This window comes from Oncorhynchus tshawytscha, linkage group LG33 (assembly GCF_018296145.1).
Source record: "Oncorhynchus tshawytscha isolate Ot180627B linkage group LG33, Otsh_v2.0, whole genome shotgun sequence".
Classification (NCBI taxonomy): Eukaryota; Metazoa; Chordata; class Actinopteri; order Salmoniformes; family Salmonidae; genus Oncorhynchus; species Oncorhynchus tshawytscha.
The window spans coordinates 28,404,685-28,548,863 of NC_056461.1; the positions used below are offsets into that span (position 1 = coordinate 28,404,685).

A 144,179-nucleotide genomic window follows, 5' to 3' on the forward strand; every position below is an offset into this window, starting at 1 on the left:
AAAAATGTCTTGGCAGATTTCTTTTGAATTTCCCATGATGTCAAGCAAAGAGGCACAGAGTTTGATGGTAGGCCTTGAAATACATACACAGGTACATCTCCAATTGACTCAAATTATGTCAATTAGCCTATTGGAAGCTTCTAAAGCCATGACATAATTTTCTGGAATTTTCCAAGCTGTTTAAAGGCACAGTCAACTTAGTGTATGTAAACTTCTGACCCACTGGAATTGTGATGCAGTGAATTATAAGTGAAATAATCTGTCTGTAAACAATTGTTGGAAAAATGACTTGTGTCATGCAAAAAGTAGATGTCCTAACTGACTTGCCAAAACTATACGGCTGGCGGAACCCCTCGACAACATTCCTCTGAAAAGGCGGAGCGCAAAATTCAAAAATATTTTTATTGAAATATGTCACTTTCATACATTCACACTTGCAATGCACCAAACTAAAGATAAACTTCTTGTTTATCTACCCATCATGTCCGATTTCAAAAAGGCTTTACAGCAAAAGCACACCATATGATTATGTTAGGTCAGAGCCTAGTCACAAAAACACACACAGCCATTTTCCAGCCAAAGAAAGGAGTCACAAAAAGCAGAAATAGAAATAAAATGAATCACTAACCTTTGATGATCTTCATCAGATGGTAGTCATAGGACTTCATGTTACACAATACATGTATGTTTTGTTCGATACAGTTGATATTTATATCCCAAAATGTCAGTTTTCATTGACGCTTTATGGTCAGTAATGTTGTGCCTCAAAAACATCCAGCGAATTTTCAGAGAGCCACATCAATTTAGAGAAATACTGTCATGACGTTGGCCTGGGGGGTAGGTTTATGACAGTCATAAATACCTCTTCCCCCCTTTTTCCTCTCTCTACACTACTGAGGTTACATTTGCAAAACCCTTGGTTAACATAGAGATTCTGGGGAAACATCAGAAGGTGGGGGGAAATGAACTATATTCTGGTAATCCGACCAATGGAACATATGCGGTGGTACTTAATGAATATTATGTCAGTTCGGTTGTCATCTGAGACATTCTCATCAATGATAAGATGACATTAACTCTACAGTGAAAGTCTACACATCAGAGTTATCGGATTCACATGGAATTGCTGTTCAATTTAAATGTTTGAATATGAAATTATTTGTGATGGGATGAAATGTGATTTTAGCTTCTAAAATGTGAGATTTGGGTTTTCATAAGATAAGGCTCTGCTCAATCAGTGGCCCGCCACTGTGAAGGGACATAGGCTATAAAACCTTTCAAACACGCCCTCCTCTCCCTTCCTATATAAGCCCTTGACGACAATGTAACCTCCTGTTCCGAGGACGTGAGGACGACAGTCCGATGTCAGAATGGTTCAGATAATAACTGCAGAACGAAGCCAACATCAGCGTGAGCTTTGGTTGCGAATGCTCTGAACTTTGAACTCTTATTCACTACAGAAGTGATACCTCCTAGCCGTTGAGTTAGCAACAGCAGATGCAAACAAGGGTTAGGAAGGAATAGACAGTTACTACAACGTATTCAATTTACCAGCAGAGACATTCTTCAAAGGACACAGGACTCGGTTGGGCAACACGGCCTCCCATCTACCACCAACCTACCAAAGCGCAGCTCAGAGTAAATATTTTCCAAATGGGCGGTAATTTAGAATGCATAAGATACTGTATTTACGATAGCACAGCTTCTTCCCTTTGTTCCTCAGTCTTCCCGCTCTTTCACTCAAACCCAGCCCCTTTTCTTTTGTGTAACAAGCTGTCATTTCTGTTCCGTCCGCTAGGGACGTTTTCCTTTATGACGTCATTTGTAATCAAGTTATGATTTAATTATGTGTATGTGTAATTCTGTGTGATTAGTTAGGTATTTAGTAAATAAATAATTAAACCCAATTTTGTATTGCTGATTCAACTTGTTAGCCAGGGTTCGTGCAGATAACTAAGAATTTACAACTTTCAGATGAGACTGAATTAAGATGACGATTAATATTGACTGCTATTGATGTAAAATATTACTAGGCCTTTAAGAGTTTATTCGGAAGATAACAGCTCTATAAATATTATTTTGTGGTGCCCGACTCTCTAGTTAATTACATTTACACGATTAGCTCAATCAGGTAATATTAATTACGGAGAAATTATTTTATAGAATAGCATATCATATCACTTAATCCGGCATAGCCAAAGACACAACAATACTCATAATAAACTTTGATAAAACATACAACTATTGTGAACAGAATCATAGATATACTTCTCCTTAATGCAACCGCTGTGTCAGATTTCAAAAAAGCTTTACAGAAAAAGCAAACTATGCAATAATCTGAGTACGGCGCTCAGACACAAAAACAAGTCATGCAGATACCCGCCATGTTGTGGAGTCAGTAAAAGTCAGAAATAGCGTTATAAATATTCACTTACCTTTGCTGATCTTCATCAGAATACACTTCCAGGAATCCCAGTTCCACAATAAATGTTTGTTTTGTTCGATAAAGTCCATCATTTATGTCCAAATACTTCCTTTTGTTAGCGCTTTTGGTAAACAAATCCAAACTCACGAGGCGCGGGCAAGTCCAGGTGAAAGTTCAGACGAAAAGTTCAAAAAGTTATATTACAGTTCGTAGAAACATGTCAAACAATGTATAGAATCAATATTTAGGATGTTTTTAACATAAATCTTCAATAATGTTCCAACCGGAGAATTCCTTTGTCTTTAGAATTGCAATGGAACGCAGGTCGCTCTCACGTGTGCGCGCGTGATCAGCTCATGGCACTCTAGCAGACCTCTGGTTGAATCAGCTCTCCTTCGCCCCCACTTCACAGTAGAAGCCTCAAACAACGTTCTAAAGACTGTTGACATCTAGTGGAAGCATTAGGACGTACAATATGACCCCGTAGACACTGTACATTCGATTGGAAATGAGTTGAAAAACTACAAACATCAGATTTCACACTTCCTGGTTGGATTTTTCTCAGGTTTTCGCCTACCATATGAGTTCTGTTATACTTACATACATAATTCAAACAGTTTTAGAAGCTTCAGCGTGTTTTCTATCCAATACTACTAATAATATGCATATATTAGCTTCTGGGCTTGAGTAGCAGGAAGTTTACTCTGGGCACGCTTGTCATCCGAACATGAAAATGCTGCCCCCTATCTTAACAAGAAATTTGTGGAGTGGTTGAAAAGTGATTTTTTTTATGACTCCAACCTAAGTGTATGTAAACTTCCGACCTCCATTGTATTAGCTTAGTAGAACCACCAAAACTCGTTAGAGGTTATGGGGCTATTTTGGATTCGCAAGGAGCCTCTTGTAGATTTGACAGCTCTATTGCAGTGCACCTCCGGTTAGTGCGGATCTGATTGAATATAGCCCTCATTTCTCTGAACGTGGGAAAATAACCACTATGAATACATTACAGAGTATGAAGAAACAATACTCCAGGCTACAGCATCATACTACTTGTCAGACAGATAATACTGTATACTGGCCGTTGTGGTTGGCTTGATGTGGGGTTTGGGGTGTCTCTGGTTGGCTTTTGACCATTTATTTGGATTATTCGCGTCTGTATCTTTGTTAGGAAGAGGTTTGGTCCAAATCAGATGTTGGGTACTGTATTTATTTAATATTATATGAATATATATTCTATAAATTGAAATGGCCAATTTTGTGCAATCAAGACTTAATTTTAGAGTTCAAATAGTTTTCAACAACATAAAGTTGCAGGAATACTTTTATCTGTTTCTAACTAAATTATCAATTTCTTTAGTTAGAAACAGAGATGGTGGGTGTCATGGTTTGCTGAAATTACATGGAACAACTCTAATACCAGTCTAGGGTTAGGGTATACTTCTTGCAACAGGTATACTTACACTAACAGAGTGTAAACTAACCTTGGCATTTTACATTGTTGGTCCTTCAGGTGCACTTAGTGTTGTGACAAGCAGGGGGTCATGGCTCGTGTGTGTGTGTGTGTGTGTGTGTGTGTGTGTGTGTGTGTGTGTGTGTGTGTGTGTGTGTGTGTGTGTGTGTGTGTGTGTGTGTGTGTGTGTGTGTGTGTGTGTGTGTGTGTGTGTGTGTGTGTGTGTGTGTGTGTGTTGAGTGGATTATTACTCCAGTAATAATTAGAAGATTCCCTGCTCCTTCCATCCTTGAGATATCATTCATTAGCACGTAGCAAAACAAAATGACAGCTAGAGAAAAGATTAAATATGGCAAAAAAATGTTGTCTTTGATAGAACGTCACAAAAACCAGGCTTGATTCAAGGTAGGAGATCGAATGTGTGAGTTTGTGCGTCCCTTCCTCTCTGAAAAATATGTTAGTGTTCAACTTTTTTCTAACTAAGATGGAATACATTATTAATTAGATTACAAAGTTAGTACATGTCATGCATGCTTATGCATATGGTATTTGTCCTCTCATTACATTATATGTCTCATTGCCATTAAATCCACTGGCCGTACAGTGTTACCTTGGTAATGATACTGTTCAATCTTAAGTTTATTCATACTGCAGCTCCACCTAGTGGTTGCAATATACCAAACTATAGTAACTTCATGAAGGGCATAAAGAAACATTGGATACCATTGGACACTAAGTCCTTTTCAGATCCTCCATCAACATCATCATCCTCATTACTATCTTCATTACACATTCAACGTACATACACAAAATGTAAAAGTCCACAAAGCAAAGAACACCTAACAAAGGAGTTTTGTGACTCCCAGATAGTGTCAAGGACAGTCATACAGGTATGGAGCAGGGTTTCTTGAAGCCAAGGCAGTCGTAGCATTGACCATGTTACAGGGGTGTGGATAAACCAGTTCAGGACCCCAGATGATGGATAGAGGGAGGGCGTGTAAGAGAGGTTGCTATGTACAGTGCATCGTGGGCCTGTGAGTCTGGTGGGGATTTCAGGGTTGAAAGACGAGACTACTCAAGTTTATGGTTAGACAGTCCAGACTCTAGGGCAGTGGAGGTCCAGGATGAGGAGATGTTTAACCGTAGAAACCGTGGAAGAAGACACAGACACACAGGAGGATAATGCCATTGGCATTGACCACATTCCTCCACAGGGGTTTCTCTGATGTGTCTGTGAGTTTCCTCTGCAGCTCAGCCTGCTCCTCAGCACTCAGCGCGGGAGCATTCGACTTTTCCAAACCACAGAAGTTCAACACTGCCTTCTTACAACAGCCTGGCTCCTCTGTGGGATCTGCACAGACACACAAACACAGGGATGAGTAGGGATGTGTGCGTGTGTGTAGATGTGATAAAAACATTTATATGTACAGTGCCTTTGGAAAGTCTTCAGACTCTTTGACTTATTCCACATTTTGTTATGTTACAGACTTATTCTGAAATTGATTAGATTGTCTACACACAATACCCCATAATGACAATGTAAAACAGGTTATTAGACATTTTTGCAAATGTATTACAAATATAAAACTTAAATCACATTTACATAAGTATTCAGACCATTTACTCAGTACTTTCTTGAAGAACCTTTGGCAGCAATTACAGCAAGTCTTCTTGGGTATGGAGCGACAAGCTTGGCACACCTGTATTTGGGAAGTTTCTCCCATTCTCCTTGCAGATCCTCTTAAGCAGTCAGGTTGGATGGAGAGCACCACTGCACAGCTATTTTCAGGTCTCTCTAGAGATGTTTGATCAGGTTCAAATCCGGGCTCTGGCTGGGCCACTCAGACTTGTCCTGAAGCCACCCCTGCATTGTCTTGGTTGTGTGCTTAGGGTCGTTGTCCTGTTGGAAGGTGAACCTTCACCCCAGTCTGAGGTCCTGAGTGCTCTGGAGCAGGTTTTCATTAAGGATCGCTATGTACTTTGCTCTGTTCATCTTTGCCTCAATCTTGACTAGTCTCCCTGTCCCTGCCACTGAAAAACATCCCCACAACATGATGCTGCCACGACAATGCTTCACCGCAGGGATGGTGCCAGGTTTCCCCCAGACATGACGCTTTGCATTCAGGCCAAAGAGTTCAATCTTTGTTTCATCAGACCAGAGAATCTTGTTTCTCATGGTCTGAGAGTCTTTAGATGCCTTTTGGCCAACTCAAAGTGGGCTGTCATGTGTCTTTAACTGAGGAGTGGCTTCGGTCTGACCATTATACCATAAAGGCCTGATTGGTGGAGTGCTGCAGAGATGGTTGACCTTCTGGAAGGTTCTCCCATCTCCACATGGGAACTCTAGACCTCTGTCAGAGTGACCATTGGGTTCTTGGTCACCTCCCTGACCAAGGCCCTTTTCCCCCAATTGCTCAGATTGGCTGGGCAGCCAGCTCTAGGAAGAGTCTTGGTGGTTCTAAACTTCTTCCATTTAAGAATGATGGGGACATTCAATGCTGCAGAAATTTCTTCGTACCCTTCCCCAGATCTGTGCCTCACCACAATCCCGTCTCAGAGCTCTACAGACAATTCCTTTGACCTCATGTCTTGGTTTTTGCTCTGACATACACTGTCAACTGTGGGATCTTATACAGGTGTGTGCCTTTCAAAATCATGTCCTATCAATTGAATCTACCACAGGTGGACTTCAATCAAGTTGTAGAAACATCTCAAGAATGATCAATGGAAACAGGATGCACCTGAGCTCAATTTTTTGAGTCTCATAGCAAAGGGTCTGAATACTTATGCCAATAAGGTATTTCTGTTTTATTTTATTTTTAATAGATTTGAAAACAATCTAAAAAAAACGTTTTTTGCTTTGTCATTATGGGGTGTTGTGTGTAGATTGCTGAGGATTTTTTAAAATTCCTTTTAGAATAAGGATGTAACGTAACAAAATGTGGAAAAAGTCTAGGGGTCTGAATTCTTTCCGAAGGCACTGCATGTCACGGAATAACAGATGGAGATGGGAGAGAGACCTCTCTTACCTTCAATATCCATATAGTCTGATTCTTCGTTTTCTGTCCAATCATCTATCTCCAGATCCAACCTCTCCTCTGTGTGGTTCCTCAGCTTCCAGCACAACCGGTACAACTGGAGTTGGAGGGAGGTAGAGGCATGGGATAAACAAATGGGGAGAAGTTAATTTAGAAATAGCAGAATGACTGAGTTTTTATACAATTAGCATTCACGGATGGAAGAATAACAAAATCAGTTTGGTATTTGTAACTTACATGTTTGTCTTCAATGGGTTTGGTCATGAGGGAGATGGTGAGTATCACCAAGCACGAAATGCAGAACAGAATGATGGAGAAGTAGAGGTAGTGGACTCCACAGATGATCTCAGGACAGTTAGTAGGGGCCACACAGCTGCCCGTCCCATAGGCAAACTCAGCGATCATCCTGGATAGGCCAATGGCCAGGCCTATCATAAGCCCATAGAACACACCCTGAAGGGGGGGAAAGGAGAGTGAAGAGAAGTCTGTTACTCAACACTTTCTCATGGTTCACTTCCTATTACACAGTAAACAGTAAATGGTGAACGTGGTAACCAGGGATCTTTGAGCCAAACTGTCAGAGTACAGATAAACTACACTACATTAGACCACAGGTTAAATTAACCAGTTCAAACAACAAGTAGCTAAAGTAAACTAGTTTATATCACAGGGAGTTTGGTTTAGATGGAGACTCACCGGCTCGTTAACACGCTTACAGAAGATGGCGAGCATGAAGGTGGCTGCGATGGGCGGGGTCAGGTAGCTGGTGATGGACTGGATGTAGTCAAAGAGCTGGCCGCTCTGAGCAGACTGGACCACAGGGATCCACGCTATACTCACCCCGATCAGAACCAGGATAAATACCCTTTACAGACAACGATAATACAATCAATCTTACCCATTTATCTAAAATACGAACATACACTAGCATAGTGACGTATGCATTAAAGCAATTTCACTCCAAAGAACTTGAGCACGCAGAGATGTGTGTCACTGTACCTCCCAGCGATCATGAGTTCCTTCTCGGAGGCAGAGCTGCGTATCTTGGTGTAGATGTCCATGGTGAACAGGGTGCTGGCACTGTTGAAGATGGAGGTCAGGGAGCTCATCAGAGATGCCATCATCACCGACAGCATCAGGCCTCGCAGACCTGCAGGTGAGAGGGGGAGGACAAGAAGAGAGAGCAGGGAGGAGGTAATGAGAAGGAGAACAGGATGGGAGGGAAGGTGGATAGGTGTGGAAAAGAGAAAATATAAAGAATAAGAGACAAACAAATGTGATGGTAGGTTGTAGAAGACAACTATTGTCCTGGTATAAGGACTAGTACTGTATTTAGTACAGTAGTACACTATTTGTAGCAGTAGTATTGGTGTTGGTAGTGGTGCCAGGACTGTCATCATTACTACAGATATAGGATATTATACATTTGTAGTGTATTTGCGGTTTAAAAAGGCTTCAAAAGTTTGTAATTTCAACTTTTGAAAAATGTATCAACCCATACAAAAATGTCCAATTATAACCTACATAATAATACACATTTTCCTGTTGCTGCAGCATTTTTTTCCTGCTGTAGCAAACTGATTCAAATCAAGATTCTACATCTGTACATGCGTCTTCTGTTATCCACCATTTGGCATGAGGTCTACCACTAGTTTGGGATAGGCGATGTTGGTGCAGCCCACACTGGCACCACAGTACATCTGGCACTCATCTGGGTCCACACACGCCACCTCGTCTGGGTAGAGGATTCGGCTGATCATGCCAGGGAAGACCATGACGAACATGGGCAACAGCTTCAGGTAGCCACACAGGATGCAGCCAGCCTTGACATGAGACAGACTTTTGGCAGATAGACAGCGCTGGACAATCACCTAGAGGACAGGGGAGAAAAAAGGCCTCCAGTGACTAGAGGTGATGGATTGAATCTTCAAGGCTCAGTTTTCATGGTCAAAGCATACAGAACTCTGTAAGTATGGTGCCGCTGTATTGCTTGAATATGCCAAGAATCCATATCAAGAGAGGGAAAAAACGGGTTTACTTCTATACAAACACAGATCTACTGACAGGCACAAATGTGTATGCACTATGCAGTTTTTTTTGTACTTTTTACCCCTTTTTCTCCACAATTGGTAGTTAGTCTTGTCCCGTATGGACTCAGGAGACACAAAGGTCAAGAGCCATGCGTCCTCCAAAACACGGCCATGCCAAGCCGCACTGCTCACTTAACCCAGAAGCCAGCTGCACCAATGTGTCAGAGGAAACATCATACAACTGCTGACCAAAGTCAGAGTGCATGCGCCCAGCCTGCCACTAAAGTTGCTAGAGCCTAATGGACAAGGACATCCCGGCCGGCCAAACCCTCCCTAGACCAGACAACACTGGGCCAATTGTGCGCTGCCTCATGGGTCTCCCAGTCACGGCCGGCTGCGACACAGCCTGGGATTGAACTCTGGTCTGTAATAATGCTTCTACTACTGCAGTGAGGTGCCTTAGACCACTGCGCCACTCGAGAGGCCCACTATGCAGCTTTTCTAGTTGAAATATTCATCAAATTAAATGTTTTCCTTTCCAAACATGACCCAAATTGCTGAGCACAGTAGAATGCATGTGAGCCTCAGCCAAGTGGGGGAATCAGATAGGAATTAGACAAACAGAAACTAAGATAAGATTTGAAAGATAGGTGGGATGGGCTGAGGAAAGCTGAGGGTTGGGATATGGAACTTGCGACAAGTGGGAGTGGAGTTGCTGGGCAGGGGATAGAATGAAGGTCAAAGATAAAAGTAAAAATAAACAAAATTAAAAAATATGTTTGATTGACACGGACGGTCTCTCGGATGGTTGATGGGCACCTCTCTGGAAACTGGAGGGATGTTGGTGGCCTGGCGGTTGGGAGCTTGGGCCGGTGGCCTTTAGGTCGCTGGTTTGGGTCCCCGTTTTGACTTGGGCAGGACGATGACCCTGGTTGCCTCTGTGGGTCGCTATGGATGGGAGTCTGTTAGATCAGTGGTTCCCCAACTTTTTATAGTCCCGTACCCCTTCAATAATTCAACCTCCAGCTGTGTACCCCCTATAGCACCAAGATCAGCGCACTCTCAAATGTTGTTTTTTGCCATAATTGTAAGCCTGCCACACACACACTATACAATACATTTATTAAACATAAGAATGAGTGTGAGTTTTTGTCACAACCCGGCTCGTGGGAAGTGACAAAGAGCTCTTATAGGACTAGAGCACAAATAATATAATAATAATCAATCATTTTAACCATCTTACATATTAAAACCTTATTTGTAAATCAAAAACTGTGAATAACTCACCACGGGTAAATGAGAAGGGTGTGCTTAAAAGGATGCACATAACTGCAAAGTTGGGTTGTATTGGAGAGAGTCTGTCTTAAATCATTTTCCCCACACAGTCTGTGCCTGTATTTAGTTTCCATGCTAGTGAGGGCCGAGAATCCACCCTTACATAGGTACGTGGTTGCAAAGGGCATCAGTGTCTTAACAGAGTGATTTGCCAAGGCAAGAAACTCCTATCCAGAAATCTGGCAGTGGCTTCTGATTTAAATTCAATTTTCACAGAACCAATTCTTGCAATTTTGATGAGGCTCTCTTGTTCAGATATCAGAAAGTGGACTGGAGGCAGGACATTGAAAGGGATGACGAATCTAGTTGTTTGTGTTGTCCGTTTCGGGAAAGTAACTGAGTAATTGCGCACCCAGCTCTCAGGTTCTTCGCTATTTCACATTTGACATTGTCCGTAAGCTTGAGTTCATTTGCACACAAAGAATCATACAATGATGGAAAGATCTGTGTTGTCCTTGTTAATGCAGACAGAAAAGAGCTCAAACTTCTTAATCATAGCCTCAATTTTGTCCCGCACATTGAATATAGTTGTGGAGAGTCCCTGTAATCCTAGACTCAGATCATTCAGGTGAGAAAAAACATCACTCAGATAGGCCAGTCGTGTGAGAAACTCATCATCATGCAAGCGGTCAGACAAGTGAAAATTATGGTCAGTAATGAAAACTTTAAGCTCGTCTCTCAATTTAAAAAAAACATGTCAGTACTTTGCCCCTTGATAACCAACGCACTTCTGTATGTTGCAAAAGAGTTACATGGTTGCTGCCCATATCATTGCAAAATGCAGAAAATACCCGAGAGTTCAGGGGTCTTGCTTTTCACTGTAGTGTCCAAAACGTCTTTCAAGCTGTCAGGCATCTCCTTGGCAGCAAGAGCCTCTCGGTGGATGCTGCAGTGTACCCAAGTGGCATCGGGAGCAACTGCTTGCACGCGTGTTACCACTCCACTATGTCTCCCTGTCATGGCTTTTGCGCCATCAGTACAGATACCAACACATATTGAACACCAAAGTCCATTTGATGTCACAAAGCTGTCCAGTACTTTAAAAATATCCTCTCATGTTGTCCTGGTTTCCACTGGTTTGCAGAAGAAGATGTCTTCCTTAATTGACCCCACATAAACGTAATGAACATATACCAGGATCTGTGCCAGGCCCGCCACGTCTGTTGACTTATCCAGCTGTAATGCATAGAATTCACTGGCTTGTATGCGAAGCAGTAATTGTTAAATCTCTTGCCATGTCACTGATACATTGTGAAACAGTGTTGTTTGATGAAGACATTGTCTGCATATTTTTCGGGGCCTTTTCCCCCAGCATTGTCCCAGCCATATCCGCGACAGCAGGAAGAACTAAGTCCTCCACAATAGTATGCCTGTCCTAGCCACTCGGTAGCTCACCATATAAAATGCTTCTAGCCCCTTCTTATTAATGGTATCTGTTGCTTTTATACACGTCTTACTACTCGAAACACATCTTTATTCTTGCTCAAAAAACTCCTGTGGCTTATTTTTCAAATGGTCATGTTTCATTTCTAAATGTCTGCACAAGAGTGAAGGTTTACCGCGAGAGAGTAACGGTTAATGTGATTGGATGTTCATTATTTGACTCGGCTGCCTGTATTTGACATTTTGTTGTTATTTCGCTGAACTCTAGATTGTTTAATTTGATTTTTTGCAGTGAAACGAGTCTACTTAGGCGAGAGAAAAAACCTCACCCAAATGTATAGCCCCATTGGAAAATATAAATGGACTGTTTGAAAAAGTGAAAAGACGTGTGTGTGTATGTATATATATATATATATATATATATATATATATATATATATATATATATATATATATATATATATATATATATATATATATATGTACATATGTGTGTGTGTGTGTATGTATGTACATATGTGTGTGTGTGTATGTATGTACATATGTATGTGTGTGTATGTATATATATATATGTGTGTGTATATATATATATATATATATATATATATATATATATATATATATATATATATATATATATATATATATATATATAAATGTGTGTGTATGTTAATCACGTTTTTATTTGGCGTACCCCCGACAGCATTGCGCGTACCCCAGTTTGGGAATACCTGTGTTAGATGCCTGAATGTTATGTAAATGTTGAGCAGCTTTACTGCAGGTAGATTGTATGTTTTAATAAAATAACAAATAAGAAAGAGAAGCTTTGAGTTCTGCTGATGTAATAGGCTGTTTCAACTTGTGTATTTACTGTGTGTGAGTGAGTGCTCATTTCTGAGTGGTTGAGTGAATCAACATCCTGTTCTTTGTTCATAGTCACCTGTGTGCCTGGCTTTTAATCTTATCTTAGTCTGTGGGAGCGCATTTGTGTCTAACTAAAAGTGTTCCTCTCTTCATAAGGTAGTCACTTAAGCTAAGACAAGCTTAGAGCTGTTTGGAAAGAGTGGCCATGATAATGATGCACAAATTAGTGTGTGGGGGTAGATAGTGTGTGTATACATGACGTGAGTGTGTGCTTGTCCTGTGAATGAAGGAGGGAGAGAGGGTGTTAGACTTATTAATTCCCTACAGAGCAGTAGGCTACCTGATCAGTGCACCAATACCAGGTGGCCTGGACAGTGAGACCAAACACCAGGCCTGGCCAAGGCAGGTCCCCTGTCACCGCGTCCCTGAAGATGTGGAAGGAGTCAGGCCTAGGGGTGTAGCATCTCTTACTGATGTTGACCCCAGTCTGAGTAGGCATGGCCATCATGTAGCGCTCCTGGAAGTTCTCATAACCTCCCACCTGATTGAAGGCTGAGGAGACAGACAGGAGAGGGTTAGAAACTGGGATCACAGATGAACTAGTAGTAGCAATGAACTAAAAGTAGAAAGAGGAATGAGAGAGGCCAGATAATTAGCAGGGGGACGACAATAAGGAAGAGAGATGGCGTTATTGGAACTGGAAAAGAGGGACCGGGCAGCATGAGGTACATAGATGCATAAAGAGACATTACCATAACCCATGAGGATGAAAGATCCCACGACCATGATGATGGTCTGCAAAGTGTCTGTGTAGATCACTGCAGCCAGTCCACCTGCGGTACAGTACACTTAGTGAGATACAGCACAATACAATTCCAATCATTATTTATATAGGGTTGTACATGACTAAGCTGTGGAAAGCTCCTGTAGTACTCGTTTACACTATAAATGTGATATTTTATTTTTAACTGTAATGATTGCCCATGGTCAAAAGGGATAGTATTTTAATGGTCCAGTTGCTCGTTTGATGTTCATCTATCATAAAGAATCAATGGGTGGCAGGTAGCCTAGCAGTTAAGAGCGTTGGGTCAGTAACCAAAAGGTTGCTGGTTCAAATCCCTGAACTGACTAGGTGAAAAATCGGTCGATGGGCCCTTGGGTAAGGCACTTAACACTAACGCTCTTATCCAGAGCAATCTTCTAGATGACTAAAATGTAATAACTCCCCCTCAGTAGTGCTGTACATTTGCGAGGGCTGCTTTGCAGACTGAAAATGAGGCCCTTAAAAAATTAATAATAGTACACACATCATTTGCTGTTGACTCTAGTGCGAAACGATTGCTTTGTCACGTGTGCATCACAGTACTTGATGTTGTGAGTCAATCTATTTATAGGATTGGGTTTACTAAACCCGAACCTATAGAGCAGGGTTTCCCAAACTTCCCAGACCCCCTCTCAGTTCTCGTTTTGGTTTTTGCCCGAGCACTATACAGCTGATTCAAATAATCAAAGCTTGATGATGAGTTGGTTATTTATTTTCTGATTTTACCCCCAATTTTTCTCCCCAATTTCCTGACATCTAATTGCAATCTTTTCTCAACGCTGCAACTCCCCAAAGGGCTCGGGAGATGCAAAGGTCGAGTCATGCATCCTCTGAAACATGCCCCGCCAAGCCGCACTTCTTAGCACCCACTCCAATGTGTTGGAGGAAACACCGTTCAACTGACGACCAAGTCAGCTTGCAGGCACCGGCCCACCACAAGGAGTCGCTAGAAGGCCTCCCGGGTGGCGCAGTGGTCTAAGGCACTGCATCACAGAGCCCAGGCTCTGTCGCAGCCGGCCGCGACCGGGAGGCCCATGGGGCGGCGCACAATTGGCCCAGATTCGTCCTGGTTGGGGAGGGTTTGGCCGGCAGGGATATCCTTGTCTCATCGCGCACTAGCGACTCCTGTGGTGGGCCAGGCACCGTGCACGCTGACCAGGTGTTTCCTCCGACACATTGGTGCGTCTGGCTTCCGGGTTGGATGTGCATTGTGTCAAGAAGCAGTGCGGCTTGGTTGGGTTGTGTTTCAGAGGACGCATGGCTTTCGACCTTCACCTCTTCCGAGTCCGTACTGGAGTTGCAGCGATGAGACAAGACTGTAACTACAACCAATTGGATACCACGAAATTGGGGGAAAAAAGGGGTAAAATATTTTTTTTAAAGAGTCACTAGAGTGCGATGAGCCAAGAAAAGCCCCCCCCCCGGCCAAACCCTCCCCTAACCCGGACGACACTGGGCCAATTGTGCCCCGCCCTATAGGACTCCCGGTCACGGCTGATGGGATCAAACCCCAGGCTTTAGTGATGCCGCAAGATCGCGATGAAGTGCCTTAGACCGCTGCTCCACTCAGGAGGCGGTGAGTTGGTTATTTGAATCAGCTGTGTCGTGCTAGGCAAAAAAAACAAATCATACACCCATGGGAGGCCCCAGGACCGAGTTTGGGAAACCCTGCTATACAGAGACAGTCTGGGATGGCCTGCCAGTTAACTCCAGGCATTAATGCATCATTACAGTGTAGAACAAAAAGTTATGTCAGGGAGTATGGCTAATTACCCATGATGCACAGGAGATAAACAGCCTTGGAGGAGGGCATATGTGTCATCAGACATGGCTTGTTATAAAGACTCAAATACAGCCATATAGGATGCCATGGTCAGTTAGCGTTACAGGTAAGAGCTCCATATTGGTTTACAGGGACACAGTTGATCTAGGGCTCCTCTCAGTGAATGAGTTATGTATTGCTGTTATATATGCAGTTATATAGTATATACAGTAAGTGACAAAGGAGGCTGGTGAGGGAGTACCACTCCAGCTACTATGAGCCCATCCTCCCCATTTAAAGTGCCACTAGCCACCACTAAGTGGAGCATATACATAAGTACTGTATACCTGTGACTGTGTATAGAGCAGTGATACTTAGTAGGAGAACCACAGCTAGGTAGATATTCAGCCCCAGAGCCTGGTTAATAAAGATGGCTCCAGAGAACATATCCGCCTGACAGAGAGAGAGAGAATGAAAAGAAAGAGGAGAGAGTTTTTATCAATGGGACAACGGAAGGGTTTATATGGACTAAATGGGGCTATTGTACATGCCTAGTCATTTTTTATGGACTGAACATCAGTGATATACAATGAACAGAGATATGAGGAACTTACTGAGATCTTAGTGAAGACATAGAGGAAGAGTGAGAGCACTGAGAGATAGATGCGGATGCGCTGCCCTCCGAACCTCTTCTTCAAGTACTCTGGCATGGTCACGACCTAAACACCTCCAGTATACGTGATTACACGTTAGAATAGCACTTGAAATGGCTTGGTAAAATGGTAATTCCCCTCTAATAACACAAAAGGTTGTCCTCACCCCAGCTTTGATGTAAATGGGCACAAAGAGCCATCCAAGAAGGATCACCACCACAAGGGCCTGAAAAACACATATTCTAAGGGCTCAGATGGGGAATTCATGAAATGACAGATTAACCTTTTTACTAGACGTGCTACTGCTTTTATCCACTGCTGTGCTCAAGTATCGATCGACACAATAACCTACAGGCGTATCGGCCCCAGAATGTATAGATCATTTATTTATCACCTTTTATACAATTAAAGTGCAATAAAGATGGAGATGAGTGATAATATCAGATGTCAGACTTTATGATGATGTTTGCCTAAGAGGTTATCATGGTATTTACTTTAGACGTTGCCACTCACATTCCATTCAAATCCACCAATGGCAATTCCAGCTGCAGCCGCCGTCCCTGCAATGCCGACAAAATGCCCACTGCCAATGTTGCTGGCAAAGAGAGAGGCCCCAATCTGGGAAAGTGGATAGAAGAAGGACAGAGGAATGTTCATTATCAATTTATACAGAAAGTAGTTATATTATTTCACAGTATTTGGATATGGAAGGTCATTGAGGAGCACTTCATTCATAAAGGAACATTTACAACAGCAAAGGGCATGCCATGTAGGATAACAGGGATAAGGATTGCCAAGTCCATAGTCCATAGTTCCATAGAAGGAAATTAAGTTAGGCACTATGTGTCATGGTAAAATTATTGGGTGGTTGGGAACCGATCAGTCTAAAATGAAAGGTATGGTATTTGTGGACCTCCAATGCAACAAGATAAAACATAATGCCCTTATAACATAATTTTTCTGATTTAAATATGAGCTGGACATTTCCAATACAGGCAAGTATTGGGATAGTTCAGGAGAACAGGGTGTGTCTTTCCAAATATAAGCCAGTGTCACAAACAGTGGCCAGCAAAGTAGAGAGAGACGGATGCATTCGAATGTCATAATGTATTATTGAGATAATATGTAATAAACTGTCCTGAGAGAAGACTTTTACTCACAGGCCACCACACCATGCTTCTTCCTGCCAGGAAGAATCCCCCTACTGTGGCTCGGTTTGTGCTCACCATAGCCTGCAAAGGTTAGACGGGATCATTGAGTTGTTTTGAGATACTATATCCATGTGCCAGGGATCAATAACCTTGTGGTTACATGAATACAGTAGTTAGCACCTCTTTCAGTTATATATAACTGGAGAGGTACACCCCCCTCTATTTATTTGGACAATGAAGCTAAAACGCTTAATTTGGCTCTATACTACAGCATTTTGGATTTGAGATCAAATGTTTCATATGAGGGGACAGTACAGAATCTAACTTTTTATTTGAGGGTATTTTCATACATATCTGATCGAGTCCCTCCATTTGAAGGTGTCGTGTATTTGGACAGTGGAGGTTAGCATTCACACCCCTTGAAAGTATTCACACCCCTTGAAAGTATTCACACCCCTTGAAAGTATTCACACCCCTTGACTTTTCCCCAAAATAATTGTTACAGCCTGAATTTAAAATTGATTAAATTTAGATGTTTATGAATTATGTTTTTAGAAATGTTTACTAATTAATATAAATTAAATGCTGAAATATCTTCAGTCAATAAATATTCAACCGCTTCATTATGGCAAGCCTAAATAAGTTCAGGAGTACAACATTTCTTAACAACTCACATAATAAGTTGTGTGGACTCACTCTGTGTGCAATAATAGTGTTTAACATGATTTTGGAATGACTACTCTGTATCCCACACATACATTTATCTGTAATGTCCCTTAGTCGATGAGTGAATTACAAACACAGATTCAACCACAGAGACCAGGGAGGTTTGTGGGCATTTTAATTAATCACATTGTCTGGAAGTGTTCCAAATACACTGCAAACATCCAAAATACATAATACACTACTGTTAAAGTTTTGGGTCACTTAGAAATGTCCATCTTTTGAAAGAAAATCACATCAAATTGATCAGAAATACAGTGTAGACATTGTTAATGTTGTAAATGACTATTGTAGCTGGAACCTGAAGATTGTTTATGGAATATCTACATAGGCATACAGAGGCCCATTATCAGCACTCCTGTGTTCCAATGTCACATTGTGTTAGATAATCCAAGTTAATCATTTTAAAAGGCTAATTGATCATTATAAAACTATTTTGCAATTATGTTAGCATAGCTGAACCAGAATTATGTTAGCACAGCTGAACCAGAATAAAAAGAGGAGTGGGAGGCCCCGGTGCACAACTGAGCAAGAGGACATGTACATTAGAGTGTCTAGTTAAAGATGTCTCACAAGTCCTCAACTGGCAGTTTCATTAAATAGTACCCGCAAAACACCAGTCAACAGCGAAGAGGCGACTCCTGGATGCTGGCCTTCTAGAGTTGCAAAGAAAAAGCCATATCTCAGACTGGCCAATAAAAAGAAAAGATTAAGATTGTCAAAAGAACACAGACACTGGACAGAGGAACTCTTCCTAGAAGGCAGGCATCCCGGAGTTGCTTCTTCACCTTTGATGTTGAGACGGATGTTTTGCGGGTACTATTTAATGAAGTTGCCAGTTGAGAACTTGTGAGGCATCTGTTTCTCAAACTAGACACTCTAATGTACTTGTCCTCTTGCTCAGTTGTGCACCGGGGCCTCCCACTCCTCTTTCTATTCTGGTTGGAAACGGTTTGCGCTGTTCTGTGAAGGGAGTAGTACACAGCGTTGTACGAGATTTTCGGTTTCTTGGCAATTTCTTTCATAGAATAGCCTTCATTTCTCAGAACAAGAATAGACTGACAAGTTTCAAAAGACAGTTCTTTGTTTCTGGCCATTTTGAGACTGTAATCAAACACACAAATGCTGATGCTCCAGATACTCAACTAGTCTAAGGAAGGACTGTTTTACTGCTTCTTTAATTAGCACAACAGTTTTTGGCTGTGCTAAACATAATTGCAAAAGTTTTTTTAAATGATCAATTAGCCTTTTAAAATGATCAACTTGGATTAGCTAACACAACGTGCCATTGGAACACAGGAGTGATGGTTGCTGATAAAGGGCCTCTGTACGCCTATGTAGATATTCCATTAACAATCTTCAGTTTCCTACAATACAATTTTGCTACAATAGTCATTTACAACATTAACAATGTCTACACTGTATTTCTGATCAATTTGATGTTATTTTAATGACCCCAAACTTTTGAATGGTAGTGTATATAGTCCTACAGCTAAAAACAACAATGCCAATTCAAAACAAACTGCTATTGAAGTTAAAGAAAGTGTGTATTATCAATTTACCTGATTTTAATAACTGTTACTTTGGACAAGATCAAGACGTCAGTATTCTTGCAATGTTTTTTGTATAAAATAATCTTAAATTACAGCTCAAATTGAGCAAATTCTGAATTTGTGATCAATCGTGATTAATCCTAGCAAATGCTGCGTTTAACTCGATTAAATGTGTTAATCGTTTGACAGCCCTAGTAGTTAGTACTGTATGTATGTGTGCACATCTACTCTCCACACATAGCTGAAACAATATAACAAATGCAACTGTATTGCTCAGCCATTTAATTCTAACATTCTTGGTGACTTAAACATTTGTCAATATTATCCATTTGGCAGGGGGGCATAAATTGAAACAATCAAGGTTCTTCACTGAAAGGTCAGTACACTTGTTACTCTTAGAAAAAAAGGTTCCTAAAGGGTTCTTCGGCTGTCCCTATAGGAGAACCCTTTTTGGCTCCAGGTAAACCCTTTTTGGTTCCACGTAAAACCCTTTTGGGTTCCTTGTAGAACCCTCTGTGGAAAGGGTTCTCCTATGAGGATGGCTGAAGAAGCGTTTTAGGTTCTAGATAGCTCCTTTTTTGTAAGAGTGTAAGTGAGTGTAGGCTTCTTGACATTCATACTTAACAACAGACATGCCCTTCCTTGCTTACACTTGAGGAGAACGTTGGCATAATGTTCCTGGCACAATAGCCCAATTGGGTCAATATCTGCAGAAACAAGTATACTGCATCAGTCCAGCCAAGAACCTACTAGTGATAAAAAAAATGTGGACGCCATCTGACAACAGATGACTGTGAATGTTGTGTGTATATATTATTTGTTGTGTGTATATGTACTGACATGTACAGTATGTGTAACTGATAGATACACACACTACATGTGAAAACAAATAATTCAGTCGGTTATTCATACCGGTTATAGACTATAGCGATGTTGTCTATATGAATGCAGCTACTGTACCACTGTATTGAAGCCATTGGACAGAGTTTATCACAGTGCACTACACTTTATTATGGGCGATAGTGTCAATAATGTATGTAAATTGTCAAGCCTTTTGTCTGTGATGTCTTTTTCGTTATGTGTCGGACCCCGGTAAGACTAGCTGTTGCCATTGGTGTCTGCTAATGTGGATCATTATAAAATAACTTTGTAATGAAAGTGTAGAATATCATAATTCATATTTTACTTTTGTACATCTAAGGACTTTGTCATATTATCATCCAGAAGGAAACACTATCCACATGCTTCCACTGGTTTTTAATAAGGTTTCTTGGACTTTAACGTATTCAGAATAGAGAAAACAACCAATTTTTCTTCAGATTAGACGACAACCATGCCATGCATCTCTTTATCATTGCTGAGGGGTTAACTATTCATAGACACAAATTTGTTTAAAAGTTTGCAGACTGGTCAATGGAAAGACTAAGAAACTCACCCATACTCCGACTGCCAAGACAACCAAAAAGTAGATCACAATGACGGAGATATCCGCCGGGTTGTTGAGGGCCACCGTGCCATTGTTAAACACATTCCTAACTAAGGGGAACCCAGAATAATCCTTTGTCATTTTGTCTGCTCCGAGCTGCAGAGGTGACCAGAGGACAGGTGTGTTGATGAAGATTCTGTCCTTAACTGTTGCTTCTGTACCACTGACCCCAAAGGTAGGTATAAGTGTGTGTGTGTGTGTGTGTGTGTGTGTGTGTGTGTGTGTGTGTGTGTGTGTGTGTGTGTGTGTGTGTGTGTGTGTGTGTGTGTGTGTGTGTGTGTGTGTGTGTGCGCGTGCGTGCGTGCGTGCGTGTGTGTGTACTGCTGGTTAATATTGTGTTAGAGACCATGAAAAGGTGTGTCAGCTTGCCTGCCAATGCGTGTGTGCATTGCAGCAAATTAATAAATGTTTGAATTGTTCACAAACGTGTCAGAAATCAAAGAATGTGTTTAATGGCAAACAAAGGGTAACTAATGATCAACTGAACAGGAAATACTTGGAGGAAAGAAACATATTCCTGTAAAAAATTAAATAATTTAGGAAGCATATCACTCCACTATCAGAATTACACTAACCCTAGTCGGAATGGAAAGGGCTGTTTGATCTAACTCTTGGTAGATAAGTAAACTGTGACAGTGCTGTGGCAGCAGGTGAGTTGAGGACTCCTGGGAGAAAGAGCATATGGTGGGTTTCTGATAGAAAAACAATTATGAAGGATTTATTTGTTTTAGTAGGATATGTTTAATAGGAAACTATAGTAGTACTAATAATAATATAGTGAACCAAAATAAAAACCCCATATGTAAAGTGTTGATCCCAATGTTTCATGGGCTGAAATAAAAGATCCCAGAAATGTTCCATAAGCACAAAGAGACTATTTTGATTAAATTTTGTGCACAAATTTGTTGACATCCATTTTAGTGAGTATTTCTCCTTTGCCAAGACAATCCATCCACCTGACAGGTGTGGCATATCAAGAAATGGATTAAACAGCATCATTACACAAGTGCACCTTGTGCTGGGGACAATAAAAGGCCACTCTAAAATGTGCAGTTTTGTCACACAACACAATGCCACAGATTTCTCAAGTTTTGAGGGAGAGTACAATTGGCATGCTGACTGCAGGAATGTCCACCAGAACATTTGCCAGATATTTGAATGGCAGTACGTCCAAGTGGCCTCACAACCGCAGACCACGTGTAACCACGTCAGCCCAGGACATTCACATCGGCTTTTTTTTATCAGAGGGATGGTCTGAGACCAGCCTCTTGGACAGCTGATGAAAGTGAGAAGTATTTATGTGTGTAATAAAGCCCTTTCGTAGGGAAAAACTAATTCTGCTTGGCCTAGCTCCCCAGTTGGTGGGCCTATCATGTGAAATCCATAGATTAGGGCCTACTTTATTCATTTAAATTGACTGATTTTCCTTACAAACTCAGCAAAAAAATGTACCGCCCTTTTTCAGGACCCCGTCTTTCAAAGATAATTCGTAAAAATCCCAAAATCCACAGATCTCCATCCCATGCTTGTTCAATGAACCATAAACAATTAATGAACATGCACCAGTGGAACGGTTGTTAAGACACTAACAGCTTACAGACGGTAGGCAGTTAAGGTCAGAGTTATGAAAACTTAGGACACTAAAGAGGCCTTTCTACTGACTCTGAAAACCCCCAAAAGAAAGATGCCCAGGGTCCCTGCTCATCTGCGTGAATGTGCCTTAGGCATGCCGCAAGGAGGCATGAGGCCTGCAGATGTGGCCAGGGCAATAAATTGCAATGTCTGTGCTATGAGACGCCTAAGACAGTGCTACAGGGAGACAGGACAGACAGCTGATCGTCCTCGATGTGGCAGAGCACGTGTAACAACACCTGCACAGGATCGGTACAACCGAACATCACACCTATGGAACAGGTACAGGAGGGCAACAACAACTGCCCGAGTTAAATCAAATCAAATCAAATCAAAGTATATTTGTCACCTGCGCCGAATACGACCGGTGTAGACCTTACAGTGAAATGCTTACTTACAGGCTCTGACCAATAGTGCAAAAAAAGGTATTAGGTGAACAATGGGTAAGTAAAGAAATAAAACAACTGTAAAAAAGACAGTTATATACAGTAGCGAGGCTATAAAAGTAGCGAGGCTACATACAGACACTGGTTAGTCAGGCTGATTGAGGTAGTATGTACATGTAGATATGGTTAAAGTGACTATGCATATATGATGAACAGAGAGTAGCAGTAGCATAAAAGAGGGGTTGGCGGGTGGTGGGTGGGACAAAATGCAGATAGCCCGGTTAGCCAAAGTGCGGGAGCACTGGTTGGTCGGCACAATTGAGGTAGTATGTGCATGAATGTATAGTTAAAGTGACTATGCATATATGATAAACAGAGAGTAGCAGCAGTGTAAAAAGAGGGGTTGGGGGGGCACACAATGCAAATAGTCCGGGTAGCCATTTGATTACCTGTTCAGGAGTCTTATGGCTTGGGGGTAAAAACTGTTGAGAAGCCTTTTTGTCCTAGACTTGGCACTCAGGTACCACTTGCCATGCGGTAGAAGAGAGAACAGTCTATGACTGGGGTGGCTGGGGTCTTTGACAATTTTTAGGGCTTTCCTCTGACACCACCTGGTGGAGAGGTCCTGATGGCAGGCAGCTTAGCCCCAGTGATGTACTGGGCCGTATGCAATACACTCTGTTGTGCCTTGCGGTCAGAGGCCGAGGAATTGCCGTACCAGGCAGTGATGCAACTAGTCAGGATGCTCTCGATGTTGCAGCTGTAGAACCTTTTGAGGATCTTAGGACCCATGCCAAATCTTTTTAGTTTCCTGAGGGGGAATAGGCTTGGTCGTGCCCTCTTCACGACTGTCTTGGTGTGTTTGGACCATTCTAGTTTGTTGTTGATGTGGACACCAACGAACTTGAAGCTCTCAACCTGCTCCACCACAGCCCCGTCGATGAGAATGGGGGCGTGCTCGGTCCTCCTTTTCCTGTAGTCCACAATCATCTCCTTAGTCTTGGTTACGTTGAGGGATAGGTTGTTATTCTGGCACCACCCGGCCAGGTCTCTGACCTCCTCCCTGTAGGCTGTCTCGTCGTTGTCGGTGATCAGGCCTACCACTGTTGTTTTGTCTGCAAACTTAATGATGGTGTTGGAGTCGTGCATGGCCATGCAGTCGTGGGTGAACAGGGAGTACAGGAGGGGACTGAGCACGCACCCCTGTGGAGCACCAGTTTTGAGGATCAGCATGGCAGATGTGTTGCTACCTACCCTCACCACCTGGGGTCAGCCCATCAGGAAGTCCACGATCCAGTTGCAGAGGGAGGTGTTTAGTCCCAGGATCCTTAGCTTAGTGATGAGCTTTGAGGGTACTATGGTGTTGAACGCTGAGCTGTAGTCAATGAAAAGCATTCTCACATAAGTGTTCCTTTTGTCCAGGTGGGAAAGGGCAGTGTGGAGTGCAATAGAGATTTCAACATCTGTGGATCTGTTGGGGCGGTATGCAAATTGAAGTGGGTCTACGGTTTCTGGGATAATGGTATTGATGTGAGCCATTACCAACCTTTCAAAGCACTTCATGGCTATGGATGGGAGTGCTACGGGTCTGTAGTCATTTAGGCAGGTTGTCTTTGTGTTCTTAGTTACAGGGACTATGGTGGTCTGCTTGAAACATGTTGGTATTACAGACTCAATCATGGACATGTTGAAAATGTCAGTGAAGACACCTGCCAGTTGGTCAACACATGCACAGAGCACAAGTCCTGGTAATCCGTCTGGGCAACATACAGGGCAACCTTCTGTATGTTGCCCTGTTAAAAGGTCTGACGTCGGCTAAGGATAGCGTGATCACACAGTCGTCTGGAACAGCTGATGCTCTCATGCATGCCTCAGTGTTGCTTGCCTCGAAGCGAACATAGAAGTGATTTAGCTCGTCTGGGAGACTCGTGTCACTGGGCAGCTTGCAGCTGTGCTTCCCTTTGTAGACTGTAATAGTTTGCAAGCCCTGCCACATAAGACGAGCATCAGAGCCGGTGTAGTATGATTCAATCTTAGCCCTGTATTGTCGCTTTGCCTGTTTGATGGTTCGTCGCAGGGCATAGCTGGATTTCTTGTAAGCTTCCGGGTAATTGTCTCGCACCTTGAAAGCGGCAGCTCTACCCTTTAGCTCAGTCCGAATGTTGCCTGTAATCCATGGCTTCTGGTTGGGGTATGTACGTACAGTCACTGTGGGGACGACGTCCTCAATGCACTTATTGATAAAGCCAGTGACTGATGTGGTGTACTCCTCAATGCCATCGGAAGAATCCCGGAACATGTTCCAGTCTGTGATAGCAAAACAGTCCTGTAGTTTAGCATCTGCTTCATCTGACCACTTTTTTATAGACCGAGTCACTGGTGCTTCCTGCTTTAATTTTTTTGCTTGTAAGCAGGAATCAGGAGGATAGAGTTGTGGTCGGATTTACCAAATGGACGTCGAGGGAGAGCTTTGTACGCATCTCTGTGTGTAAAGTACAGGTGATCTAGAATTTTTTTTCCTTCTGCAAATTTAACATGTTGATGGAAATTTGGTAGAACTGATTTAAGTTTCCCTGTATTAAAGTCTCCGGCCACTAGGAGCGCCGCCTCTGGGTGAGTGGTTTCCTGTTTGCTTATTTCCTTATACAGCTGACTCAGTGCGGTCTTAGTGCCAGCATCTGTCTGTGGTGGTAAATAAACAGCCACGAAAAGTATAGCTGAAAACTCTCTAGGCAAGTAGTGTGGCCTGCAATTTATCACAATATACTTCAGGCGAGCAAAATCTAGAGACTTCCTTAGATTTCGTGCACCAGCTGTTGTTTACAAATATGCACAGGCCGCCTCCCCCTCGTCCTACCGGAGTGTGCTGTTCTATCCTCTTCGGTGTTCTATCTATCCTCGGTGCAGCGTATTTCCCGCTAGCTGAATATCCATGTCGTCATTCAGCAAAGATTCCGTAAAACATAGGATATTACAGTTTTTGATGTCCCATTGGTAGGATATTCGTGACCGTACCTCGTCTAGTTTATTGTCCAATGATTACACGTTGGCGCCTTTCCAGGTCCTGATCAGGCATCCGGCTCTTTGTCCTCTGTACCTGCGTCACTTCCTCTTGCAAATAAAGGGGATGTTGGCCCTGTCGGGTGTTTGGAGAATGTCCTGTGCGTCTTGCTTGTTGAAGAAAAAATCTTTCCTCCGGCACCATTTTGACCAGGAACACACAATCCCTCCATCAGTGCTCAGACTATCCGCAATAAGCTGAGAGAGGCTGGACTGAGGGCTTGTAGGCCTGTTGTAAGGCAGGTCCTCACCAGACATCACCGGCAACAACGTCGCCTATGGGTACGAACCCACCGTCGCTGGACATGACAGGATTGGCAAAAGGTGCTCTTCACTGACGAGTCGCGGTTTTGTCTCACCAGGGGTGATGGTCTGATTTGCATTTATCGTTGAAGGAATGAGTGTTACACTGAGGCCTGTACTCTGGAGAGGGATCGATTTGGAGGTGGAGGGTCCGTCATGGTCTGGGGCGGTGTGTCACAGCATCATCTAACTGAGCTTGTTGTCATTGCAGGGAATCTCAACGCTGTGCGTTACAGGGAAGAAATCCTCCTCCCTCATGTGCTACCCTTCCTGTAGGCTCATCCTGACATGACCCTCCAGCATGACAATGCCACCAGCCATACTGCTCATTCTGTGCGTGATTTCCTGCAAGACAGGAATGTCAGTGTTCTGCCATGGCCAGCGAAGAGCCCGGATCTCAATCCCATTGAGCACATCTGGGACCTGTTGGATTGGAGGGTGAGGGCTAGGGCCATTCCCCCCCAGAAATGTCCGGGAACTTGCAGGTGCCTTGGTGGAAGAGTGGGGTAACATCTCACAGAAAGAACTGGCTAATCTGGTGCAGTCCATGAGGAGGAGATGCACTGCAGTACTTAACACAGCTGGTGGACACACCAGATACTAACTTACTTTTGATTTTGACCCCCCCTTTGTTCAGGGACACATTATTCCATTTCTGTTAGTCACATGTCTGTGGAACTTGTTCAGTTTATGTCTCAGTTGTTGAATCTTATGTTCATACAAATATTTACACGTTAAGTTTGCTGAAAGTAAACGCAATTGACAGTTTCTTTTTTTGCTGAGTTTATGAACTGTAACTCAGTAAAATCTTTGAAATTGTTGCATGTTTCGTTTATATTTTTGTTCAGTATAATAACAATGGCATTAGATGTGTTAATGGTCATCGCTATAGTATAGTATGTTGACTGCAAGCCTAGTCCATGACCTCTGTCAATATGATGGTTTATATCAACAAGTTAACTAATTCTAAGGTCAGTCAACCAAAAAGGTACTTTCTCCACAACGCTACCTCACCCACAGAGTAAACACGCCCACAGATAGTGGGTTAATTATTACTCTGTCCTTCCATCATTCCTCCTTGACTGTGTGTGATGAGGTGCTGCTATCCATAGAATTATATGTATTTCCGTCATTCCTTGTCAGGTTGCTGGTGAAGACTTGAGTGTGTGTGAGGTGCTGTTATCCATAAAATATGTATTTCTCTTTCATAAACAATTATCTGTCACATCTCAATCACAGCTACAAACAATCTTGTTCACAAAGTTGCATCAGTGTCTACAATATATAACATTTGTAACATCACAGTATGATCTTACAATACCCTTGTATTGCTCCTATCTTGGTATCGCCTGATGCTTCAATCCCGACCCTGTGCTTTTATCTCAGCTATTTCAAAGCCTGAACTATCTCCTAGAAGGCCAGCTTCCCGGAGTTGCCTCTTCACTGTTGACTTGGAGACTGGTGTTTTGCGGGTACTATTTAATGAAGCTGCCAGTTGAGAATTTGTGAGGCATCTGTTTCTCAAATTAGACACTAATGTACTTGACCTTTTGCTCAGTTGTGCACCGGGGCCTCCCACTCCTCTTTCTATTCTGTTAAAAGCCAGTTTACGCTCTTCTGTGAAGGGAGTAGTACAAAGCGTTGTACGAGATCATTCGTTTCTTGGCAATTTCTCGCATGGAATTGCATTCATTTCTCAGAACAAGAATAGACTTGACGAGTTTCAGAAGGTTAATTGTTTCTGGCCATTTTGAGCCTGTAATCGAACCCACAAATGCTGGTGTTCCAGATACTCAACTAGTGTAAAGAAGGCCAGTTTTACTGCTTCTTTAATCAGGACAACAGTTTTCAGCTGTGCTAACATAATTGCAATAGGGTTTTCTAATGATCAACTTGGATTAGCTAACACAACGTGCCATTGGAACACAGGAGTGAGTGATGGTTGCTGACAATGGGCCTCTATACGCCTATGTAGATATTCCATTAAATATCAGCCTTTTCCAGGTACAATAGTCATTTACAACATTGTCTTCACTGTATTTCCAATCAATTTGATATTATTTTAATGGACAAAAAAAATGCTTTTCTTTCAAAAACAAGTGACCCCAAACATTTGAACGGTAGTGTATATTACTTTACTTGAGCTGTTACACTATAAACCCTGTAGTTGAGAGTAAAAGTACCAAAACCCATCACTAGATGCTGCTATTGAGTTGAGCTGAAGATGGTTAAATGCAGAGGACAAAAAAAAGAGCCCGCAAGGCTCAAAAAAGGGTGGTGAAACCAGACAGGGTTCTGTTCAGTTGGGCACATGAAAGCAAAACATTTGCAACAGAAAACAAAAACGGGTAGTATTAGTATTATTACTAGCCTTTTTTAAAAACAAATGGTTAAGTTAGTTAAATATAAAAGGTGTGTCGATAATTAATTGGAAATGTATACTGCACCAAGATACCCATTCTGACTTTGTCCATCAGGGAGAGGAATACCATGAGAGCAACATCCTCACCATAAACACAAAATCCTACACAGTGAACAAAATCAGTGTGTGTCTGTGTGTAATACCTGAATGAGAAAAGAAACACACATGACCAAATTGCTCATGACTGCACGGCCAGATTCACTCAGCGACTGACAGATGAACAGCATGATTGTGCGCAAGTATTCCCACAGAATAGGCTACACACATGCATGTCTGCACACAAACACACTATAAAAACAGCACACCAAAGACAGAAATCAAGGCCATTTGTTGAAATTATAAATTACTCTGAAGCACAGGGCATGAACCCACACAAGTTCCCATGGTAGGTTATGTTTTAATGGAATTCTTTAATGACCACGCATGATTCATAATAATAAACAAATGTACTTGCACAACTGAAAACTCCAGACACTGTCCCATCAACATTCATAGACGGAAGATGGCTGGAATACGTTCACAGGGGCTAACAGTGCACACAGAGGTCAGAGGGCAAAGTGGAAAGGGCAAGAAATAGAGAGGAACAACAGACAGACATCTTACAGTGACTGGGGGGGGCATAGAAGCGGTACAAGTCAAGGAGGAGAGCACAACAACATTCTGGTAAATAGTGGCATTTGCACTATGCTGTGCAAAATAATGAAACATTTCCCTAGTTAGCATTACAGACATCATCATGATGATAGATTGTCCTCACGAGAACATCCTGTGGAAATGCCACTTGAACACCAACCATTCAGTTCATCATCAGCAACTATCAAAAATGGGATGGAATGACTATAATAAAAACAAAATAGCACTAGTGCACAGAAAGTGGGCCAGGGACAGAAAGCCTTGGGAGGACAGAGAAGAGGGAGAGAGTTGAGGAGGACAGTATGAGGTGAATGCAGCAGCAGGGGTAGAGGTGAGAATGTAGGACAAAACGACAGGCCACTAGAGAACAGATTCTTCCTGATGAGGCCTTAATTGAGCATTATAATGGCACAAAGAGAAAAAGAGGTGAGCGATTAGGAAGAGAAGAAAATAGAGGGAATAGAGAAGGTCAGAAAATAGTAGAGAATAAGGGGAAGGGGAGTGTCTAACTCTAGCTAAAGACTATCTGGGGGTAGGAGGAGGTCTCAGGGTTGGGCCTCTCCCCCCTCGCTGTCCTGCTGGTCACTGGTCCACAGGGTCAGGTTGTCCCGCAGCAGCTGCATGATGAGGGTGGAGTCCTTATAGGAGTCCTCGTTCAGATTGTCCAGGTGTCCAATGGCCTCATCAAAGGCCTCCTTGGCCAGCCTGCAGGCCTCCTCGGGAGCATTCTGGATCTCGTAGTAGAACACAGAGAAGTTGAGGGCCAGGCCTAGCCGGATGGGGTGGGTGGCCGCCATGCTCTTGCTGATCTCATAGGCTTCCTTGTAGGCTCCCTCGGAGGACTCCACAGCGGAGGTCTTCTTCTCGGCTGTGGCCACCTCGGCCAAATAGCGGTAGTAGTCGCCCTTCATCTTCAGGTAGAACACCTTGCTCTCCAGCTGGTCTTCTCCGCAACTCTTGATGAGGAACTGGTCGAGCAGGTTGAGCACGTCCTGGCACACCGTCTCCAGCTCCTTCTCGATGGTCTCCCGGTAGGCCTTCACCAGCTCCAGCTTCTTGTCGTTGCCGTCAGCCATGGCCCTTTGCTCGATGCTGGAGGTGACGCGCCAGGAGGACCGCCGGGCCCCCACCACGTTCTTGTAGGCCACAGAGAGTAGGTTGCGGTCGTCGTTACTCAGAGGCTCGCTCAGCTCAGTCACCTGGTGAGGACATAGAAGTGTTAAATAGCTCAGCTGGTAAAGCATGGCTCTTGCAACACCAGGATAATGAGTTCCATTCCTGGGACCACCCATACTTAAAATGAATCCACGCATGTATGGAAGTCACTTCGGATAAAAGTATTTGCTAAATGGCATATATTTTAATATTGTTGACAGGATGTGAAAATGCTACCATATCATATACTTTTTATAAATCTAAGAAATTGGCCTAACATTGGGAGGACCTACACATTCACCATGACAAAGGTGTGAAGTTGCAGGGTGCATCCATATCTAGGTGGAGATGTACAGTATGCTGTGTTTGGGAATGAAGCTGTGCTTGATTGAACCAGACGTTTTGTTTTATTATATAAAGACACTTCTATGCCTTTTGAGCAACCGGAAGCATTTAAGTCAATAGCTGAAAATGTATCCATCAGCATCAATACAGCGGACCTTGCAGGGTTGTCACTAGTTACCAGTCAAAATGGGCTATATCATACATTGATGAAAACAAAAAGGTTTAAAGTCAGATTTTAAGAAGAAGATCAATTGTAGAACTAGACAGGGTTTAGCCATTTGTGGCTGTGGTAACAAGTGACGACCCTCTTGCAGACAGGATATGTGTGGGTGCATTCGCAAAGGCGCGAAATCTGGTCCTTCATACATTTCCACCATCATATTTGCTAGTTATTTAAGAAAAATGTTCTCTGTCTGACATAAAATTCACCATTACTATCTTCGTTAAGCTATTACAGGTCATGTAAAACCAGCTTTCAAGCTTGGACTAGCTAGCTAGTTTTATTCACTAGCCCGAAGTGCTGTAACTAGTGAACGAACGCACCCAATGTGTGCCTATGTTCATTTTGGCTGGTGCTACTGCATCGACCAGCCGTTGCTAGCCACGAAGCCAGACCACCACCAGTTTCATTCTTAACTAGATATAGAGAACTAGGTCGTTAGTTACTACATTCACTTCTCAAAACGATATGACAAAATAACAGTAACAGAAGCAAAATAACCTTGATGTTGTGTGCACCAGGTTTCACATTGATTTGATTATGCAGATACTTTATAAATAATTTCCATAATGAAAGACGACAAACCCAGCTAACTAGCTACCGTAGTTAGCAAGATACTACATTGTATGACCATTGAATGATGTCATCTGATGACCTTTGTTACAAACTGATATCAATGATTGTCACATTGTGTAATTATTTCATGTGAGATGCATTGTGCAGAACGATGACGTCTCTAGTACCTGTTTCATCGCCGAGGCCATGTCATCGTACCGTTCCGCCTGCTCAGCCATACGGGCTCTCTGGATCAGTTGCTCTCTATCTGCCATTGTCGCTGTTGATGTGCGCCGAAGGTCGGGCAGTCAGTTCCACGATACAGGAAGCAGGCTATCGACAATTGCTTTCGAATAGACGGATGTGTATTTTCCTGCTGATGTCCAACGCTATAAACAGTACATCAAACGTAACTGCGGATTTTCTCTGAAATACCCGCTTACATAAGACCTAGCTAAAACAATGGTGAAGCAATTCTGTTAATGCTAATGTCTGAGGCGCAAATTAGAAGGGAGACAATCAGTAAACAGCTCCAAACCCTCTCTATCTCTAACTGATGGCTACTGCGGCCTGTGGTGCTACTGCAAGCGTCCAGTCAATCCAGTCTATCGGGTGTGGGGGCCGAAGGCTGCCGCTGATATTTCATGATGACGTCACTTTCTAAAAATAGAAACGTTCACTGCAAGCGTGCATGCGCAGTGCGACGTACTGCATCCTCGAGCTGTTGCAGCAACTGAGGGCGCGTGCGTGTAGGGTTGGCGCCAATGATGTGTATACTGTATATCATTGGTGGTGCTAGGTAGAGTAACTTCTCCAGTCCTTACATGTAGTATGGACATGGAAGGAAAGCTTACAAAAATAGGATGGCGAGGAGAACATGGGAGGACAAAAGCAGTGCCTTCACTCACGTCTGCCCAGTCCCAAAGCCATGATAGGGGAATAATGGTAGCTATGATGGCACTTATGCCAACCATTGTAATGTATAAACGTCATTGAAAGGTGCAAAAGACAACCGTGGTGCTCAGAAGCGTTCCCTCCTTCATCCATCCCTAAAAGGTAAACACTTCACATTCCATCCTCTCTTCCCTGTTACTTGGTTTAGTCTAGAAGGGATACAGCTTTTGTCTAAATTGACGTAGCTGGTTAGGATAATTTATGAAGCTAGGTTTAGCTGTATCCCTAAAAAAACAGATACTTCCGGTTGTTGGCAACTGCTAAGCCTAGGGTTAGCTGCAGTTAATTAATCAACTTTTGACGTCAATTAGACAAAAGCTGTATGCCAGAGACATGACGCTGTAACTGGGCACTATGGCAAGCAGATGAGTAGAAGGATAAGAGGACAAGAGGTGTGTGACACACTAATGTATATTATCAGGTCTGTTATATATATATATATATATATATATATATATATATATATATATATATATATATATATATATATATATATATATATATTTCTTTTTATGTAGCAGAACGTCTAGCTACCAGTCACAGAGAAGGGAAACTGGCATTACCTTATCCTCATGCAATTAGACATCCTGAACAGACCACCTAATAATTTATTGATATTTATTTTGTATTCATTTCTGCAACAAAAGAATACATGAATACTGGGGCGGCAGGGTAGCCTAGTGGTTAGAGTGTTGGACTAGTAACCAGTAGGTTGCAAGTTCAAACCCTTGAGCTGACAAGTATTTGAGCTGACAGGTATTGAAAACAAACACATGGTTTCTATGTGTTTGATACCAGTCTATTCACTCCATTCCAGACATTATTATGAGCTGTTCTCCCCTCAGCAGCCTCTTGTGGTTTAGATGGAGTATTTGGCTGTTTTGGCTGCCAGTGCCAGAATACCTCTGAAATAACATAAAATCTTTGAACCCCAAAGAGTAACAGTACGCTCCTTAAGAGTACATTTTGGGAGAACCTTGACCTATATGCAAGGCACAAGTCCTGAGGGGGACACAGCACACAGAGGGTGACACAGTTGTTCTTGAGGAGAATTCTTTCCACAAACCACAAACTTGGGGCGGCAGGGTAGCCTAGTGGTTAGAATGTTGGACTAGTAACTGAAAGGTTGCAAGTTCATATCCTCCGAGCTGACAAGGTGCAAATCTGTCGTTCTGCCCCTGGATTTTGAACATTTTAACTTCAGAAAGTAGGTGGGAAAGAAATTTTTAAAAATCCCTTCTGATTTGAATGTAAACTGTGTCCTGTGCCCCATGTTGCATGGGCTGCAGCCCCATTGGTCCCCGCCCCAGCCTAACCTCCTTTGTCTGTGGCTCCTCCTTCAACAGACTGTAGAAACTAGGGCTGTCCCTGACCCCAAAAAATCGTTGGTCGTCTGTTCTTTTGACCAATCGACTGGTTAAAATTTTAAAACATGTATTTTTCCATATACAGTATAGACACACCCTATGTGTTTTAATAAAATCCATTATATGTAGGCTACTGAGATTGTATGACGCTTTAAGCACACTGATCAAATAATTACGACACACAAATGACTCCAGAGAGAGCCAGAGATCAAGATAGCCTAACCAGAAGAGAAAAAAAAACTGTTCCTGGAGCTCCTCCTCCTGCTGCTGTTAGCCTTCCCAGAGTCTGTCATTATACTCCCGGAGCTGCTGGTATTAGGCTACACCAGGGGTTGGCAACCTTTTCCATTTGGAGTGCCAATTTAACTTACCAATTCACCCGATCTGCATACCAGTTTATGATTGTCATATGCACATTTTTGTGGACCAGTTTATTTTATAATAAAGTCTTCTTATCTCAAAATCATTGTCATGTGAGTCATCAAAATGATATCTGAATATAAATGAAAGTTATACAAATCTAAAAGTGAGTTATATTGCCAACTATGTAAAACTTGCTTGCATAAAGCCAACAAAGAAAAACATGGCAGCCTGCAGGTAGAAAATAAATCACATTGCCTGACGGCAAAAGGAACATGAACATTGTATCAACTATCAACTTGGCAGCAGAAGCTTGTGCTACCAAACTTGCACCATTGTATGAAATAGTCTGGACCCTCAGAGTATAAGGCACCATTGAGCTCTGGACAGACAAAGATGTAGGCTATTTGCGCATGGGATAAGAAGTATTCAGGTAGGTCTATTTTATGACGTTTCCACCAGATCAGAGCATTAAAAAATGTTCCCTTTCATACCAAGTGGTTATCAAAAGTGAGAGAGCTGGAAAGATTTTTCAAATAGGCTACATTGACAATAGTTCCTCATTCTCATTGTACAGTTGAATTCGGAAGTTTACATTAAAACTCGTTTTTCAACCACTCCACAAATGTCTTGTTAACAAACTATAGTTTTGGCAAGTCGGTTAGGACATCTACTTGTGCATGACACAAGTCATTTTTCCAACAATTGTTTACAGACAGATTGTTTCACTTATAATTCACTGTATCACAATTCCAGTGGGTCAGAAGTTTATATACACTAAGTTGACTGTGCCTTTAAACAGCTCGGAAAATTCCAGAAAATTATGCCATTGATTTGCACCTTTCGCACCAAAGTACGTTCATCTCTAGGAGACAGAACGCTTCTGATAATTGAGATAATTTGAGTCAATTGGAGGTGTACTTGAGTATGTATTTCAAGGCCTACCTTCAAACTCAGTGCCTCTTTGCATGACATCATGGGAAAATCAAAAGAAATCAGCCAAGACCTCAGAAAAAATAATTGTGGACCTACACAAGTCTGGTTCATCCTTGAGAGCAATTTCCAAACGCCTGAAGGTACCACATTCATCTGTACAAACAATAGTACGCAAGTATAAACACCATGGGACCACGCAGCCGTCATACCGCTCAGGAAGGAGACGCGTTCTGTCTCCTAGATATGAACGTACTTTGGTGCGAAAGGTGCAAATCAATCCCAGAACAACAGCAAAGGACCTTGTGAAGATGCTGGAGGAAACGGGTACAAAATTATCTATATCCACAGTTGCTGCAGGAGGGACTGGTGCACTTCACAAAATAGATGGAAAATTACGTGGATATATTGAAGCAACATCTCAAGACATCAATCAGGAAGATAAAGCTTGGTCACAAATTGATCTTCCAAATGGACAATGACCACCAAGCATCAAATCAAATGTATTTATATAGCCCTTCGTACATCAACTGATATCTCAAAGTGCTGTACAGAAACCCAGCCTAAAACCCCAAACAGCAAGCTGACCCTAAAACCCCAAACTGACCCTATCCCCCCGACACATAAACTACTGCAGCATAAATACTGGAGGCTGAGACAGGAGGGGTCAGGAGACACTGTAGCCCCATCCGATGATACCCCCGGCATACTTCCAAGGAATTGGAGTGGCCATCACAAAGCCCTGACCTCCATCCTATAGAAAATTTGTGGGCAGAACTGAAAAAGCATGTTCAAGCAAGGAGGCCTACAAACCTGACTCAGTTACACCAGCTCTGTCAGGAGGAATGGTCCAAAATTCACCCAACTTATTGTAGGAAGCTTGTGGAAGGATACCCAAAATGTTTCACCCAAGTTAAAGGCAATTCTACCAAATACTAATTGAGTGTATGTAAACTTCTGACCCACTGGGAATGTGATGAAAGAAATAAAAGCTGAAATAAATCATTCTCTGCTATTATTCTGACATTTCACAATCTTAAAATAAAGTGGTGATCCTAACTGAACTAAGACAGGGAATCTTTACAATGATTAAATGTCAGGAATTGTGAAAAACTGTTTGAATGTATTTGGCTGAGGCATATGTAAACTTCCGACTTCAACTTATATAAAAGCAGACTTTGTTTACTTGCTGTTTGAGGTGAAGAAAAAATTACTCTGAGAAGCTCCACAGCTCATTAGTGGTGGTGACTATCAGAAACTCCAAATGGGCACATTTATAAGCCTACATTTGCGCACAGGCCAGGTAGCCTTGGCGTACTTCTATGTGTAATCAGCTGCACATCTTTACTTAACATTGACATGAGCGTCCAAACTCAATGAATAAACAAAACTTGTTTCTCACAAGTGTAGCCTAGGTTGTGCACTGCAAACAATGTGTCCAATCCTACAATGAGAACTGTAAAAGACTAACAATAATATTTAATGGATTAACAGAAATTCTGGTAAATAAACAAACATTGTTTATTAGAAATTATGGGAATTAACGGCAAATGTACTTGGTCAGGTGATTTGTTAGGATTCTTAAGCGAGTGAGTAAATCGCCATTACCATTGTTTTCCAGTGATTGCACGTTGGCCAATAGAATCAAACTCGATGATCTACAGTCGAGACTATCCTACCAACGGGACGTTAACTGTAATATCTTATGTTTCACCGAGCTGTGGCTAAACGACGACACAGATAATATAGAGCTGTCTGGGTTTTCCGTGAATTGACAGGACAGAGCAACTATGTCTGGTAAGACAGGGCAGGGGTGTGTGCCTATTTGTCAATAACAGCTGGTGCTCTATGTCTAATATTAAAGAAGTCTCAAGGTATCGCTCACCTGAGGTAGAGTACCTCATGATAAGCTGTAGAACACACTATCTACCAAGAGAGTTCTCTTCTATTTTATTCATAGCCCTCTATTTACCACCACAAACCGATGCTGGAATTAAGACCGCACTCAACTAGCTGTATAAGAACATAAGCAAACAACAACATGCTCATCCAGAAGTGGAGTTCCTAGTGTCCGGGGACTTTAATGCAGGCAAGCTTAAATCTGTTTGACCTCATTTCTACCAGCATGTCACATGTGCAACCAGAGCGGGGGAAAAAAAGATAAATAATAAAAATAAAAATAAACTGTAGACCACCTTTACTCCACACACAGAGACATACACAGCTCTACCTCTCCCTCCATTTGGCAAATCCTATCCTCCTGATTCCTGCTTACAAGCAAAAACTAAAGCAGGAAGTACCAGCTCAATACGGAAGTGGGCAGATGATGCAGATGCTACGCTACAGGACTGTTTTTCTAGCACAGACTGGAATATGTTCTGTGATTCATCCAATGGCATTGAGGAGTATTCCACCTCAGTCACCGGCTTCATCAATAAGTGCATTGATGATGTCGACCCCACAGTGACCGTATGTACATATCCCAACCATTAGCTATGGATTACAGGCAACAACCGCACCAAGCTAAAGGCTAGAGCTGCTGCTTTCAAGGAGCGGGACACTAATCCAGACGCTTATAAGAAATCCCTCTATGCCCTCAGAGGAACCATCAAACAGGCAAAGTGTCAATACAGGACTTAGATTGAATCCTGCTACACCGGCTCTGCCGCTCATCGGATGTGGCAGGCCTTGCAAATTATTACGGACTACAAAGGGAAACCCAGCCGTGAGCTGCCCTGTTACGCAAGCCTACCAGATGAGCTAAATGCTTTTTATGCTCGCTTTGAGGCAATCAACACTGAAGCATGCATGAGAGATTGTAAAATGGCGCCGGAAGAAATGGCAGCAGTTTTACGGGCGCCCAACCAATTATGCTATTATGTGGGGGGTTTTGCATTATTTGTAACTTATTTTGTACATAATGTTTCTGCAACCGTATCTTACGGCAAAAAAGAGCTTCTGGATATCAGGACAGTGATCACTCACCTCGGATTAGATAAAGATTTTTTCTTCAACAAGCAAGACGCACAGGACATTCTCCAAACACCCGACAGGGCCAACATCCCCGTTATTTGCAAGAGGAAGTGACGCAGGTACAGAGAACAAAGAGCCGGATGCCTGGTCAGGACCCGGAGAAGGAGACTGGGAAAGCTGCCGTTACCGTCAATACTACTCGCCAACGTGCAATCATTGGCCAATAAATTAGATGAGGTACATCATGAAAATCCAACCAACGGGACATCAAAAACTGTAATATTCTATGTTTCACGGAATCGTGGCTGAATGACAACATGGATATTCAGCTAGCGGGAAATACGCTGCACCGGCAAGATAGAACAGCACACTCTGGTAAGACGAGAGGGGGTGCAGTCTGTGCATATTTGTAAACAACAGCTGGTGCATAAAATCTAAGGAAGTCTCTAGATTTTGCTCGCCTGAAGTAAAAAAAGTTCTAGATCACCTGTACTTTACACACAGAGACGCGTACAAAGCTCTCCCTCGCCATCCATTTGGTAATTCCGACCACAACTCTACCCTCCTGATTCCTGCTTACAAGCAAAAATGAAAGCAGGAAGCAGACGAGATGAGCTAAAGCAGGAAGCAGACGAGACGAGCTAAATCACTTCTATGGTCGCTTCGAGGCAAGCAACACTGAGGCATGTGTCGTGACGTTGTATTAGTTAATGTGATGACTGTTGTTCATCAAATGATTAAAAGTTTCTAATTGCGTGATTATCTGAATCAAGCAATTATTAACTCATTAACCTGGGGCACCATGGGAAAACTAGTTTTTATTGAGTTTCTATTTCCCAAATTAACTCAAAGAATATCAGAATATCAATTTTACAACAACCACTAATTAACCAGTTACCTCTACAATCTCATTCCGAACGTCGTATAGTCCGTGAATCTGCACGGACCCGGGTCTCACCAATGAGTTCGTACCACACCAATCTTAGTTGAATATTTATTTACTAAAAAGCTAAAATGATGATAAAAGATACATAGACAAAACACATTATAGGCTATTGATTGGAACTTAGTATAATGGGGATTTCAGAGAGAGAGAGAAAAAAGAAAGTACACGAGAGAAATATACATTTGGGGGAATTTGTCAGCTATGCTATTCTAACCTTAGCCTTGCCCCAAACTGCCGTTCTTATGGGACAGAATATAATGATGTAATTATGTGGGGGAGGTCTCCAAGGATTCTCTGCATGAACCGTTCAAGGGACCGTTCAGCTGCCCGATGATGCACTTCTCCGGCACGCCTTTATGGTCGTCCTCACGATGTCAGTGTCCTTTTGGCTTAGGAGTCTGTTCCCTCACCCTTGCTATGGAAGCGGTCTTTGAGGACAGACAGCTCTGTAGCTCAGAGCATTGGAATGAAACAGTGTAGATACCACGATTCGATGGGAGATGGAGGCTAGGTGGTTCGACTTGTATTCACCCGCTTAGACACAGCTACTCATCCGTAGCTTGGGTAGAAAAATATTTCTTTGTCTTGAAATTTGTGTTGCGTTCTGGGTTCGTTGACTTTTTAGACCTTGACTGCAGCTTGGGTCACGTAGTCTTGTCTGGAAATTCTTTACTCACAGGTTTTATACCCTTGGGTCAGAAGTGGGCGCAACCGCCTTTAGGGCAATTCTCTGGGCGTACCAAGTTAAGAGGGCAAGGTCTAGATTTTACTCAAATCCAATTTTCGACAACTAACTTCACATTTCATCTTCCCCAAAACATTCTCTTTGATTTGGATATTTTCCATACAACGTACAATGTATAAACGTCAAACATATACTAGGAAAACTCTTCACGTTACAATGTTTTCGTAATAACGTCATCTATTAACCTTTAATAACAAAACAAAAATGACATATCGTCATGACCACCATTGTGGCTGACGGAAACCATTGTTCCAAAGTCCCTTTATTTCATGTTTAATGTTCTGATGCTGGTTCTCCATAGTAACAGGACAAAGGAATTTGTCTGTGGCCTGAGATGAACCAGGGGCGTGAGGGGTCATAAAAGCCCCACTCAGGACAGTCATGACACATGCATGAGAGCATCAGCTGTTCCGGACAACTGTGTGATCACGTTCTCCGTAGCCGACGTGAGAAAGACCTTTAAACAGGTCAACATACACAAGGCTGCGGGGCCAGACGGATTACCAGGACGTGTGCCCCGGGCATGTGCTGACCAACTGGCAGGTGTCTTCACTGACATTTTCAACATGTCCCTGATTGAGTCTGTAATACCAATATGTTTCAAGCAGACCATCCTAGTCCCTGTGCCCAAGAACACAAAAACAACCTGACCATGAAGTGCTTTAAAAGGTTGGTAACTGCTAACATCAATACCATTATCCCAGAAACCCTAGACCCACTCCAATTTACATACCGCCCAAACAGATCCACAGATGATGCCAATCTCTATTGCACTCCACATTGCCATTTCTCACCTGGACAAAAGGAACACTTATGTGAGAATGCTATTCATTGACTATAGTTCAGCGTTCAACACCATAGTACCCTCAAAGCTCATCACTAAGCTAAGGATCCTGGGACTAAACACCTCCCTCTGCAACTGGATCCTGGACTTCCTGACGGGCCGCCCCCAGGTGGTGAGGGTAGGTAGCAATACATCTGCCACGCTGATCCTTATTAACACTGGAGCTCCACAGGGGTGCATGCTCAGTCCCCTCCTGTACTCCCTGTTCACCCACGACTGTTTGGCCAAGCACGACTCATTAATTTAGCTGACGACAACAATGGTAGGCCTGATCACCGACAACGATGAGACAGTCTATAGGGAGGAGTGTCAGAGACCTGGAAGTGTTGGGCCAGAACAATAACCTCTTCCTCAATGTGAGCAAGACAAAAGGAGATGATCGTGGACTACAGGAAAAGGAGGGCCGAAGAGGCAGACGTGAACACCTTTTCCCCCTCAGGAGACTGAAAAGATTTGGCTTGGGTCCCCAGATCCTCAAAACGTTCTACAGCTGCTCCAATGAGAGCATCCTGACCAGTTGCATCACCGCCTGGTACGGCAACTGTTCGGCATCCAACCATAAAGCGCTACAGAAGGTAGAGAGTATGGCCCAATACATCACTGGGGCCAAGCTTCCTGTCATCCAGGACCTATATACTAGTCGGTGTCAGAGGCAGGCCCAAAAATTGTCAAAGACCCCAGTCTAGAATGTTCTCCCGGAGCGCCAAGTCTAGGTCCAAAAGGCTCCTTAACAGCTTCTACCCCCAAGCTATAAGACTGCTGAACAATTCATCAAAATACCAACCGGACTATTTACATTGACCCCCCTTTGTATTTACACTGCTGCTACTCACTGTTTATTATTTATGCATAGTCAATTTACTCCAAACTACATGTACAAACTACCTCGACTAAGCTGTACCCGCACATTAACCCAGTACTGGTACCCCCTGTATAGAGCCTCGTTGTTATGTCATTTTATGGTGCTACTTTTTATTTTTTACTTTAGTTTATTTAGTCAATATTTATTTTGCTTCATTGTTGTTTAAGGACTTGTAAGTAAGCATTTCATGGTAAGGTCTACCTGTTGTATTCGGAGCATGTGACAAATAAAATTTGATTTGGTGATACTATCCCACTGCCACCACAATGGATTAGTCCACTGAGACACGTATCAATCAAAATGTACAATTTTTGCAACTGCTCGACCAACAGCCTATCGGTCAAACAATCGGCCAGTCTACTAAATGGGGTCAGCCCTACTAGAAACCTAAAGGCCAATCAGCAAAGGTTAGAATGAAGTCAGACAGACTCAGGCACTTACTCTGCTGCCTTCTATTCATTTCATTTATATTACATAACAATCACTCCTGGTCTCTTGCTAGTTAAATACAGAGGTGGATAACTAAGATCTTACCTTTGTTTTGGCTCAAATCTGCCAAACACTAGTGCAATGTGTGGTTTCTGAGTGAGGGGAAGACAATATGACAGGAAGCTCAAAAACTTAAAACAGCTTAAGACAACATTGCATAGAATTATTGTTTCTAGTTTCTTTTCGAGTCAGTTTTTCCTCTTGACTGGGTTTGCAAGACTGCTCAATCACATAATTTGAGTTGATATTTTGAGTTTTAGTATTTTTTACTTCCTAAACATTCTGAGTAAGACAGCATTTTAGGGTGTTACCCTGATGATCCTGTCTGTTGATGCAGTCGAGTCCCTCCAGGAAGTAGATGAAGCCGTCCAGCAGGGCCCACTCCCTGGTGCCCTCTCTGTAGATGTCCCAGTGCTCCTTCCCGTCCACCACACGTCTTGCCCCCCCCGGCCGGCAGTAGCAGGAAGCAGGTCCACCAGAACTTCAAATCAAATCAAATGTTATTTGTCACATACACATGGTTAGCAAATGTTAACGTGAGTGTAGTGAAATGCTTGCACTTCTAGTTCTGACAGTGCACTAATATCTAACAAGTAATCTAACAATTACCCGACAACTACCTAAAAAACACAAATCTTAAAAGGGGTGAATGAGAATATGTACACGTAAATATATAGATGAGGATGGCCGAGCGGCATAAGCAAGGTGCAATAGATGGTATAAAATACAGTATATACAGTACATGTGATATGAGAAATGTAAGATATGTAAACATTATTAAAGTGGCATTATTTAGAGTGCATTGTATGAAGTGACTAGTGATCCATTTATTAAAGTGGCCAGTGATTGGGTCTCAATGTAGGCAGCAGCCTCTCTGAGTTAGTGATTGCTATTTAGCAGTCTGATGGTCTTGAGAGAGAAGCTGTTTTTCAGTCTCTTGGTCCCAGCTTTGATGCACCTGTACTGACCTCGCCTGGTTGATGTCCTTGATTATCTTTTTGGCCTTCCCGTGACATCAGGTGCTGTAGGTGTCATGGACGGCAGGTAGTTTGCACCCGGTGATGCGTTGTACAGACCGCACCACCCTCTGGAGAGTCTTGCGGTTGAGGGAGACGCAGTTGCTGTACCAGGCTGTGATACAGCCCGACAGGATGCTCTTGATTGTGCATCTGTAAAGGTTTGTCAGGGTTTTGGGTGACAAGCCAAATTTCTTCAGCCTCCTGAGGTTGAAGAGGCGCTGTTGCACCGTCACCACACTGCCTGTGTGAGTGGACCATTTCAGTTTGTCTGTGATGTGTACGGCGAGGAACTTAGAACTTTCCACTGATGTCCCTTCGATGTGGATAGGGGGGTGCTCCCTCTGCTGTTTCTAGAAGTCCACGATCATCTCCTTTGTTTTGTTGACGTTGAGTGAGGTTGTTTTCCTGAAACCACACTCCGAGTGCCCACTACTGTTGTGTCATCTGCAAACTTGATGATTGAGTTGGAGGTGTGCATGGCCACGCAGTCGTGGGTGAACATGGAGAACAGGAGGGGGCTGAGCACACACCCTTGTGTGGCCCCAGTGTTGAGGGTCAGCGAAGTGGAGATGTTATTTCCTTACTTCACCACCTGGGGCGGCCCGTCAGAAAGTCCAGGACCCAATTGCACAGGGCGGGGTTGAGACCCAGGGCCTCCAGCTTGATGATGAGCTTGGAGGGTACAATGGTGTTGAATGCTGAGCTGTAGTCAATGAACAGCATTCTTACGTAGATATTATTTTTGTCCAGGTGGGATAGGGCAGTGTGCAGTGTGATGGCGATTGCGTCGTCTGTGGACCTGTTGGGGCGGTATGCAAACTGAAGTGGGTCTAGGGTGGCCTGTAAGGCGGAGGTGATATGATCCTTTACTAGTCTCTCAAAGCACGTCATGATGACAGAAGTGAGTGCTACGAGCGATAGTTATTTAGTTAAATTATCTTTGCCTTCTTGGGTACAGGAACAATGGTAGCCATCTTGAAGTATGTGGGGAAAACAGACTGGGATAGGGAGCGATTGAATATGTCCGTAAACACACCAGCCAGCTGGTCTGCGCATGCTTTGAGGACGCGGCTAGGGATGCCGTCTGGGCCAGCAGCCTTGCGAGGGTAAACACGTTTAAATGTTATACTCACGTCGGCCACGAGAAGGAGAGGGGGGGGGGGCGCAGTCCTTGTTAGCGGACCGCGACAGTGGCACTGTATTATCCTCAAAGCGGGCAAAGAAGGTGTTTAGTTTGTCTGGAAGCGTGACTTCTGTGTCCTTGACGTGGCTGGATTTATTTTTGTAGTCCGTGGTTTCCTGTAGACCCTGCCACATGCGTCTCGTGTCTGAGCCGTTGAATTGCGACTCCACCATGTCCCTGTACTGGCATTTCGCTTGTTTGATTTCCTTGGAGGCAATAGCTACACTGTTTATATTCAGACATATTCCCAGACCTCTTTCCATGGTTAAATGCAGTGGATCGCGCTTTCAGTTTTGTGCGAATACTGCCATCCATCCACATTTTTTTATTTTTTTATTTAAAAAAATATATAGTACAACATCACCAATGCACTTCTTTATAAAATGCAGTCATCGAGTCAGCGTATAGGTCGAACAGTCTTGAAGCGTGGCTTCCGATTGGTCAGACCAGCATTGAATGGTTCTCATCACTGGTACATCCTGTTTGAGTTTCGGCCTATAAGATTGAAGGAGCAAGATGGCGTCGTGGTCAGATTTGCCGAAGGGAGGACGTTACATACATACATACTGTACATCTGAAATAGGTGTGATCTGATGAGCAGTATGATTACAACAAAAACACACATACACCGACTGGCCAGGTTATTAGGTACACCACCCTGTTCTCAAAAATGGATCACTCCTACAGACAGTGGGTCAGGTGGCCGTGGTTTGCTGTATAAAGCAGGCAGACAGGCACGAGACATTCAGTTACTGTTCGATTGAGCGTTAGAAGGGGCAAAACTAGCGAACAAAGCGACTTTGAGCATGGTATGATCATCAGTGCCAGGCGCCCCTGTTCCAGAAACAGATGAGAGAGGTGTCACATGAGTTGACGCTGGAGAGACGAAGCAGGTACAGGGGGTAACATTTAATAAATAACAGACATATAATGAGACAGGAACAGAGTCAGCAAACAGAAAACAAAGACAAAAACAATCAATGCAGCAGTGGGGAACAGAGCTGGGAATTGACAGATATAGGGGAGGAAATTAACAGGTTATAAGTGAGTCCAGGTGAGTCCAATAACGCTGATGTGTGTGATGAGGGAAGGCAGGTTTGTGTGATGGATGGCAGGAGTGCGTGATGCAAGGCAAGCTGGCGCCCTCAAGCACCAGGGGGAAGGAAGAGCGGGAGCAGACGTGACAATACCCCCCCCCTCCCTCTAGGGGCACCACCCGGCGTCCCATCTGGGCGAACTGGCCGAGACATGGGTGCTGGGCAAGCCGGTTGGGGCGTGGAAGCCCGACGAACTGGCAGGAGCGTGAGAGCCTGGCGAGCCAGCTGAGGCATGGGAGCCTGACGATCCGGCTGAGGCAAGATGCCTGTCGAGCACGCTGAGGAAACCCGATGATCCGGTAGAGTGTGACGTGGGATGGGAAGCTGCCGAGCCAACCGAGGCAAAGAAACCTCTAGAGCCAGCCAGGTCGTGGAAGCCCGACGGGCTGGCTTAGGCATCCCTGGTTCCATCGGCGGTGGAATCCACCCCGACGTCACCAACAAAACAAACAACAAACAACAACAAAAACTCCTGGACCGGCTGGGCGAACAAGAACTGACACTCCGGCTGCGGACCGACCTGGGATGGGCGCCATCCGAGCCAACCGGTGCAAAGAAACCTCTCGAGCCAGCTAGGGCACGGAAGCCCGGTGGCGACCCAGAGCCGATGCCACCATACCAACCGGTACCCCAGTACATACTTCGTATGGATGCTACATTCTATCACGTGTTGACGCTGAAGAGACGAAGCAGGTACAGGGAGTAACATTTAATAAATAACAGACATATAATGAGACAGGAACAGAGTCAGCAAACAGAAAACAAAGACAAAAACAATCAATGCAGCAGTGGGGAACAGAGCTGGGAACTGACAAATATAGGGGAGGAAATTAACAGGTGATAAGTGAGTCCAGGTGAGTCCAATAATGCTGATGCGCGTGACAAGGGAAGGCAGGTGTGCATGATGGATGGCAGGAGCGTGTGATGCAGGGCAACCTGGCGCCCTCAAGCACCAGGGGGAGGGAAGAGACGGAGCAGACGTGACAAGAGGTAATTGATGAGAGAGGTCGAAGGAGAATGGCAAGAATCTTGCAAGCCAGCAGGTTGGCCACAAATAGACAAATAATGGCGCAGTACAACAGTGATGTTTAGAATGCCATTTCGGAACACACAACTCGTCGATCTCTGTCACGGATGGACTATTACAGCAGACAACCACACCGGTATCAGCTAAAAACAAGAAGAAGCGGCTCCAGTGGGCACGCAATCACCAACACTGGACAATCTACGAGTGGAATAACCTTGCCTGGTTCGACGTATCTCAGTTCCTGCTTATAGCAGAGTCAGGATTTGGCGTAAGCAGCAGGAGTCCATACCCATCCTCCCTGGTGCCAAAAGTACAGGCTGGTGGCGGTGGTGTACTGGTGTGGGGAATATTTTCCTGGCACACTTTAGTTCCCTTGATACCATACCTGAAAATCGTTTGACCAAACCCAATAGATCATCTTTGGGATGAGATGGAATGGGCTGTTTGCAGCATGAATGTACCGCAGGGATGAGACGGAATGGGCTGTTTGTAGCATGAATGGACCACAGTCCAATCTGCGGCAACTGTGTGATGTCATCGCGTCAGCATGGACCAAAATCCCTGTGGAACGACAGTTTTGTAGAATCCAAGACCAGAATAATTCAGGCTGTTCTGGATGTAAAGGGGAGTGTGACTTGGTACTAGATGGGTGTACCTAATATACTGTCAGGTGAGTGTATATAGCAGATAAACACACATATACAGTGCCTTCAGAAAGTATTCATACCCCTTGACTTATTCCTCATTTTGTTGTGTTAGTCTGAATTCAAAGTGAATTAAATAGATTTTTTCCCTCACTCATCGACACACAAAATCCCATAAGGACAAAGTGTAAACATGTATTTAGATTTTTTGTTTTATTTTATTGAAAATAAAATACAGAAATATATAGTTTACATAAGTATTCACACCCCTGAGCCAATAAATGTTAAAATCACATTTGCCAGCAACTACAGCTGTGAGTCTTTCTGGCTAAGTCACAGAGCTTTGCACACTTGGATTGTACAATATTTGAACATTATTCAAGCTCGAGCTACTAGGCATTGGAAAACCTCCCTAGTCATTGTGGTTGAATCTGGGTTTGAAATTCACTGCTCAATTGAGGGACCTTAAAGATAGTTGTATGTGTGGGGTACAGAGATGAGATGGTGACTCAAAAATAATGACACAATTATTGCACACAGTGTGAGTCCATGGAACTTATGTGAGTTGTAAAAAAATGTGTATTCTTAAACTTATTTAGGCTTGCCATAACGAAGAGGATGAATATTTATTGACTTAAGACATTTCAGCATTTAATTTATATTAATTAGTAAACATTTCTAAAAACATAATTCCACTTTGACACATATGGGGTATTGTGTAGGCCAGTGACAAAACATCTAAATCTAATCCATTTTAAATTCAGGCTGTAACACAATTTTTGGGGGGAAAGGTCAAGGGGTATGAATACTTTCTGAAGGCACTGTATCTAGTCCCCCCCCCCATGTTAAGGTGTCATAAGTATTTAATCACATTCATGTGTTAAAGTAGTCAAAAGTTTTGTATTTGGTCCCATATTCAGCAGATATCAAATATTATACTCCCCAAAAATGCTAACCTCCACTGTTATTGGTAATGGTGAGACATTAGCATGTTTTGGGTATATTATCATCTTTATTACTTACGATTCATTCACGATTATCTGTAATCATGGTAGCATCCACATTAATATCATGGTAGCATCCACATTAATATAGAAGTGGTCACAAACATATTACATTATTTTTTACAATAGAAGTGGTGTAGTCATTGCGTGCTAGGAAAATGGGACGAAATACTAAACTTTTGACTATATTATTACACTAATTTGTCCAAATACACATCAGTCCATGCAACTTATGTGACTTGTTAAGCAAAAGTTTACTCCTGAACTGATTCAGGCTTGTCCTATAACAAAGAGGTTGAATATATTACTCTGTGGAATAAAAAGTATATTATATTAATGGCAGGGTTTTGGTGTGCTGTATACAATGCTTATATAGCAAGTCAGATGCACCAGTAATATATATATGTATATACTCTATACATATATATATATATATATACTGTATGTGTGTGTGTGTGTACACCAGTGCCGTTGGCTGGGCAACTATGAGTATACTCCTCCGTCACTCCGCTGGTGTACAGCCCATTCTCTGCTGCCTGTAGACTCTGGTGCTGTCCATCTGAACATACAGTTTGACGGGGTAGAATAATCCATATTGACTCAAATATATTTACATGAAAAAGGCATGAGCTTCCCCCTTGGGCGTATCTAACCTGCCAGTGGCCTGCCAGTGACATGCCAGTTCCAGAAGCTTTGCGGAGGTGTGGGGTGGTCTCTGGACTGGTGGTGGATCTGGGTGGCCTCTCCTGACAGACCTGGAACACATCAATGTCACAGTGTTGCACTGTTTGCTTCCTATTAGATTGTGAAGTGTATATTCATATACAGTTTGGACACCTACTCATTCAAGGTGCTCTTTATTTTCTACATTGTAGTATAATAGTGAAGACATCACAACTATAAAATAACACATAAGGAATCATGTAGTAACCAAAAAAGTGTTAAACAAATCAAAATAGATTTTATATTTGAGATTCTTCAAAGTAGACACCCTTTGCCTTGATGACAGCTTTACAGACTTGGCATTTCCTTATCAATCTACACACAATACCCCATAATGACAATGCAAAAACAGGTTTTTGGCATTTTAGCAAATGTATAAAAATACAAAAAACTGAAATATCACATAAAATAAGTATTCAGACCCTTTACTCAGTTCTTTGTTGAAGCACCTTTGGCAGCGATTACAGCCTTGAGTCTTCTTCGGTATGATGCTACAAGCGTGGCACAGCTGGATTTAAAGAGTTTCTCCCATTATTCTCTGCAGATCTTCTCAAGCTTTGCCAGGTTGGATGGGGCGTGTCGCTGCACAGCTATTTTCAGGTGGGTTCAAGGCTTTTGCTGTGCCACAAGGACATTCAGAGACTTGCTCAGTTTGCCCGAGTAGCCAGCTCTAGGAAGAGTCTTGGTGGTTCCAAAGTTCTACCATTTAAGAATGATGGGGGCCACTATGTTCTTGGGGACCTTCAAAGCTGCAGAAATATTTTGGTACCCTTCCCAAGATCTGTGCCCGACACAATTCTGGCGTCTCAGAGCTCTATGGACAATTCCTTCGACCTCATGCCTTGGTTTTTGCTCTGACTTGCACTGTCAACTGTGAGACCTTATATAGACAGGTGTGTGCCTTTCCAAATCATCTCCAATCAATTGAATTTACCACGGGTGGACTCCAATCAAGTTGTAGAAACATCTCAAGGATGATCAATGGAAACAGGATGCACCTGTGCTCAATTTTGAGTCTCATAGCAAAGGGACTGAATACATAGGGCTCCCAAGTGTCGCAGCGGTATAAGGCACTGCATCACAGTGCTAGAGGCATCACCACAGACCCTGGTTCGATCACAACCGGCCGTGATCGAGAGTCCTATAGGGCGGCACACAATTCGCCCAGCTTCGACCGGGTTAAGGGAGTGTTTGGCCAGGGTAGGCCATCATTGTAAATAAACATTTGTTCTTAAGTGACGTGCCTAGTTAAATAAAGGTTAAATAAAAGTACTTATGTATATAAGGTATTTCTGGTTTTGTTTTTTATACATTTGCAAAAAGTTCTAAAAACCTATTTTCGTTTGTGGTCAGGCTCCGGAGACGGGCACATCGTGCACCGCTCCCGAGCATACTACTCGCCAATGTCCAGTCTCTTGACAACAAGGTTGATGAAATCCGAGCAAGGGTTGCAGACCAGAGAGACATCAGAGACTGTAACGTTCTTTGCTTCACAGAAACATGGCTAACTCGAGACACGCTATCGGAGTCGGTACAGCCAGCTGGCTTCTTCACGCATCGCGCCGACGGAAACAAACATCTTTCTGGTAAGAAGAGGGGCGGTGGGGTATGCCTTATTAACTAGACGTGGTGTGATCATAACAACATACAGGAACTCAAGTCCTTCTGTTCACCTGACTTAGAATTCCTCACAATCAAATGTCGACAGCATTATCTACCAAGAGAATTCTCTTCAATTATAATCACACCAGCATATATTCCCCCCCAAGCAGACACATCGACGGCCCTGAACAAACTTTATTTGACTCTATGTAAACTGGAAACCATATATCCTGAGGCTGCATTCATTGTAGCTGGGGATTTTAACAAGGCTAATCTGAAAACACCACTCCCTAAATTCTATCAGCATATCGATTGTGCTACCAGGGCTGGTAAAACCCTAGATCATTGTTATTCTAACTTCCGCAACGCATATAAGGCCCTCCCCCGCCCTCCTTTCGGAAAAGCTGACCATGACTCCATTTTGTTGCTTCCAGCCTATAGACAGAAACTAAAACAGGAAGCTCCCGCTCTCAGGTCTGTTCAACGCTGGTCCGACCAATCTGATTCCACGCTTCAAGATTGCTTCGATCACGTGGATTGGGATATGTTCCGCATTGCGTCAAACAACAACATTGACAAATACGCTGATTTGGTGAGCGAGTTCATTTGCAAGTGCATTGGCGATGTCGTACCCACAGCAACTATTAAAACATTCCCCAACCAGAAACCGTGGATTGATGGCAGCATTCGTGCGAAACTGAAAGGGTGAACCACTGCTTTTAACCAGGGCAAGGTGACCGGAAACATGACCGAATACAAACAGTGTAGCTATTCCCTCTGCAAGGCAATCAAACAAGCTCAGCGTCAGTATAGAGACAAAGTAGAGTCGCAATTCAACGGCTCAGACACAAGAGGTATGTGGCAGGGTCTACAGTCAATCACGCATTACAAAAAGAAAACCAGCCCCGTCGCGGACCAGGATGTCATGCTCCCAGACAGACTTAACAACTTCTTTGCTCGCTTTGAGGACAATACAGTGCCACTGACACGGCCTGCTACCAAAACCTGCGGACTCTCCTTCACTGCAGCCGATGTGAGTAAAACATTTAAACGTGTTAACCCTCACAAGGCTGCAGGCCCAGACGGCATCCCCAGCCGCGTCCTCAGAGCATGCGCAGACCAGCTGGCTGGTGTTTACGGACACATTCAATCACTCCTTATCCCAGTCTGCTGTTCCCACATGCTTCAAGAGGGCCACCATTGTTCCTGTTCCCAAGAAAGCTAAGGTAACTGAGCTAAACGACTACCACCCCATAGCACTCACTTCCATCATCATAAAGTGCTTTGAGAGACTAGTCAAGGACCGTATCACCTCCACCCTACCTGACACCCTAGACCGACGCCAATTTACATACTGCCCCAATAGGTCCACAGACGACACAATCGCAACCACACTGCACACTGCCCTAACCCATCTGGACAAGAGGAATACCTATGTGAGAATGCTGTTCATCAACTACAGCTCAGCATTTAACACCATAGTACCCTCCAAACTCGTCATCAAGCTCGAGACCCTGGGTCTCAACCCTGCACTGTGCAACTGGGTACTGGACTTCCTGACGGGCTGCCCTCAGGGGGTGAGGGTAGGTAACAATATCTCCACCCCGCTGATCCTCAACACTGGGGCCCCACAAGGGTGTGCTCTGAGCCCTCTCCTGTACTCACCTGTTCACCCACGACTGCGTGGCAATGCACGCCTCCAACTCAATCATCAAGTTTGCAGACGACACTACAGGGGTAGGCTTGATTACCAACAATGATGAGACAGCCAACAGCGAGGAGGTGAGGACCCTCAGAGTGTGGTGTCAGGAAAATAACCTCACACTCAACGTCAACAAAACTAAGGACATGATCGTGGACTTCAGGAAACAGCAGAGGGAGCACCCCCCTATCCACATCGACTGGACAGTAGTGAAGAGGGTAGAAAGTTTTAAGTTCCTCTGCGTACACATCACGGACAAACTGAATTGTTCCACCCACACAGACAGCGTGGTGAAGAAGGCACAGTAGCGCCTCTTCAACCTCAGGATGCTGAAGAAATTTGGCTTGTCACCAAAAGCATTCACAAACTTTTACAAATGCACAATCGAGAGCATCTTGTCGGGCTGTATCACAGCCTGGTACGGCAACTGCTCCGCCCACAACTGTAAGGCTCTCCAGAGGGTAGTGAGGTCTGCACAACGCATTACCGGGGGCAAACTACCTGCCCTCCAGGACACCTACACCACCCGATGTCACAGGGCCATAAAGATCATCAAGGACAACAACCACCCGAGCCACTGCCTGTTCACCTCGCTATCATCCAGAAGGCGAGGTCAGTAAAGGTGCATCAAAGCAGGGACCGAGAGACTGAAAAACAGCTTCTATCTCAAGGCCATCAGACTGTTAAACAGCCACCACTAACATTGAGTGGCTGCTGTCATACATGTAAAAAATGTGTCACTAGCCACTTTAAACAATGCCACTTAATTTAATGTTTACATACCCTACATTACTCATCTCATATGTATATACTATACCTCTATACCACCTACTGCAACTTGCCATCTTTATGTAATACATGTATCACTAGCCACTTTAAACAATGCCACTTAATATAATGTTTACATACCCTACATTACTCATCTCATATGTATATACTGTACTCGATACCATCTACTGCATCTTGCCTATGCCGTTCTGTACCATCACTCATTCATATATCTTTATGTACATATTCTTCATCCCTTTACACTTGTGTGTATAAGGTAGCTGTTGTGAAATTGGATTACTCGTTGGTTATTACTGCATTGTCGGAACTAGAAGCACAAGAGTTTCGCTACACTTGCATTAACATCTGCCATGTTTATGTGACAAATAAAATGTGATTTGTTTTGTTGTAGTAACAACGATGAGACGGCCTACAGGGAGGAGGTGAGGGCCCTCAGAGTGTGGTAACATAACTACTTTCAAAAAATAGAACTTAAATGTTTTTTTTATAAAACATTTTTGTTTAGCTCACATAATATAATTTAAAAGTATGCATTACAGTGTCTGTAATAGAATAAACATGTCAAAAACAAACCTAGACATTAAGAAATGCATTTTTATAGCCTCACACTCAGCTTCCCAAAATATTTTTTACAACGGTGCGGGAGTGCCAAGATGGAGGCACTGTGGCTTCAAAACAAATCATTGGTGTGTATTCTGTTTGAAGGTGACCATTTTGGGGACCATGCTGTCTTGAGCAATTTTTTTGGGTCAAATCTGCTCAGAAGTTATGCTTGTTTCTCTGTATCAGTATTTGTTCATTCAAATTTGACCGAATATTTATAGAAAGTTATTCCACTGCAGTAATATTTTTTTTTTTTGCAGTTTATTCTGTGTTTGGAGAGATGTTTATGGTGGTCCAAGCAGTATATTGAACCTGTTTTCCATTGAGGTGATTGTCTTTTGTAAAAAAGCACTGTAGCATTTTATAAAGTAAGAGCCATCCAAGTGAAAGGAACTGAGATATGTAAATGTCACACTATGGAGACCCGTACAAAAATAGAAAGCTTTATTTTGATAAGTAATCTTGCCCAGCAGCCGGCTCTATCTCTGAGCAGTAGCAATTCAGCATTTTCAGCTGCATAATGTTAGGGCTACACATTACAATACATGATAATCTATTATGTAAAACAACCGTCAAACCACTTCAAATACAAAATAGTCTGAAATGCACCCTAATTTCCAAAATTAGACAAAATACTGTGAATTCATAAAATACAATACAATAAAGGTAATTGATGACCATATTAAAATCAAGCATGTTGATACATTACATCCCAAAATGGCAGTACTAAATTATGATTATAAAGGCTGTAGACTCTTGTATGTCCATTCTAGACAGTGAGGCACGTACGAATGATACCAGTTAAGACAGATATGGAGGCTCATGTCAGTCACAGTTCTTTCCACTTTTGAAATCCACTTTCATTTTTCTACCCATCTCCCTCTCCTCTTCCAATCTTCTCTGACGTGTGTATTCCCTGTGTCCTCTAATTGTACGTTATCTGTAATCATGGTATGATCCACATTGATGTTTAAGTGTTTAGAAACATATTCTATTCTTATTTACAATAAAAGTGACTCCAAAATTATACAATACATTACTTACCATTAATTTCTGTTGGCCAAAATAATCTGAAACACAAACAAAACAAACAGCAAATGCATCCAACAAGTTCGTAGAGTCACAAGTTTGATCATTGTGTGCTAAGAATATGGGACCAAATACAAAACTTTAAAATACTTTAATACACATACAGTGAAAAAGTATTTGCCCCCTCAGATTCTCTTTTTTTGCATAATTTTTAAACTAAATGTTATCAGATCTTCAACCAAAATCTATTATTAGAAGGAACCTGTTTTGTATAATTAACAAAGTTATGCAACACCCAATTTCCGTATGAAAAAGTAGTTGCCCCCTTACAAAATAACTGGTTGTGACAATTTTAGCTGCAATGACTTCAACTATATGCTTCCTATAGTTGTTGATCAGTCTCTCACATCACTGTGGAGGAATTTTGGCCCACTCTTGAATGCAGAACTGCTTTAACTCAGGAATTCATTGTCACTGTCCCAATTACTTTTGGAGCTCACTGTATGTACGAAAATATCCTAAAATAAAAGCTGATTATCTGAACTGTCGACTCATTTAAAATAAATCCAAAATAAATCCAAAATGCTGGAGTATAAAGCTAAATTAAACATTCTAGCTTCACTGAACAAATAAATACGTAGGGAAGTGCATGTGTGCCTTTCTACAATATCTATTTACAGTAGCCTATCTACCTAACATGAACCATGTACATGTATGTGCACTCACAAGTAGGTCACTCTTGGTTCCGACCAGGTTCATTCTCCCTCATGGTCTCCTCTAACCATTGCCTGCGAGAGATAATAGACATTTCATTTGAGATACAATTTGACTTTGATCATTCAGATTTATCTTTGTATTGTGCTTCACTCTTGATTTTATAATCTATTAAATAAACTTACCTTGCAGGGTCTTAATGTCTGCCATGTCAAACAGCAACAGTGAACCCCCCCCAGGGTTTCCATATTCTACTCTACAAAGGTATTTCACTGGCTGTCTCGGTTTTACCCTGAACTCCTCTGTAGTATGCTGAAGCGATGCATTTTAAATGTTCCTGGCCATCAGTGTCCCAGCTATGTAGAGAAGGGGGAGAAATTATTACCTGCATACAAGTAAATAAGTATAATGTCTCTAATCAAATAATAAAGCACAAAATCAAACCAGGCCATGACCCTCTCTCACATCTGAAGGGAGAATGGAGCTCCTGAGAGCTCAAAGCTCTCAATCTCAAAGTCACCTCCAATGGTGGCCTTGTAGTCTCTGGTAAATATATCTTTGAGAACCTGAAAGTGCAGCACAGAATATACAAGCATGTTAGGAGGCTGTTTACCACCTAAAAGGAAGATGAAATGTTAACTGCCTCGTTCAGGGGCAGAATAACAGATTGTTACCTTGTCAGCTCGGGGATTTGATCTTGCAACCTTCTGGTTACTAGTCCAACGCTCTAACCTCTAGGCTACCTGCCACCCCAAGTAGTCTGGTCAAAAGTTGAATACTTTACCGGTTGATTAGGCACGTCTTACCCACATTCAGATCACCAACAACCACTGCTTTGAACATTTTCAGTCTGTCCCATCTTCAAAGGAAATATTTAACATCTGAAACCACTGTTGCTTTTCCAGATGAATTCAATATTAATCAATCAGTGAATCAGTCAGACTTTAATCGAACAATTCACCTAACGAGGAAACTCACACCTGATGCGTGTTGGCGCTGTCTTTACAGACAACCTTTGCCTGAGTATTCCAGTCCTCCATCTGCAGACAGGCATGTAGAGTAATACACTGGAAACAACTGTAGCATCGACGTTAACCCACATCACTCTCAATAACATGCAGTCACACAGAAGAGTTTATGCATTGTTTGGTATCTGTAATGAAAACAATGATGCAGCACTGACATTGATCTTGTTATGAGCGTCCATCTGACATGCTGATGGCATTTTTTATTGTGTTCCAAGATAATACCAGCTGTCTCTGAAGTCTCGGTGTTCCATTTATTCTTGTTGACATCACTGTAAAAGCCCTTCTCATATCCAGCATTATAAAATGTTACCTAAAATCCCCTGAACTTTTAATTTAAGGTGCCAAGAGACTGTAGGGAAAAGTATTCCTATGTAGCTAAATCATTGTGTATTGGGGAATGTGTCTGTCTTGCCACATCCTCTGAAGCCTTTGCAGCCCAGTGCGGCTTTCCCGAGCCACTAAAACACTATGATAGCTTTGAGTTGGTCCAGATGGCCAGTTGGCTGGTAGCAGGCTGATGGTGTGTTGTTTAGGTACCTTTGGGAATTTGGATATGACCTTGTCTCTGCTCACAGGTGATGGGAAGTGCATCATCCCGTACCTCGTCTCCTGCATTATGGTAGGGCTGTGCGATGATCAACCTGTGAATGAGAATCCTTGCCATGACTATTGCAATGTACTGAATAGCTACACTATATTTACAAAAGTATGTGGACACCCCTTCAAATTTGTGGATTTAGGTTAGGTGTTTAAAATCGAGCACCCAGCCATGCAGTCTCAAAAGATAAACAGCAAAACATTGGCAGTAGAATGGCCTTACTGAAAAGCTCAGTGACTTTCAACGTGGCACTGTCATAGGATGCCACCTTTCCGACAAGTCAGGTTGTCAAATTTCTGCCCTGCTAGAGCTGCCCCGGTCAACTGAAAGTTCTGTTATTGAAGTGGAAACAGATCAACAATGGCTTAGGAGCTAGGTGATAGGCCACACAAGCTCACCTAGTACCGAGTTCCAAACTGCCTCTGGAAGCAACGTCAGCACAAGAACTGTTCGTTGGGAGCTTCATGAAATGGGTTTGCATGGCCGACAGCCGCACAAAAGCCTAAGAACACCGTGCTCAATACGAAGCTCGAGTGTTGTGAACCTCGCCGCCATTGGACTTTGGAGGAGTGAAAATGCTTTCTCTGGAGTGATGAATCACGCTTCACCATCAGGCAGTCAAATCTGGGTTTGGCAGATGTCAGGAGAACGCTACCTGCCTGAATGCATAGTGCCAACTGTAAGGTTTGGTGGAAGAGGAATAATTGTCTGGGGCTGTTTTTCATCGTTCAGGCTAGGCTCCATAATTCCAGTGAAGGGAAATCTTAAAGCTGCAGCAGCCTCAACACCGTTACTTCAGCGACTCTGTCTAGTTGGTCAGAAAAGTATGGTAAGTTACAGAGTGAGTGTCTTTTATAATGGCATAGTTGGTTAGCCAGCTAAGTGCTAGATAATGAACTGCAATTATCATAAACCATTCTTATCTAGCTAGTAGTTAGAAATGTCTACATATGTCTAGCTAGTAGTTACATATGTCAGATGTAAAGTAAGCAGGACTGTGGCATATCAGAAACAATGCAAGCTAGCTCACATTAGCTAGATCCCGCTAGCTAGCAAGCTATTGCCTACAGATGTAACTCGGAGGTGAAGCCTACTTTCTGAATTAAGCAATAGTTGATACTTTCATTTAGCTAGCTAGCTAACTAGGCTAATCACCCTATTTGAAGCAGTTTGGCTGCAAAATTATTCTGGCCTCACAGGCTGCATCTGGCTAAGCTAGCAGCTAACTATAGTCAAATCAAATCAAATGTTATTAGTCAGATGCGCCAAATACAACAGCTGCAGACCTTATAGTGAAAGGCTTTCAAGGACACATTTTGGGGCTGACCAAATGCAATAGTTTTGTATGAACAACTCATTTACATTGTTTTATTTTAAGATAACAAAACACACATTTTTTCATAGCATGTTTGTCATGTTGGTCTTCATATTTTTACTAACTTTGGTGATTACTTAAACATCCAGACAAATATACTTGGAGTTTATGATTTTAAAGGTCTAAAATCAATTCAAGTGTCATGTCTACAGTGAATATGTTTGTGTTAATATATATCATACATGTTTCTCACCTATATCCCAGACAAGATTAAAGAATGGGACAAAGTGAATATAAGTCGGCGCTTGCGTCCGTAGCAGTTTGTATGAATTTGAGTGGTTACATACAATATACTGTATGTTAACAGAATGACTGCGAGACAGAGAGACTGTTGTTGTACTCCCAGGTAAGGGCCTTGCTTCCGGGAACCACTGAAGACCCCAGAATTGAGTCAGGAAGCTTGAAGAAGATGTGTGTCACCATCCAAGCCCATGTCACAGCATGCAGTGGCCTGATAGGGAGATGACAAATACAGCGATTTGGGGAAAAAACGTTATAAAACTCAGTGGATAGTGCTAAAACAATGACATCATATCTGAATTCTGCCATCTTTATGCTCGTTCACCATTGAACAGCATTTTCCACCACCATCAACAAAACACCAAATTATGTAATTTATTGAGGAAGAATGGTGTCGCCTTCCTCCAATAGAATTCAAGACACTTGTCAAATCTATGACAAGGTGCATTGAAGCTGTTCTGGCGTGTGGTGGCCCAACAATACCCTATTAAGACACTTTATGTTCATGTTTTCTTTATTTTGGCAGTTACCTGCATATCTAGTGCATATGGCCATTCCAACCAACAACATGTTTTGGGTGTTCCCATAGCTAGAATCATGAAGAATTCTAACAACACAGCCCTTTTGTATCTCAATATCAAATCCTTTCTGGGTAACAATTAAAGCTGCAATATGTCACTTTTTGGGCGACCTGACCAAATTCATATAGAAATGTGAGTTAGTGATCTTTCATTCTCATTGAAAGGAAGTCTAAGAAGCGGTAGATCTGTTCTATGTGCGCTATTCCTATGCTTCCCTATCTTAAGTTTTGTTTTTGCATCTTTTACTCTTTTTTTTTTTTTACACCAGCTTCAAACAGCTGAATATACAATATTTTTTATTATGGAAAATCTATTTCACAGCGGTTTAGATGGTACAATGATTCTCTACACTGGACTTGCTTGTTTTGTCACATATAAACATTTTGCAAACAGGAAATGGCGGAGCGATCACCTTACTGGGATTTTTGCTTGGACTGTCTGGGAGTGGTCTGAGTGGGGATAGGGAAACTGAAAGTTAGCTGTTATTGACAGAGAGGTTTGGAACTCTTTCTTATTGCTCTATAAACTAATTTACCACATGGTGGTGTCCCCATGGAAGGTCAAAACTTCATCCCACCAAAACAAGCTGACATTTCAGGTAGTCTTTTCAAATAGCTCTTACACTTAAAGGGCATTGATCATAATTTTCACAATTTAACAGTATTATCCCAACCCCATAGTGTGGATATATATGAAACACTTGAAAATTAAGTTTTTGACTGCACTGAGGCTACCGATGTTCTCTTCAGAGTTAGACTCGCTCTGGCAGCCAAAACAGCCAAATACTCCATCTTAACGTGAATCGATTCTCAATTGCTATACGGTTCTAGAAAGAGCGTAGGGGCTCTTAACAAAAGGACTCCGGGAAGAAGATACCTTCATCAACAAGCGGTAAAGGTAGTTAGCTTCTATGAATGGGCTACCGTGTTCACATTCAGATTGAGCGTCGGGGCTCTTAACAAAAGGACCCCCCGGAAGAAGATGCCTTCAATCAGAAGGCGCTAAAGGCAGGTAGCTTCTATGAAGGGGGTATAGGGCTATGTGAAACCAGCTGCAGTCTGTTCCATCTATGCAATGATGAGAAATCCTGGAAAGTTACAGCAATGAAACTGAAGTATGTGTTTAGTTTATATTCTTTAGTAAGAACAGTGGTCCCACTCTTTCTCCCCTTTCTTCTCTAGTCAGTATGGTGGAACACAAGCTCTGAAAAGTGTACAGAGAGAAATGAAACTGATTGCCAAGGTCCTCCAAATTACTGCAGATGATACTGTCTTTGTGATGGAAGTGAATAAGACCCATCATTGAAATGATCGATAGCTCTAGAGGCTTAATTCCTTCTTTCTCATTAAGAATTGATTGGCTACAGAGTCTCTCATCAGCTGTAAAAGTCTCAGGGGGAGACATGTAGAGGCCTCTCTGCTTAAGCACTGTTTGAAGTGGGCAATTATCTGGCTGGTGGGGAGTGGGCAATGTTAGATATATTTATGACATAATATCCCACCTCTGTTTTCAGACAGGTGTCTTCTCAGTATGCTGTGAATCTGTCACTGCTGCTGCAAGTTCCACTTTCACCCACAGGGAGGCAGCATAGGTCCAGATAAAGAGCCATCCATATATACTGCTGTGTCATGCAAAACAGGTTTGCTTTTCCCCCACATCCTACCTACATAAAACATTATCCCCCTATCTTATAATTATAAAGGATTGTCCAACTGTCAAATAGGTCCCAGGCCTGGTGCCTGAGAGGGAAGTCTTAACAAGATCACCGTCTGCCACCGTGTGCCAACGTTTTGTCAGTGCCAACTAATGTCCTTTTAATGTCCACTAACCCGAATGCATGTGAGTTAATAGCTCCTTCTCACCCAAGGTGTAATTCCATTTCATCCCTGATCAATAGTGATTGACTGTAAAACAGTGTATGAGGCTTAATTGCACCCCTCACCTCCCTAACATGAATCCTATCCTGTTGCAAAGCCATTTGGGCCTTTCAGTGACAGAGACAAGACAGACAAATATGACAGCACTTTAGCAGAGGATCATATTACAGTTGTGCTGAATGATGACGTTTGAATAGACATTCACATGTCCTCCCTGACTTTCAGCATGGTATTTGGGCCTGTCATTGTTTTAAAAAAATCAAATGTTGTGTATGTTCAACACCTCTGTTGGCAAAGGGCATCTTCAGTCATCTTCTATTACTAATACACTTGAGAAAATCGACTGGAGTCTTTTGAAGTGTCTGTCATATGCTGCAAATTGCACAAAAATCTATACAAATCCTGTTGTGATCCAACTGAGTTACAGCAAGAAGATACAAAGCAAATAGAGATAAAGCCATTTGCTTTACAAGTGGGCACACAATGCATTTCAACACCAGTAGACGCCTTAAGAGCATTTCTGTTGGAAACACAAAGCATGATCCAGAAACATTGCTCTGGCCCTCAATGTTATAATTCCTAACAATTTTGTAACTGCAAAACTTGTTTCCATGTATGGCTGCTGCTTGCTTTGTTCCACATTGTTTCCACTTCACCCACCAACAACATTATTAAAAAACATACTGTGTCCACAGCACCTCAGTGGTTATTGCCTCTGCCACGTGATGTCAGATATATTTTGTACTGAAGCTTTTGAAATTATAGTTCCATGATGGATGATTGAAAACATTGACGGTTTTAAGTCTGTTTGATCTCCATATGTCTTTAAATTCACCTTCCATCCAGTAATTCAAAAGTATTCTGTTTTCTCTTGCTCAGTTGGTATCACTCCTCATGACAGCCACCAGGTGTGATTTTAGCAGGCCTCTGCTTTCTTTTCACTGGAATTCATTTACATTTTACAACTCAAACGAATGCCCATTGTTACTGTTGCTATTACTCCATAACCACTCACAAAATAGGAGTCTTGGTGGATCTCTCTCTCTGAGGCTTAGATGTCAACAAGGTTAAAACCCGGTCCAGCTACAGGGTCAGCGGGTCAGGGTTGAGATTGAGTTATCCGGCACGGCTCTGACAGACACTCTCCTTGTTTTTACTCAGTCACGTCGATCATTCCATGCAAGCTAACTTAATGAAGCAATAATGCATAGATTCTGATACATTCTAAATAAGCAGGAGGCTCTGTGGCTGGCCAAACAGTGACCTGTGTAACCATTTGCAGTCGGAAAAGGTCATGCAGGGTTTGTGCTCTAATTAGAGTGGAATGTGTGGTCATCCTAATCGCCTCTGCCACCCTGTCACGTCTCTGCTGCAACACAATTCTCATTACATAAATCAATTTACCAGTAATTGAATTGCCTACTCTAATTGTGTGTCAATTATGTGTCCCTCCCTGGTAGTGCAGCATGGTGGCCCAGAAAAGCACAGGCTCTTTTTATGGTTATTTAGGAGAGAAGAGAGAGAGATGGTTTAGGAACTGCATGTCCCACTCACAAATTGGAAAAGACTTTATGGAGGGAAATAGTGGGAGCGTGGTGTGAGATTAGAATTAGTGGCATAAGTGCCTCATCAGCCACAGTGTCTGAAATGCTATTCGTGGAAACTTTTCTCATGCAGATCTGAAACATAGCAGCATGTATTTCCCTGTATACCCCTACCCTACCCATGACCACCACCCAAAAACACATTCTTTGCACAACCAGGATTTGCATAATTCATTTTATTTGTTATTTTTTATAGTTCTTCTAAATTGGCTGTTTTTTGTTGAACTGGACATCCTGTAAAGTCAAGCCTGAAGCCCTTAGCTGAGTTTGCACATTATCCTCTTCGCTGAAAAGTTGAGGGTTGGAGGAGAGTAGAGCGGGGCTTTCATCCCTCTCTCTCTTTCACGTTCTCTTTCACTCTAACTCAACCTTTTATTGATCATTTGTTTTAACAGTGAACCTTACAGCATATTTACACATCAAACCCACTGTATAACCACGTCCACATAGACAATGCAAGGAGGGTTAAACTGAAACGTTTGTTTTTTTGTCATTCATATTTTTTGCAGTCTTAACTTTTCTCCTTTAATCCTCCCTCCATCCACATTATGTTCTCATGCTGGGTTTGTAATGAGCTTGCATTGATGTCATCACCATCATCATCATCTCAATTTATAGAACTCTTTTCAATATATTCCTCTTAGACAACAGCTGTACAATCGTACACAGTGTTTGACTTTTATATATATTTTGGGGGAATATATTAGTTAAACCTAAAATAAAAGTAATCATATCTGAAGAAAAATGTATCAATATCCCAAAGTAACAAAATCATGCATGTTTTACGGTTTCTGTCAATAAAAACCCAAAAGATAATATTATTGATGGGATCTGTTTTTATTTACACTAAAATTGGCACTGTTTTTTTTAAGTCTTTGTTGCTGGAAACTGGAATGATCTTAGAGAACACTCGATGACTCTATGGCGTGAAACACTCTCCTGGTAAGTCAGAGAGACCTGCTCTAAAAAGCAGGTTTTGACAAATAAAGAAAGACCAACAGAATAACCTTGAAGAGCCATTCAGCCCTCAAAAAATGAGATCCAATGTGTGTAGATAAATACCCTTTACTTCAGCTTCAGACTGTGGAAGTTTTCTCCTATGGACGGAAACCCTGTGATATACAGTAAGTCATGTCCTCGTACGATATTCCCAGGACATCTGTGACTCATCATCTCCCTATACCTTGCCAGGTGAACCCACCTTTTAAGGGGGAAAAATCCAAAGGAAATTATTGATTTTCAAAATTCTTCTCGCAAAGCAGCAGTCAATGACTCAGGTAAATCAAACAACCTAAAAAGACAAATGTAACTTTGAAACTGACAGTAAAGAACTCAGACTGCTCAATCCCAAGTTTGGCAGGCAGAGGGTAGGGGACACGGTCTTCAGTTTCCAGTGTTTCCATGTCAAACAAATGCTTGACAGTTGATCCCAAGTCCTTGTGTGTGAGCAAAAATAAGGATGTGTGTGTAAATGTGTGTTTGTGTGTCTCTACATACTTATATATTCAGTGCAAACACATTTATGCTGACCTTGGGTGAATCCCATCTTGACCTTTGACCCTCAACTCTAACATTTCAAGCAGGTCGGTTGAACCTATAGCCTGTCCCTGACAATCCCCAACCCCCTTGCAGGTTTTTTCTTTCTTCCACTTCCTCAAAGAGACGGACAGACAGGCAGACCTTGTGTGTACCGTGCCTGGTAGCGAGCGGGCCAACTGCTGCCAAGCAGCCCGCTCTCCCCCCACCCTATCCCCAGTCCTAGCACAGCCCAATGTACTTGAGATTGTTCTGGATGATCACATCTGTGACTGCATCGAACACAAACTGGATGTTGCTGGTGTCTGTGGCACAGGTGAAGTGCGAGTAGATCTCCTTGGTCTCCTTGTTGCGGTTGAGGTCCTCAAACTGGCGCTGTACGTAGACCGCTGCTTCCTCGTAGGTGTTCTGACCTCTGTAGTCGGCGAAGCACACGGTCAAAGGGATGCGCTTGATCTTCTCGGCCAACAGGTCCTTCTTGTTGAGGAAGAGGATGAGTGAGGTGTTGGTGAACCAGTTGTTGTTGCAGATGGAGTCAAACAGACGCAGGCTCTCTGCCATACGACTCTATAGAGAGGAGGGAGGGAGGGAGAGAGGGAGAAGAGTCAATAATGAGAATTTTTCGTTTGCGTACTGACATGAGACACAGCCTATTGATATGTGGGAGAATGGCTGTTCAACAAACAATACACCAGCTATCTCACAGGATCCTTTGAATGCTATTTTACATACAGGCTGTTTGTAGCCTTGATTGTGTTAAATTAATTGGAGTGGATTTAATCTATCATTTTTATTGCTTGTGAATATGATTTGCTTCAACTGTTATATCTGCCAAAAAATGTAATACAAAGTTGCCAATAACTCATTGAAAATGAGAACAGGTTTTGAACCTATAGTGTAGATAAAAAAAAAGATTTGTGGCTGTTGCTCTGCACGTCACAGATTTCCACTCGAGCAGCCAAAAGGTGTGGCTTCTATGTTGTCTAAACATGTACCGATGACTCGGTCAGACAAAGACCTGCACTTAAACTCTCATCCTGCAGGAAAACAGAGCACATGTCTCCTCTCTGTCACTAACCTTAGCATGAGTAGAGAAATGTTACGGCCCACATAAACACTAACTGAGTTACTGGAATTATGCACAGTAAAATAACACATCAAAGACTTGTTTTTTAGGTCAGGTGAGTATGAAATGTATCACAAATCAAAGGTATTACGTTTCATGGAACCTCAACCTTGTGTTACTCTGAACTTAACCATGTACAGGAACAATTGCCAGTGTGAACAGTTGGACTAAGCGACAGAATAGACTTGATAGGTTGAGTACATCTCTTAAGCCCAACATATACTCAGCGATGACATATTTACGCAACCCTTCAGCTTTAGTCATGGAAGCATAAGCATAGCCTGCCTGACGTTGGCTTTGCCCAAAACACAACTTCACTGTCTCTTCTCTTTCTATGATTGCTAGACTGTATTTTTGGACTCATTTTAAATTACGCAATATGCGTATCTTGTGGTTCTTCGTTTTTTTTAACCACCAGACTAAGACCCATTTGTTTTGTGCTGCCTCAGAGATGTCAGCTGTGCGTTATCTAAACCCCTAGGATAAGTTGTATTTTTCTTCTAAAAATGTTTTCCAAATTCCTGAAACGGAGCCAGTTCTGTTACCAAAAAAATTTAACTTTTGGTGAATGTTTGTGTTTCAAACCTCTAAAACCCATTAAATGTAAAAACAAAGAGGACGTTAACAGCTCCCTAAAATACTGACATACTGAAAAATATTTGCACATATTACTGGGTAGTGTAGTTGTTATAGAAGTATAACAAGGAAACAGTTGCTGATCATGCTGGGCAGTTGGTGAAGCCAAATGTGGAAATATGAACAATCTGACTGACATCATCAGTACAGATGCAGCATGTAGAGCACAGTAATGGATTATCATTTTCCAAAGATGTACAATATCTATGTGACTAACGAAAACCTTAGGCCTGATAGATCTGATATTACATTAAAGCCCCCCAATGATTAACAGTAGACGTACTGCAAGAATGTGCCTTTATCAGAGAGAGAGAGAGAGAGAGAGAGAAATATATGGATGGGGCTGGAGAGGCTGCAGGCATGTGGTGTGTATCCAGTAGCTTGTGACTGAAGGAGGAGCTCATTTCAAAGACTGGGCTGCTGTCTAAAAGGTTACACAAAATATCATGGTGCTCTGAGCAAATCACAAGATCAAGAAAGAGAGAGAGAGAGAGATATGTGTGCAATGTTAAACCAGGGACTAGGCAAATAAATTCAGATGCCTTTATACTATAAATTCTATGAACCAATCATCAATATACGGACTTGTTATGGATCTGAAGCAGCTCTTGGTGGAGCTTAGAGATTCTCCAAACAGGAACCGGTGCAGTGGCGTGAAACGCAGGCTCTTTTCTCTGGTATAAGTAGGCATCCTTGGTGTCCACATCACCAACAAACTATCTGGTCTAAACACACCAAGAAAGTTGTGAGGATGGCACGACAACAACTTTTCCCCCTCAGGAGATTGAAAAGATTTGGCATGGGTCCCCAGATCCTCAAAAAGTTATACAGCTGCACCATCGAGAGCATCCTGGCCGGTTGCATCACCGCCTGGTATGGCAACTGCTCGGCATCAGAACATAAGCCGCAACAGAGGGTAGTGTGTACGGCCCAGTACATCACTGGGGCCAAGCTTCCTGCCATCCAGAACCTATATACCAGGCAGTGTCAGAGGAAGGCCCAAAACATGGTCAAAGACTCTAGTCACCCGTCATAGACTGTTCTCTCTGCTACCGCATGGCAAGCGGTATTGGAGCGCCAAGTCTAGGTCCAAAAGGCTCCTTAATAGCTTCTACCCCCAAGCCATAAGACTGCTGAACAATTAACCCCCCTTGTTTTTACACTGCTGCTACTCTCTGTTTATTATCTATGCATAGTCACCTTACCCCTACCTGTACAAATTACCTCGACTAACCTGTACCCCCGTACATTGACTCGGTACCCCCTGTATATAGCCTCATTTTTGTTATTTTTTAAATTTATTTTTACTTTAGCTTATAGTAAATATTTTCTTATCTCTATTTTCTTAACTGCATTTTTGGTTAATTAAGGGCTTGTAAGTAAGCATTCCACGGTAAGGTCTACACCTATTGTATTCGGCGCATGTGACAAATACAATGTAATTTGATAATAGGGACTGAGCTCAGGGCCCTAAGCAGTGTACACTAAATAAGGTCAGAGCCAGTGGCTCCTGCCTTCCACATGTTCTCAGAGGTTCTACGCCAGAGCCCTGCTGCATGGAGAGGAAGGCAGAAGCCCACTCACTGTGCTTTGGGATCCTCTATACTCCGTACCTGCCGACTCCATCATAGTAAGAGTTACAGCTTCTCTGAAGGAGAGTGGCAAGGAGGGAAAGGGGAGTGGGTACCAGGGTAGCAGCACACAGCATGAAGCTCCCCTCTCCCATAGACTCTACACACACCATCACCCTCCCTCTCCATGGCCTCCTGGCAGTGCCCCTTCTCCCTGAGCACTCTAGACACACAAGCCTACGCTTAAGTATTAATGAGGAGGTTCAACCCTGTGTTAATGCTTTGTTTCCAGTAAATATATATCCTGGAGTGAGTGAAGAGCCACCCCTCCATAATTCAATTCATTAAGGTTCGCTTCATATGGCACTACCATATAATTGGCAGAGCCTCAAAGAAAAGGGCTCTCTATACACATACACTCTCTCTCTTGTCTCAGTTCTCTCTCCTCTCGCTGGCTGTACACTGTGCTGCTGCTCTTTGCAACATCCAATCAAAAGCTCTGGGTTCTAAATGTGCAGCCTATAAACAACATTTAATTCCAGGATAATTTGAATTCAAGAAGGTTCCACAAGCAATTTTTATGTTTCAATGTTTTACTGTCATTGATGTCCCCCATACATTCTCCATACCGTAATAATTATGATTTATAATGTATACATTCATCAAGGACTCTAAAGTCTAACTCACATGACTACTACTGCTTGCTAGACACCCCTATTATTTACAGGCAAAAGTGTTGGGTTACAACACAGTGCACTTTGCTGTGTGTTGGTTAACATCACATGTCGAACTCATTCCACATAGGGGCGAGTGTCTGCGGGTTTCACTCCTCCCTTGTACTTGATTGATTAATTAAGGTCACTGATTAGTAAGATACTCCCCTCAACTAGTTGCCTAGGTCTTAATTGAAAGGGAAAAAAACTACAACCCACAGCCACTAGGTCCTCCATGGAATGAGTTTGACACTCCTGGTATACATGCATGGTTGGGAGAAAACATGGTGGCTTCGTAGAAATGCTCTATGTGGATTAGGAGAGGCAAGGACTAACTGAGTTTGAGATCGTAAATTATGTTTAAATATTGACTACATTATATTGCATAGTCGGTGAGTGTTTCAAGAGCTAAGCCAAGAGTGGAATGCCTGGCAAAAGTATTCATCCCCCTTGGCGTTTTTCCTATTTTGTTGCATTACAACCTATAATATAAATGTATTTGTATTTGTATTTCATGTAATGGACATACACAAAATAGTCCAAATTTGGTGAAGTGAAATGAAAAAAATGACTTGTTAAAAAATATATAGATTTAATAAAAAAATGGAAAAGTGGTGCGTGCATATGTATTCACCCCCTTGCTATGAAGCACCTAAATAAGATCTGGTGCAACCAATTACCTTCAGAAGTCACATAATTAGTTAAATAAAGTCCACATGTGTGCAATCTACTGTAAGTGTCACATGATCTCAGTATATATACACCTGTTCTGAAAGACCCCAGAGTATGCAACACCACTAAGCAAGGGGCACCACCAAGCAAGTGGCACCATGAAGACCAAGGAGCCCTCCAAACAGGTCAGGGACAAAGTTGTGGAGAAGTACAGATCAGGGTTGGATTAAAAATGTTTAACATCCCACAGAGCACCATTAAATCCATTATTAAAAAATGGAAAGAATATGGCACCACAACAAACCGGCCAAGAGAGGGCCGCCCACCAAAACTCACGGACCAGGCAAGAAGGGCATTAATCAGAGAGACAACAAAAAGACCAAAGATAACCCTGAAGGAGCTGCAAAGCACCACAGCGGAGATTGGAGTATCTGTCCATAGGATCACTTTAAGCCGTACACTCCACAGAGCTGGGCTTTATGATAGAGTGGCCAGAAAAAAAGCATTTGCTTGAAGAAAAAAATAAGCAAACACGTTTAGTGTTCGCCAAAAGGCATGAGGTTTCTGCAAAAGGTGGCTCTACAAAGTATTGACTTTGGGGGGTGAATAGTTATGCATGCTCAAGTTCTGTTTTTTGTCTTGTTTCTTGTTTGTTTCACAATAAAAACTATTTTGCATCTTCAAAGTGGTAGGCATGTTGTGTAAATCAAATGATTTAAACCCCCCCCAAAAAAATCTATTTTAATTCCTGGTTGTAAGGCAACAAAATAGGTAAAATGCCAAGGAGGATGAATAATTTCGCTAGCCACTGTATGTCCCTCAAACTCAACTCTGGACCTTGAAGCCTATTCCACTTCATTGTTCCTGTCACGATCGCTGTCATCGTGGAAATGACCGGACCAAGGTGCAGCATGGTGAGCTTACATTTCTTTTTTTTTTTATAAATGTCACCAACAAAACAAAGAACAAGGAAAAGACTGTGAAGCTTACTTAGGCTATAATGCTCCTAACAAAGACAACTACCCACAAATACAAAAGGAAAAAAGGCTGCCTAAGTATGATTCCCAATCAGAGACAACGATAGACAGCTGTCCCTGATTGAGAACCATACCCGGCCAAAACATAGAAACAAAGAACATAGAGTTTCCCAGCCGAGTCACACCCTGACCAAGCAAACATAAAGAATAAAAAGATCTCTACGGTCAGAGCGTGACAGTTCCCCTCTAATCAGGGACTGATTTAGACCTGGGACACAAGGTGGGTGCAATATCAGGTAGAACTAAAAACAAGCAGGCTCCAGATCTCATAGGGTAAGAGTTGAATACCCCTGCTCTATGTCATCCTATCTGCTGTGAAACCCAGTTTCCAATTAGACATAATTCCCTAATCATTAATATAAAATTGTATTACCTTAACTCGTTTAATTAGGACTTTCATATTAACTTGTTAAATTGAAGCGTGAGAAAGTACGCCTACGCTCCTTAGGAGATGTTAAACCTGTTGATAAGTGTGGTCCTATTCTGGATCCTCTCTGGAGTCACTGGACACTTTAATTTAACATCTCTACTATGTCTATGGGGCTTAGAGTGCAATCACAGATCACTGTAACAGCTCTTTGAAATGTATGTCCACTGTACAACACTCCAACCAACAAGCCCTTGTACTTTGTTCTCACCTCACATACACCCAGTATGCAACCCAGTTGTTGTGCACTCCCTACCGCATACAAACATTCATTTACTTACAGTACACGCACCCATGCAGGCAGAACACACACACGCGGAAGTGCACGCACGTGCACACACACCTCATATCTATTCTCTCCAGTGCTGCTGTGTGTTGTACAGTCCTCCTCCCCCTCCCCTAGTCACAGCTCACTGTCAACAGCCCAGGATTAGGAGCGTTTGACTGGTCTGTTGCTAGGCAACTGAAGCCATGGCAACCAATTCATTATGAAGACAGAGATGGGACAGGGTAAATGCATCAGGGAATATGGGCTGGTGGGTCTAACATCCCTGTGTAGCATGCCCTACCAGTGATTCAGCACTACACTACATGTGATGGAATAAGAGAGAGTCGAGATCTAATTCCTAATTCTACGGTTACAGTACTCATGATTCTGCCCATTCATGTCCTCTTTGCAGTCATTCAGCCTTGTATTACATGTTAGCATATCATAGTCAAAGGTCATCATGTGTTCCCCAGCCTCCTGTATTCAAACTCTTCCTTGAAATTACCTCTGGACCTGTCCTGTCCTTTCGCTGCAGATCAAATCTACAGGCAGACACACACCCTACCCACTCTCTCTTATCTTCTCTCCCCTTCTCACCTCTCCCCTAGATCAAGCACTAGGCAAGCACTGTAAGTCATTACAGCTCACAGAAACCAGTATTCCAAAGCTGAACAATTAGCTATGCTATTGTTACATCAATTTGTTCATCATTTGTTCTTGTCTGTCAATGGCTGAGAAACATCACATGAGCTATCTAATCCAATCAGGTGCCTTGGCAAAAAAAGAATAATAATAAATTGGACATTCAACATCAGCCGATTGCGCAAAGGATGTTGGCAGTTTAAGGTAACCATTGCAACTGGGTCCATTTTGTTAAAGGGCATGGCTGAATGATGACTGTGGTTAGTGAGTTGAGTAGGTTATACTATAGAGCCATACCCACTCCATTACTCATGTAATTGTAGATCCAGCACTTTTTCTCTGTGGAGAAACCTCAGCTCTCAGTCACTCTTCTAGAGATAATGCCAGGGGTTCCTTCTTGTCTCACAGTGACTCAAAGAAAGATTTCTGCACTGATACACACACACACACAAAAAAAGAAATACCTCAAAATATATTCCTGTTTAAGACCGAGTCATTTTGTCCTTCGTGAGAGGGGGGAGAGAGAGATTGCTATTTGAGAATGAGCGGTGTCAACTCCCTCAGAGGAGGTATGGGGGATCTCAGGCAGGTAGCCACTGAGAATCTGGGCCAGCCCTAATGCTGTCTCCCTGCTTGCCTCCCTGCCAATCCCTGCCTCTTCAGACGCATTCTAATCTGGCTCCAAAGGTTTATGAGACACATTGGGACATAATGTTACCCGGGGATTCTGTGTCCATTGTGTGTGAGGATTTGAAGTTACAGTTTCAAGATACAATACATTACCAGAAGTATGTGGATACCTGCTCGTCGAACATCTCATTCAAAAATCATGGCCATTAATATGGAGTTGGTCCCCCCTTTGCTGCTATAACAACCTCCACTCTTCTGGGAAAGCTTTCCACTAGATGTTGGAACATTGCTGAGGGGACTTGCTTCCAATCACCCACAAAAGTATTAGTGAGATGGACACTGATGTTGGGAGATTAGGCCTGGCTCACAGTCAGCGTTCCAATTCATCCCAAAGGTGTTTGATGGGGTTGAGGTCAGAGCTCTGTGCAGGCCATTCAAGTTCTTCCACACCAATCTCGACAAACTATTTCTGTATGGACCTCACTTTGTGCATGGGGGCATTGTCATGCTGAACCAGAAAAGGGCCTTCCCCAAACTGTTGCCACAAAGATGGAAGCACAGAATTGTCTACAATAATAGCCATAATTCCTCCTCCACCAAACTTTACAGTTGGCACTATGGATTCGGGCAGGTTAGCATTCTCCTGGCATCCGCCAAACCCAGATTAGTCCGTGGGACTGCCAGATGGTGAAGCGTGATTTATCACTCCAAAGAACGCGTTTCCACTGCTCCAGAGTCCAATGGCCGCAAGCTTTACACCCCTCCAGCCAACGCTTGGCATTGCACATGGTGATCTTAGGCTTGTGTGTGGCTGTCAGCCATGGAAACCCATTTCATTAAGCGCCCAACGAACAGTTATTGTAATGCTGACGTTGCTTCCGATGGCAGTTTGGAACTTGGTAGTGAGTGTTGCAACCGAGGACAGACGATTTTTACGCTCTATGTGCTTCAGCATTCGACTGTCCCATTCTGTGAGCTTGTGTGGCCTACCACAAAGTAGCATCCTATGATGGTGCCATGTTGAAAGTCACTGAGCTCTTCAGTAAGGCCATTCTACTGCCAATGTTTGTCTATGGAGCCGAAATAGCCAAATTCACTCATTTGAAGGGGTGTTCACCTACTTTTGGCCATGTAGTATATCAACAGAAAAACATGCGTCAGAGTCAGACACCACTACTGCTGGAGCTGTTTTCGTCATTTCAAACATCGTACATCATATGACGTGCTTGAAGGCTTGAAATACACCAGAACTTGGTTTGTACTCAAACAAAATGTTTCTCTGAACACAACACGTCATATGACGTTGATTGGAATAACTAACCACTGTGCAGGCCTATCAACATTCCATAGTATCTAATTAACAATTAAAATAGTATTAATGTTATTCATGCTCATCTCTCAAACCTTGAAAACACATTGGGTTGAAAAAGCCTGTGGCAATAAAGGGGAAAGCTGTGTAAACTGTTCCAACAGACACTTTACTGATAAGGTCCCAAATCAGCTGTGGCTGCCAACCACACCCAGAGTTCATAAATAATGTCCACTGGCTGAGTTCTCAAAGACAGGGGAGGAGAGCAGTCGGGGCTCTGAATTCTTAACAATCCCTTTTTTCCTTCTCCATTCCTGACTTCCTCTCCTTCTTTCTCTTCATTTCCCCCCCGTTTCATCCAGGAAGTCAATTGTTCCTGCACCTGCGACATCCCACTGCTGAACAGTGCCCTCGAAAGCTGCTAATTCTCACAGGTACACCCTCACACCTTACACTGTGAACTCAATTAACACCTAACTGCATTTTCCTCTGAAGAATGTATTTATAACTCGCTAAAACTAATTGATTTCATGTACTAACTCAGCCAGGACCTAGTACATCTTGTCTTATTTATGTTACACGTGAATTATCAGGCCACAGTTGCCACAGGAAGGTAGAGTATAGCTAAAGGTTACAAACAAGAACACAATGCACGTTGTCATATGTTACAGCAGCAACTTTCCCTCCCTTTTCTCTAACAGCTAAGATCCAAACCTCTCTGTAACTAGCACGTTTTCCGGGAAATATATTGTGGATAAGGAGAATCTAGACCATGACAGAAGCATTCTATATTGTTTTATGAGAAGTAGCATTCAGGGGAATGCAGAAGGTTGTATAGAAGTAGTAATGAAGCAGCAGAAATAGCATGAGACTCATGTGCTGTTCCATGTCTTATCTGCTCTCAATGCTTCTCGCAACAGTTAGCTCTCTAGCTATGAATAAAGTCTTCCCTTTTCATGCTTTCAATGGGTAAAGATATCATATCTACACAGAATGTCAGATACATGTTCCTCTTTGAATCGTTAGATAGGGGTTGTTACTTGATCCTTTACCTCCAACATTCTGAGGACACATGCTTAGAGGTCAACTTGGGCCTCTGCCATTTTGAATGATATTATCATGTACAGTATATTAAATTCTGCAAAAATAAGTAGTGTGGTAAGAACTGACCTTAAATGTAATCCACCCTGAGAAGTGTGAAGAGGAGAACACCACAGTGTCATAGATAACAGCACACCCCAAGGGTGTGATGACAGAGTGTGGACAGGAACTGACTGGTTGTGTAATGGCTAATGTTGCGTGTGTTGCCCATGGCTTCCCTTACCGTCTGGTTGTCTTCATAGAGCTTGAGGTCATAGCCGCTTAGCTCCACACAGAAAATGATGGCGGTCACACCCTCGAAGCAGTGGATCCACTTCTTCCTCTCTGAGCGCTGCCCCCCCACGTCTACCATCTTGAAGGTGAGCTCCTTGAAGGTGAACTTGTTCTCCACGATGCCCGTGGTCATGTCGCGGGAGCGCAGGATGTCCTCCACAGTGGGGATGAACTCGTTGGAGGAGATGCGGTCCAGGTCGTTCAGATAGTAGGCAGTGTTATCCTCCAGGTGGTACTCGTTGGAGCGGCAGAAGCACTCCTGCACCCCTGAGTCATCCCACAGGCGCTTCATTACCCCATGCAGCTCCGCTGTGATCTCCCCTTTGCTCTCGGCCGGCCCGGTCAGGGCGAAGAGCTGCACGGCGTCGTAGGCGCGGTCAGGGTTGTGGAAGTCGATCTTGAGCGTGGCGAGGGCGCGGATGATGCGTGTGAGCGAGTCAATAGCGTTGTAGAGGATGAGGGGCTTGTACTCCTTGCAGGCGTCCAGATTGAAGCCTCCACTGTGGATGATCTTCATCTGCTTGACGATGGTGCTCTTGCCAGAGTTGCTGGTGCCCAGCAGAAGGAGCTTGATCTCGCGCCGCTGCCGCTGGCTCTCTGAGCGCAGGTGGCGGTCGATCCGCCGGGAGCGCCGCGCCGCCTCCTTCTCCTCCGAACTCTGCCGGCAACCCATGGTCGTCTGCCACGCGGTGAACACTGAGGAAAACGTGGTGATTGCAGAAGAGAACGTGACGGGTGGCAAAAATGGCGTGTATGGGATCAAACCGAAATAATCCAAAATATCAAAAAGAGCAGAGATGAGAGACTAGGCAAAAGAAAAAAGGAATGTATGTCAGAGCAGGGATTGGATTATGTTTGAATCCTTAATGCTGCAGGGGCTTGATGGGAAGAGAGAGAGACACTTTCCTTCAAACCTGCCACTCAGAGCACACAGAGAGAAATGAGAACCACAGAGCAGGAATGACTCGAGTATTTTATTATCCTCGTGGTCTAGGGTATGTCCGTTGGTCTTCTGTGGGTTTATCCCAGGCTTTGCGACTAGCGTTGCCGTAGAGCTCTACCAGGACATGTTGGGAGGCCCACACAGAGCCTGGAGCTGGGGCTGGACTACCTGATGCCACGGGGGCTGGGGGTCATATCAGGGGTTACCCCCCTTAGGAAGCTTGCGGAGCAGGAAGGGGGAGGGAGGTGTTAGTAGAGACAGTGTTCAGGGATGATGTGTAGGTGTAGCAAAACCCCCTCGCTCTCCTCCCTCATGGCTCTCACGTCGCCATTCCCTATCTTTGTGACTGCAGTCATTCACGTCAGTCCTTCCCGCGTTGTCTGCCTCCTTCTCTCTGGGCTATATTCTGCTCTGTTTCCTCGTCTCAGGCGAATGAAAGCCCCCGTTCCTGCCAACAAACGAAGAAGAGGAGAGACATGAGCAATGAGCACAGAGTCATGATGAATTAGAGCATAGGAGCCCGAGAGGAACAAAGAGGTGAACTGCTTCATAAACGTCTCAACACAAACACACAAAATACAAATACTCAAATGCACACTCATAAACATGTAGACAGTGAAACACAAAATATTGTACCCCCAAAGCTGACCATGTGTGTCCACTAAAAGGCATTTGAGGACACAGCACACATTCTCTTGGTCAAAGCCCTGACCTGTATCTCGGCTCCCCAGCTGTGTTGCCATAGTGTCCCTCTCTGTGCTCATTTCCTCTTTACTGTTTGTTTCTAACAGGAGTTTCTCCCATCTATCTCCCCATGCAGCCCTGTGTTACCATAGACCCATTCAGAGCTGAGTCACACACAAGCAAACACCCACATGTACAGACATACATACATGCATACACACACGTGCATCCACACACACTCATTCACACACACAAAAGCAAACACAAAAGGTTTCCAGGGTGTGAAATGGAAACAGATCAAGATTAATGTCTCTCCCCCTATCCACTCTCATCTCACTCCCTTCTCCCCTGGCCTCTCACTCCCTTCTCCCCTGGCCTCTCTCCTACCTTCTCCCTTGGCATCTCTCCTACCTTCTCCCTTGGCATCTCTCCTACCTTCTCCCTTGGCCTCTCCCCTGGCCTCTCCTGTCTCCCTTGTTAAACTGATATAAGGGGTACTGTTTATTTACTATCACAGTGGAAAATAACTGCCTCAAGTCGACAGGTGCCCCTCACTATTTAATTCCACTGCAAAGCATGATCTGTGCTTTAACCTCCCGTTTGTGATCCTACAGGAGCACGGTTAAGAAAAACAGTCAATTCTCTCAGCTTTGGATATCTAGCCTACAACAGAAAACAAACAGATTGCCTTCAAAAATGCTGTCTACAAAATGCTGAAAACATTTGTACAATTTTTATGGATTATTAACATTAGCTTACATTTTGAAATTCTAGTGTGAATACACTGCATGTAATGTGTTGAGATACTGCACATACATTACAGTGAAAGGGCTGCATTCAGTGCTCGGACAAGTTGAGAGTGAGCTTACGCCCATGGGACTCTGTGATAAATAGATGCACATTGTGACAGGACAGGCCGTATGGTATTGGCTGTGTAACAAATGTGAAATCACGCTGTGGCCTAGTTATGTTGGCCAGACTACACTCCTCGGACCTGTCACAGAGCGAGAGAGAGAGAGAGACCACATTTCCCAAAGCTGTCAGTCAGTGAGGTCCACTCTTGGAAATACTGCCTGACACAGCAGAACAAAGACACAACAAAGCATCACACAACGCAAACAGAGAGAAGAGTATTGTTCTTCTGCTTCAGGCACCTGATTACACCAGCTCTCAAAACGGCAGAGCCAGCCAAACCAGTTAGAAAGTTGCACATCACTGATTTTTCAGAGGCCATAAAAGGAGTTATTACAACAAACGGTGCAAGAGCTCATTTCGTTCTAGTCGCCGTACTGCCTCCTCTGAGGTAATGTCTCTTCAGATAACTGGGCACTGGGCGGCAGGTAGCTTACAGGTTAAGAGTGTTGGTCCAGTAACCGAAAGATTGCTGGTTCAAAATCTATTTAAAAAAGATGAGCAAGGCACTTTAACCCTTATTGCTCCTGTAAGTCCCTCTGGATGAGAGCATCTGCTAAATTACTCAAATTACTATAACTGCTGAGGAGGTGGTGTGATGTGTATTTTCTCATGATCATGCAACAATAACCCACATTTAATTCAGGCTCTTGTGAATGATATTACCCATGTCCCTCTGAATGCACAGACTGTCATACACTTGAAAATCAAATCAAAAATCGAATAAAATTGTATTTGTCACATGCGCCGAATACTAATAATTGCTCCTGTAAGGTCTAATTGCTTACAGGAGCAATTAGACCTTATAGTGAAATGCTTACTTACAAGCCCTTAACCAACAATACAGTTTTAAGAAATATAAGTATTAAGTAAAAATAGATAAGTAAAAACTTAACAAAGCTCCAGTGATGTACTGGGCCGTACGCACTACCCTCTGTAGTGCCTTGCGGTCAGAGGCCGAGCAGTTGCCATACCAGGCAGTGATGCAACCAGGATACCCTCGATGGTGCAGCTGTAGACGTTTTTGAGGATCTGAGGACCCATGCCAAATCCTTTCAGTCTCCTAAGGGGGTATAGGCTTTGTCGTGCACTCTTCACGACTGTCTTGGTGTGTTTGTAGGGTGGTTGGGTTTATTTGTTCAGTTACATAAAGTCCATGCATTTCTAAAAGGTAAAACAGGTATGTATGAAAATACCCTCAAATAAGAGGAGACATTGTTCAGTTGACCAGTTAATTGTACATGTAGGCCACTGACTTGATGGCATGACAAGGTATGCATTATGCTAATGTGAATGCATAAACACCAGGGGAAGTATGAGGCACGAGGTCGGTCGGCAGGCCTTCCATTCCAAACATGCAGCTAGTCAGGTATAAAATAGGCACACTGCAGCGCCTCCACTGCTCACAGAACTACAGAACTGCTTTCTGATACACAGAAGAGCAAGTGTTAGTATCACTTCACAAACATGATATCAGTCAAGTACAATAAACCTACCCTTTCAAATCCATATGAAACTGTAGTATTTGAAATGGTATAACTGGATGCACTTCAAACCCTATTACCCAGAGCACACGTCACCAGTTCACTGAATCAAGGACAGTAGTTTTGATGTGGAAAATAATGACGTTGTGTGCTGTAGTGAGGGTGTGTCCCTTTAAGAGTAAGAGAGAGGAGGGACCGTGGAGAGAGGCCAGGCCAGACACATGTTTAATGGTGAGCACTGAGGTAATGTGATAGTCAGGGTGAGACCAACTCTGTCACTCTCTCGCCTCTCCTTCACCGCTTGTTGCACACGGCACAATGGATTCCTCTGCCCGAGCTCTCCCAGTATTTCTAATTCACTGTGCTGCAAATAATTACAATATCTAATCATTACTAGAAATTAGCACATGTACTGTACTGTAGTCAAGGTCTGTCACTGTTGTATAATGGGCTATTTCTCTCATGATAGTGGAAAGCACCAATTTGCCATCAGATACAGGTCAATCATATTAGATTGGCAGGTGATGTTAATCCTCAAACAATTGGGTAATCTAAGATTCCTGGTTAACAGACATAATGCATGCACATGTCTATATTATATCCTCGTAGGCATATCTTAATTTGACCAGTTTCTCACAGCAGAAAAATAATCCTGCAACAACATTAATTATTAAGTGATAATAATAAATATACATTGTTGTAGGGGTTAGTACATTTTTGGTGAGGATAAATTAAATTCAACTTTTTAAACCTCTAATATACTACAATTTGCATTTCCTATTGCGCAGGAAAATTATCCCGGACAACAGAGTGATCAAATTAAAATAGTACATTTGTACAATATGTGCATACTCTGTAAAACCCATACATGCATGACATTGCATCACCATGTGTACATGTTCAGATCAACACTCGAGGCAGAATACATCACAGCCGATTGGTGTGTTGCCAGTGTTTTTTGAATTTGTTTGGCATGTGAATTTGTTGTCTGTTTAAAGCCTAATCTATGGCACTTTTATTTTTTCATATCGTTTAGGGTTAGCGTTTGGATTAGCGTTTCCATTGTACTACACACCCTTAGTTACAAGCTAGCATCGTAGTTAGCCCCTGTGGCTGGGACCTCTCCAACCTGACCAGAGCTTGGATCCTACTAGCTAGCAGGCTAGCAGTGCTAGACTACCAGTGTTTTTATACATGACTAGGCCCAAATGCGATAGGTGCGAGATGATTTCCATGCAAGAATCAAGCAGCTATGAAAAGAGATTATCTGGTTGTTAGCTCAGCTGCGACAAAAGCAGAACCTGCTTTCAAACTTCACTGACCTAGCTGCATCCCAAGCAAATCGCATCTTGGACTTTAGTGCCTCCTACAGCCAGGGTGCCAATGAATCGGGCAGCTTTGATCTGTTCCACTCCACCGGACAGATGGTAAGCTCAACTCCGCTGCCCAGGGGAGAGACTGGTCACTACCCAGGTGTCAGAAGTCGGGAGGGAGGCAGTCTGGCTGGCCTCCATCTATCCTGGAAGATCTGATCCGGCTATCAAACAGTTTTACCCCAGTGGAGGTGGACCTAACGGCCCTGGGAGACAGCTCTGATCCTGGAGAATTACCAATAGCCGGCCAGTGGCTAGAACCCCTGTCCATACCACCAGCCTACCGCGCCTCCCAATGCCATCCACTGGTGCAGGTGTGTGGAGTCAAGCTAGCCTAGCTCGAAGCCCCCACCCTCCCTGCCTGAGGCAGTCCAATTCCAGCTCCATCATGACCACCTTCATTGTCAGCACTCTGGCATCATTATAGAGAAAAATCTGAAGTGATTCTTCTAAATAGTATTTGGTCTGGTTTCATGCCATAGCAACATTTGCAGTTTCCATACAGTTAAAGATAGTCTGCAATCGGTATGGATCAGGCGTCATGTAATTGGTTTGAAAATTACTTGACAGACAGGACACAATGTTTTTTGCTGACAGTGTTATTAAATCAGGTTTCCTTGATATTATGAAAGGAAATACATTTTAGGTCCTGTCATTTTTACTGTCTATATAAACAATGTTGGTCTATCTGGTAAAAATTGTTACATGCAGATGTATTGTACTGTAGCAGTTTCGGCGCCGGGCAGGGTTTACACATACAAACACACTACACCAGTCCAAGTGAAGGGTTAAAACGCTTTATTACTAGCAGGCTTTGGCAGCATTCTTGATATACAAAACCCAAAACAAACAAAGTAAACACTTCGCCACCAGTGGAAGGTCCTCCAAGCTTTGTCTTTGGGGGTCCAATCCTTGTTGAAATCATAATTTCCTTCTTTAAAACCTCCTTCTCCACTGTACGCTCTGTCTCTCCAATAACTTCCTACTCCTTCACCTGCCGGGGTAAAAGAAAGAACTCAGGGCACGGTTAGGTAGAGGAACGGATTGGTTTCACCCGTCTGCAGTTTGGCTATGATTACAACTAGAGACAGGTGTGGCTGTTCTGCTGCAGTCTAGAGGTTTTCCCTGAGCTGTCTGTGGTCCTGCCTCTGGGGAATACTTCACATTGCTGTCCATGGTCCTGGCAGCCAAAAAACAAAGAAACCTCGCAGGCACATAACGTCCATCCACAACACAACCCCTGAAACCACAACATACCTTCCCCCTCAGCATTGACCCTGTGGTCAGAGTGGTCGAAGAAAACATGGCATGCATACGATAAATGGCATCAACATTACCATGATCCGATAGTGGAAAGGATGGAGGCTGAAATGGAATGGCAGGTTGGGCCCAGATGAAACATAATCCTTGCGGTTATTCAGGAACGGTTACTTATTCCCCAGCATGCAATTCTTTGGGTTTTGGCTTTGAGTCCTGCTTACCCCCAGCATGCAATTCTTTGGGTTGGCTTTGAGTCCTGCTTCCCAAAGGGCGTGTATGACCGCTGTTAATCGGATTAGGTGCTCCTCCCATGTGTGGCTGTAGATTATCACATCATCCAGGTAGTCTGCAGCATACGATTGAGGTGGCCGCAGAATGCGGTTCATCAGCCTTTGAGACATGGCGGGGGCTTCATGAAGTCCAAAGGGCAGTCGCACATATTGGAACAGGCCGTCTGGAGTCGAGAATGCCGTCTTCTCACAATCTGCAGGGGTCAGAGGAACCTGCCAATGCCCCTTGGTTAGGTCAAGTGTACTAACGAACCGGGCATTTCCCCGTTTTTTTTTTTATCATCTCATCTATTCTCGGCATGGGATAAGCATCAAATTCCGAAATGACAATCAACTTACGGAAGTCATTACAGAATCGTACTGTACCATCTGGTTTCAACACCAGGTCTATTGGGCTGGACCACGCACTGTGTGACTCTTCAATGACTTCCAGCTCCAACAAATTCCCCACTTCTTTTATTGCAGCTCTCTTCGCTTCTGGCACCCGGTAAGGTTTTTGATGAACCCTTATCTTTATTTTTCATAACCAACAAACGTAACTCTGGGAAGGTGATACATCTCCGAGGGTAATATCTTCCAGCAGGTTCTCGGAAGAAAGGGAAGTGGCCGAAAGTACTGAAGTCTGTATGTTTGTTTACCTCCCCCCACCATTTTTCTTGACTTACCCACTTTTTTTAACAGGTTAATATGATACACCTGTTCCGGCTTCCTTCTCCCTGGCTGATGGATGAGGTAGTTCATAGGCCCCATTTTCTGCAGCACCTTGTAGGGACCCCGTCATGTGGCCAGGAATTTACATTCCGTCCTGGGTACTGACACCATAACCCAATCCCCTGGGGTAAACTCTCGGGGTTGAGCTGGACTGTGGTTATACACTCGACTCTTGGGCCTGATGTAAATGTTCCTTCACAATGTGCATTACACTGTTTATGCGTTCTCTCATTTCTTTTATATATTCTATGACAGTGTTGTGGGGGCTGGGCTGTTCCCAGTTCTCCTTCGTCACATTTAGCAATCCTCTGGGCCTGTGGGAAAACAATAGCTCAAATGGGGAAAAGCCTGTGGATGCCTGGGGTACCTCTCTTATGGCAAACACCAAAAACAGCAGCAGCTGATCTCAGCTTTATCCCCACTCAGTTTCCTACCTCTTTGTCGTTTCCTTCCCCTTATTCTCCCAGGAGAAATTGAATATCGGCTACGGGAGTCGGGCAGGTAAGAACCAATTTGTTCATTTTCCTTTCATAGGTCAGGGAGTTCTTGTTCTTCTATTTTATTTTCAATGGAAAATGTAAATGGACCTGGATATGCCCTATTACTGGCACAGCCATCTACTTTCTCCTTTGTCAGGACAATTCTTGAAAATATGGACAGTCGCCACCCAGTAGCATGGGATATGGTAGGTTTTCAATCAACTCTAGGTTACTTCTGAACCGCCCTCTGCTGGTGTTAATCTCTACATCTGCGGTTGGGTACGTTTTGGTGTCAGCATGTACACAGGTGATGTGCATGGTTGGAGCGGCAGTCCTCTGCAACTGGGTTAGTAGTGAAGGCATGATAAGGGAGACAATGCTCCCGGAGTCTGGAAGAGCATCTACTTCTTTACCTTGGACCTGTATCTGACTGAGGTGCGGGGGATGGCAGTGGGCTTGGACCTGTATCTGACTGAGGTGCGGGGGATGGCAGAGGGCTTGGACCTGTATCTGACTGAGGTGCGGGGGATGGCAGTGGGCTTGGACCTGTATCTGCCTGTGGTGCGGGGGATGGCAGTGGGCTTGGACCTGTATCTGCCTGTGGTGCGGGGGATGGCAGAGGGCTTGGACCTGTATCTGACTGAGGTGCGGGGGATGGCAGTGGGCTTGGACCTGTATCTGACTGAGGTGCGGGGGATGGCAGTGGGCTTGGACCTGTATCTGACTGAGGTGCGGGGGATGGCAGTGGGCTTGGACCTGTATCTGACTGAGGTGCGGGGGATGGCAGTGGGCTTGGACCTGTATCTGACTGAGGTGCGGGGGATGGCAGTGGGCTTGGACCTGTATCTGACTGAGGTGCGGGGGATGGCAGTGGGCTTGGACATGGGCAGAAACGACATGGCAGTGGTGTAGATAAGAAATGTCGACCTGCATGGGTTCCTCCTTCTTGGGACAGTTCCATGCGATGTGTCCTATTTCTCCACAGTGGTAGCACTTCCGGGTGTCGGTATCAACCCCTCTATGCCTAGCCTTTGCTTCAGGTCGTGAAAAAAGGGTCCTTGCGCCCACATTATCCAGACGCTCTATGGAGTCTGCAGTTGGGATGTCTTGCTCCTTCTTTGAGGCCTCCCTTTTCCTTGGTGTTTCTGTCCAGTCAGCTGGATTTGAGCAGTTTGTCAGTTGCTCGACATGGCTTTAAACGAGGTTCACCACTCCATCCACTGTGGTGGGATTGCCCTGGCTGACAACCTTTTTCAGCTCGTAAGGTAAGCCCCGGATGTAGTGGTCAATCACTATTCTTTCCACGATGACCCCAGTATAGAGGGTTGCGAGTTCTAGACATTTTTTTTGCTAGGTGGACCAGGTCAAACATCTGTGACCTGGGTGCCTTCTCGGGTTGATACGTGGAATTATGGAACCGCTGTGCCCTCAAAGAGACAGTGACTCCTAACTGTACAAATATTTCCTTCTTAGTACGGTTGGGAAACCGCTACAGTATGCTATTGCCCCCACGGTTGACCAGGCTCTTTCGGAACTTCAATCTGCCTTAATTGCTTTGCAGAAAGCCTTTGTTGAACTGAAATTGGTGCTTAATGCAGGTAAAGCCAAGTATATGTTATTCTCAAAATCACATAAAAATGTATCTGATGATTTATGCATACGTACATTGGATGATGCCCTCATTGATCTTGTCTCTGCTTATAAATATCTGGACATCTGGGTGATGAAAAGCTATCTTTTAAAAAGCTTATTGATGAGTTAGTTAAGAAATTAGGAATAAATATTTGCTTATTTTATAGGAATAGGTCATGCCTTTCATTAAATAGCAGAAAACAAATCATTCAATCAACATCCATACCGGTTATAGACTATAGCGATGTTGTCTATATGAATGCAGCTACTGTACCACTGTATTGAAGCCATTGGACAGAGTTTATCACAGCGCACTAAGCTTTATTATGGGCGATAGTGTCAATAATGTATTTCAATGATCTCTTTCTCGTTATGTGTCGCACCCCAGTAAGACTGGCTGTCGCCATTGGAGTCGGCTAATGGGGATCCTAATAAATAAAATACATTCTGTATCAGAAAGTAGGCTGGCCTTCTTTGAAGTCTCTTTGAAGCGCTCCTGCATAAACTTCCGTCGAACATTACTTCGTTAACATACAGACGTACGAGATATCAGACCCGAGCTGTGTGCAAATACCCATACTATCTGTATACTGTATACTACATACTTAATGAGTATATACTACATACTTTATACTATTAGTTGATTTTAGTATACTGTAAACGAACGGTATCCTTTCAGTTGAGCGTACTAGCGCTATGCCTGTCTACCGGAGGATGATGCTGTTGCTATGCACACTCTTGCTAGCTTGTTAGCATAAGAAATTACTTGCTAGACATCTTGCGAAGGGTGTACTGTTGACTAACCCCATTCTGTACAAATTTACGCAACTGCGATTTTTAAATGAGGCTGCAATGAAAACTAATGGGACTGTAGCAACTGTGTTGGCATCAATCTGGGGTGTGAATTACGTTTCTATTCAAGCATTGGTTGACATGGTAATGGCCCGATATTATTGGAGAAAAGTTGAAAAACTGACCCCTCCGATGCTGTACGTTAAATTGTGACATGTCATCAGGGACAGGGTAGGGGGGATACCTAGTCAATTGTTCAACTGAATTAATTCCTTTTTTGCATCATCACTGCAAGCCATCATGAATGACTCTCAAAAGTCGTTACTTCTGAAGATAACTTTAGCGTCGTCCTAAAAACCAGATTCAAATTTCGACACAAACCTTCAAATAGGTATGTAATGACACATTATGTAAACTCTTTATCGTGTTTTATTTACATTTTAGAGGTGATACGTTGGACAGATCGGGTATCTCATCTTTCCCTATCACGCAGTAGGTTTAGCTGCCCCACCCATCATTTTTAAATAGACCCGACGGAGCTCACTGACTTCTTCAATCATGCAGAGATGAGCAGCATGAAGGTCTCAGACACAAATGAAACAACAACTCAATCTTACCATTTTACTTGCCCTAGCAGAGCTCGTTAGGATGTTTTCATGGTTATCCAGAGCGTTGGTGACTGTAACTGTGCAGCTGGCAACAATTTAATAACACATTTTTACTGACACCGGCCATATTCAATGGGTGTTGATCGTTCGTAAATTCATCAGTTATTCTGTGCTCTGGAACACTCAGACGAGAGTGCTCTGAAATCTTACCTAATTAACAATGTCCATTGAGAACGCACAACGACTTTACCACTTAGCTAAGTTAAGAATGACATGAATAATCAAGTCAATAAACATTTGGTAGTTAGTTAGATTGTATATACTTAATATACGGTTAGTGGGGTTGGTATGAGTTTTCGAACACAGCTCCGGTCTCAGGGGATGCTAACTCTGGAGATTATTATTGTTAATATTATTAATATTATTTATGTTTTGCTTTTCGTGTATTGATGTTAATATTGAGGTGTGTATTGAGGTGGATTGATGTTAAGACAGGACTTAGCAAGACTCTTTTTTTTATCGAAACGGAAAATGTTGTATACGATATTCTTGAAGCAATTGTATTATTTGTGGTCCATGTCCTAATGTACAGTCAATCTACACATGACAATTTCTGAATGAGCCATCTTTCTCTCACTCTTTTTCACATGTAGTGTGGTCATTGTATTTTTTTATTATACAAATAACGAGGACTTTGAAAGAGGTTGCAAAGGGATCTGTCTGCTAGCTTATCTTTATCCAGTTGGCTGGGCTGAATTAAAAAGAGGTTGAAGAGCAAGACAATGAAAACCAAGCCAGAATTGAAGCACAAGCACGAGCTATTTTTGTGCTAGTGTCATGCTTAGTGATTGCTAGACACAGGAGTAATGTTTTTGCTCAGGTCATTATGTTTTAAAAATGAAGGAGGAACAGTGGAGAGTGTGATGAGTATTGAAAAAGTGTTTTGTTTGTTTAAGTATAGTTTATAGATGAGTTGTACAGCTGTGTGTGTTCATGTTTTTAGGGGGACGATTTTGTATTTCGAGAGAGATCATGTTAGGTGTTTAACGTAGATCAGACCTACTGTACTGTCCATTTTCCAACAGCCAGACTCATATGTTTTGAAATATACTGTACACTCTTTTATTTTACCTTTATTTAACTAGGTAAGTCAGATAAGAACAAATTTGTATTTACAATGACAGCCTAGGAACAGTGGGTTAACTGCCTTGTTCAGGGGCAGAATGACATATTTTTGCCTCGTCAGCTTGGGGATTTGATCTAACAACCTTTCGGTTACTGGCCCAACGCTCTAAATAAGTGAAATACTGGTATACAGAAGTGCCGTTTTAAAATTCAGAAATACATCTATAGATGTTGTGTTTTAGATATGATAAACTGTAGACAGCAGTCCTGGGCAGTTTTATCTCTATGGTCCTGAGTGCATTCAGCATGCAGCCCCAGGGTTACCAGGCCTACCTAGTATGCCACCAATTCATCTCTCCTGCCACTGAACAGGCCTGGCTTTGAGCAATAAATAGATTGTTATGTAAGTTCTGACAAAAAGTGCAATGGCATCTCTGTCTTATTAATGAATGCCGTTGTTATGTAAAGCAGCTCGACAGCAGTTACGTTCTGCAATATGCCCCATCCCCCCTTCACTCATGTCTACACATACGCATGCCCCCCTCTCCCCCTCAGACACACATATCCCCCTCTCCCCCTCAGACATGCATACCCCCTCACCCAAAACACACGCCCCTCACACACTCATACCACCCTTTCCCCCTCACACCGCATACCCTCCTCTCCACTCACAACACATACCCCCTCTACCCTTTACACACGCATACCCCCTCACACACGCATACACCCCGTCTCTCTCTCACAGTGCATACCCCCCACACCCTCACAATTTATACACCCGTCTCCCTCTCACACATGCACACACACCCCAGGCCTCTTCCCAACAATCAGTCACTGGTTACTTTACATCACGCTGAGGTTACCTCCCTTCCTCTCCCTCTCATTTCTCTCTCGCCCATTTCTCGCTTTCTCTATCCCCCCATCTCTCTCTCTCTCTCTCTCAATTAGTCTCTCTCCCTACATCCCCACCTCTCTCTCTCCCTACATCTCTTTCTCCCATCTCTCTTTCTCCCATCTCTCTCTCTCTCTCTCTCTCTCTCTCTCTCTCTCTCTGTTTCTCCCATCTCTCTTTCTCCCATCTCTCTCTCTCTCTCTCTCAGCCAACCCCATTCCACAAAGACTGTGTGAAATAGCACTCATATCATTTTGCACAATGCTTATGCTTTTAATGTTCCATTTACCAATTGGTCCATGGCAGTGCAGGGACAGTGCTTTGGGAGAGATGGAGGGTAGAAGGTTTACTCCCTGCAGGAGGCTGGGGTTCCTGTGGTGACAGAGCAGCCTGGTAGACTGGGGGTACTGAGGACACCAGACTCACTGGTCAGTCAGTTACCCTCCCTGACCTGGCTCCCCTGGTAGACATGGAGACAATTGAGCTGAGCGACACATTTGCCTATAGAGTTTTCAACCATAATGAGAAATGCAGTGCAACCTAAATAGGTTGTGAGTAGGCTCACGTGCGGTGCCAAGTTTAGCTTGGTGAACGAGATTATGGTAAAGAAAGGTGGGGGTGAAAGAAGAGCTGACCTGATGGGACTCCTGATCACTTACACCGATCAATGGTGTGCATGAGGCTGTCCAAACTGCCTTTGGCATTCATACAGCTGAATGTGGATCTGTGTGCAGTTATACTAAGAAATTAGATCCATGCTGCTTGACATGTAATTTTACCTCTTCTTCTTTGTCGTCATCACCAAACTAAAAGTAGGATGCCAATTAGATTGTTTTAATATTGAATTAAAGTGATTGAATTAGACCACCTTAAAAGTAATAAATGTTGAGTCAAAATCATAGCATCTTTCTTTCTCTTAGGCTACCAAGAAACCAGAGGAGGCTGGTGGGTGGAGCTAGGTGGAGGGCTCATTGTAATGGCTGGAATGGAATAAATAGAATAGAGTCAAACATGTGATTTCCATATGTTTTATGTGTTTGATACCATTCCATTTATTCCATTCCAACCATTACAATGAGCCCATCCTTCTATAGCTCCTCCCACCAGCCTCCTCTGCAAGACACTCAAGGATCTGTCTTAGAGTGGACTAAATCTGGACCTAATATTCCTGTGAATTCTAGCTGGTTGGATGGGAGGGCTGCAGGTGAACGTGTCAATAGACAGACAAGGACACAGAGACAATGGCTTGCCAGCCTTGTGACCAATCAACTGATCAGTAAAACCATTGTCAACAAACTAGTAATGCAATAAAAATTGTAAATCAAAACATTTACCATGAGACAGTTCTGGGCCTAAATAATTTATTTAGCCAACACAGGCCTTTTGTTCCAATAAATCATTTAGTGAACAATGGGATGAGGCCATGCAATAATACTGAGCCACATATGTGTTGTTAATTTACTTAGAAAAAGCAGGGCCCTGGAATTTCCTGTTCTGTAGAAAATTACTAATTTGTATTGAAGACACGAGTTTTAAATCTTTCTCGCACCAAGCTAGGGATTCTGAGGCACACTGTGACGTCTGACTGGTTGATGGGGTACACATGACTTAAATCAGCCATTTAATTGTTCCTGAGAACTTAGCTCAAAGCAAAGTACTCTGGGACTGGGAGGCAGAGGAAGAGAAATATAAAGTTAAGAGAAGGACAGATGGCAAGAGAAAGAGAGGGAGTGGATGAGGAGGGGTAAAGTTAGTAGCACTTAGCACTTATTTTAATAGGAGTGTTTACTATAGTTGTTTAGTGACGCATGTACGACATAGAATGGCAAATATTTACAATAATTTAACAATCCTAAAACTCACTCCTCCCACATCTATCTAAAGTACAGTCTCTGTTCACTCAACTAACTAACTTGCTTGCCAAATTACCATTAAGAAGTTAACCTATTACTTACACAAATGCAATTGAAACTGAGAAAATCCCACTAACCTTGCCAGACAGTAAGCAGTGGTCTTAGTTCTAGAGCCTGGGTGGGGAAAAACACCTTATCAGTGGACAAGTGGGTGGTCACTGTGTTTAAAGGTCCAAAAGGTCTGGATTATTAACAGCATAATGCTGCTAAGAATCATATTTAACAGTTGAGGGATTAACCTACAGTTTAATAACAGTGTAAATCGGCGTTTAATAGTAGAAGTGCTGGATTCCGGGAACTTGAGCTAAACTGAAGTAGCTAGAAGAAAACAATACATCGTCACAAAACTGGCAATTTAAATAATGATTAACAAACTGGTTGAGTAAAAAGTACAGATATTGACATTGTGGTGGAAACTTTCGATGATAAACTGAGGCAGCGAGAGTTACATGGCTGATAGTGGAACACTGAGAAATCACTGTAATTATTAATGCATCGCCTGCATTGTGCTGCAAAATTCATTAACCGGAGATGATTGATTTACAGTATTTGGTTAAAGGACTAGAGGAGGAATGACCCATGACCAACCTAGACGTTCCAAGGCGTGAATCAATTTTAGGGTTTCATTAGCGCTGGATTTTATTATAATTCAAAATGTATTGAATTTGATCCAATAGATTGAAATGCTCTCCCAAGAATGTGTTAAAATAGAGCTTTAAACTGAAGCAAAACCAAGCATACAAAACCAGCAGGCTCCTCTCCCGTCTAAAAACTCAGACCAGAACCAAAAAGTCAATATAATATCCCGCAGGCAGCAGAGAAACAGATCATTGTAAATCCACTACAGCCTTCCATCACAAGCAGACAGCACAATGTTCACCTGCCTCTGAAAATGATGACTGGCTTCGTATGTTGAGTAAATGTGGACATTAAGTGAAAATGCTTTGCATTCTGGAGACAATTGAAGTACACATTTTCCAACCTAGAAAATGGTCTGTCTCGCTGTAGTGAGTCACTGCCGGTGAGCTCGCTCGTACCGTCCTACATCAGAACCATAGGAGATGAAGGTCACAGACTGATTGATCTTCAGTGTTGCTTTATGCAAGATTGGGACTTTGGCCCAAATAGTTGTTGCTTCAATATGCTGGTTGGTTGGTGCTCTGACTGGTCCTGGTTTCCCTATAATGACCCAGACATGATTCCAGTTCATAATCCTACCTTCCTGTCCTTTGTCCTTGAGGAATGGAATGCTGCTAAAATACATCAAACCTTGGAAACAGGCCTCTATATACAACGCATTATCAGACATTAGTGTGACTGTCAGATACCCAGTAGACTTGGAATTTGCACAGATAGTACACTGAATCAAACTATACTATACATTTTGATCACAAATGCCAAATGAGTCTTCAAAATCCCTAAAAATGAGTCCATCATCAGAACTCTGGGTCTGAGTTCTCTCTCCCACATGACAGTGAGAGGAAAGTGGGGAAGTGGAGAGGGGAGAGAGGAGGTTAGCAGATAACACCTTAACTACTCCAAGATGTGTCAGCTGACTTTCCCCCAGGATTACCCAGAATTCCTGTCATATGAGGTGAAGCTCAGGGCCTCTGACAGTCTCATTCTATTCTATATGGATAAATGGATCAGAGCTGCAACCAGATCTGGGCCCTTGTGTTCAATCAGCAAGTTCAAGTCATTTATTATAATCATTAATTTCCTAAGCCTCCTGGGGTGCATCAGAGGACACCCAGAAGTTTCTTCCTTCCAGACTCGTTCCAGAACTTTTAATTGGCCTCAGGAAATCCCAGGCATCCTCCCCTGTTCTGGGAGCTGGGTGTGGGATGTGTAGGATTGGGTCATAGTGAGAGCATTTACTCCCCTATTGGGGCTGCTGGGATAGGACTGCGGGCCAACTTCACAATTACTCTTTCCTGCCAGGGATAACGTCATCGAGGGAATATTATCATGAGATTTCTTCCTCTTACCCCTTTTTTTCTTCTTCACTGTAACACTTAATCAAACATTTCTGTCATAACATGTTTACAGCACAGACTGTTGTCGTAAACTATTGTTACACTTAGAATTACAATATAATTCATGTTTATGATTATCTTAAGTAGAGATTAAGAGGGAACATTCAAATAAAGTGTTACCAAACCCATAAAACTTGTCTCACCACACACATCCCAAATACGGACGCATACAGAAAGCACACAGTATTAAGTAATGCTTCCTCCGCCAGCACAATGACTAAGCTTCTTTCAAAAACCCACTGTATGCTGTGGTCTTTTACACAACACACACGTTACCAAGTGCCCTAATAATAGCTATTTAACGGAATGATTTGATAAATGTTTTGGTTTTCAACCCCGGCAATCATTCAGTTGTTTGAGAACATTTGTGCATGGGCCACTTACAGTGTAGACTGAAGATCTGGCCTTGACCATTGTGTTTGTTCAACATTTGGTACACTCACTTACTCTTTTTCTGGGCCTGGGTATTTAGCTAAGAGGTCTATGCTTGGATACCCTTCGGTACACTGCTTGTATGGCCGGTGCTGACAATGGCACGTTTGTGCACAGGCAGAGCAGTAAGCCAGCCTTCTCAAGAGAAAGGATGGTACAAGGTGGAGAGAGTCCAGCAAGCTGTGTGTATGTGTGTGTGTCAGTCTGTCTGATGAATGGAAAGGTACCTGACTCATGGAAGGGTGCTCTTATCCACAGAATATCATAAAAAGACTATGTTCCAGATGATCCATCTACATGGAGAGGCATCTCCCTCTTGTCCTCGGTCTAGAAAGTGTTCATGAAATGCTTGCTCTCCTGCATACTACCATGGCTTGTAGATACAGGCATTCTCTCTCCCTAACAAAAGGGATATATAGAAAGACAAGGCAAGAATGTGCTTGTTTTCTGCCTAAAAACGGGAATTGATGACTTCAAGCATGAATCCACAAAGTTTTACACTGTGTTTTTAGCCTTTGGTACTTCATCACATAGTGTAATGATCAATGACCTTGAGGAAACACAATTGCCTCCAACTTATGTGGACATTATTTCTGATGTGTACAAAGCCTATTTTCTCCAAGTTGTGTGTGTGTGTGCGTGTGTGTGTAAAGGCTTTGATTTATTGTCAAACAGATAGAAAAGGGGTCTTAGAAAACATCTACTAGAAAAAGTCTTAAAAACTATCAGAAATACATATAAACACAATGTTGAAGTAAAGACCCCTGCCAACTAATAACACTTACAGTGCCTTGCGAAAGTATTCGGCCCCCTTGAACTTTGCGACCTTCTGCCACATTTCAGGCTTCAAACATAAAGATATAAAACTGTATTTTTTTGTGAAGAATCAACAACAAGTGGGACACAATCATGAAGTGGATCGACATTTATTGGATATTTCAAACTTTTTTAACAAATCAAAAACTGAAAAATTGGGCGTGCAAAATTAAGTTAATACTTTGTAGCGCCACCTTTTGCTGCGATTACAGCTGTAAGTCGCTTGGGGTATGTCTCTATCAGTTTTGCACATCGAGAGACTGAAATTTTTTCCCATTCCTCCTTGCAAAACAGCTCGAGCTCAGTGAGGTTGGATGGAGAGCATTTGTGAACAGCAGTTTTCAGTTCTTTCCACAGATTCTCGATTGGATTCAGGTCTGGACTTTGACCCGGCCATTCTAACACCTGGATATGTTTATTTTTGAACCATTCCATTGTAGATTTTGCTTTATGTTTTGGATCATTGTCTTGTTGGAAGACAAATCTCCGTCCCAGTCTCAGGTCTTTTGCAGACTCCATCAGGTTTTCTTCCAGAATGGTCCTCTATTTGGCTCCATCCATCTTCCCATCAATTTTAACCATCTTCCCTGTCCCTGCTAAAGAAAAGCAGGCCCAAACCATGATGCTGCCAGCACCATGTTTGACAGTGGGGATGGTGTGTTCAGGGTGATGGGCTGTGTTGCTTTTACGCCAAACATAACGTTTTGCATTGTTGCCAAAAAGTTCAATTTTGGTTTCATCTGACCAGAGCACCTTCTTCCACATGTTTGGTGTGTCTCCCAGGTGGCTTGTGGCAAACTTTAAATTACACTTTTTATGGATATCTTTAAGAAATGGCTTTCTTCTTACCACTCTTCCATAAAGGCCAGATTTGTGCAATATACGACTGATTGTTGTCCTATGGACAGAGTCTCCCACCTCAGCTGTAGATCTCTGCAGTTCATCCAGAGTGATCATGGGCCTCTTGGCTGCATCTCTGATCAGTCTTCTCCTTGTATGAGCTGAAAGTTTAGAGGGACGGCCAGGTCTTGGTAGATTTGCAGTGGTCTGATACTCCTTCCATTTCAATATTATCGCTTGCACAGTGCTCCTTGGGATGTTTAAAGCTTGGGAAATCTTTTTGTAACCAAATCCGGCTTTAAACTTCTTCACAACAGTATCTCGGACCTGCCTGGTGTGTTCCTTGTTCTTCATGATGCTCTCTGCGCTTTTAACAGACCTCTGAGACTATCACAGTGCAGGTGCATTTATACGGAGACTTGATTACACACAGGTGGATTGTATTTATCATCATTAGTCATTTAGGTCAACATTGGATCATTCAGAGATCCTCACTGAACTTCTGGAGAGAGTTTGCTGCACTGAAAGTAAAGGGGCTGAATAATTTTGCACGCCCAATTTTTCAGTTTTTGATTTGTTAAAAAAGTTTGAAATATCCAATAAATGTCGTTCCACTTCATGATTGTGTCCCACTTGTTGTTGATTCTTCACAAAAAAATACAGTTTTATATCTTTATGTTTGAAGCCTGAAATGTGGCAAAAGGTCGCAAAGTTCAAGGGGGCCGAATACTTTCGCAAGGCACTGTATATTTAGTTTGAAAAATGATCCTATTCAGATTTCAATGTCCACAGACGTATGGCCTTCATTTGTCCCAGACATCGACGTACATGACTTGTTGCGGACTGAAACAAATCTGAACCAATCATAGATGTTTATGTTTAACAAGTTTGGACAGTACATTACAGTACAGTAGAGCACAGTAGAGTAGGACAAGTAAAGAAAAGTAAAGTATCCTTCAGTACACAGTTGAGTACACCACGGTTATTACATTCAACTAAAACTGAAACTAAAATGAAAACCAAATCATGAAAAAACAATTCAGTAAACTGAAATAAAATAATTAACAAATCTGTTTAAAAAACTAAAAAACTATTCTGAAACTATTATCCACCGAATTATTATTACTTTGATGTCCAAACTTGTTAAATATAGGCGTCTATGATTGGTTCAGATTTGGTCTTGTTTGATGTTGGATCTCATTCAAATAATAGCCCGTGTGTAGAATAATACCTACATATCCAAAGGAGGATATTGGATATTTCTACCTTTGTGTACCTATTTAGGATACAACACCATGAAGAGAATGACATTCATATCCAGAATTATGCATTTCTGTGTAGTACAGATCAGGGACCCATGATAAAATTTCATAACCGCAATTCTGTTACCAGGTGTAAATCCTCTTCACTTACTGTAGTTAAATAACCAAAATATATTTTTTCAAATTCAAGGTGTAATGTCATAAATTACACCCCATTCTTTTCTGCAGACATCCTTGAATCATAAGCAGCAGATACTTAACAGTTGTGGGAAAATGTGGTCACTTAAAAAAAATAGAGATATTTTACTGAAATTCATTGCATCTGCATAGTTCTTGCACTTGTTTTTGTAAAATGTTCCATGTAAATTGTTAAAGGTAGTCACTGTGCAGATGTATGGTTTGTTAAACTTTGAAATCAATGTTTTTTGTTTGGCATACATTTTAAGTGAAAAATCTAAGTCTCAGCGCAATTCTGTTACAGTGGAATTGCCTTCTACTAACATGCACAAACACAGTTTCATATTGGTCATGTCAAAAATGCTGTTGTTGCAACAGACTGGAAACTGTGGGGGAACCGTCATTTTGTGTCTGCTGTAAGCCACCGTCAGTTACATCCTGCAGTTGGTGGTTTCATCATTGGGCCAGGATGAGGAAAATTCATCTGAAATATAATGTAGTTTACAAAAGTTCAATCAGTCTGAATACTTGTTTAACTTCATCAAGCAGCATAACATAATTCACTCTGTTTCCTATATACTGGTGTAACGGTTTTCTAGTGGTGATGAAGGAGAGTCGGTCCAAACTGCAGCGTGTCGATTGCGATCCATGTTTAATACAACAAAGAAACACGAACTTACAAAAAACAATAAACGAAACCGAAACAGCCTATCTGGTGCAAACTAACAGAGGGTACACATAGGACACTAAGGACAATCACCCACGACAAACTCAAAGAATATGGCTGCCTAAATATGGTTCCCAATCAGAGACAACGATAAGCACCTGCCTCTGATTGAGAACCACTCCAGACAGCCATAGACTTTGCTAGATAACCCACTAAGCTACAATCCCAATACCACCACCAAAACCCCAAGACAAACACACCACAATTACAAAAACCCCATGCCACACCCTGGCCTGACCAAATACATAAAGATAAACACAAAATACTTTGACCAGGGCGTGACAGAACCCCCCTAAGGTGCGGACTCCCGAACGCACCTCAAAACAATAGGGAGGGTCCGGGTGGGCGTCTGTCCATGGTGGCGGCTCCGGCGCGGGACGTGGACCCCACTCAGTTAATGTCTTAGTCCCCTCTCCCTTCGTCCCTGGATAGTCCACCCTCGCCGCCGACCATGGCCTAGTAGTCCTCACCCAGAACCCCACTGGACTGAGGAGCAGATCGGGACTGAAGGACAGCTCGGGACTGAGGGGAAGCTCGGGAGTAAGAGAAAGCTCGGGAGTAAGAGAAAGCTCAGGAGTGAGAGGAAGCTCAGGAGTGAGAGGAAGCTCAGGCAGGTAGGTAGATCTACCAGATCCTGGCTGGCTGGTGGTTTCAGCAGATCCTGGCTGACTGGCAGATCCTGGCTGACTGGCAGATCCTGGCTGACTGGTGGATCTGGCGGATCCTGGCTGATCCTGGCCGACTGGCGGATCCTGGCCGACTGGCGGATCCTGGCCGACTGGCGGATCCTGGCCGACTGGCAGATCCTGGCCGACTGGCAGATCCTGGCCGACTGGCGGATCCTGGCCGACTGGCGGATCCTGGCCGACTGGCAGTTCTGGAAGAGTCTGGTTGACTGGTAGATCTGGAAGAGTCTGGTTGACTGGCAGATCTGGAAGAGTCTGGTTGACTGGCAGATCTGGAGGAGTCTGGCTGACTGGCAGATCTGGAGGAGTCCGGCTGACTGGCAGATCTGGAGGAGTCCGGCTGACTGGCAGATCTGGAAGAGTCCGGCTGACTGGCAGATCTGGAAGAGTCCGGTTGACTGGCAGATCTGGAAGAGTCCGGTTGACTGGCAGATCTGGAAGAGTCTGGTTGACTGGCAGATCTGGAAGAGTCTGGTTGACTGGCAGATCTGGAAGAGTCTGGTTGACTGGCAGATCTGGAAGAGTCTGGTTGACTAGCAGATCTGGAAGGGTCTGGCTGACTGGCGGATCTGGAAGGGTCTGGCTGACTGGCGGATCTGGAAGAGTCTGGCTGACTGGCGGATCTGGAAGAGTCTGGCTGACTGGCGGATCCTGGCAGACTGAAAGATCTGGCTGCTCCATGCTGACTGGCGGCTCTGGCTGCTCCACGCTTACTGGCGGCTCTGGCTGCTCCATGTAGGCTGACAGCTCTGGCGGCTTCTTACAGACTGGCAGCTCTGGCGGCTCCGTGCAGACTGGCAGCTCCTTACAGACTGGCAGCTCCTTGCAGACTGGCAGCTCCGTGCAGACTGGCAGCTCCGTGCAGACTGACAGCTCCTTGCAGACTGACAGCTCCTTGCAGACTGACAGCTCCGTGCAGACTGGCAGCTCCGTGCAGACTGACAGCTCCTTGCAGACTGACAGCTCCTTGCAGACTGACAGCTCTGGCTGCTCCATGCAGACTGACAGCTCTGACTGCTTCATGCAGACTGACAGCTCTGGCTGCTTCATGCAGACTGACAGCTCTGACTGCTTCATGCAGACTGACAGCTCTGGCTGCCTCATGCAAACTGACAGCTCTGGCTGCTCCATGCAGACTGACAGCTCTGGCTGCTTCATGCAGACTGGCAGCTCTGGCTGCGCTGAACAGGCGGGAGACTCCTGCAGCGCTGTGTCGGAGGAAGGCTCTGGCTGCGCTGAACAGGCGGGAGACTCCGGCAGCGCAGGAGAGGAGAAAGGCTCCGACAGCGCTGGAGAGGCGAGGCGCACTGTAGGCCTGATGCGTGGTGCTGGTACTGGACCGAGGACACGCACAGGAAGCCTGGTGCGGGGAGCTGCTACCGGAGGGCTGGGGTGTGGAGGTGGTACTGGATAGACCGGACCGTGCAGGCGCACTGGAGCTCTTGAGCACCGAGCCTGCCCAACCTTACCTGGCTCGATGCCCACTCTAGCCCGGCCAATACGAGGAGCTGGAATATACCGTACCGGGCTATGCACCCGCACTGGGGACACCGTGCGCACCACTGCATAACACGGTGCCTGCCCGGTCTCTCTAGCCCCCGGTAACCACAGGAAGTTTGCACAGGTCTCCTACCTGGCATAGCCATACTCCCTGTGAGCCCCCCCCCCAATAAATTTTTGGGGCTGACTCTCGGGCTTCCGTCCGCGCCGCCGTGCTTGCTTCGCCAACCTCATTCTCCGATAACCTTCTGCGCACTGCTCCATCGAATCCCAGGCGGGCTCCGGCACTCTCCCTGGGTCGACCGCCCACCTGTCTATCTCCTCCCAAGAAGTATAGTCCATACTGTTCTCCTTTTTGGGCTGCTCCTGTTGCCTCCTCTCCTGCTGCACCTGTTGCCTCTCCTGCTGCTCCTGCCTGTTGACACGCTGCTTGGTCCGTTGGTGGTGGGTGATTCTGTAACGGTTTTCTAGTGGTGATGAAGGAGAGTCGGTCCAAACTGCAGCGTGTCGATTGCGATCCATGTTTAATACAACAAAGAAACACGAACTTACAAAAAACAATAAACGAAACCGAAACAGCCTATCTGGTGCAAACTAACAGAGAGTACGCATAGGACACTAAGGACAATCACCCACGACAAACTCAAAGAATATGGCTGCCTAAATATGGTTCCCAATCAGAGACAACGATAAGCACCTGCCTCTGATTGAGAACCACTCCAGACAGCCATAGACTTTGCTAGATAACCCACTAAGCTACAATCCCAATACCACCACCAAAACCCCAAGACAAACACACCACAATTACAAAAACCCCATGCCACACCCTGGCCTGACCAAATACATAAAGATAAACACAAAATACTTTGACCAGGGCGTGACAACTGGCATAGTTGGATTGCATGAATACAAAGGTATCCTCATTAGCATACCCAGCTAGCACATTTGGTTCTTTGGAAGTTGTGGGAACATACGTTTTTCGTTTCCCATTGGTTCTGGGAATGAAGCAATTTCTGGGAACGTACATTTTTAGGTTGCAAGGAGGTTCTTAGAATGTTTATCTATGGTTCTTTAACAGCCGTTGGTGGAAGAAGGTGAGGACCAAAGCGCAGCGTGGTACAGGTTTGTCATTTATTAAATAGAACTGAACACTAAATTCAAAGTAACAAAAAGAACATCCGAAACAGCTCTTTCAGATGCAAAACACAAAACAGAAAGCAACTACCCACAAAACCCATGTGGGCAAGAGCTACCTAAGTATGGTTCTCAATCAGAGACAACGATAGACAGCTGTCCCTGATTGAGAACCATACCCGGCCAAATACAAAGAAATACAAAAACATAGAAAAAGGAACATAGAATGCCCACCCTAGTCACACCCTGGCCTAACCAAAATAGAGAATAAAAGCCTCTCTATGGCCAGGGCGTGACAGGTTCCCTGAAAGTTTTCCTGGGAGGTTTTATTGACATTCTGAAAATGGAAATGATAGGTTATTTGAAGGTAACTAAATAATGTTTCAATAACACTGCTAGCTTAGTTTAGGTTAACTGTTTTAAACTCCTAGCACAGACAGGACATATGGAAATTAATTTGCTTAGGCATTATTCATGCATAATGCTCCCGGAGGGGATGGCTGAGGTTTTACGGGTTCCTAACCAACCGTGCTGTGTTGTTTGTTTTTTTCGCATTGTTTGTAACTTATTTTGTACATAATGTTCCTGCTACCGTCTGTTATGACCGAAAAGAGCTTCTGGACATCAGAACAGCGATGACTCACCTCGAACTGACCGAAGATTGTTTTCTTTAATGAATCCAACACAAAGCATATACTGCTTTCTCAAGACCAGGATCAAATCCCTGACATTCGTGTGAAGAAAAGATGGAGAAAACAGGGGGCGGAGGTCGGGGTGCCTTGTGAGAATTCGGAGGCGAGTGTGTAAACCACCACTACCATCAGTACTATTGGCCAATGTGCAATCATATGAAAAAAAACTTGATGATCTAGGATTAAGACTATCCTACCAAAAAGGACATTACAAACTGTAATATCTTATGTTTCACCGAGTTGTGGCTGAACGACGACACGGATAATATAGAGCTGGCTGTGTTTTCTGTGCATCGACAGGACAGAACAGCTATGTCTGGTAAGACGTTGGGCGGGGGTGTGTGTCTATTTGTCAATAAAAGCTGGTGTGCGATGTCGAATATTAAAGAAGTCTTGAAGTATTGCTCTTCTGACCACACTATCTAGAGTTTTCATCTATATTATTCGGAGCCGTCTATTTACCACCACAAACAGATGCTGGCACTAAGGCCGCACTCAACAAGCTGTATAAGGCCATAAGCAAACAAGGAAATACTCATCCAGAATCGGCGCTCCTAGTGGCCAGGGACTTAAATGCAAGGAAACTTAAATCCATTTTTACCTCATTTCTACCAGCATGTCACATGAGCAACCAGAGGGAAAAAAACTCTAGACCACCTTTACTCCACACACAGAGACAGATACAAAGCTCTACCCGCCGTCCAATCCACCATTATTCTATTCTGCTGATTCCTGCTTACAAGAAAAAACTAAAACAAGAAGTACCCGTGACTTGCTCAATACGGAAGTGGTCAGATGACGCGGATGCTACGCTACAGGACTGTTTTGCACAGACTCAAATATGTTCCAGGATTCGTCCAATTGCATTGACAAGATACCACCTCAGTCACCGGCTTAATCAATAGTGGCATTGACGACATTGTCCCCACAGTGACCATACCCACATATCCCAACCAGAAGCCATGGATTATAGGCAACATCCACACCGAGCTAAAGGCTAGAGCTGCTGCTTTCAAGGACACTAATCCGGACGCTTATAACAAATCCCGCATTGCCCTCAGACAAACCATCAAACAGGCAAAGCGTCAATACAGGACTAAGATTGATTCCTACTACCCCGGCTCTGACGCTCATCAGATGTGGCAGAGCTTGCAAACTACTACGGACTACAAAAGGGAAACCCAGCCGCGAGCTGCCCAGTGACGCTAGCCTACCAGAGGAGCTAAATGCCTTTTATGCTTGATTTGAAGCAAGCAACACTGAAGCATGCATGCAAACACCAGCTGTTACGGATGACTGTGTGATCACAATCTCCATAGCCAATGTGAGCAAGACCTTTAAACAGGTCAACATTCACAAAGCCATGGGGATTCATGAAGGATTACCAGGACTTGTAGTCAAAGCATGCGCGGACCAACTGGCAAGTGTCTTCACTGACATTTTCAACCTCTCCCTGACCGAGTCTTTAATACCTACATGTTTCAAGCAGGCCACCATAGTCCCTGTGCCCAAGAAAGCAAAGGTGACCTGCCTAAATGATTACCGCCCCGTAGCACTCACGTCGGTGGCCATGAAGGGCTTTGAAAGACTGGTCATGGCTCACATCAACACCATCATCCCAGAAACCCTAGACCCACTCCAATTCGCATACGGCACCAACAGATCCACAGGTGACACAATCTCAAATCGCACTCAACACTTCCCGTTCCCACCTGGACAAAAGAAACACCTATGTGAGAATGCTGTTCATCGACTACAGCTCCGCATTCAACACCATAGTGCCCACAAAGCTCATCACTAAGCTAAGGCCCCTGGGACAAACCCCTCCCTCAGCAACTGGATCCTGGATTTCATGACGGGCTATCCCCAGGTGGTAAGGGTAGGCAACAACAGATCTGCCATGCTGATCCTCAACACTGGGGCCCCTCAGGGGTGTGTGCTTAGTCCCCCCTGTACTCCCTGTTCACCCACGACTGCGTGGCCAAGCACGATGTAAAGGCCGATGCTGGAGTAGAGAAGCAGGTACGGGTAGTCAAACATTTAATCGGAACAGACATGGAACAAGACAGGAACAGCGTCAGCACACGGGTATACAACGACATATGACAGTCAATGCTGAAGTGGGAAACAGAACGAGGGAACAGACAGATATAGGAGAGGTAATGACAGAGGTGAGTGAGTCCAGGTGAGTCCAATAGTCGCTGATGCACGTGACGGGGCTAGGCAGGTGTGCGTAATGATGGTGGAAGTAGTGCGTAATTCTGGGGAGCCTGACACCCTCGAGCACCAGGGGGGAAGAGCGGGAGCAGGCGTGACAGTATCCCCCCACACCCCCTCCCCCCTCTAGGGGCGCCACCCGATGTCCCACCTGGGTGAGCCTGACGGGCTGCACAAGGCACAGGCGCTGGACCAGCCGGCTGGGCGTGAAATCCCAACGAATCGGAAGAAGCATGAGAGCCTGGAGAGCCGGCTGGGCGTAAAAACCTGGCGATCCGGCTGAGGCCTGACGTGGGATGGACGCCTTCAGAGCCAACCGGGACAAGAAACCTCTTGAGCCAGCTAGCGCAAGACAGCCCGATGAGCTGGTTTAGGCACCCTCGTTTCAATCGGTGGCGCCCCCCGGACAACGACGTCACTACCAAACGGAAAGCCAGCATTCCCGATGCTTCATTTGGTGGCTTCAGCTTTCTGTAAGTGCCAACACTGGAGTAGAGAAGCAGGTAGAGTCAAACATTTAATTGGAACAAACAAGGAACAAGACAGGAACAGCGTCAGCACAAGGGTAAACAAGGACATATGAAAATCAATGCTGAAGTGGGGAACAGAGAGGGGAAACAAGGACATATGAAAATCAATGCTGAAGTGGGGAACAGAGAGGGGAAACAGACAGATATAGGAGAGGTAAAGTCCAGGGGAGTCCAATAATCACTGATGCATGTGACAGAAGAAGGCAAAAGTGCATAATGATGGTGTCAGGAGTGCGTAATGCTGGGGTGCCTGGCGTCCTCGAGCTCCAGTGGGGGAACAGCGGGAGCAGGTGTGACACATGACTCCAACACCATCATTAAGTTTGCTGACGACACAACAGTTGTACGCCTGATCACCGACAACGATGAGACAGCCTATAGGGAGGAGGTCAGAGACCTGGCAGTGTGGTGCCAGGACAACAACCTCTCCCTCAACATGATCAAGACAAATTAGTTGATCGTGGACTGTAGGAAAAGGAGGGCCAGACAAACCCCCATTAAAATTTACGGGGCTGTAGTGGAGCTGTTTGAGAGTTTCAAGTTCCTTGGTGTCCACATCACCAACAAACTATTATGGTCCAAACACACCAAGGCAGTTGTGAAGAGGGCACAACAACACTTTTTACCCCTCAGGAGACTGAAAAGATTTGGCATGGGTCCACAGATTCTCAAAAAGTTCTACAGCTGCATCAGAGAGCATCCTGACCAGTTGCATCACCGCCTGGTACGGCAACTACTCTGACCGTAGGCGCAACAGAGGGTAGTGCGTATGGCCCAGTACATCACTGGGGCCAAGCTTACAGCCATCCAGGACCTATATATTAGGCGGTAGAGGTCGACCGATTATGATTTTTCAACGACGATGACGATTATTGGATGACCAAAAAAAGCAGATACCGATTAATCAGCCAATTTTTTTTATTTATTTGTAATAATGACAATTACAACAATACTGAATGAACACTTATTTTAACTTAATATAATATATCAATAAAATCAATTTAGCCTCAAATAAATAATGAAACGTTCAATTTGGTTTAAATACTGCAAAAATAAAGTGTTGGAGAAGAAAGTAAAAGTGCAATATGTGCCATGTAAAAAAGCTAACGTTTAAGTTCCTTGCTCAGAACATGGGAACATATGAAAGCTGGTGGTTCCTTTTAACATGAGTCTTCAATATTCCCAGGTAAGAAGTTTTAGGTTGTAGTTATTATAGGAATTATAGGACTATTTCTCTCTATACCATTTGTATTTCATATACCTTTGACTATTGGATGTTCTTATAGGCACTTTAGTATTGCCAGTGTAACAGTATAGCTTCCGTCCCTCTCCTCGCCCCTACATGGGCTCGAACCAGGAACAAATCGACAGCCACCCTCGAAGCATCGTTACCCATCACTCCACAAAAACTGCGGCTCATGGGGAACAACTACTCCAAGTCTCAGAGCGAGTGACGTCACCGATTGAAACGCTATTAGCGCACACCCCGCTAACTAGCTAGACATTTCACATAGATTGCACCAGCCTAATCTCGGGAGTTCATAGGCTTGAAGTCATAAACAGCTCAATGCTGGAAGCATTGCGAAGAGCTGCTGGCAAAACACACGAAAGTGCTGTTTGAATGAATGCTTATGAGACTGCTGCTGCCTACCATCTCTCAGTCAAGCTGCTCTATCAAATATCAAATCATAGACTTAATTATAACATAATAACACACAGAAATACGAGCCTTTGGTCATTAATATGGTCGAATCCAGAAACTATCATTTCGAAAAAACAAAACATTTATTATTTCAGTGAAATACAGAACTGTTCGGCATTTTATCTAACGGGTGGCATCCCTAAATCTAAATAGTGCTGTTACATTGTACAACCTTCAAATGTTATGTCATAATTACGTAAAATTCTGGCAAATTAGTTCGCAACGAGCCAGGCGGCCCAATCTGTTGCATATACTCTGACTCTGCGTGCAATGAACGCAAGAGAAGTGACACAATTTCACCTGGTTAATATTGCCTGCTAACCTGGATTTCTTTTAGCTAAATATGCAGGTTAAAAATATATACTTCTGTGTATTCATTTTAAGAAAGGCATTGATGTTTATGGTAAGGTACAGTCGTGCAACGATTGTGCTTTTTTTTCGCAAATGCGCTTTTGTTAATGCGCTTTTGTTAAGTCATCCTGTTTGGCGAAGTTGGCTGTCTTTGTTAGGAAGAAATTGTCTTCACACAGTTCGCAACGAGCCAGGCGGCCCAAACTGCTGCATATACCCTGACTCTGTTGCAGGAGAAGTGACACAATTTACCTAGTTAAAAGAAATTCATGATAGCAGGAAATATTAACTAAATATGCAGGTTTAAAAATATATACTGGTTTATTAATTTTAAGAAAGGCATTGATGTGTATGGTTAGGTACACGTTGGAGCAACGACAGTCCTTTTTCACGAATGCGCACCGCATCGATTATATGCAACGCAGGACACGCTAGATAGTAATAACTAGTAATATCATCAACCATGTGTAGTTAACTAGTGATTATGATTGACTGATTTTTATAAGATAAGTTTAATGCTAGCTAGCAACTTACCTTGGCTTCTTACTGCATTTGCGTAACAGGTAGGCTCCTCGTGGAGTGCAATGTAAGGCAGGTGGTTAGAGCGTTGGACTAGTTAACCGTAAGGTTGCAAGATTGAATCCCCGAGCTGACAAGGTAAAAATCTGTTGTTCTGCCCCTGAACAAGGCAGTTAACCCACCGTTCCTAGGCCGTCATTGAAAATATCAATGTGTTCTTTACTGACTTGCCTAGTTAAATAAAGGTGTTAAAAATATATATATATATCGTCCAAATCGGTGTCCGATTGTTATGAAAACTTGAAATCGGCCCTAATTAAATCGGCCATTCCGATTAATCAGTCGACCTCTATTAGGCGGTGTCAGAGGAAGACCCAAAAAATTGTCAAATACTCCAGTCACCCAAGTCATAGACTGTTCTCTCTGCTACCACACAGCAAGTGGTACCGGAGTGCCAAGTCTAGGACCAAAATGCTCCTTAACAGCTTCTACCCCCAAGCCATAAGACTACTGAACAATTAATCAAGTGGCCACCCCGACTATTTACATTGACCCCCCTCGACACTGTTGCTACTCGCTGTTTATGGTCTATGTATAGTCACTTTACCCCTACCTACATGTGCAACTTACCTTGACTAACCTGTAGCCCCGCACATTGAAATATATAAAAAAATATATACAAAGAAATGATCAGGCTATAATTTTAATGGTAGGTTTATTTGAACGGTGAGAGACAGAATAACAACAAATAAATCCAGAAAAAAACATGTCAAAAATGTTATAAATTGATTAGCATTTTAATGAGGGAAATAAGTATTTGACTCCTCTGCAAAACATGACTTAGTACTTGGTGGAAAAACCCTTGTTGGCAATCAGAGGTTAGACGTTTCTCGTAGTTGGCCACCAGGTTTACACACATCTCAGGAGGGATTTTGTCCCACTCCTCTTTTGCAGATCTTCTCCAAGTCATTAAGGTTTCGAGGCTGACGTTTGGCAACTCGAACCTTCAGCTCCCTCCACAGATTTTCAATGGGATTAAGGTCTGAAGACTGGCTAGGACACTCCAGGACCTTAATGTGCTTCTTATTGAGCCACTCCTTTGTTGCCTTGGCAGTGTGTTTTGGGTCATTGTCATGTTGGAATACCCATCTACGACCCATTTTCAATGCCCTGGCTGAGGGAAGGAGGTTCTCACCCAAGATTTGATGGTACATGGCCCCGTCCATCGTCCCTTTGATGCGGTGAAGTTGTCCTGTCCCCTTAGCATGAAAACACCCCCAAAGCATAATGTTTCCACCTCCATGTTTGACGGTGGGGATAGTGTTCTTGGGGTCATAGGCAGCAATCCTTCTCCTCCAAACACGGCGAGTTGAGTCGATGCCAAAGAGCTCCATTTTGGTCTCATCTGACCACAACACTTTCACCCAGTTGTCCTCTGAATCATTCAGATGTTCATTGGCAAACTTCAGACGGGCGTGTATATATGCTTTCTTGAGCAGGGGGACCTTGTGGGCGCTGCAGGATTTCAGTCCTTCACGGCGTACCAATTGTTTTCTTGGTGACTATGGTCCCAGCTGCCTTGAGATCATTGACAAGATCCTCCCGAGTAGTTCTTGGCTGATTCCTCACCGTTCTCATGATCATTGCAACTCCACCAGGTGAGATCTTGCATGGAGCCCCAGGCCGAGGGAGATTGACAGTTCTTTTTTGTTTTTTCCATTTGCAAATATCGCACCAACTGTTGTCACCTTCTCACCAAGCTGCTTGGTGATGGTATTGTAGCCCATTCCAACCTTGTGTAGGTCTACAATCTTGTCCCTGACATCCTTCGAAAGCTCTTTGGTCTTGGCCATGGTGGAGAGTTTGGAATCTGATTGATTGATTGCTTCTGTGGACAGGTCTTTTATACAGGTAACAAACTGAGATTAGGAGCACTCCCTTTAAGAGTATGCTCCTAATCTCAGTTCGTTACCTGTATAAAAGACACCTGGGGGCCAGAAATTTTTCTGATTGAGGGGGGGTCAAATACTTATTTCCCTCATTAAAATGCAAATCAATTTATAACATTTTTGACATGCGTTTATCTGTATTTTTGTTGTTGTTATTCTGTCTCTCACTGTTCAAATAAACCTACCATTAAAATTATAGACTGATCATTTCTTTGTCAGTGGGCAAACATACAAAATCAGCAGGGTATCAAATACTTTTTTCCCTCACTGTATATCTTATTGAAAAAAATGTCCTCAGAACGTTATTTAATTACCTTCAAATAACCTATCATTTCTGTTCTCAGAACGTTAATAAAACCTCCCAGGAAAACATTCAAGGAACCATAGTCAAACATTCTTAGAACCTCCCTGCAACCTAAATATGTATGTACCCAGAACAGGCAGAATGTTCATTTCCGTTCTCAGAACTTAAAAAAAAAAAAAAGTTCAGATTTACCTGTCAGGAAACATGTGGCTTCGTTCCCAGAATCAATGGGAAACCAAAAAAGTATGTTCCCACAACTTCCAAGGAACCAAATGCGCCAGCTAGGTAGGCTTCATTTATTTCCCTGGGACACTTTGGTCATGCTGTCCAGGTTCTTGACCTACAGCCAGCAGCAGCTATGGTCACAGCACACATACACACACAAATAATGTCGCCCCTGAAACACTCTTCAACACCCCCGATGGTCCTCTAGTCCAGTCCCTCCTCTCTGCCACCACCCTTCCCTTCCTCCATCCTTCCTTGCCACCACCCTTCTCTTCCTCCATCCCTCCCCACCACCACCCTTCTCTTCCTCCATCCCTCCCCACCACCACCCTTCCCCTCCTCCATCTCCTTGCTGTCTGTCATATGACTACAGTTATGTGTGAGGAATGGAACACAAAGATGCTCTGTTAGTCCCTCTGCTCTACGCCCAGTAAGGAGTGCTGGGAGGAGGGCCCATTGTCCTCAGGCATACACACAGGGACTGGTTCTGAGCGCCAACACAGATTAGAGAGAAAGGAACTAGAGAAATATAAATTAATTGACGTAGATTTACATAAGACTCAATGATAATCGAATCCTTATTTACTGTAATGTTACTATGAACGGACAAAGCTCCACCCCAATTCAGTTCAGTCCAACTGAGTTAGAAATCCTCTCTCCCCCCCTCCCGAGCTTGGCATTTTTCCTATTTTGTTGCCTTACAACCTGGAATATAAAAATTGATTTTGGGGGGGGATTTGTATCATTTGATTTACACAACATGTCTACCGCTTTGAAGATGCAAAATATATTTTTTTGTGAAAGAAATAAGAAAAAAAAACTGAAAACTTGAGCGTGCATAACTATTCACCCCTCCCCAAAGTCAATACTTTGTAGAGCCACCTTTTACAGCAATTACAGCTGCAAGTCTCTTTGGTATGTCTCTATAAGCTTGGCTCATCTAGCCACTGGGATTTTTGCCCATTCTTCAAGGCAAAACTGCTTCAGCTCATTCAAGTTGGATGGGTTCTGCTGGTGTACAGCAATCTTTAAGTCATATTACAGATTCTCAATTGGATTGAGGTCTGGGCTTTGACTAGGCCATTCCAATACTTATAAATGTTTCCCCTTAAACCACTTGAATGTTGCTTTAGCAGTATGCTTAGGGTCATTGGCCTGCTGGAAGGTGAACCTCCGTCCCAGTCTCAAATCTCTGGAAGACTGAAACAGGTTTCCTTCAAGAATTTCCCTGTATTTAGCGCTATCCATCATTCCTTCAATTCTGACCCGTTTCCCAGTCCCTGCCGATGAAAAACATCCTCTCAGTATGATGCTGCCACCACTATGCTTCACTGTGTGGATGGATGGTGTTCTCAGGGTGATGAGAGATGTTGGGTTTGCACCAAACATAGCATTTTCCTTGATGGCCAAAAAGCTTAATTTTAGTCTCATCTGACCAGAGTACCTTCTTCCATATGCTTGGGGAGTCTCCCACATGCCCACACTCTTCCATAAAGCCCAGCTCTGTGGAGTGTACAGCTTAAAGTGGTCCTATGGACAGATACTCAATCTCTGCTGTGGAGCTTTGCAGCTCCTTCAGGGGTATCTTTGGTCTCTTTGTTGACTCTCTGATTAATGCCCTCCATGCCTGGTCCGTGGGTTTTGGTGGGCGGCCCTCTCTTGGCAGGTTTGTTGTGGTGCCATATTCTTTCCATTTTTTTATAATGGATTTAATGGTGCTCCGTGGGATGTTCAAAGTTTCTGATATTTTTTTATAACCCAATCCTGATCTGTACTTCTCCACGTTGTCCCTGACCTGTTTGGAGAGCTCCTTGGTCTTCATGGTGCCACTTGCTTGGTGGTGCCCCTTACTTAGTGGTGTTGCAGACTGTGGGGCCTTTCAGAACAGGTGTATATCTACTAAGATCATCTGACAGATCATGTCACACTTAGATTGCACACAGGTGGACTTTAACTAATTATGTGACTTATGAAAGTAATTGGTTGCACCAGATCTTATTTAGGGGCTTCATAGCAAAGGGTGTGAATACATATGCACCCACCACTTTTCAGTTTTTTATTTTTTAGATTATTTTAGAAAAAAAGTCATTTTTTTCATTCCACTTCAGCAATTTGGCCTATTTTGTGTATGTCCATTACATGAAATTTAAAAAAAAATCAATTTAAAGCACAGGTTGTAATGCATATAAATAGGAAAAATGCAAAGGGGGATGAATACTTTTGCAAGGCACTGTAACTAGAGCAACACCTATCCTGAGTCTGGGGAGAAAAGCAGAGAAACTGGTTGGTTCAGGTGCCAGCAGAGATAGAACCAGTTAGCACAATGGGTCACAAGACATGGCACAGTATTTGACCTAACAGAATAACAAAGAGAAAGGTGTATCCTGCTAAAAACAGTTAACAGTAAGCGTTATTTATGTGTTTACTGCATTCCAGAGTGGGTTATCAGAGTTATTCAATTGCTGAAGGAATTAGCAGAACAATTTGATGGCTTTTCCCACAGCCTGCAGGCCTAGAGTAATATGATATAACATGAACGTGTCCACAGAAATCATTGTACTTAAGTGCAAGAGGAGAGGGGCATTTTGTATAATTTCCCCTGTACTATATAATATAATCGATTTAAGTGGTAAAGTCAGCCAGGTCTACTCCCTACAAGGGCATGACACTTTAAAGCTAGAGCTGTCCCTAGAACAGTCCCAAGCCATTATGTCACACAATGGAGTAGCTGAGGCAATGTTAGAGATTGGTTAGCAGGGGTGAAACTGAACATAACTGTTGTTTTTCCTGTTTGATATGTTCTTTGGGGAACTTTACTGGCAGGTTATTAAAAGCCCCATTCAAAATGGCAGAAACATGCTGTGCTACGCTAGTACTGCTGTGCCAGTATTTCAAGTATGTAATATAGACCCATATGGCAATTATATTACATTGTGTCATGTATGGCACCACATGGGCAATGGCATGGCATGACGTGGGGGTGCGTGTGAGTTTAACTAATTTGTGTGTCAGAAAAACCTTAGCGCGCTCAATGGAGAAGTGTGATTTACTTTGGTATGACAAGCTGATCCCTGTCATCCATCATTACAGCCAAGGTTACCAGTGACCACTGACCAGAGCATGTGAGTGGAGCAAGGAGCAGCACGTGCCCAGTTGGACTGGAGCGCAGGGCGAGATTCTGGAGCGTCGGCCTTCCAGCCCACTCCAATGGCGCTCACTTCATGAGCTCGGGGCATGCCCGGCCCAGCATGTATTGGCAACTTCCGGCGCCGACAGAGATGGCCGCCTCGCTTCGCGTTCCTAGGAAACTATGCAGTTTTTTGTTTTTTTACGTGTTATTTCTTACACTAGTACCCCAGGTCATCTTAGGTTTCTTTACATACAGCCGAGAAGAACTACTGAATATAAGATCAGCGTCAACTCACCATCAGTACGACCAAGAATATGTTTTTCGCGATGCGGATCCTGTGTTCTGCCTTACAACCAGTGTAACTGAGTGGATCACATGCAGCGACCAAAAAAAAAACGACTCAGAAAAAGAGGGAAACGAAGCGGTCTTCTGGTCAGACTCCGGAGACGGGCACATCGTGCACCACTCCCTAGCATTCTTCTTGCCAATGTCCAGTCTCTTGACAACAAGGTTGATGAAATCCGAGCAAGGGTAGCATTCCAGAGGGACATCAGAGACTGTAACGTTCTTTGCTTCACGGAAACATGGCTCACTGGAGAGACGCAATCCGAAGCGGTGCAGCCAGCGGGTTTCTCCACGCATCGCGCCGACAGAAACAATCATCTTTCTGGTAAGAAGAGGGGCGGGGGCGTATGTCTTATGGCCAACGTGACATGGTGTGATGAAAGAAACATACAGGAACTCAAATCCTTCTGTTCACCTGATTTAGAATTCCTCACAATCAAATGTAGACCGCATTATCTACCAAGAGAATTCTCTTCGATTATAATCACAGCCGTATATATCCCCCCAAGCAGACACATCGATGGCTCTGAACGAACTTTATTTAACTCTCTGCAAACTGGAAACGATTTATCCGGAGGCTGCATTCATTGTAGCTGGGGATTTTAACAAGGCTAATCTGAAAACAAGACTCCCTAAATTTTATCAGCATATCGATTGCGCAACCAGGGGTGGAAAGACCCTGGATCATTGTTACTCTAACTTCCGCGATGCATATAAGGCCCTGCCCCGCCCCCTTTCGGAAAAGCTGACCACGACTCCATTTTGTTGATCCCTGCCTACAGACAGAAACTAAAACAAGAAGCTCCCACGCTGAGGTTTGTCCAACGCTGGTCCGACCAAGCTGACTCCACACTCCAAGACTGCTTCCATCACGTGGACTGGGAGATGTTTCGTATTGCGTCAGACAACAACATTGACGAATACGCTGATACGGTGTGCGAGTTCATTAGAACGTGCGTTGAAGATGTCATTCCCATAGCAACGATTAAAACATTCCCTAACCAGAAACCGTGGATTGATGGCAGCATTCATGTGAAACTGAAGGCACGAACCACTGCTTTTAATCAGGGCAAGGTGTCTGGTAACATGACTGAATACAAACAGTGCAGCTATTCCCTCCGCAAGGCTATCAAACAAGCTAAGCGCCAGTACAGAGACAAAGTAGAATCTCAATTCAACGGCTCAGACACAAGAGGTATGTGGCAGGGTCTACAGTCAATCACGGACTACAGGAAGAAACCCAGCCCAGTCACGGACCAGGATGTCTTGCTCCCAGGCAGACTAAATAACTTTTTGCCCGCTTTGAGGACAATACAGTGCCACTGACACGGCCTGCAACGGAAACATGCGGTCTCTCCTTCACTGCAGCCGAAGTGAGTAAGACATTTAAACGTGTTAACCCTCGCAAGGCTGCAGGCCCAGACGGCATCCCCAGCCGCGCCCTCAGAGCATGCGCAGACCAGCTGGCCGGTGTGTTTACGGACATATTCAATCAATCCCTATACCAGTCTGCTGTTCCCACATGCTTCAAGAGGGCCACCATTGTTCCTGTTCCCAAGAAAGCTGTTTACGGACATATTCATGAATCTTTGAGAGAAGTCAAGGACCATATCACCTCCACCCTACCCAGCCCAAATTGCTTACCGCCCAAATAGGTCCACAGACGATGCAATCTCAACCACACTGCACACTGCCCTAACCCATCTGGACAAGAGGAATACCTATGTGAGAATGCTGTTCATCGACTACAGCTCGGCATTCAACACCATAGTACCCTCCAAGCTCGTCATCAAGCTCGAGACCCTGGGTCTCGACCCCGCCCTGTGCAACTGGGTACTGGACTTCCTGACGGGCCGCCCCAGGTGGTGAGGGTAGGCAACAACATCTCCTCCCCGCTGATCCTCAACACTGGGGCCCCACAAGGGTGCGTTCTGAGCCCTCTCCTGTACTCCCTGTTCACCCACGACTGCGTGGCCATGCACGCCTCCAACTCAATCATCAAGTTTGCGGACGACACAACAGTGGTAGGCTTGATTACCAACAACGACGAGACGGCCTACAGGGAGGAGGTGAGGGCCCTCGGAGTGTGGTGTCAGGAAAATAACCTCACACTCAACGTCAACAAAACTAAGGAGATGATTGTGGACTTCAGGAAACAGCAGAGGGAACACCCCCATCCACATCGATGGAACAGTAGTGGAGAGGGTAGCAAGTTTTAAGTTCCTCGGCATACACATCACAGACAAACTGAATTTGTCCACTCACACAGACAGCATCGTGAGGAAGGCGCAGCAGCGCCTCTTCAACCTCAGGAGGCTGAAGAAATTCGGCTTGTCACCAAAAGCACTCACAAACTTCTACAGATGCACAATCGAGAGCATCCTGGCGGGCTGTATCACCGCCTGGTATGGCAACTGCACCGCCCTCAACCGTAAGGCTCTCCAGAGGGTAGTGAGGTCTGCACAACGCATCACCGGGGGCAAACTACCTGCCCTCCAGGACACCTACACCACCCGATGCTACAGGAAGGCCATAAAGATCATCAAGGACATCAACCACCCGAGCCACTGCCTGTTCACCCCGCTGCCATCCAGAAGGCGAGGTCAGTACAGGTGCATCAAAGCTGGGACCGAGAGACTGAAAAACAGCTTCTATCTCAAGGCCATCAGACTGTTAAACAGCCACCACTAACATTGAGTGGCTACTGCCAACACACTGTCAATGACACTGACTCTACTCCAGCCACTTTAATCATGGGAATTGATGGGAAATGATGTAAATATATCACTAGCCACTTTAAACAATGCTACCTTATATAATGTTACTTACCCTACATTGTTCATCTCATATGCATACGTTGATACTGTACTCTATATCATTGACTGCATCCTTATGTAATACATGTATCACTAGCCACTTTAACTATGCCACTTGGTTTACATACTTATCTCATATGTATATACTGTACTCGATATCATCTACTGTATCTTGCCTATGCTGCTCTGTACCATCACTCATTCATATATCCTTATGTACATATTCTTTATCCCCTTACACTGTGTATGACAGTAGTTTTTTTTTTTTTTTTTTGGAATTGTTAGTTAGATTACTTGCTCGTTATTACTGCATTGTCGGAACTAGAAGCACAAGCATTTCGCTACACTCGCATTAACATCTGCTAACCATGTGTATGTGACAAATAAAATTTGATTTGATTTGATTTGATTTGTATTTGTGTGCTGCTATAGCCCCTTGCTTTAGCTACTGTAATGGAATTCGGTAAATATTTTCATAAAGAAACACACAGGTGCAAAATCAAGGTGACAAAATCAAGATGAGGAGGATCAGGAGAGGGAGTGTGGTGATGTAGTGTCCACAACTAAAGAATCATTGCGGAATCTGAAAAGACACATATCCCGAAAGCATGATGGTGTACTTACTACTGCACATGCTAAAATAAAGGAACGAGGTGGGCAGCTAATTACGTGTCATTTGTAGCAAAGTATTTATCAACAAAAAAATCTTATCTCTGAAAAGTTTCCTTCATTTTTGTTATATTATCTATACAATAGGTCATAATTGATTTTGGCCCATAGGCCTGGCGTATTCCAACTTGCAAAGAGCTCTCTGTTTTGATTGGGTTATTTTGCCTAAAAGCCTTTAGGCCTACCTATAGAAGAAAAAAAATATGCATCCCTGCCCAGCCTGGCAAAAGTGGCCAAAAGGGTGTTTAGCATCCACAGTGGCTCTGCAAATGCTGAGAGGGTATTCTCCACTGCTGACCGGCTCTCCTGGGACCACCACATGAGCCTGAAGCCACAGACTCTGGCCAAACTGGTGTTTCTAAAAATGGATTCAAATCCACTGTAGACTGAGCCTAATAAGGCATCGTTTAATTTATTTATAATTCTAAGTAAATCACAGCCTATATGCGCAATGTATAGCCTATAATGATTTAATACAACAAAATGTTGCTTAAATGCTGAGCGCTTAATGTTCCTGACTACCAGCCTAGTGTGTTGTACTCGCAAATGCTTTTACAATGTATTTCTTTTTAGGCTACAGCTTTGAAATAATTTAAATAATATAGCCTAAATAATTCATTTTTGCTCCTTCTTAGGCTCCCTGTCTGGCTCCTGACCTATTTAGAGTGTTTATATGCTGTTTAATTTGACATGTAACCTATTTGAAATGATGAGCACTTCTAACATTCACGTTTTCATGCAAATAGAAAAGACCGTGGAGCGTCAGCCAGAGCGCTCCATGAGCGGCATTTTCGACCACTCAACTCCGCTCACACACTCTGCCCCTGACTGCTTTGGTTAAGCCACATTCCCTCTCCTCTCAGCCCAACTTCAGGCTTCAAACACACTCTCATTGCATGGGTGATCAAGCCACATCATAATAGAGTGTCATCTAGGCTCTAAATAGAAGTGGGGAAATGTTCTAAGTTAATATTTTTAAGATCCCTGACCTGTGTTTCAGTAGTTATTTCCTGAGAGCTACTTATTATTGTGTAATAGTAAATACAGACACAGAATGATGGATCTTAGGCTACTGGATGTTTTTGTTTGAGGATATATTTAAGCAATAAGGCCCGAGGGGGTGTGGTAAATGGCCAAAATACCACAGCTAAGGGCTGTTCTTATACACGACGCAATGCGGAGTGCCTGGATACAGCCTTTAGCAGTGGTATATTGGCCATATACCACAAACCCCCAAGGTGCGTTATTGCTATTATAAACTGGTTACCAACATAATTAGAGCAGTAAAAATAAATGTTCTATCATACCCATGGTATACGGTCTGATATACCAAGGCTGTCAGTCAATCAGCATTCAGGGCTTTAACCCCCCAGTTTAAGAATTGTATTATACCATGGTCTCACCCCATGATACAAGCACGTCGTGGAACACACCGTCCATGATGTTCATTATTTTCCAAAGAACGCAGAGCTCCTAGTTAATTATCCCTTAGTTGTAGGAGCGATGAGGCATATGTTGAAAGACCAGACTAGTTCTGTCTTTGGTGGACGTCTCCCATAATGCAGAAGGAGCTATTACTGACATGGCAGCTACTTGAGATAGTGCCAAACATCACTATGGGTCAAGTTTCTTCTCGCTAGGGTTACCAGTATAAATCGTTGCCATACCCCAATAACGTAAAGCACACCAAGATGTGAAATGTCGGACCTACACTACATGACCAAAAGTATGTGGACACCTGCTCGTTGAAAATCTCACTCCAAAATCACGGGCATTAATATGAAGTTGGTCCCCCCTGTGCTGCTATAACAGCCTCCGCTCTTCGGGGAAGGCTTTCCACTAGATGTTAGAACATTGCTACAGGGACTTGATTCCATTCAGCCACAAGCAAATTAGTGAGGTGGACACTGATGTTAGGCGATTAGTCCTGGCTTGCAGTCGACATTCCAATTCAGCCCAAAGGTGTTCGATGGGGTTGAGGTTAGTGTTCCATGCAGGCCAAACCATTTCTGTATGGACCTTGCTTTGTGCACGGGGGCATTGTCATGCTGAAACAGGAAAGGACACAAAGTTGGAAGAACATAATCGTCTAGAATGTCATTGTATGTTGTAGCGTTAAGATTTCCCTTCACTGGAACTAAGGGGCCTAGCCCGAACCATGAAAAACAGCCCCAGACCATTATTTATCCCCCACCAAACTTTACAGTTGGCACTGTGCATAGCGTTCTCCTGGTATCTGCCAAACACAGATTCGTCTACCGGACTGCCAGATGGTGAAGCGTGATTCATCACTCCAGAGAAAGCGCTTCCACTGCTCCAGAGTCCAATGGCAGCGAGCTTTACACCACTCCAGCCGACGCTTGGCATCGTGCATGTTGATCTTAGGCTTGTATGCAGCTGCTCGGCCATGGAAACCCATTTCATGAAGCTCCCAACGAACAGTTCTTGTGCTGATGTTGCTTCCAGAGGCAGTTTGGAACTCAGTAGTGAGTGTTGCATGATTTTTACGTACTATGTGCTTCAGCAGTCCCTTTCTGTGAGCTTGTGTGGCATACTACTTCGCCGCTGTTGCTTCTAGACGTATCCACTTCACAATAACAGCTGTTACAGTTGACCGGGGCAGCTCTAGCAGGGCAGAAATTTGACAAGCTGGCTTGCTGGAAAGGTGGCATCCTATGACAGTGCCACGTTGAAAGTCACTGAGCTCTTCAGTAAGGCCATTCTACTGCAAATGTTTGTCTATGGAGATTTCATGGCTATGTGCTCCATTTTATACACCTGTCAACAACAGGTGTGGCTGAAATAGCCAAATCCACTCATTTGAAGGGGTGTCCACATACTTCTGTATATATAGTATATTTGGGCTTGGTTGTTGTTACATTTGCTTGGTACACGTCACATTTTTACTCTACATGGTCCTTCTAGCACATTCTATGTGTAAACCTAACCTTATGACATCTTACACATTGAAGGTGAAATTGTTATAGATTTGAATTCATCACATTTATTATAATATCACATCAAAAATATGATAGGTATTTAGATTGAACAATGATTTTATTTGATTTATTGGGATTGATGATTTCAAGAGTGACACTAGACATGCTTTGGCTGTCTATCCTTTGTATGTAGAAGTTACACTGCAGTTACATAGCCAGAAAAATTATATATAAAATATTGCCATACAATTTGTGAAAAGGAGAGAAAAACAGTGATCTGTTAGTAGTCTGTGTATGTAATCTTACATTTAAATAGTGACAAGCTAATTCATTTGTGAAAGCAGATCCTGTATTCCTCCAATGTTTGCTCAATAGGCACTTCATGACATGAATATGGTATAATCACATTAAAGCCAGCCTGTATCATCAAGTGCTATAATAAATGCTAGTCTTGATTTCAGTTTGCCATCGTCGGTGCATTTATATTCTCTCCCCGTTTACATTAATATTGCAAAGAAATTCATGCAATGTGGTCTGCTTTTGTAGGTTGCGAGGAGCAGAGGAGAGGTTGCTATTCATCTCACATCCTCTGGTTCATTTCACTATCTGTGTTCCTCCAGAGGTTCCCAAGGCATTTTATTCCACAATTTTTGCCTCCATTTTTAGATGTCCGAGGGCCTGGATGTTGGCTGTTTCACTTCATTCTTTGGGCCTATCGCATGCAGCCAGTTCTCAAGTCAACATCGTCCATCATCTCCAGCTGACACTTGGCTAAACAGCCCTGTCCCCTCAATGTTTATCCTTACATTCTCTCCATCTCTCCTCTCTCCCTACTGTTAAAACCCCTAGCCTCTCGACCCCTCCCTGCGCAGGTTCTCTCTCACACACACACACACATACACACACACCCCTGCGTTGCCGAATAACCCCCACTCCACGAGTCATGGCAATGCTCCATTAGCGATATGAGGGATTGTAGAGACACAAAATGTCACAAATGACCCTCACTGCTGTGGCCACTGGAGAGCAGGAAACACACACACTCTGTCACTTTCTCAGAATCACACTCGCACACACCCATCCTGGGTCAACACGGTTCTCGATCGATGTGCTGATGTTATTGTTGATGTGGGATGGCAGGCAGAGCGCTGCAAGGGCAGATGCTAAAATGCCGGTGTGAAGCCACTGCTCATCTGTCCAGCCCAGTGCCTGCCTGCAGAGCAACACTCCATGGGGTGTGTGCACCTCCCACCGCACAGTCACATTCATTGTCTCGCTAAGCCAGTCATCAGCAGATCCTACGTGACAGTACTTTTATTGGCTCTCTTACCTCTCTCCCTCTCACCGCTTTCCCTCTCTCTTATCTCTCTCCCTCTTACCTCTCTCCCACCTCTCTTACTTCTCTCCCTCACACCTCTCTTACTTCTCTCCTACCTCTCTCCCACCTCTCTTCTCTCCCACTCTTACCTCTCCTCTCTCTCCCACCTCTCTTACTTCTCTCCCTCTCTTACTTCTCTCCCTCTCTTACCTCTCTCACCTCTCTTACCTCTCTTACCTCTCTCCCTCTCTTACCTCTCTCACCTCTCTCCCTCTCTTACCTCTCTCACCTCTCTCCCTCTCTTACCTCTCTTACCTCTCTTACCTCTCTCCCTCTCTTACCTCCTCTCTTACCTCTCTCCCTCTCTTACCTCTCTTACCTCTCTTACCTCTCTCTCCTCTTACCTCTCTTACCTCCTCTCTTACCTCTCTCCCTCTCTCCCTCTCTCACCTCTCTCCCTCTCTTACCTCTCTCCCTCTCTTACCTCTCTTACCTCTCTCCCTCTCTTACCTCTTCTTCTCTTACCTCTTCTTCTCTTACCTCTCTTCTTCTCTTACCTCTCTTACCTCTCTCATTCTCATTCGCTCATGAACGATGAGATGGACAGAGCACGCACACATCCCTATTTACCATTACCCAACATAACCATATACTGTATCTATGAAGGCTGTATCAAGGAGGATATGTACACAGACACTGTCTCTCCTAGTCCACCTACACAGAGAGGAGGGAACTGGAGAAACAGCCTTGACTTGGTGCCATCTCAGAACATCACCTTCATGAGGAGAAAAAAAGATCCTGTTCCTCCACTTGAATCCAATTACACAGAAACTCCTCACCCCAGCCAAACAAAGAGGGCCAACTTAGTGGTGATGACAAAAAGAAAGAGTGTGAGAAAATAAAGCAGGCAGGCTTACCGTTTCAATGTCCAGGGTCCGTTCACCAGGGATACTGCAGACAAACACTCGCATGGGAGAGATAAGCAGTGTGCAATCCACTCTTAGTCCAACATTCTCCTATAACACACTCTTTCTTCCACTCATACTCTCTCTCTTTATATCCCCCTCTTTCTCGTCTCTCTTATTATTGTCTGTTCTATTTCCTCTCTGGTTTGCTCCAAGGCAGTTGAGACACTGCAGCATGGGGGAGGAGGGCATGTGTGCGTGTTTGAGTGTGTCAGAGAGCGGAGGGAGAGGGAAATGAAGGGAGGAGTCAGCAGAGATAAAGAAAAGGGAGGAGTCAGCAGAGATAAAGAGAAGGGAGGAGTCAGCAGAGATAAAGAGAAGGGGGAAACGGACAGGATTAAATCATGAGAGAAACAGAGGGGGGAAATGGCACCAAGCTAAACAGAACACAGAGTGGTGACAAAAACAGAATACAATACAATCTATTTGTTGCATTGCAATATGAAGGGAAAATGTAAAACATGGAAATAAAAACAGACAGAGACCACTATGAGCAGCAATAGAAAGGACTGGTTATGTGTGTTTTTCAATGTATAACAACCCTGCTTATTCTCTTTCTCTGGTCTATGATAAGTCAACAGTAAGATTGGCTGTGGTTTCATTCATGTCTAGAATAGCATGCATGATAGAGAAAGTGTGGAGGGGAGATGAAGGGATGGGAGAGGAGGGATGACGCTAGGGGACTGGGAGGGGGATTGGATAATGGTGTAATGTGCTGTTTCCGTGCCAACAGTTTCTGTGACAGAGGGACCACTTCCTTTACTGCTATTGGCTCTAACCAAGAACAGATAGATATGCTGACAAATTAAAAATACTACTATGCGATGTGAAGGGGCGGTGCTTGCTGTTCTCATCACCTCATCTATCTTTGGTAAAAACAGGCCTTCTGCTTATACCCATAACAAGGGAACACACACACACACACACACACACACACACACACACACACACACACACAAAGGTTATATTGCTGAAGCCACTGCATGACGTTGACTGCACATCCATCATTAAGGACAAGGGCTGTGTGTGTGTGTAAGGAGACTCCTCGGTTTGAGCCAATAGCAGTAAAGGAAGTCTTCTCACACCCCTTGGCTAGGAGAAAGAAACCCAGTATCAGATTGCTGGGGATGTGGTGAGGAAATGAGAACTGTAATTCTTAGAACTCCTAAAGTACACCATGCTCTCAATAAATGCTATTAAATAAATGCTCAATGAATTCACTAGATCCAGTGAGGAGCAGCACATCTGTTGGGGTTAGGTACTAGTAGACATGTCTGCCACTGACCCCTGACCCCTCAACCAGACCTGTTAATCCAGCCTGACAGGCAGATGCTGTGAGGGGGGGGGGGGTTGGAAGCTTGTCATTGTCCCACCGCAGCCTCTCTCTCCCTCCCTGTTGCCTGCTGGGTTATGGGTCATAAATGAGCTAGTGCTAGCTACTCAATCTTTCAGTCTCTCACTTTTTGTCTGCCTCTCTCACTCTCACCCTGTAAGGAAGACTGGACATGAGGAATTGTTAATCCGTACAATTTAAGAACCAGTAATTTGGCAAAAGAGGTAGAGAGAGAAAGTGAGAGAAAGAGAGAGATAGAAACCAAGGGGAGGAGAATGGCTCTACCTATTTGTCTCCCCTTAGAATTCCCTAGAGGTCATAACCTCCAATAACAACATGTGATGTGCCAAACCATAGACATAAAGGACGGGATATGGTCCAATCCACAGTTTGACACCTAAATTATTCCTTTCATTCTCTCGAGGCATGAATTAGCCTCCCTGAAGTTGCCTCATAAGAAAACAATGTCTTCTTGACCCAATTCATTGCCACTATCATATGCAACTGTAAACTACAACACGTTCACCTACAAAAGAACCTGGTCATTGTGACCATCTTTATGCATGAATAGCATCTTGTTGTCTTATACCTAAAGGGATTTGACTATATAAGTGCCCTACATTTACATATACAGTTGATTTGACATACAATCCTGATTTATGATGCATTGCCACTGGTGAAAAGCGTGGCGTACAGTAGGGCTGGGCGAAATGGCAAATCAATTATCACCATATCTGTATCTTTTTTTCATTCGATAACGATAATTATCACAATATTAAAAAGGTGCATATGTGCTTCAGACTCAAGAATGCCTAATGCCTGAACAAACCACTAGGCAGGCAGCCTAGTGGTTAGAGCATTGGGCCAGTAACCGAAAGGTTGCTAGATCGAATCGCCAAGCTGACAAGGTAAAGATCTGCGAGGCAGTTAACCCACTGTTCCCCGATAGGCTGTCATTGTATATAAAAAGTTGTTCTTAACTGACTTGCCTACTTAAATAAAGGTTACATTTTTCTTTAATTACGTGAGCTACACATACAATTCTACTTATAGTAAAAGAGTAGTTCCATGTTTGTGGCCAGGAAGCACATACCTGGGGCCAATTAAATTGATAAGCCTCTTGAAACCTTCCTTTTCGACTGTGCTAATTGGTAACATGTCCTTAGCAATGCAATGCATAGTAGCATTTGTGATGTCTTTTGTCTTTTCGATGTTTGCTTGTAGGGCATAAACGCTGTCAGTGTTGACTGCTTTGGGCAAACATCCCTAGATTGGCTGGTGCTTGAGGGGCGTTTATCAAGGTTTGTCGTATTACCAGACTTCGTAGCCACCTGTCCACAGCACAATTTGCACCGAACACTGCTCTGCTCTTTGTCGGACTTCAAAAATCCAAACCACTTCCAAATTACTGAAACAGATGAACCCTTTTGATCACTTATTTCTTCGTTGGAAGCTGCTCCTTCTCCATGGCTATCACTGCCACTGTTTTCGCCTACATCACTCATTTTTCGTGGTTATTAGTGGCGACTCCATCACTCAAGGTGCTAAGTGGTTTTTAGTGGGCGTGTACCTCTCCACGTGTATATGGTCACTTCTCCGCACGTTCCTGCTGCATCAGAGGTCAAATGGGCTGCTGTACCTAATTATTCTACTTCGACATTATCGAAAATGAATCTAAACATTTTTATATCGTTATTGAGGGAAGTAATTACCTCGATAATTATTGATATTGATTCATCGCCCAGCCCTAGCGTACAGCACCATTTATTTTCAGTGAAATAAAACACAAGGTTGACCAAAAGGTACATAAAGGTTACAAGAATGTCAAAGACAGTTTTGTGGTCTATCTTTGTTATTTTATTTCTAATCCCACCTGAAAATACCAGGTATACAATCTTTGCTCTGCTGCCCATACACACTCCCTGTGTGAGTTAAAGTCACATGGTTTTCCTCAATCTGAAGAGACAAATCTCTGCTATGCTGATGATTCTGCTGAGACAAAATGACTTTCATAGAAAGATTTACTGTGGATTTCCCATAAACTGCATTTAGAACGTCTAGGTATTTGCCCTTTTGATTACATAAGAATGTGTGAGGGTGCTTGTGTGTGGGGAAAAAGACTGCGACATGCAAATTACATCTTGAAAAAGAAGCATATCTGATCATTTCCAGGAAATGTATCGCGCAACCAAATTCTAGAATATAGCAAGTTCTGCATCTTATGTTCATCATCTCAACAGAGTTCTCACTTCCATCAAGTACAGTGATCGACAATGAACTGAAAGGGCAAATGATCACTAGCTATCGATGACATATCAATGACAGAAGCATTTTCCAGCACCACAGGCACACAGCATTGGGCTGATGACAATAATTAATTGCATTTTCCAACTTGCCCTCTTGTAGACTGTAACACAGTTTGTGAAAACTGTCATAAACATGAATTTACTGGTATTGTTTAAAAGACAGAGATAAACCTTTTCATCATCATTGTTTTGACATTTTCCTGCTGTTTACAGCCTGTTTGTCACTATGACTCCATCCTCAGTGGCCCTGCTGTGCACTCCTACTTTCATTTAGGAACAGATGCACGTGCCAGTCCAAATGGCTGCATAAAGCACCACTCATTCATAACAGTGATTGTCCATCATTACCCATCCCCCCTCTCTCTCTCCTCTCTCTAATACTATTGCTCTGTCTCTCTCTACATCCCTCTGACTTTGTCTCACCCTCCCTCTGTTTCTCCCCTTCTCTCTCAGATGGTCTCTGTGCCTCTCTCCCAGCTTCATGTCTCCCTAATCCTTAATCCTGTGGAAATCGGTCGAGGCAGAACGGGGCAGCTTTGATCAAGCTTTCATATCAGACGAGGTAACAGTGTCGGCTCCCCCGGATCCCACAGAACCCTGGATCCCAGCAGTACGGAGTGGAGCTGAGGAGCTCCAAGCAAGAGTACACCCAGCCTGCCCTGGGAGACAGGGACACAGACAGGCTCGCCGCCAGCCTGCACTGCCACCTCAGCTACAGCATCAGGTCACCAGCCTCTCCATTTCAAAACATTGCATCATCACAACGGAAGTAGCATCAGTGATAACTGAGTAACCATGCAGTATCATTTCGTTATGTGATATCTGCATTGTTGTTCCACTTAAGGCAAGCAGAGGCTTTGTTTTGGAACATGATCTTCCGTCAACAGACAATGTGACTAATATTTTTATGGGTCTTGTAAAACGTCCATTGTTGTTGTCGATCCCATCCCTGAGAATGTGTTTCGCATCTCGGCACTGGTGTCTGGCATTGTGTGGTACAGCCAAGGATAATACCCGCTACTCGCCATGTGGCAGGGATGTCACAACACCTGCTCGGTAAGGTGGCACAAATGTGGCACGAACAGGAAAGCTAGACTCCTTTTAAAGGACATCGACCAGAGAAGGGTCCAGACACGGCTTCCCCCGACACCCACATGGTCTCAGACTCCAGTCCTTATCATAACCACATACCATTACTATGGAAAAGAAAACTAATCTCCCAATCGCTGTGATTTTGCCCGGCACCCAAACATAGAGTTTAGGCTGTTGTAAATGGGTAAAGCATGTCTTGCGATGCGATGACGCAAAAGGTTAACGGTCTGGGATCTGGGATGTAAACAAGCAGATAGAGGAAAATAGGGCCTAGCCGTGTTAAAGACATGCACTTTGGCGACTTGTAAGTATTTCTTAAACCTCCCCCTTTGGGCTGGATGTGTCAATGTGTAGTTCATACAAACATAATCTATGAACACATTTACAAAATCCCTAGTTTGAAAGCTGACTATTTTTCTGGAAGCTGTGATGAGCCATTTTCCTTATATTTCCCCCCACGTGGGCCAGCCCCTAGCAATCAGTTCTATCCAATGAGCTCCTTGCCATTTAAGTAACAGCTAGCAAGAGGCACACACAGCAGAGTGCAATAGAGTTCAATGATGTGGTGCATCTGCATAGATGTAGTATGCAATTTTCAGGGACCACTTTTGGCTTTCAAAACTACTGGCTAAAAAGTATACAAAAGTACTGGAGAATCTCTTTAACAGGGATGACTCCAACACACACAACGTCTTTCCCCTTACACCATGTGACTGGCGGGTGGGCTGGAGTGCTCTCCCTGCATCCACAACAATACTGACACTGTGCTCAGACCCCATTTGAATCATTTCAGATATGTAATCAAGCACTTTGAATCATCAACTTAGGCCCAGCTGTGTACAGGATGTGCAACACCTGATATGAAGATCTCTCTCGCGCTCTTTTCTCTCTCCTTCAGAGAAGCATTGCAGAATTTGATCGGTATCTCATTTTCAAACCACTGAAATTAGCACAGTGCAGTTGGTGATGTGATCACACATTTGACGAACACATTTGATCACCCGCCAATTCATCCCTGTGCCCTTGGCTTTCATTAAAGACAGAGAGAGAGAATCAAGTAGTCTTTCACCTTCCCTACCAGAGCTCGGAGGCACTACATCATGGCAGCCAGGACAGATGTATGAGTATTTAATGAGCAGGAATGACACATGATAAAATGAGAGCAGAGACTGTGGGTGGCAGGCCTGAGTAACAGAAAATGTTCAATCACAGATTTGGTACGCAGGCGTGCATCAAAGAATGAGCACTCCACTCCCCCTGTTGACCTAGATCAAATCTGACAGCAGGCATCGCTCTCCATCTCTATCTCTTGCGCTCTCGATCTTCTCCGTCCTCTCTCTCTGTTTCTCCCTACATCTCACTCACTTCCTCACTGAAAAACATGTATTTATGCATAAAAATTATAATAATATTCAGAGTCCTCTAATTAGTAGACAGACAAGCAGATGATACAGCAGCACATGTGTGCCTCGTCCCCAAGATAGCATTGTGTTTGTGTAGATGAGGCTGATGAGATGATCAATGGCACCATTTCAAATAACAATCATTCACTGGATGGATCTGGTTCGCTGTCATTGCTGTGCTTATCCTCCTTTGCGTTAAGGCCTGTTCCACCATGGTTTGAATGTATAGCCTGACATCTAGTGGCCAAATATGAGAATAAGGTGAGTAAAGATAGAGGAATTTAGATATGGGGCGTTCCACCAATTTAGTGCCTTGAGAAGTGGAACTTAGTTTTTTTTAAAACTCATGTTTTTGATTTCACCTAATTTTGGCATTCTGTCATAAATATCACATGTTCAACTTCAGAAAAAAACATGTCTTCCCATCTCAAGAGGTAAAAAAAAAAGGTTAAAATGCTGAATTTTGGCACTTTAGCAAGCCTTTATTTGTTAATCTGATTTACTTAATTATCCATGTGGTCTATATTAACAGCACTTCATTTGATATAACAGATTGTTTTAAATCTATATTGCTGCACAATTTCAACTTAAAATATCAAAAGTCATGCAACAGTATTACAGTTCTACAGTTAGGCAAAAAGTTATCTGTCACGACTCCTACCGAAGGTAGCTCCCCTTCCGGTTTGTGTGGCGCTCGGCGGTCGTCGTCACCGGCCTACTAGCTGCCACTGATCCCTTTTCCCCTTTTCTGTTTATTGGTTTCACCTGTGTTTGTTTTAGGCTGATTGGTTGGGCTTTATTTACCAGCAGCTGTGTGCGGGATTGTTCGATGTACATGTGTACGCGGCTGTGTCACCGTTTTCCCATGTGTTTTTTTTTTTTTGCTGGATTGTTTAAGTCCCCCGTGTTTTGGGCATTTGTTTTGATTGGCGTATGTTCACCGTTGTTGTGCATTAAAAGTTAGCACTACCTTGAACTCTGCTTCCTGCGCCTGACTTCTCACCCACTACACCCCAGGTGTTACAATATCGTATATTTCAAATATTGCAACAATAAAAATAGGACAGTATTATACATCTACTATAAATTACAGCTGTCTTGCATTTGACTCTCTGCGCCAAATGCATGTGGTATGTCTTACAAATGGCTAAACCCTTGTGCAAACAAACAGAGCTTTGAGCACATCTCTTTCACTCACACACACCTGTAGTGTAAAAACACACCGACAGTGCATTCGGAAAGTACTCAAACACCTTGACTTATTCCACATTTTGTTACGTTACAGCCTTATCCTAAAATGTATTAAATAATTTTTTCCCCTCATCAATCTACACACAATACCCCATAATGACAAAGCAAAAACTTTATTTTTATTTTTAAATTGCACATTTCTAAAAAATGTAAAACTGATATCACATTTACATAAGTATTCAGACACTTTACTCAGTATTTTGTTGAAGCACCTTTGACAGCGATTACAGCCTTGAGTCTTCTTGGGTATGACGCTACATGCTTGGCACACCTCTATTTAGGGAGTTTCTCCCATTCTTTTCAGAAGATACTCTCTGGCTCTGTTGCTGCACAGCTATTTTCAGGTCCCTCCAAAGATGTTTGATCAGGTTCAAGTCCGGGCTCTGGCTGGGCCACTCAAAGACATTCAGAGACTTGTCCCGAAGCCACTCCTGCATAGTCTTGGCTGTGTGCTTAGGGTCATTGTCCTGTTGGAAGGTGAACTTAGCCCCCAGTCTGAGGTCCTGAGCAGGTTTTCATCTCTGTATATTTCCCTCAATCCTGACAAGTCGCACAGTCCCTGCCGCTGAAAAACATCCCCACAGCATGATGCTGCCACCACCATGCTTCACCATAGGGATGGTGCCAGGTTTCCTCCAGATGTGACGCTTAGCATTCAGGCCAAAGAGTTCAATCTTGGTTTCATCAGACCAGAAAATCTTGTTTCTCATTGTCTGAGTCCTTTAGGGGCCTTTTGGAAAACTCCAAGCCTTTTATTGAGGAGTGGCTTCCGTCTGGCCACTCTACCATAAATACCTAATTGGTGGAGTGCTGCAAAGATGGTTGTCCTTCTGGAAGGTTCTCCCATCTCCACAGAAGAACTCTGGAGCTCTATCAGATTGACCATTGGGTTCTTGGCCACCTTTCTTCTCCCCCGATTGCTCAGTTTGACCGGGCATTGACTGGTACTGGTACCTCCTGTATTTTTTTACTTAAGTTTATTTAGTAAATATTTTCTATTCCAATTTGTTGTTGCTAGCTCGGCTAGGGGTTAGGAGTTAGATTAAAGGTTAAGGTGAGGGTTAGGGAAAGGGTTAGCTAACATGCTAAGTAGTTGCAAAGTAGCAAAAAAGTAGCAAATGGCTTAAACGCTAAAGTTGTCCTTTGGGCTGCTAGTTGTTCGCGTTATACGCCAACTTATCCAACCAGACCAACCACACTCCTTTTGTTTTTGCCTTAAGTAACCTTCTGTCTTATGTAACCATATCATACTATATTGAACAAAAATATAAACGCAACATGTAAAGTCTTGGTACCATGTTTCATGAGCTGAAATAAAATATCACAGAAATGTTCCATATGAACAAAAAGCTTATTGAACAAAAAGCACACCAGCTTGGTTACATCCCTGTTAGTGAGCATTTCTCCTTTGCCAAGAAAATCCATCCAGGTGTATCAAGAAGTGTGAGAGAGCGTGCAATTGGCACGCTGACTGCAGGAATGTCGACCAGAGCTGTTGCCAAATAATTTATTCTCCATTTCTCTACCATACCAACATTGTTTTAGAGAATTTGACAGTACGTCAAACCGCAGACCACACGTAACCACGCCAGCCCAGGACCTCCCCTTCCAGCGCCTACACCTAGCCACCTGGACAGCTGATGAAACCGTGGGTTTACACAACTGAAGGATTTCTGTACAAACGACAGTCTCAGCAAAGCTCATCTGCGTGCTCGTCGTCCTCACCAGGGTCTTGACCTAACTGCAGTTCGGAGTCGTAACTGACTTCAGTGGGCAAATGCTCACCTTCTATGGCCACTTGCACGCTGGAGAAGTGTGCTCTTCACAGATGAATCCCGGTTTCAACTGTACCAGGCAGATGGCAGACAGCGTGTATCGCGCTGTGTGGGCGAGCGGTTTGCTGATGTCAATGTTGTGAATAGAGTGCCCCATGGTTATGGTCATGGTATGGGTAGGCATAAGCTACAACGAACACAATTGCAATTTATTGATGGAAATTTGAATGCACAGAGATACCGTGATGAGATCCTGAGGCCCATTGTCGTGCCATTCATCTGCCTCAATCACCATGTTTCAGCAAGATAATGCATAGCCCCATGTCACAAGGATCTGTACACAATTCCTGGAAGCTGAAAATGTCCCAGTTCTTCCATAGCCTTCATATTCACCAGATATGTCAGCCATTGAGCATGTTTGGGAGGCTCTGGATCAATGTGACAGCTTTTTCCAGTACCCACCAACTTCGCACAGCCATTGAAGAGGAGTGCGACAACATTCCACAGGCCATAATCAACAGCCTGATCAACTCTATGCGAAGAAGAAGTGTTGCGCTGACTGGATTTCTGATCCACGCCCCTACCTTTTTGTTTAAAGTATCTGCTGTGACCAACAGATGCATATCTGTATTCCCAGGCATGTGAAATCCATAGATTACAGCCTGATGAATTAATTTCAATTGAATGATTTCCTTATATGAACTGTAACAAAGTAAAAACATTTTAAATGTTGCATGTTGCGATTTTATTTTTGTTCAGTGTAATTTCAGTGTCCCGCATTAACGTTTACTATGTTTATACTTCTAGTCTATGAAACCAGGCTGAGGCCACAAATGACACAATGCAGAACATCAATAAAGTGTACTGTGAAAAGAATGTGGCTCGGTTGTTCTTGTTCTATTAGTTTGGGGAAGGTGACTTGGGAGAAATATGTGCAAGATGGAATCTTGTATCTCTTGTCCAGCTTGTTTAACATCTTGAAGCTGTCTTTGCTTACGGTGTAAATAGAACTCATGGCTTTAGACAAAAGTATATGGACACCCCTTCAAATGACTGGATTTGGCTATTTCAGCCACACTTGTTGCTGACAGGTGTATAAAATCGAGTACACAGCCATACAATCTCAATAGACAAACATTGGCAGTAGAATGGCTCATACTGCAAGAGCTCAGTGACTTTCAACCTGGCACTGTCATAGGATGCCACCTTTCCAACAAGTCATTTTGTCAAATTTTTGTCCTGCTAGAGCTGCCCCGGTCAACTGTAAGGGCTTTTATTGTGAAGTGGAAACGTCTAGGAGCAACAACGGTTCAGCTACGAAGTGGTAGGCCACACAAGCTCACAGAATGAGACCGCCAAGTGCTGAAGCACGTAGCATGTAAAAATCATCTGTCCTCAGTTGCAACACTCACTACCGAATTCCAAACTGCCTTTGGAAGCAAAGTCAGCACAAGAACTGTTCGCTGGGAGCTTCATGAAATGTATTTCCATGGCCGAGCAGCTGCACACAAGCCTAAGATCACCATGTGCAATGTCAAGCGTCAGCTGGAGTGGTGTAAAACTCGCTGCCATTGGACTCTGGAGCAGTGGAAACGTGTTCCCTATAGTGATGAATCAAGCTTCACCATCTGGCAATTTGGCGGATGCCAGGAGACTTATCTGGGTTTGGCGGATGCCAGGAGAATGCTGACTGCCCGAATGCATAGTGCCAACTGTAAAGTTTGGTGGTGGAGAAATAATAGTCTGGGGCTGTTTTTCATGGTTCAGGCTAGGCAATTCTGTGCTTCCAACTTTGTAGCAACAGTTTGGGGAAGGCCCTTTCCTGTTTCAGCATGACAATGTCCCCGTGCACAAAGTGAGGTCCATACAGAAATGGTTTGTCAAGATCGGTGTGGAAGAACTTCACTGACTTGACCTCAACCTCATCGAAACCCTTTGGGATGAATTGGAACGCCAACTGGGAGTGAGACCTAATCACCCAACATCAGTGCCTGACCTTGCGAATACTCTTGTGGCTGTTACAACAGCTAGTGGAAAGCCTTCCCAGAAGAGTGGCGGCTATTGTAGCAGCAAAGGGGGATCAACTCCATATTAATGCCCCTGATTTTGGAATGAGATGTTTGACGAGCAGGTGTCCACATAATTTGTGCCATGCAGTGTAGGCAATAGCCTCTGTGATTTCTGTCTGTCTGCGAGATGTGTTTTCCTTAGCACTAGCAGCACTCAAATTTCCGACAGACTGAGGTGAAGCCCTTTCTCCCCTCACCAGCATCTAACTGCGAGCTCTAAGCTGGGACGCTTGCGATTGGCCAGCATGTGCATGCCATGCAGAGTGCTAGAGCCCGCTTATGATTGGTCTGCATCCTCTGTGCATGTAGAGAGTGAATGAACAGAGTATAGTGAATCTAATTGGAGGAGGCACCTTAGTCTAGTTTCTGTTGTAGTGTCAAAGAATGGATATTGTGATATGGATATTGCACGTCAATATTGCAATTTCGATCTGAATTCGATTAATCGTGGGGAGGGGGAATCCATGACCCCTATGTATCGCCTCTTCGTCCATCCCCAGCAAAGGCACCATACCCAATATCCTGTCCCCATGTTCACTGTGCATTCACAAGTGGCCCGTCACTGTGGTCACCTATGGCTATGGAATCCATTTCCTTAGAGTTGACTAGGGATGAAACTAACAGGCTGTACCACAAGCTTCACTGTTACACTCTTCTGCTAAAAAAGACCATACCAGGCATTGGCTATGGCTAGCTCTCAAACTCTAGGCGGCATTCTGCCTTCTCCCTACAATTCTCAGCCATTAGCTTCGCCCTCATTTGACCTGCAATCCAGACGCTGTGTTTTAATGTTTAGAAACGTCAGCAATCATCACTTGCGATATAGCTTTCGAAACATAAGGCCCTTATCTTTCATCAACGAGAAATAATCCTTCAAATCGCAACCAAATGACAGGTGCATACGCCGCCACCTACTGTACTGGAGTGTGAGGCCGGTCATGACCTTTCTCTTAACTAAACCTGAATTTATAATGTTTTTAAATTATTCTCTACGAACCTCACTACTCCCATCACCCCCAACCCAAAATACCACCCACTCCCCATTCCCATCCAACCTCTCTGACCCTGTCAAACAACCTCTCCCTTTCTACATCATATATTTCACAAAATAATAATACATGTTCAACCGTATCCTCTACCATACAGCCATTACACATTCCAGTACCATGTTTTTCTTATCAACTTCATAAAGAAATTCAATCCCATATGCCCTAATCTCATTCTACACAACATAACTTCCTCCATTCTGTTCCCATTATATGACACTGTCTTCCACACAGATTTCCTTGTACTGTAAAAATGTCTGCCCTTACTACTTTCCTCCCATTGTCTCTGCCAGCAATCTAACCCATTTTCAGAATCAATGTTTGAATTTCACCTCCACCCAGGTGCAGCTGTATATCCACAATATTATTTTTTACTGCTTTTTTTTGCTATTATAGCTACTATATAATTTCCATAAACTCCTGTATGAGGCGGAATCCAACAGAACTGAATTTCAATACCATTTCCTTGTAACCCCAACAACAGCATCATTTTTTCTTATGTCATAGCCGCAAAACCATATACAAAGCACGCATAATCTATATGCGATCTCTAATCAATGTAAGACAAATATTCTGTCAAAATTGCCTATCTGTCCCCCCCCCCCATCATGCCCAACTATTGTCCTCATAAGATGTAATACTTTCTTGCATTTAGTCTCAATACATGTAATATGTCTCCATGTAAGCTTTTCATCAAACCATAGCCCCAAATACTTACAAATTATTTTACCCTATGATAAGGACCATTCCTCTACTGCTACAATATAAGGAATATTCCTTCCTCTTTTCCAAATGGCACCATCATCTGCATATAATGGCGCCCTTATACCCTGTCCGATATCCCCAAAGATATCATCAATGATCAACGTGAATAAGATAGGACTAATAGCACTACCCAGTGGAATTCCATATCCCACCTCATATTCTCTTGATAACTCTGATCCCACTCTGACCTGGAAGGTTCGGTCAAATAAGAAATCCATAATCCAGTTGTACAGTCTCCCACTGATAACCATTCAAATTCATCATGTGCCTTTTCAATGTCAAAATATACTACTGACATCACTTCCTTAATTGCCAATGCTTTGGTCACCTCAGTATTAACTTTAACTAATGCATCAAGGGTAGTCCTTCCTTTTCTGAATCCACTCTGGTACAGACTTAATAGACCCCATAATCTAATCTAGATAACACAACAATCTGCCTACAATCAACATTTCTTTTCATTTACAGAGATTTGATGTAAATTCAATAGGTCTATAACTAGCAGGATGGATGTTTATCAGGCTACAGAAAAGGCCACCCCATCCTGATGGCAGCACTCCTGTCCTCAATATTTTGTTAAATAAACCCTAAATCATTCCCAAAACTGCTGTAGGCAGATGTTTAAAATATGTTGTATAATCGATCCTCACCTGGAGCTTTGCATCCACACCCCTCTTTATTTCAAACATGGTTAATTCAGCATCCACTGATTCTCCAGAATCACACTTCTTATTGTATCTATCTTCATGCATTCTTCATGCGTTCAAGAACAGAATTCCCGCCATGCACATGTGGTATATTGTATCGGAGCCCACGTTACCACTTAGGGTACGCACAGCGTACTATATTGGTACGGCTCAGGTTAACTTGAATAAAAGAAGAACTTGTGTTTTGAAGACAGAACTCGCCTTTGACTCTTCCATCATTGACCTTTGGTCAAAAATGCTGAACTGCGCCAAGAGGCTTCACGTCAACTAGCTAATGTTAGTTAACTAGTTAGTTAGTTAACTAGAGGTCAAAAATAACCACGCCGGAGCAAACGGAGCGTGCAGTGCTAGCTGGCTAAAGACATGGAGCAGCTGAAGCTTCCAACATAACTGAAACTTAACGGCAATGTTGAAGAGCAATGGAAGCAGTTCAATCAGCGTTTCACCCTCTATCTGACAACGACAGGAGCGGCTGAAAAAGACGGCTCACAGAAGGTCGCACTGTTTCTCACAGTACTAGTTGGCTCGGACGCCATTGATGTCCACAACAGATTTCAGCTAACGGACGAGGAGCAGGTAGATTATGAACTGTTAGCCAAATTCCAGTCTTTTTGTACTCCCCGAAGAAACAAGACATATGAGAGGTATGTTTACAACAGCAGATCTCAGAATGCAACAAGAGACTGTTGAGGAATTTATTATGGGCTTGAAAGTGAAATGTCAGTCGAAGTTTCGGTCAAATTGAAGAGAGAATTGTCATGGGGGTGAGAGACAAGGAAGGGGCAGAGGGTAAAGTTACTTGGTAAGAATGAATTGACACTAGAAATAGCAATACAAAATGTGTTAAGCTAGAGATGTGACAGAGGAAGAGCTACAGCTAAACAGCGAACTTCAAAGGACAGCCGGCAGTAGACCCGCTACCATCCAGAAGGCGAGGTCAGTACAGGTGCATCAAAGCTGGGACCGAGAGAAGCTATTTTTCAGTCTATCTCAAGGCCATAAGACTGTTAAACAGCCATCACTAACACAGAGAGACTGCTGCGTACATGGACATGAAATCATTGACCACTTAAATAAATGGATCACTAGTCACTTTAATAATATTTACATATCTTGCATTACTTATCCCATATGTATATACTGTATTTTATACCATTTATTGCATCTTGCCTTTGCCGCTCGGTCATTGCTCATCCATATATTTATATGTATATATTCTTACTCCATCCCTTTACTTAGATGTGTGTGTATTAGGTAGTTGTTGTGGAATTGTTAGATATTGTTGCACTGTCGGAACTAGATATAACCATAAGCATTTTGCCTCACTCGCAATAACATCTGCTAACCATGTGTATGTGACCAATAAAATGTGACTTGATTTGAGCAGCACACTTCAGGGGACCAGTGCTCATGCTGCTACTGCGGAGGAGAGCACAGACCTCTCCAGTACTCAGCATATAGAAGAGAGTCAAAACTGTGGCATAAAGAACCACTTCGCATTAAAATGAAGGCAGTGGAGACAATAAAAGACACGGTGTCAATGAGGACCAGGACAGCAGCAGTGGCAACAAGTACAGTTGAGGGGGCTTCGGGTGACCTCTTTGTAGGAACTATGTAGGAACTAGGATCTTGTCAATGATCTCAAGGCAGCTGGGACCATAGTCACCAAGAAAACAATTGGTAACACACTACGCCGTGAAGGACTGAAATCCTGCAGCGCCCGCAAGGTCCCCCTGCTCAAGAAAGCACATATACATGCCTGTCTGAAGTTTTCCAATGACCATCTGAATGATTCAGAGGACAACTGGGTGAAAGTGTTGTGGTCAGATGAGACCAAAATGGAGCTCTTTGGCATCAACTCAACTCGCAGTGTTTGGAGAAGGAGGAATGCTGCCTAATGAAACATTATGCTTTGATGGTGTATTCATGCTAAGGGGACAGGACAACTTCACCGCATCAAAAGGACGATGGACGGGGCCATTTACCGTCAAATCTTGGGTGAGAACCTCCTTCCCTCAGCCAGGGCATTGAAAATGGGTCGTGGATGGGTATTCCAGCATAACAATGACCCAAAACACATGGCCAAGGCAACAAAGGAGTGGCTCAAGAAGAAGCACATTAAGGTCCTGGAGAGGCCTAGCCAGCCTCCAGACATTAATCCCATTGAAAATCTGTGAAGGGAGCTGAAGGTTTGAGTTAAACGTCAGCCTCGAAACCTTAATGACTTGGAGAAGATCTGCAAAGAGGAGTGGGACAAAATCCCTCCTGTGATGTGTGCAAACCTGGTGGCCAACTACAAGAAACGTCTGACCTCTGTGATTGCCAACAAGGCTTTTGCCACCAAGTACTAAGTCATGTTTTGCAGAGGGGTCAAATACTTATTTCCCTCATTAAAATGCAAATCAATTTATAACATTTTTGACATGCGTTTTTCTGGATTTATTTGTTGTTATTCTGTCTCTCACCGTTCAAATAAACCTACCATTAAAATTATAGCCTGATCATTTCTTTGTCAGTGGGCAAACATACAAAATCAGCAGGGGATCAAATACCCTCACTGTATATATTTTTTATATATTTCAATGTGCAGGGCTACAGGTTAGTCAAGGTAGGTTGTACATGTAGGTAGGGGTAAAGTGACTATACATAGACCATAAACAGCTAGTAGCAGCAGTGTCGGGGGGGGTGGGGGGGGGTCAATGTAAATAGTCGGGGTGGCCACTTGATTAATTGTTCAGTAGTCTTATGGCTTGGGGTTAGAAGCTGTTAAGGAGCATTTTAGTCCTAGACTTGGCACTCCGGTACCACTTGCTGTGTGGTAGCAGAGAGAACAGTCTATGACTTGAGTATTTGACAATTTTGGGGGTTTTCCTCTGACACCGCCTAATAGAGGTCGACCGATTAATCGGAATGGCTGATTAATTAGGGCCGATTTCAAGTTTTCATAAGAATTTAATCTTTATTCAACTAGGCAAGTCAGTTAAGAACACATTCTTATTTTCAATGATGGCCTAGGAACGGTGGGTTAACTGCCTTGTTCTTGGGCAGAATGACAGATTTTTACCTTGTCAGCTCAGGGATTCAATCTTGCAACCTTACGGTTAACTAGTCCAACGCTCTAACCACCTGCCTCATGAGGAGCCCCCTGTTACGCGGATGCAGTAAGAATCCAAGGTAAGTTGCTAGCTAGCATTAATCTTAATCAATCATAATCACTAGTTATAACTACACATGGTTGATGATATTACTAGATTATCTAGCGTATTCTGCGTTGCATATAATCGATGCAGTGCGCATTCACGAAAAAGGACTGTCGTTGCTCCAACGTGTACCTAACCATAAACACCAATGCCTTTCTTAAAATCAGTACACAGAAGTACAGTGGGGCAAAAAAAGTATTTAGTCAGCCACCAATCGTGCAAGTTCTCCCACTTAAAAAGATGAGAGAGGCCTGTAATTTTCATCATAGGTACACTTTTACTTTTTAATAACCGTTTATATTTTTGTTTTTCCCCTCAACTTTTTCACCGGACGCTTTATCTGGACATGGTTCGTCAGGACCTGCAACAGCCGAAGCTAAGTAGTAACATTAACATGATGCCTTCTAATTGCAGTCGGTGTACTCATAATATACAGGATTACGGCGAGGATAGCTGTGCTACAAGCCCAGCTTCAGACGCAATCGTTAGGCAAGGGTGATTTCAGTGTAGGAAAGGATGAAACAGCGTCTGTGCCACCAGAAAGTACAGATAGTAACGTTAGTATAAATCCCCTCACACGGTCCCCGCAGCCGGACAACTTTCTCACGGTTTCTGGAGGGAAATGCTGTAGGAATGCTCAACCGGTGTCGCTCATTCAGCCGACAGAAACATTCAACCGGTTTTCCCCATTAAGCAGCGAGTCAGAGTCAGAGGCCGAGCCTTCTCTGGTCTCTACTCCTCTCGTTACGGGGTCTGAGACGCTGAAGCCTCCCACCATTAGCTTTGACAAATTGAAAACTCTAGTCATTGGCAACTCCATTACCCGCAGTATTAGACTTAAAACGAATCATCCAGCGATAATACACTGTTTACCAGGGGGCAGGGCTACCGACGTTAAGGCGAATCTGAAGATGATGCTGGCTAAAGCTAAAACTGGCGAGTGTAGTGAGTATAGAGATATTGTTATCCACGTCGGCACCAACAATGTTAGGATGAAACAGTCAGAGATCACCAAGCGCAACATAGCTTCAGCGTGTAAATCAGCTAGAAAGATGTGTCGGCATCGAGTAATTGTCTCTGGCCCCCTCCCAGTTAGGGGGAGTGATGAGCTCTACAGCAGAATCTCACAACTCAATCGCTGGTTGAAAACTGTTTTCTGCCCCTCCCAAAAGATAGAATTTGTAGATAATTGGCCCTCTTTCTGGGACTCACCCACAAACAGGACCAAGCCTGACCTGCTGAGGAGTGACGGACTCCATCCTAGCTGGAGGGGTGCTCTCATCTTATCTACCAACATAGACAGGGCTCTAACTCCTCTAGCTCTACAATGAAATAGGGTGCAGGCCAGGCAGCAGGCTGTTAGCCAGCCTGCCAGCATAGTGGAGTCTGCCACTAGCACAGTCAGTGTAGTCAGCTCAGCTATCCCCATTGAGACCGTGTCTGTGCCTCGACCTAGGTTGGGCAAAACTAAACATGGCGGTGTTCGCCTTTGCAATCTCACTAGGATAAAGACCTCCTCCATTCCTGTCATTATTGAAAGAGATCATGATACCTCACATCTCAAAATAGGGCTACTTAATGTTAGATCCCTTACTTCAAAGGCAATTATAGTCAATAAACTAATCACTGATCATAATCTTGATGTGATTGGCCTGACTGAAACATGGCTTAAGCCTGATGAATTGACTGTGTTAAATGAGGCCTCACCTCCTGGCTACACTAGTGACCATATCCCCCGTGCATCCCGCAAAGACTTTTGAGCTTCTAGTCATGAAATCTATGCAGTCTACTCAATCACTTTTTATAGCTACTGTTTACAGGCCTCCTGGGCCATATACAGCGTTCCTCTTTGAGTTCTCTGAATTCCTATCGGACCTTGTAGTCATAGCAGATAATATTCTAATCTTTGGTGACTTTAATATTCACATGGAAAAGTCCACAGACCCACTCCATAAGGCTTTCGGAGCCATCATCGACTCAGTGGGTTTTGTCCAACATGTCTCTGGACCCACTCACTGTCACAGTCATACTCTGGACCTAGTTTTGTCCCATGGAATAAATGTTGTGGATCTTAATGTTTTTCCTCATAATCCTGGACTATCTGACCACCATTTTATTACGTTTGCAATTGCAACAAATAATCTGCTCAGACCCAAACCAAGGAACATCAAAAGTCGTGCTATAAATTCACAGACAACACAAAGATTCCTTGATGTCCTTCCAGATTCCCTCTGTCTACCCAAGGACGCCAGAGGACAAAAATCAGTTAACCACCTGATTGGAGGGAGTTGAAAGTCCGTGTTGCCCAGCAACAGCCCCAAAACATCACTGCTCTAGAGGAGATCTGCATGGAGGAATGGGCCAAAATACCAGCAACAGTGTGTGAAAACCTTGTGAAGACTTAAAGAAAACGTTTGACCTCTGTCATTGCCAACAAAGGGTATATAAGTAAATACTAAAGTATTTAAATAAACTTTAGTTATTGACCAAATACTTATTTTCCACCATCATTTGCAAATAAATTCATTAAAAATACTACAATGTGATTTTCTGGATTTTTTTTCTCATTAAGTCTGTCATTGTTGAAGTGTACCTATGATGAAAATTACAGGCCTCTCTCATCTTTTTAAGTGGGAGAACTTGCACAACTGGTGGCTGACTAAATACTTTTTTGCCCCACTGTATATAGTAGTAAACCTGCATATTTAGCTAAAAGAATTCCAGGTTAGCAGGCAATATTAACCAGGTGAAATTGTGTCACAGAGTCAGGGTATATGCAACAGTTTGGACAGCCTGGCTCATTGTGAACTAATTTGCCAGAATTGTACGTAATTATTACATAACATTGAAGGTTGTGCAATGTAACAGGAATATTTAGACTGATGGAAGCCACACGTTAGATAAAATACGGAACGGTTCCGTATTTCACTAAAAGAATAAATGTTTTGTTTTAGAGATTATAGTTTCCGGATTCGACCATATTAATGACCTAAGGCTCCCATTTCTGCGTGTTATTATGTTATAATTAAGTCTATGATTTGATAGAGCAGTCTGACTGAGCGATGGTAGGCACCAGCAGGCTCATAAGCATTCATTCAAACAGCACTTTTGTGCGTTTTGCCAGCAGCTCGGCTGTTTATGACTTCAAGCCTATCAACTCCCGAGATTAGGCTGGTGTAACGATGTGATGTGAAATGGCTAGCTAGTTAGCGGGGTGCACGCTAATAGCGTTTCAAACGTCACTCGCTCTGAGACTTCGAGTAGTTGTTCCCCTTGCTCTGCATGGGTAACGCTGCTTTGAGGGTGGCTGTTGTCATTGTGTTCCTGGTTCGAGCCCAGGTAGGAGCGAGTAGAGGTACGGAATCTATACTGTTACACTGGCAATACTAAAGTGCCTATAAGAACATCCAATAGTCAAAGGTATATGAAATACAAATGGTATAGAGAGAATAGTCCTATAATTCCTATAATAACTACAACCTAAAACTTCTTACCTGGGAATATTGAAGACTCATGTTAAAAGGAACCACCAGCTTTCATATGTTCTCATGTTCTGAGCAAGGAACTTAAACGTTAGCTTTCTTACATGGCACATATTGCACTTTTACTTTCTTCTCCAATACTTTGTTTTTGCATTATTTAAACCAAATTGAACATGTTTCATTATTTATTTGAGGCTACATTTATTTTATTGATGTATTATATTAAGTAAAAATAAGTGTTCATTCAGTATTGTCGTAATTGTCATTATTACAAATACATTTTTAAAAATGGCCGATTAATCGGCAGCGGCTTTTTTGTCCTCCAATAATCGGTATCGGCTTGAAAAATTATAATCGGTCGACCTCTAGTAGGAACAGTCGCACTCCCAGGACTAGCCGAGGACTGGACTGTTACTTACAAGACTAATGGAACTGATATTGGGTTCACGGGACAACATCATTCCAGGGACTGAATTGTTACAGATAAAACCATTGGTGACCACAAAACAAAGGATAAGATTGAAAGCTTACAGTGGTGAAGCGATTGCCACTTCAGGGACATGCACATTGGTGCTGGAGGCAGTGGATAAATCTCACAAGGTTTCTTTTGTCATAGTAGGTAGGTAGAAAAACCACCCATCAATGGGTTAAAGTCATGTAACTTACTGGGTCTAATGAAACGGGTTCATATAGTGAATGGTGAAATGACCAAGGTTGAGGATACATATGCTGGTGGTTTTCAGGACAGAGGAAACGTCAAGGTGCAGCACAAAATGGAGTTAAAGCAGCCTGAGAGACCAGTGATCCATGCACCTAGAAAGATCCCATTATCGCTAAAAGCAGAGCTACTATAGACCAGTGATCCATGCACCTAGAAAGGTCCTATTATCGCTAAAAGCAGAGCTACTATAGACCAGTGATCCATGCACCTAGAAAGGTCCCATTATCGCTAAAAGCAGAGCTACTATAGACCAGTGATCCATGCACCTAGAAAGGTCCCATTATTGCTAAAAGCAGAGCTACTATAGACCAGTGATCCATGCACCTAGAAAGGTCCCATTATCGCTAAAAGCAGAGCTACTATAGACCAGTGATCCATGCACCTAGAAAGGTCCCTAGGAGACAAGCTAAAAGCAGAGCTTCGGAGGCTAGAGTCTTTAGATATCCTAGACAAAGTAGAAGTGCCTACTGAATGGGTCCACTCACTAGTAATAGTTGAGAAGAAAGACTGCTTACTCAGACTGTATGGATCCAGAAGCGCTTAACAAGTATGTGAAAAGGGAACACTTTCAGCTGTCTACCAGGGGGGAGATATTTGGGGACATAGCAGGGGCTAAATATTTATCAAAGCTAGACACCTCAGGGTTTTGGCAGATCCTTCTAGACAAGGCGAATACAAGGCTTTGTACTTTCAATACTCTTTTTGTTTGGTACTCATTTAAAAGGCTGCCGTTTGGTCTCACTTCAGCACCAGTAGTCTTTCATAGGACAGGCCAACAGATATTTGATTGTGCCAGGCAAAAAAGTGTACATTGATGGTTTGCTAATATGAGGTCAGACTCTTGAGCACAACACAAGTTTGAAAGCAGCACTTGATCTAGCCAGAGCTAATGGGCTACAGCTAAACGCAGACAACTGTAAATTCAGAAAGACAGAAATATCATTTTTGGGTGAAAAACTAACATGTGAAGGTGTTCAGATAGACCAGAGCAAATTGACAGCCATCAACAACATGCCACCGCCTACCAACAAAGAGGGTGTACAAAGGTTCTATGTGGGCAAATTTGTACCTAATCTGGCAACTCTCACAAGTCAGATGAGAAGTCCACTGTGTAAAACTACAGTGTGGTGTTGGAACCATAACCAGAAAGAGTTTGAGGAGCTCAAGGTATTAATCACGCATGCTCCAGTACTGAGGTTCTATGATGAAAAGCACAAAACCAAAATCTCAGCAGATGCCTCTAAAGCAGGATTAGGTGCAGTGTTGTTGCAGCAGTATGGCACTAGATGGCGCCCAGTCGCATATGCCTCCAGGGCTCTGACAACTTCTGAGTGTAGCTATGCTCACATTGAGAAAGAGGCATTGGCACTGTCACATGCATGTGAGACATTCCATGTGTTTATCTATGGTAAAACAGTGTGGGCTGAAACAGATCACAAACCTTTGGTTACTATTGCAAACACCAAGGGTACAGAGACTGTTTCTAAAACTTCTGAAATATGACTTGCAACTCGAGTACAGGCCAGGGAAAGAATTGTTAGTGGCAGGAACATTTTCCGAAGCTTTTGATGGCTCAGAAGCAAACCAGATTTACTAGCAGAATGATACCATACATGTAAACCTTATCAGAAAGAGTTGCCCAGTTTCAGATGAAATGTGGACAGTTATTTCACATCCTACTTCAGGTAATTCAAGCCATAACACGTGGGTGGTCTGTACAAACTATACCATAACCTTATGGTCAATACAGCGATGCGCCATCTGTACTTGATGGAATTCTGTTTTAAGGGTTCAGGAATTGTGATACCAAGTGTCACATCCAGCCCACTGTACTCACAGTCTAACTGGTTAGTCGAGAACGGTGTCAAAACAGTGAATCTACTGCTTAAGAAATCTCTCGACTCAAAGACAGATCCATATCTAGCTTTGTTAAACTATAGGGCTACTTCACTAAAAGCTCCTGCAGAGCTGTTCAACAGGAAACTCAACTAGGTTGCCAGTACTACAAACAGAAGGATGACAAAGTCATTCTTAACAAACAGAGAGAATAGTGAACAGAAAAGGTACTATGACTAAGGGTCCAAGGTGCTCAGTGCACTCTGTCCAAATGATAGAGTAAAAATGCATGATGGTAAAACATGGAACATTGAGGCTTGTGGTGAAAAAAAGCGGCAACCAGGTCATATGATGTAGTGACACCTGAGGGAGTTAAATACAGGAGCAATAGGAGACATTTGTTACATGTACCTGAGTGTTAGCAGACAGGCAAGAGAGTGACAGAAGTCAGACAACATCAAGCACAGACTACTCCTGTGTCAGACCCACCAGGGCAGCCTGTTGAAATGAGACGGTCAGGTAGAGATGTAAAAGCACATCTGAGGCTGATTGAGGTAGTGTAAATGTGTTATTCAAATGCAGTGTTCACTATACAAAGAATTTTAAACAGGATTTATAGAGAATAGATATTGCTTTATCTTATTCTGGAAAAGGCATATATTGATAAGGGGGATGTGACATAGTGTTGGAGAGTGGGAGATTCCAGCTCAACGCACTATACTGGTATGGCTCCAGTTAACTTGAATAAAGAATAACTTGTGTTTTAAAGAACAATTGTCTTCTTTAGTATTTCTTAGACAAGAAAATACAATAGCACCTTTCTTTGCATTCTTAAATGACTCTCCTAGCCAATGCTCTCTCTGAAATACTATCATGCTATCGAATGTCAAATTATTCTTCAAAGTTTTAAAAGCAATATCACGATCAATGATGGCCTTAGTTCCTTGGTGAACTGAAGCATGTACTATCTTTCCTCTACCCCCCCTCTCTCATTGGAATAACTAATAGGGCAGCATCCAATATGACCGCATTCACAGATACAGCACAGTCATTTATGACCCTCATTTTCACACAAAGTGTAAAAAAAAAAAAAGTCCCCAATTTGCTTTGTCAAAACACCAATTTGAAACCGGTTCCCTTTTCTGAAAACATACTGTACGTCAAGATCTATGTTGCACATGACTGGGAAATTAGCACAGCCTATTGTGGATTCGATCGTCACATCCCATTCACATAATAGTACCAGCAATGGAGAAGGACACCAATGTAAGATCTAAACATCATTTTTACAAACTAGTCCCTTCCGCTCCATAAAATCGTCAACCACTAAACCATTGACATCTGTGATATTGCTGCCCCACAAGCTGTTATGCGCATTGTGATCGCCATGCCATGTCTCCTTATCGCCTAAACTGTCTAATATGTCTAATTCAGATAGAGAAATGGGTTTACAAGGATTATAGTACTTAAACAACGTGATGTTACCCCATTCTCTACAAATCTCCACCGCCACACATTCGTGTTATTTGAAACCAGTTATTGCTCTATGTGCTACACCTTCTTCGATAAAA

The 144,179-nt window shown here is 43.4% G+C and overlaps 4 protein-coding genes across 5 annotated transcripts; all 4 read right to left on the reverse strand.

Annotated features, from left to right (window-relative positions):
- Positions 1-4,117: 4,117 nt before the first annotated feature.
- On the reverse strand, positions 4,118-20,851 carry LOC112231072 (sodium/glucose cotransporter 1). Its single transcript, XM_024397604.2, has 14 exons — positions 20,629-20,851; positions 16,927-16,998; positions 16,280-16,384; positions 15,933-15,992; positions 15,728-15,832; positions 15,461-15,566; positions 13,281-13,361; positions 12,869-13,080; positions 8,544-8,787; positions 7,916-8,066; positions 7,613-7,781; positions 7,154-7,369; positions 6,908-7,013; positions 4,118-5,229 (listed from the first exon to the last, which is right to left on the reverse strand). Exons 1-14 carry the CDS (start codon positions 20,758-20,760, stop codon positions 5,015-5,017), a joined length of 1,974 nt encoding a protein of 657 aa, XP_024253372.1. The 5' UTR covers positions 20,761-20,851; the 3' UTR covers positions 4,118-5,014.
- Positions 20,852-28,859: 8,008 nt separating this feature from the next.
- On the reverse strand, positions 28,860-32,027 carry LOC112231073 (14-3-3 protein eta). The gene is made up of 2 exons (XM_024397605.2): positions 31,579-32,027; positions 28,860-30,314 (listed from the first exon to the last, which is right to left on the reverse strand). Exons 1-2 carry the CDS (start codon positions 31,663-31,665, stop codon positions 29,661-29,663), a joined length of 741 nt encoding a protein of 246 aa, XP_024253373.1. The 5' UTR covers positions 31,666-32,027; the 3' UTR covers positions 28,860-29,660.
- Positions 32,028-55,018: 22,991 nt separating this feature from the next.
- On the reverse strand, positions 55,019-56,618 carry LOC121841700 (ras-related protein Rab-36-like). Its single transcript, XM_042311737.1, has 7 exons — positions 56,565-56,618; positions 55,978-56,066; positions 55,782-55,858; positions 55,465-55,564; positions 55,291-55,355; positions 55,181-55,253; positions 55,019-55,073 (listed from the first exon to the last, which is right to left on the reverse strand). Exons 1-7 carry the CDS (start codon positions 56,616-56,618, stop codon positions 55,019-55,021), a joined length of 513 nt encoding a protein of 170 aa, XP_042167671.1.
- Positions 56,619-62,463: 5,845 nt separating this feature from the next.
- Positions 62,464-119,840, reverse strand: LOC112231074 (guanine nucleotide-binding protein G(z) subunit alpha). 2 transcript variants are annotated; one of them, XM_024397606.2, is made up of 3 exons: positions 119,575-119,840; positions 74,194-75,634; positions 62,464-64,405 (listed from the first exon to the last, which is right to left on the reverse strand). In XM_024397606.2, exons 2-3 carry the CDS (start codon positions 74,914-74,916, stop codon positions 64,061-64,063), a joined length of 1,068 nt encoding a protein of 355 aa, XP_024253374.2. In that variant the 5' UTR covers positions 74,917-75,634; positions 119,575-119,840; the 3' UTR covers positions 62,464-64,060. The 2 variants fall into 2 exon arrangements, with proteins under 2 accessions (XP_024253374.2, XP_024253375.2); XM_024397607.2 differs by lacking the exon at positions 119,575-119,840 and adding an exon at positions 87,718-87,861.
- Positions 119,841-144,179: the final 24,339 nt, after the last annotated feature.

Excerpts from the sequence above, each read along its gene's own strand:
- LOC112231074 (XM_024397606.2), bottom strand. The coding sequence starts at position 74,916 with ATGGGTTGCCGGCAGAGTTCGGAGGAGAAGGAGGCGGCGCGGCGCTCC. Across the intron at positions 64,406-74,193 it reads TCTATGAAGACAACCAGACG|AGTCGTATGGCAGAGAGCCT; the intron begins GTAAGGGAAGCC and ends TCCTCTCTATAG.
- LOC121841700 (XM_042311737.1), bottom strand. The coding sequence starts at position 56,618 with ATGCACTTCCCATCACCTGTGAGCAGAGACAAGGTCATATCCAAATTC. Across the intron at positions 56,067-56,564 it reads TCATATCCAAATTCCCAAAG|TGTATTACTCTACATGCCTG; the intron begins GTACCTAAACAA and ends AGTTGTTTCCAG. Across the intron at positions 55,356-55,464 it reads GCTCCATTCTCCCTTCAGAT|CTGGGACACTGATGGCCAGG; the intron begins GTGAGAGAGGGT and ends TTCTCTACATAG.
- LOC112231073 (XM_024397605.2), bottom strand. The coding sequence starts at position 31,665 with ATGGCAGATAGAGAGCAACTGATCCAGAGAGCCCGTATGGCTGAGCAG. Across the intron at positions 30,315-31,578 it reads TGGCCTCGGCGATGAAACAG|GTGACTGAGCTGAGCGAGCC; the intron begins GTACTAGAGACG and ends TGTCCTCACCAG.
- LOC112231072 (XM_024397604.2), bottom strand. The coding sequence starts at position 20,760 with ATGACAAAGGATTATTCTGGGTTCCCCTTAGTTAGGAATGTGTTTAAC. Across the intron at positions 13,362-15,460 it reads TGCTCTATACACAGTCACAG|GTGGACTGGCTGCAGTGATC; the intron begins GTATACAGTACT and ends ACTGTACCGCAG. Across the intron at positions 8,788-12,868 it reads GGTATTGGTGCACTGATCAG|GTGATTGTCCAGCGCTGTCT; the intron begins GTAGCCTACTGC and ends CCTGTCCTCTAG.